The sequence below is a fragment of the Perognathus longimembris genome, chromosome 10, assembly GCF_023159225.1.
Source record: "Perognathus longimembris pacificus isolate PPM17 chromosome 10, ASM2315922v1, whole genome shotgun sequence".
Taxonomy (NCBI): domain Eukaryota; kingdom Metazoa; phylum Chordata; class Mammalia; order Rodentia; family Heteromyidae; genus Perognathus; species Perognathus longimembris.
The window spans coordinates 61,778,323-61,922,501 of record NC_063170.1 but is presented as its reverse complement, the minus strand read 5'-3'; positions in this window follow the sequence as shown (position 1 = coordinate 61,922,501).

Genomic DNA, 144,179 nt, shown 5'->3' with positions numbered 1-144,179 from the left:
CTCAGAATAAAAATTTCACTAAGTATAGCCCATTTAAGGAAAGCCAAAATAAATAGATTCTTCCCTGCGAAGAATCTCTTTGGGGTCCTTTATCTCATCCACAATACGGGAATCTCATGCATTAGAGAGAAGTCATTGTGCACTGTGATTGTAGCCATTCTATAAAGAGCCCAGATCCTGACTAGATGTGTTTAAGCACTAAGAGCTTCTGACAGCCATTGAGGTCATTAGCTGGGGCAGAGTGGGAGGTGCCAAGAGTTAGGAGGTCATGGCTGGCTAGCTCTTCAGTCTTCAACCTCTTCACACAGTTCCTGTGTAGCTGTGGTTAGATTGGGACAATTACGCTGTGTTTGCTGCTGATAAATGACCTGGCTACCCCGCCAGCTTCATTTGCTGTTAAGTATTCTCTTAAGAAGGAAATAAAAAATATATATATATGTATATATATATATTTTTTTTTTGAGAGTGCCCTGAGCAATGAGGAGAGAAGATGCCTGTGTGCATTGAAAATAAGTCTGATCTAAAGGCAGGCTCTAAGCATTGATATCAGCAAACATCGAAATGACTACATCACAAATCAAAGGACTCTTAACAAGTAATCGAATTAAACCCACTTATTTTACAATTGAATAACCTCAGAAATGACCAGCACAGAGGCTCCAAAATAGTAACACAGATTATATGCACCTTTGCTTCTTGTTGATTCTCAGCATTTGTTCTAGTATATCCCAGAGGCAATTATAGATGGAAAAGAAAAAAAAAAGATTCATTTTTAAAAGACTACTGGAATGTCACTTGTAGGCTAAGAAAATAGCTCTGTGTAAATGTATTATAATGTGATACTTTGGAAAGATGCTGGTGTCATTTATGTATTTTCACTAATTTCCCCCCAATCTTTCTCCCTAGGCTCTCCTGGGTCTGAATTTCTCAGAGGACATAATATCATCCCAGAGTAAATTAGACAGGTTGGAAAACAGCATTAACTCTTTCCACTCCCCAGGGAAGACATGTGGTAAATCCCCACTCCAGCGCACTCATTCTCATCCTGGGGTGTATCTAATGTGCTAGGGGAAGAGACGCATTGAGTATGTGGGGAAGGTCAAGGACCACATGATGGTGATTTTATTGCCAGTGAAATGAGATGAAGCCTGCTATGTGTAAATCAAAGAGTTAAGAGTGGGCAGGTGGCTGGCTGCTCTTGCTTTGTTGTCCCAGGTCATAAGTGGACAGGCTACAATCTGTCATCCTTTAGCTGCCACTTTATTTCTGCAAAACCTCAGTGGTGTTTCTGCAAAGCCTGTACCATGGTATTACACAAGCTAAAATCACTCAGTTCTCGGAACTCATTCTACTCCTACCGCCTAATCTTCTAGGGAATTGAGGAGCCAAGGTGAGTGCGGAAATCTCAGCAGTCATCATTTCTCTGAGTTTTGCAATTTCCTATTTTGAGGCACACACAATTGTAGATTCTGAACCCACAATTCCTTTCCAGATTGGAAACTCGCACGGCTTCATTTTCCCCCTTACTGGAAAAGAATTGCTTCAAAGCAATAGGTGAATGGAATATCACACACCCAGCTCACAGTTTGACACATACTTCTATTTGCCTTGGTCTCAAGAAAACAAATACATAGTAATAAAAAAAAAAACCTCACTCTATCATTCTTTTGGAAAAGATGATACTAGCAGACTCTCTCTTCAAGTCTTAGAGCACACTGTGTTTTAGAAAGTAAAATAAGAATTCACAATCATCATATGAAGCAAATGGTGTGCACAGAGAACAAAAGTTGAGAAAGATACTGATAAGGTATGAACCTTTTGGAACCTTTTCCATTCCCCCCCCCACACACCTTAGCTGTAGGCTAACATGGAGGGATTCTCTGAGACCTAGGCTTCTCTGAACATTTGAGTTCATTAGGCATGTGTCTCCTTTTGGCAGGAAGCCACTCTCTTTAAGCAAAACCCAGTCACAGATAATGGAGGGCAATCATCTCTCAACTAATAAACTCAGCAAGCAGACACAGGGCTGCCAATCTTGTATGTAGGATGGGGATGAAAAGGGTGGAGGGAGCAAGTGAGTATGCTTGGAGTTCTTATCCCCCACTCTCCATACAAATAATAAAGATACTTTGGTTCTTCTTTTCTTTTTTTTTTTTTTTTTTGCTAGTCCTGAGGCTTGGACTCAGGGCCTGAGCACTGTCCCTGGCTTCTTTTTGCTCAAGGCTAGCACTCTGCCACTTGAGCCACAGCACCACTTCTGCCCGTTTTCTATCTATGTGGTGCTGAGGAATCGAACCCAGGGCTTCATGTATACAAGGCAAGCACTCCTGCCACTAGGCCATATTCCCAGCCGATACTTTGGTTTTTTGATGTGGGTGTTGCATTAGTCCCTAGACGTTTACAAACAGCCTACAAACCCTTTCACTTAAATCTCTGTGGCTTCCTTGGGAAAGGAAACGAGGCCAGGTATTCCTGGTATTCCTGGCCAGGTATGCTGCAAATGGAGACACTGAGGTACAAGGAAGCCCATGGATTAGGGCCAGGCTAAAGAATCTCACCGGGCAGAATGCCCAGCAAGGACAAGCTACAGTACTGTGATTGGCATACATTAGAATCATAAATGAGAGTGGAAGCAGGAAATAAGATAAAGGAAGGAGAAAGGAAGGAGGGTGTCTAGGTACAGAGAACAAGGCAATATGCTATCAGCAACAGATAGAAAATGAACTAATTTGGGATGAGTTCCTGTGTGTGTGTATACATATATATGTATATATATGTATATATACACACACATATGTAATTCAAATCTACATAAAGTGATTTTTTAAAATTCTAGTCAGCAGATTAGCACTTGGGACCTTTTAGCAGAGGCAATTAAATACATCAGCTAATGGGCCCAATTTCTCCTTTATCCTGCCTGAGTACACAAGGCAAGTCATTCGGTCTCAAGTCAAGCATGCTGGTGTTGCAGTTCATTCTACACACACACCTGGGACATGGGGTTGAAACGCTGCAACCATAATGTTAACCAGGATCTGAAGCCAGAAATAAGACCAGAGATGCACTGGAGAGGATGCTCAGTGAAAAACGGGAGGGGAAAAAGAAAACTGCAGGTAAGAAAAGCAAAGGACCAGCCAGCCTTAAAATAATAATAATAATAATGAAGAATCTCTTTAGTTCTCAAAGCTAGTTGCTTAGGCCTATAACTGTAGTTATTCAGGAGGCTGAGGATCAAGGTTCAAAGCCAGGCTGGGAAAGAAAGTCCATGAGAATCTTACTTCCAATTAACCACCCAAATAATGCCAGAAGTGAAGCTGCGGCTTAAGTGGTAAAGTGAAAGCCTTGATTGAAGAAACTCAGGGGTACGGAGAGTATCCAGGCCCAGAGTGCAAGCCCCAGGACTGGCAAAAAATAAAATAATAATATGATAATGACAAAAGCGTGTTCCTATCTTCCTGATGCAGAATCTAATTGTCTACTATTTTGTGGCTCTCTCCCCCTGCCCATCTTGCCACCCAAACCCTCCCCCCATCCCCACAAAATGACACAGTTCTACCATCCCTGTATATCTCCAGCACAGCTGCCTGAGAAACAGCTAGCTAGGTATTCATATCTTTGCTTATAAACTAGAGAGGCTAATTTTGGGAGTTTTTATAACCCTCATGGGTGAGGGAAGGGTAAACTGACTGATGCAATCCCTTCTGTGTTAATGGGTGATAAAGTAAAATCCAATCCCCAGGACGCAGGATGCAAGCACCCTCTGGTCCTACTTTATGTGGGTCATATATCTTAATAGATTTTCAAGCAATTTAGAAGACAAGACAAAGCAGCTGGTAAGGACCAATTTACAAGGCCTGTTTTCCTGAACTACACACTCTCTGTCCTGTAAGCAAAGCCCCAGTCAACATAAAGCAGCCTTTGTCAAACATAAGGATAGTCACACATCTGAGAAACCCACTTTATTCAAACATAGAATCATTCTATTTCAGATAAGTATAGCTGTCCTATTTACTTTTGCAGCCCGCTAGCTCTGCTTAGCAGTTTTCTTCTCATCTATTCCAAAATGGCCACCCCTCCAGCCAGGCCACTCCTCCAGCTACTTTCTGTGTGCCTGTTATTATGGAAAGATGAAAAATATCATCTGTATGAACTAACAACCTACAAACCTCTTCTTGTTCCTAGTTCTGTGGCAACATTTTTTTTTATTAATTTGGAGGTAAGAAAGTAATAAGTGATACTGAATGTGATGATTTTTCTCTGCAATTTCACATTATGCAAATCTAAGGCAAGCTGCACTTTCAGGTGAGCCAGTGGGGGGTTCTGCTTCAAAAAAAAAATATATCATGACAGGGTAATTCACACGGGGAGAAAATGAGTCTTGCTCTTCAAGGTGCCTTCTGCTCTGGAATATATTCAGGAAAATTAATCAGTCCCTACCATTGCTGTGCTATTCTCTCTCATTACAAATCAGAGTAAACAATTACTGCATTAAGCCCTCTCTGAGAGGTTCCAAAGGCCATTGGTGCTTACTGCTGATTTTCATAAATGATCTTCAAGGAGCTCCCCTGGGGAAAGGAGATCGGGAGGTCCAGGGAGAGGTTAGCAAGGACTGCATCTCATTACCGTGGCGATGAGATGCAACATGCAGCCTGCCTGTGGAACCCCATGCCCTCATTTGGGCATGTGGTTTCCTGGTTTTCTGAAGGAGTCTCAGGTCTAATTGATGACCGCACTCTGGGGCCCTTCCTCCTCTTTGAATGCTCAACATAAAAGCATGGAAAGAGTACTAGCTTCAACTCTGAGGAGTCCTCTGATTCTGGACAAGTGAGTTGCAATGGGCTAGTCTTCCTCTATGCTTCACATGGGATGTTGTGGGAATCTACGGAGATTAAAGCATTTCCTATAGCACCTTCCCCTGGGTGAGCATTTGGTAGGGTCACTAGTTAATTCACCCAACCATGTTGACAAACATCTACCTTTTAGTTAATAGACATATTCTTCAAAAACAGAAAGCACTCTTTTATCTTTTGTATTGCAGTTCTCAAAGCACCTTGCAAAGGGTCAAGTACATGACAGGACCTTAGTTCATTTTGTCAATTAATAGGCATGTCAATGCAGCCATGTTTGTGACTTACACAGCTGTAGGCAGAAACCTGGAATGAGGAGGAAGCAAGTCTTGACATGCCTGTCTAGGCCTTGATTCTGTCAGGGTGTAGAACTAGATACAAGACACAATAGGAGAAGATTAATGTGCTGAGTCAGTCTTGAGAGGAATGATTCTGCAGAAAGCAAATGAGATGAGCGGACAGAGAAGAGGGAGATTCAGCTCTGGCCACAAGTGCCTTTTGCTTTCTTTGGGGGATTGATGGATGATGCCTGTCTACCTCTCTCCTGGGGACTTGAACTGAAGAGATGAGACAACTGTAAACCTTGGATCCTGATGTAGAAATAAGCTATAAAATCGATAGTGTTGTCTATTACTTTGGTGGCTATAGCATACCAAGTGTGCACAAACAAGCACATGTGAACAGAGATGTTAAAAAAATAGTGGGGAGGTAGGCATTTTAGTCTGTAGTGAGCCCCAAGAAGACACCCTGGCATTGGTGAACATTCTTGTCTCATCCTATAGGCTAATTTCTATCATTCAATGGATGCAAATGAAGAGATGCAATGTTTCCAAGGTGACCAATTCATGTCTCATCATAGGTTTTGAGATTCCAAACTGAGTTATTACACCCCAGCACATTTTGACCTAAACACTGGGAGAAAATAATGGAAGGGGTAACACTGCTCCAAAAGAAATGTACTCAACACCCAACTTACATATTATGTAACTGTAGTCCCACTGTACACCACCTTTACAACAAAAACTTAAAAAGAAAAAAAAAGTGAGAGCCAGAGCAAATGAGGGAAGGAAACTGTTCCTTTAACTCAAGGTGGCTTTTATTGGTACCTATTACTAAGATGACTAGGGCCAGAAAAATGTTTGGGTTTTTTCTACTCTAGTGGAATGTAAGCAAGATCAATAAAGGGATCCACTCAGATATTGCCTTCTGAACACACAAGGTGTTATCAGCAAGCATTTTTATGAATAAATTTTGTAAGACCTTTTGTATTGATTCAATCACATGGTTTCTCATCAGTGGTGTTTATTGAATGTCTGTTATGTGTATCCTGCTAGGAAAAAGAAGCCCAGTGTCTGCCAATATCTTAGCTTTCTAGTCCATTACATCAGTTACTTTGTCTCTGTTTACCCTTTTAGCCTCAACCATACATGCTGCCACCTGAGCAACCCAACTCTGGAAGCATGACAAAGCTGTCTGTAATTTGATTATACAGTAGCTGTTCTGGGACTTGAAATTTCAAAAATCACATTTCTTCCCTATTGACTTGACTAATGACAGCATTATTCCTAATGAAATATGTTCAAGTATTTCTCCTCAATGAGATTTGCTAACTTTTACCAGTCACCTTTTCTGCAATGCATTGTGAGAACATCCCCTCTATAAACCACCTCATGCTCGAGAGAAGCCACTTCCAACAATATGATTGTTCAAACTTTGTGAATATGTTAGTGGTTAGAAACCCTGTAGCAGTTAAATTATCCAAGGTGGTCACAAGAATTCTCAAGATAAGAGGGAAGGATAGATAAATGTGTGATGATGAAAATAGACTGAGGTTGACAATTTACAAGAGCAAAACATTTTCTTGAGTGAACATATTGATTATTTCATAAAGTCATTTAATAGCAGAAATAAAACCAACAATAATGTCAAGAAAAGGATAAAGCACTGGGATTTTTGAATATTGTAAAAAGTTATTATAAAGTGAATGCATTTCATGGAGAGAAGTAGCAGTTGGTATAATTTGGTAAGTAATTAGGCAGTGGCCATAGTGAGTCAGAAAATGACCTGTGGCAATAACAGGATGACTATATGCTGAACAGATGATTCGTTTGCAAGGATTTGTTCATATCAAAAGAATTCTTCACACTGGAAGCAATGCTCAAGAGGCAAAACTCAGAACCATGGATTGAAGCACTTTTGAAGATCTCACAGTCCTGCATTTCTTTGTTATGTATCTTTGTTGCTTTATATCAGGCATTCACCATCTGGAACATATCAGATGGCTAGCCTCAGATTGAGATGGGCCAGGGTCAGGCTAGAAAACCTGCTTTTCTAACCAGTGCTCAGTCAATGCTAATGCGGCTGGCACAAGGACTGTGCTGAGACCACTGATCTCTAGTAATTATTTCCTCTCTGCTTCCGCCCAAGATTACTTCCAAAAGACTCACAAAAGGAATTTAATTGTCTCAATCTAACATTTCGGGGAATTGAAAGGCAAGTCCTGTCTGAGTATTTGTAACAGCATGAAGCCCATTAAAAGTACAAGACTCTGAGAAAGCAAATCGGCTTTATTCAAGAAAGCTCTTAAAGGACTTGCAACACAAAGGAAATGATTTGGAAGCAATGGTTATATCAAACACCCAATAGAGAGGACCAGAGGAATAGGGTGTTCCCTGCAGACTATCTTAACTCTCAGTATACCTCCCTCAATTTGTCTTTGAGGATGGGGTTTTAGAAAGACAACAAATCTTTAAGAGGCTTATGTCTGATTTCCTGTATTGGCATCTTGGTAAAGACACCTGAGGGAAAGCAGACCAATAACAGAAAAGGTCTCATTCCTAACACAGAGGCAAACTCAGTACTTCTCACTCTGTGCATTGGGTTAAATATTACCATCTAACAGAATCCCCCAAACCAAGAGAAAACCTAGCTAGCTACTCAGGAAGATGAGACTTGAGGATTGTGGTTTAAGGTTAGCCTAGGCAGGAAAGTCTAGGAGACTCTCTCTCAGGAAGGAAGGAAGGAAGGAAGGAAGGAAGGAAGGAAGGAAGGAAGGAAGGAAGGAAGGAAGGAAGGAAAGAAGGAAGGAAGGAAGAAAGGAAGGAAGATTATTCTTTTTGACTCTATCCCAGTAGCAAATTCCTATTAGGAAGGTAAAAGCAATTATGAGTTTATGCAAATGTTTAAAACAATAAAGAACAAGTCTTGCACATACCGTGTCTCAGCTGCTTAGATTAGTCATGAGTTGTCAGCCTCAAGTACAAATGAACTGTGTGTGTGTGTGTGTGTGTGTGTGTGTGCTCAAAATTGAACACAGAGTCTTGAACATGTTAGGTAACACTCTACCCCCACCCTTAAACTTATGCTTAGTGGCATGATTCTTTCATATCTAGAGATATATTTGCCATTTAGAAAAACGAATTCTATATTGAATGCAATGAAATTACCTATATCAATATCTATATCTATCTGTCTATCCATCTTGGATAAATGTTTGTATTTGCCATAGCAATGGTACATGGGAGCCCTGCTGTGGTGAAATCTATGACTTTGATAAAATCAGCATTATCTCATTAATTATTTTAACATATGCTTGGTACTCTGTGAGTGAAAATAGTAACCTATTTAATCCTATCAATAACCCAATAAGATAGGCATTGCTTTTGATTCATTCTAATGGAAGAAAACATTAAGAAGAAGAGATGAATCGATTTTTCCAAAGTCAAATTGCTATTGGGATACAGAATTCTTCACCATAAAGCAATAGACACATCTGCATGTCTTAATGAAGAAAGTAGGAATAATTACCTGATTGAGTTCTATGGATTCATTAAGTGAGTTTGGACCAGAGCCTTTGGACCAGAGCATGGTCTATAGAAACTGATAAATGCATATTTACTGGGTCTGGGAATATGGCCTAGAGGTAGAGTGCTTGCCTCACATACATGAAGCCCTGGGTTCGATTCCTTAGCACCACATACATGGAAAAAGCCAGAAGTGGTGCTGTGGCTCAAGTGGTAGAGTGGTAGCCTTGAGCAAAAAGAAGCCAGGGACAGTGCTCAGGCCCTATGTTCAAGCCCTAGTACTCAAAAAAAAAATGTATTCACTAGTAGTAGTAGTGTAGTATGAAATAGGTACTTAATAAATGTAGAGCTTTGATTTTGTAATAATGAATTAAATCACTGAAAGATAATTAAATAGCATTTAATAGACTATCATTCTCAGTCAAGTAAGAATGCCCCAGGTCTTAATAGCAGTTATCTTAGTAAGTTCCTCTAATAAGCTTCCTGTATAGATATTATTGAATAGTTTCTATGTATGAAGGCATTATTGATAGAAACATTTTAAACATATCCTTCCTACTCAATTTGAGGTTTGGAATGTTGAGAACCAAGGTTAAAAACAATGTCTGAAAATGTCGAATGGACTTTGGAATGAGCTCCAGGAGCCATGGCAGGTTGCTGGTTGAAGCAAAAGTAATTAGTTACCCATCATGTGGTTATTGATCATCCTGTCCTTTCTGTTATCAGGACTTGACAGGTGAGATAAAACAGGCTACTTCAGTGCACACCATTTGGAATAAATATTAATAACCTTTAGGACATAGTGGTTGTATTTCTCAATGAGATACAGATCATAACTAGCTCTGACCTCTGCAAATGAGAAGCAATTGTCACATTCAGAAGATACCTTTCAATGATGAGTAATTTAGAAAATAAATGATAAGAATAAAATGGGACTTGCAATAACTGAAGTAAATTTGAAGCAATGCTAAATGGTCTAGCTATTTCATTCAGTTTTACAAAACCTTTTAACTGCCATATTATATTTGATTTGACAATAGGAAGAGCTTAATCAAAGGGCACAATATTGAATTTCCAAATTCTTTGTCTTGTACATTTGGGGATTGGGATTAAAACAGAGCCCTATGCTGATAGGAATTCATAAAGTGGACAATAAAGCTCTTGTGAATTCTGGCTCCTGGCTGAGTAGAATTCCCAAGGATCAGGAGCTTGGATAATCATTCTATTACCATGTATACAACTATTGACAAATGATGGCAAATGGCTCTTATTGTAAATAAAGCATTATTCATTCATTTTATGAACAATGACTGAACAGTATTTCCTGTAAACATGATACATTTGCCATCTAGTTCTTTTTGCAAACATTTCCCAACTCCTGAAACAACCCATATAATAGAAATTGTTTTTGTTGGTGTTGTTTTGTTTTATTTTATTTTCAATTCAGCCAGACACAGTAGTTCACAACTGTAAACATAGTTACTCAGGAAGATGATATTTGAGGACTGTGGTTTAAAGTCAGCCAAGGCAGGAAAGGAGTCTCTCTCTCTCTCTCTCTCTCTCTCTCTCTCTCTCTCTCTCTCTCTCTCTCTGTCCCCTGTGTTTCAGGTGCCTGAAAACTAGGATATGCTTGTCTACAATTAATCACCAAAAGGTCATAAATGAAGCTATGGCTCAAATGGTAGAGAACGAACTAGCCTTTATCTCTCAGTTCCCCTCTCAAACACAATTTCATCACAAAGACTCCTCCAGATCCTCTGTCTAATACGATTTCCTTCATTCTCAGAGTCCTCCCCTAGCATATCACCTTGAGGAATTAGCATTTGTCCGAAACAAAAAAATTTAGTTTCATCTTATTTCTGATGCCTTTCTTGCTATACTTAGGATCCTTGTGAACATGAGGCACAGTTGTATTCTCCTATTTGCCCACTCCCAAATCCGTACATAGCAGGTGCTCTGCTTATAATTGTCATGAATACTATTTGTATAGGGTGAAGAGCTACATCAATGGAACAGGAAGACACACCCACACAGGCACACACGCACACTCACACAACATACACACATACACGCATCTATACACTGTGCTAGCTACACAGTCACTCTAGTAATTACATTATTCCCAGGCCCTTTTACTCTTGATTGCCCAGGACATCCTGGACCACAATTGTTCTATTTACATTTCTCATGTAGCTGAAATGACAGAAGCACTTTACTGCTCCAAGATTTTTTATTGACTAACTTAGACAAGTCTCTACATTTTTTGGCTAAGGCTGGCCTTGGACCTGAAGCCTTCTAATCTCAGACTCCCTCCTAGCTAGGATTATAGTTTTGAAGCACTGTACCCAGCTATGACACTCTAAGAATCATATATGCAAGGTAAAGGTTAAATGAGAAATGGGCTAAGAGAAGAACAGAGAATGGAAAGTATGTGTATTGATACAGGCAGAAACTACCTACTAGAGAGAAAGACTTGAGGAAGGTAAAGAGAAGAATGGGAGAACTTTAATACAAGGATCTCTACCTATAAATATAAGATAAAAGGGAAAGAAATTCTGGAGACTAACCAGATATGAAATTTGTAGAAATAACAGAAACTTTATTGAGCATAAAATCAAAATTAATGAGGTAGCTGAAAGCATATCACACAGGAGGAAAGATTATTTCAAATCAAATTACTTAAGTACTGCAAACTCTATAAAGGAATCAGAGGACGACATGGGGAAATTTTCTAGTACAATGACATAATGTAGGCAGTTTCCGATGATTTGCTACAGCTCCTGCAAGTGGAATATGAAGAGTTCGGACCTCCTTTTTGCCTGTCCTTTCTCTTCTCTCCCTCCAGATTTTCTTCTTTCTGCATTGATGTCCTAGTTGTATGGGCAGTCTTCAAAAGGCTCTTATCTCTTCAAAGGAACATATGGTCAGATTATCAAGCACTTTCTCTCTAATTTGAGAGTTCACCCTCTGAAAAATTCCAGGGTAAAATAACTTTTGTTCTCAGAACTTTTAAAACAATTATAGTGTGTTCAGAAGGTATTACCCTTTTCCTTTCAATGTTCCAGCTTTTTTTCTCGTCCTGAATTTGTACAGTTGATGCTATTCTTGTGCTGAAAAACTCCCTTCTCTTCCTTGTCCTCTCCTATTCTTATCCAAATTTATCCCCACTTCAGAAATTTCACGTATTAATTTCTAAAAATTTAATATATTGTTCTGTTCACTATGAAGTTCTTGAGTGCAGGAACAGTTGTTCAATCCTTCCCCCGCACCCCCACATTGTTTCTTCAATCTTCAAATTGCTTTCTGAGTATCTGCCAAGAGCTATGCAAGGTAGCTGGCCATTGTATATGAGAGATAAAAGAACTGGCATAAAAGAACTTACAACTAGTACTCAAATCTCTTCCTCCCTGTTTTAAAATATGAGAACTCAGTGTATGTTGATGAAGTGAGATCAGTAGGTTGATCAGATCTTATTACACATTTGAGTATAATGAAAGAAAAGTAGAACTAGGAACAGAGGCGATAATTCAATAGAAGAAAACAACTTTCTGTTGTTGAAGAGACCACTTAATGATGAGATAGATTTGAGCCAGAAATCATAAGTTAAATTATGTAAACTTTACGCTGTGTGTGTGTGTGTGTGTGTGTGTGTGTGTGTGTGTGTGTGTGTGTAGGCATGCATGCCAGTCGTATGGCTTGAACTCAGGACCTGGGTGCTGTTTCTGAGCTTTTCTGTTCAAGGCTAACATCTTGAAATAGAGCTCCACTCTGAGTTTTCTGGTGGTTTAGAATTAACAGTCTCAAGGACTTTCCTGCCTAGGCTGGCTTCGAACAGCAATGCTCAGGTCTCAGCCAGGTGAGTGGCTGGGATTACAGGTGATAGCTACTCTTTTGTTTGTGGGGTTGTGCTTTTTGTGCTGCTGGAATCAAACCCAGGTACTATGCATGTTGGGGAAGCATTATGCCAATGAACTCTCAATCATGAACCTTAATTTGTAACTTACATAAAATAAAACAACAATCTCTGGATAGAAGACTAAGAATTTTCTGTATCTGTGGCTCATCTAATTGATATTTTCTGTCCTTTACCTTATATAAACCATACCTTCTAATAACCTGTCACTTCTACTTACAATTTCTTTATATCTTTATTTTTTTCTTTTTTTGTGCTAGTACTGACCTGAATCCATTGCTTTGTGCTCTGACTTGTTTTGCTTTGTTTTGTTGTTTGCTCAAGTCCAGCACTGTACCACTTCATTCACATCTCCATTTCTGGCTTTTGTGTGGTTAATTGGGGTAAGAATCTCATGGGCTTTCTGCTTCTATTGGCTTTGAACTGTGATCCTCAAATCTCAGCCACCTGAAAAGCTATGATTACAGGCATGAACCACCAATGACCAGATCCATTTACAATCTCAACTACAAAGAATGAGTGCTTAGAGATATATCAATTTGTAATTGTACTTTTTTTTCCTAAAACTTTTATAGTTGCATATATGTCTCCTGAGGCTTAACTAATTTTTATAGAAACTTTCCTTCATCTAGTCTTTCCTAAACATGCCAATTAGTTTCCTTAGCAACATAATTCTTTATTTTCACACAGAAACTTCATCAGTTTACATTATATTTAATTACATTATGTAATTATGATAACAAGTAAACAACTTAAACAGGTTTAGGAACAAATGGCACAACAGACTCTTGCTAAACAGTTCAAGTAGTAGGATGAAAAGTGTATAAAACATCACTTTCTTCCCGCCTGTCCAAATTCAGTGCATTGCAAATAGGAAGACCATCTGCCTGGGATTTTCCTGGGAATTTTTACATTTGGAGATTTCTGGATTATTTATCATTATAATTAGGATATCCTGAGCATACCATGTTGCTTGCTTACCTTAGCTATGAGTGACAGTGGCTATGCTTTATGGAAGCGAAGTAAGTACTGGTAACTCTGGGATATTAATTAAGGGGAGTCTGAGTAGCTGGGTTTCTATAGTTTGTGGATGGCTTCAAATAGGAAATGTAGGATCACTTTGCCTACTAGCCACATTCTTCTTTTATTGCTACCTGTCTCTACTAGGCAAGAGGTCATTTCACCCAGAAGCTCAGTCATTCTGCTTATGGCTGAACCTATTAGGCTAGGCCAAAGTCACTTACAGCCTCACAAATGCAGAAGGTTGGCAGTAATTTAATTTCATAGAGGAATAAGTAACCATCCTTTCCCATTCCCATATCTCTACAGATGATGTCAGAAGTACCAAATATTTCTCCTTACAATGTTCTATCCATCCTCAGAAAGGGGATGGTCAGGATGATAACACCAATGAGGAAAAAAGAAATCACAAATCTGTTGCTTATCTTTTCCAAAGAGGTTTAGGATACCCTATGGATTGGGGGTGGAGGGGGATTATAAGCATTTATACCATGTATATGCCATGGTAGATATAATTTAGTTTCCACAAAGTGTTTCTCCAGCTGGGAAAGGTATTCCAGTGTTCCAAGGACCACTTTTGCCCATTCTTATCATGGCATATATGGGTTTCAGGTTATGTGAGCATGAGAGACAGATTATAATGACTCTTCGGGTGATATTTATGGTGGTTTGTCCTTTCGACACTAAGACTGATGAGATCTTTAGTATGTAGAAATATTCTTAGAGAAGAGAATATCTTCATTCAGCTCACAAAGGTAAACTGAATATTTCAGTTTTTTATCCCCATCATAAAACACCCTTTATGTGTTTTCTCTTGAGTCCAGAGAGAGATAAATATTGTATCTCGGTGAAAACAAGAGGAATGGGAGGGTAATGGGCTGTTTCTAAGCATATGTTTTCTTGAGTTATTCAAAGGAGAGAAACTTGCACTCATTATTTCAGCTGAGGAAAACTGAAAAGTATAGGACTTTTCTTCCAACAGCTATCTTGGTATCCAGAGAAATCAAATCAGAAAAGGCCCCCCACCCCCGAACAGTTTTCACTTTAAAACTCAAAATTACACAAATCAAGCCTTAGTTTACGTCAAAAGTGGCTTTTGGAGGATCATCCAAATCAATCAGTGCTTAATTCTTCTCCTATCTGGAGGCTTCCCAGTTGGAGAGAATGACATTTGTTCCCATACACTGTCTTTTTTCTACCTTAGGATATAGTCACTTAAAAGTGACTTTCTGTATTGAAAGATTGGTGCCCTACATTGTCTTTGTATATCTGAAGTATTCATTACTTACAGTGCTCGTGTTATCAATAAAAGTGACATCTAGATATGTCTAAGTGAGTGATAGCAACAGGAGTGACATTGTCATATTCCTGAAAGGGCCTTTCACAAGATCTGGTTGGCTGGTCATCATTACAGAGACGAGCTGTGGGAAGAAAGCCTTGGGCAATGCAATTTTACAGGGAACATATGGGCAGAAATTGACAAGATCCTTGGGGATGAACTTCCCTTATTCAGATGGTTGCCAAAATCTCTGATCCCTACACTCTAGAAAAGAGACTGGAGAGTTAATCAGATTAGTATGAATGATGATGCGGAAACTGCAGTGCACCCCACATCCTGGATTCCTAGAGCTCTATGGAAGATCTACAGTAAGGTCAACCTCTATCAGGAGCTGTGACATCATGCTGTTGTCTGCCTAGAGCCCCTAGTCTACAGCCACTAACTGTTGAGTAGATTAATTATGAACACACCCCATCTTAGCAGGAGTATACAAAGAATAATAGCTAATATTACCTCTTCCTTTAAAGGCTCTTAGCTTTTTAACGATGCAATCACCATTGCTATGTCCATCATTATGGACAAGTATATATGCTGCCCCCATAAAATTATATTAAGTACTAATGCACAATCTGGTGAAAATCGTAAAAGCGACTGGAGAAAGAAAAAGTATTCCAATAAGTGTCTACCAAAACTTAGCTCATAATCAGCCTTGACAGTATTGTTCGCCACCAGGATCCCAGGATTTAGGAGAATTCCTGCTACCTGTACTTATAACGAGTAATTCATTTCTGGAAGAAAGAAAACTTATGCCTTTCTGTATTTCAATTTACCATTTTTCTTAGTAGGGATCCATTGAAATTAGCATTCTTTTCTAAGTTATCAATTTATTTTCCTTTGCACTAACTAAATGGAACATTGCACTTTCCTGTAATTCCCTGTATGTACAAAAGGCATATTGAGCTGAGATCCGGACTTCTAAGCTATATGATGATGAATGAAGTGACAGAGGACGATCTTGGTTTAGTATCAGGCCAACTCAGCCAACTACCTCAGTTTCCCCCGCTACTAACCATCCCAGAGCTTATTGTCTTCATCTGTGATGTGACAGTATAAAATGCTTGTGTTAAGAGTCATTGTTATAGTTAAATACTGCAAGTCATAATTGAGTTAGCACAGTTTCTAAAGGACAATCACATGAAACCATTTATACCCGGGGCTTCTTCCATACCAGGCATGAATACTAAGAGCTGTTAGCACAGCTAAACTCCTTCAGATTTCATACCACTTCCACTAGTTAAGTAATGCCATTGCTTCTCTTTCGGAATGGGAGAAAGGAAAGCCAGAATGTGCGTGGAAGTGGTTTTTCTCAAGGTTACATGGCTAATACATGAGAATATGAACACTCCAACTCAAGTGGGCTATCTTTATGATCTGCGTACTGTTCTATTTACCAATAGTATCACCAGGTATTTTGTTATATTGATGGAAAACAAACAGTATCCATGCAATAAAATCATATATCGTGATAAAAAAAAAGATTTACTCTCAGAGGGTGCAAAAAATGAGCAATAATAGGGTTTCTCCATGATACTCTACCCCAACAATTGCTTTAGAAAATACATTTATTCTCCTGTTATCTGTAACATGGACAAAAAAGGCAGGAAGAAATAAGGTCCTATCTAATCAATCTCCATATTGTCAAAATTCTGGCTTTATTTTTGTCCCTGAGCTCTGTGCCTGGCAAGGTCTCCCACTCTGGGGGAATCAGAGAGTCACAACAGCCTGGATCTTACATGCCATAGCAGCATCCAATGCCTTACAGACCGTACATGACCCTGTACTGATTTCTAGTTCTGGCCCTACTCTCTAGTCTTTTAATTCTCAGAACCAAATTCTAAGCTGAATCCTACCCCGCAGCTAAATGCAAGACTTCTGTAACAGGCTAGGAGCCAACAGAGTAGCTGCTTTAGCAATAAAGACACCTGTCTCTTAGCAGAGTAAATGAGATCACCGGCTCATTTACATAAGCCAGCAGATGGGAAGAGTGGCATTTGTTATCTGGCTTGGCTAAGTTTCAACCAATTACATGGACTCAAAATGTTTGATATTACACTGCCAAACTTCTAACCACCCTCTCACATGCAATTTTTGGGGGATTTTTTTTTTTGTTGCTGTTAATGTTTTGTTTTGTTTTTTTTAATAAATGTGCTCTGTAAGATTCAAAATAATAATTGCATCTGCTTTGAATTCTTCCTAACTGGCTAACACAGAGTTGAGATATCCATTCCTCTATCAATCTCTCCTAAAGCCTTCTAATTGTAATCCTACTAATTGATTTCTATATCTTAGATCCAAAGTAATCCCTCATGTGGTTCTTTGTGGATACTGGCACTGTGTTTTAAAACAAATGTGAGGTCCTAGATGCAATTCCCAGCACCCATCACCAACAAAATATCACAAAGAGATCGAGCTCATGATATCATACAGTCATATAATTCTAATGAAATGGTATTCCTCACTTTTATCCTGGTGCCGAGAAGAATACCTGACACTAAATCAATATTGAGTACAGATTGGCTGAGTGACTGAGTAAGTGCATTACAGAATGAATACTTGAACTACCAGCATTTGAATACCAGCTTTCACAGCTCTCTCTAAATGGGAGGAAGTGAGAATTTCAGGGAGCTCAGCAGGGTCTCCGCAGGGAATAGCAATCAGTCACCTTCCCCCAATCAATATTTACACAGTGTGAGCTTCTCCAGGCTGGGTAGAAGCAGTGTCGTTTTCATCCTTCTGTCACAGGTTGTTAAGCAGGGCCCTTTACATGGCAGGATTTCAATAAATGCTTTTCAATGACCACAAAAGAAGGGCAAGAGTTGACCCTCCCTTCCAACAAATAGACAATCTATATTTTAGTGGAAGGAAGTCTCCTTCCCACAATTAAATGGTGACTACCTCCTGGACCTCTAGGTCGAAATGAATAGCAGAATGGTATTTACTGACGTTTCCTGATTTGTTTTTCACCATCCAATACAATCACTACCACCATTGCCTTCCAAGATGAAAAGACACTCATCACTCACCCTATAACTCAGTTCTGCATGAGCCATTCAGAAAGGAGAATTACTGCCACATCACAGGTTACGGTGTAGGAGATAAAACAATCCATCTTTTGTCATTACATGGTGACATTTGCCTGCATGTGGCCTGAGTTCCAATGAGTTTGGCTTTGTCTAATTCCCTGGGTCATTAGCTATACAATCATAATTATTTTCAGCTGTGCAGATTGGTGTGATTTTCCTCATCTGTTTTTTTTTTTTTCTTTTTTTCCTCTTCTCCTTCTTCATCACATTTCTGAATTGATGGAAACCATGAGAGCACCATCTGGTACACCCTGTGCGTGGGGCCAATCAAATGAAAGGCAGCCACGGGAAGATGCCCCTATTTCATTAGATGCACTCTTGTATTACCTCCATACTTATGCTATTTCCCCTCACTCTAGAATTCCCTGTAGGGAGTTCAAGGACTCCCCAAGGATGAATAAATACAGACACCCCACCCCCACCCTTGGCCCCTCATACCAGCAGACATCTGAAGTTCTGTCTCTATTGAGAGTAAGACAGTTGACACTGAGTCATGAATAACTATATTCGCAGAGAATTAACATTGCCTGCGCGGCTACAAAACGGACTTAGGCAATTGAGACGCAGCTACTAAATGAGTATTAACAAAGTGAAAAAGCTCCACTGTCTATGAATCAGATTATCCTAATTGTGTGCTGTATGCACCCACCCCCACCTCCTCTACTGCACTGGCTTTAATTTCCTCCATGATTTTTGCATGTGAAGACAGTGGCCCATCTTGGGGCAATTGCTCAGTAGACATTGCAGTGTGGTTTGTGGAAAGCAAACAAGTGAATTAGAAATGCTTGGCTCTACTCTCTCAGCTCATGAACTTTCTTTACACAAACTAGTTGATCTCCATGAATATCAGTGAAATTGGTACCTTCGTCGTTTTCAGTATTTTTAGTAGCTTTGTGTAGGATCAGGAGTAACAAATGACATTCAAGTGGAATTCAAGTCATGTAGGTCTGAGCATAGATCTGAATATTTGACATCTGTGCTTTGGAGTTGGTCTTTTGAAGTCTCCGTTTCATGAACTATATAGTGCACCTCAAAATGTGGTCCATGGGTGGCTTATGCCTATGTTAATTATTCAAAAGCTGAGATGGAGAGTATCACAATTAGAAGCTGTCGAGATGAACTGTCACTCAGTGCCTGGATTGGCCTCAAACCATGATTCCCCCCATCCCCACCTCCCAAGTAGCTTGGAAAACAACATAATATCTTATTTCCGATATTCAGGATACATCCAGCTTTTGATTGTCAATAATAATTTCAGGATTTCAGGAAGCTAGCAAGAGATTGGATGTGCCTTCTATTATGGTGGCTGAACTCAACAAGGATAAAGGCAAGAAAACTTCCAGATACTCTATATAATTCCGCTGATATTTGAATGAGTCTTGGAGAATTTTTCTAGTTTTTTAAAATAATTTTCCCATGCCTCTGACATTTATCCCTAAAATTTTCTGGTCCTCAAACCCAAAATTCAAAGATTTGGTCTGGTTATTCACTGTTTCTAAGTAAATTTTTACATGATCAGTGCAAAGAACTAGAACACAGGCTGAGGGAAAGGCACAACATGGCTTAAGTAGTAGAATGTCAACTTGGGAAATGATCTTGAGTTCAAGCAGCAGTGTTACAAAAAAGGAAAGGAGAAAAGGAAGGAAGGAAGGAAGGAAGGAAGGAAGGAAGGAAGGAAGGAAGGAAGGAAGGAAGGAGGAAGGAAGGAAGGAAGGAGGAAGGAAGAAGGAGGGAAAAGAAAGAGGAAGAAAGAAAGATTTATTGATTAGAGGAATGGACTCAGTTGGCCATAGATAAAGTAGGGTGAGGTGAGTGGGACATGTGATTGGTATATATGCATCCAGAAAATCAATAAAGACTGGCTTATTTAGCATAACACAAGCTGAGATGAAGGGGTAAAGAAAATGCTTCGAGACAACGAAAATAATTGTTTAGTAAAATCATATCCTGAGTGGAAGAAATGTCACTTTATCTTGCCTCATTTGTGAGGGCAGGAATCCATAGCATTGATATTCTAGAAAAATTCCCACACTAAAAAGTCAATTTACCTCTGGCATATCATTTTCACATGGCCCCAGGATGCTGTTGCCTCTGTCTTTTGAAATGAACGGGTGAGAACAGCAAAGCAGTTACACTAAATACATAAGAAACACATGGAGGGCTCCAGAGTGAATACATTCAAGTACTGAAACTATTAACAGTGGTCCGGGGAATGACAGGAATGTAAGGAATAGCAACCTTTTCTTAGACAATCACTATCTTTGACTTAGTATTGTTCCAAGCACGAGTGTTCACACCTGTAATAGGTATTTAGCTGCAAAACACTGGCTCACTTGGGCCTACCACATCTGAGGTAGAACTTACAGCAGGCTAAAAGTCTGCTTTCCTGCCTCCATTTTCATTCCTATTCTTTGTGCTGGCCTTCTCTCTCTCCAGAAGTTGCTTTGCAGACAACTTGGTCCTGAAACAAGAGAAGCTCCGCCTCACATTGTTCTGCTTTCCTGACTCAGAAACTCGAACTTTCTACTCTCCCACAGTTCTCCAGACACAATGATGCTGACACCCTAGAATGTGAGAGTCTGTGCACAGCCCAGCTAGCACTTTCTTAATGACAGTACAGGTAGAATCCTCAGGTCTACCTGTCTTCCTTTTGTCCAATGCTCTTTATGTACACCTGGGTTATCAGGCTCAAGCATGAGAATAATTACAGGGTAGCGTGAAACCACACTTACTTCTTTGGTTGTTTGTAATTACACTATTTTTTTAAATATAACTTCCTTTCCATTAATATCCTTTTTATGATCGCTAAAGCCTTAAGCACTTAGGCCTTTCAATAATCCCTCCAGTCCTGGCTACATCATTGGAGAAAGCGAATATGTTATATGTTTCTCTGATGGAGCTCGGGCCATTTGTTCCCTGCTCTGAATTTTCTTCATCAGGCTTTTACATCCATTCTCCACCCCTGTCCCTGCCCAGCCCCTCCAGGACAGTACGTGGTCATCCAGCTCCCTGCTTTCCTAACTTGGAGTTCCTTGTTTCACTGGCATGCACTGTGCTTGCCCCTATGTCGGGTATTTCTGCCTCTGGCCAAGACTTTTTGGCCAGTTCCATGTCTTCTGTCAAAACTGGTCTGACTTCTCTTTTGAGAAGCCAGACTTCCTTCCGGGTGATCAATGAAAGGTCAGTCCTTATGCTAGGCTTGGTGGGGAGGCTCCAGCTCTTCTCACTTACAAATGGGAGGGAGCCACTGGCTGCATTCTGAGTGCCAGTGACCTGGTTTACAACTTTGACTTCAAAGCCACCCACCGTGCTCATCAACCAAGGAGTCCATGACAGCCCTGGAGCCCAGCATTACAGAAACAATAATAATTCAAGAATAAAGACAGGGCATTCCCTCAGTGCTACTAGGACTCTTCCTTTACTTTCTCCCTATGCAATTTTTGTACTTTCTATGGCCTTTAAAACCCAGTTTCAATGATAGGGTTTCCTCTTTCAATTGCAAATGAACACTGGCTCCCTAAACAGAAGTTGGCTCTTGGCAGGCCTCCTAAAAGGAAATTTAGAAGTTGGATTCAAAGTGGAAAATGCTTTCAAATTCTGAAGACATCACCAGATAATTCCTTATTGGAAGCAAGGGGTAAAATTTATTATGGAGGAAGGCAGGTGGGACCCCTCTGCATGAAAATAAACCTGTGTTGCTCAGGTAGTTGAAAACGTTGCCTTCAGAAGCTCTGTAATATCTTTCCAGTCTTAATTAGCACCCAAGTGGAGGATCCCTAGGTAAAAACAAGGTAGGAGTGTAGAATTGGTAGGGAACACTATCTAAGACTATATGGAAGCTTTAAAACTACATTTTCAACTAGGTGCCAAGGGCAAACGCCTATAATCCCAGCTACTCATGAGGCTGACATCTGATCACAATTCAAAGCCAGCCCAAGCAAGAAACTTCAGAAGATTCTTATTTCCAGTTAGCAACCAAAAAGCCAGAAGTTGAGCTGTGGCTCAAGTGGTATTAGGGCAACCTTGAATAAAATAGCTAAGAGATATCACCCAGGCCCTGAGTTCAAGCCCCAATATCAGCACAAAAACAAAACCAAACAACCAAAGGAAAAACACATTTCCAACTCTGAGCAATACTTCAGGATGAAGAAACACACACAAACATGCCCTTTCCATATGCAAATGAATCCCCAGCATACTCAGACAATACACAATTTTAAGAATCCTTTGCCCCAGACTGGATTCTAAATGACTGGACAGAGGAGGAAATGTTTTTCTCTGTCCTGAACTGGAATTTGCTGCAGGAGAACAATGCTCTCTTCAAAGATTCTGGCACATGAACAGATATCAGGAACCATCCAACATCCTCGATAAACACACAGTCTCTTGCACAGAAACTGGACACAAAGCGACTTGCAATATGAGTGAAATTTTTGGACCTCAACACAAAACCTGCCTTCTTGCCCAATAGTAACTCCTGGAGGGAGAGTTTGTTAGAGCCTGTTCAGTCTGATTTTAATGAGGTAGACAGTGCACGGTGGTTTGACATTGGTCAATGCTTAATATTGATTTTTGTCCCTTTTAAGTTATAAGTGATAACACATCGAGACAAACAAAAAGCAAGGCAATATGGAAAAGTGCAGAAAATGTATTAGAAGAGATGAGATGAGCCTAATTTTTCTTTTTTTGGGGGGGAGGAGGAACAGGGGAATGTGTGGGAGCAGGTCCAGAGGCTGGAACTTAGGGGCTAAGCACTGTCTCTGAGCTTCATTTTGCTCAAGGCTAGCATGCTACCATGAGCCACAGCGCCACTTCTGGCTTTTGTCTGAGTAGTTTATTAAAGATAAGAATCTCACAGTTTCCTGCCTGGGCTGATGTTGAACCAGGATCCTCAGCTCTCAGCCTCCTGAGGAGCTAGGAGTACAGGTATAAGCCACCAGCTCCAGGCTGAACCTAATTTCTTGTGAAGTTATATTTTAATTATCTTTAACTGTATAAAGGGGTTACCACTCAATATGTCAAACTTTAAAAAAAATGAAAAAACATCCCCATGGAAACACAAGTTCTATTCAAGGAAAGCAGGGTTCTTGCGCAGTAGGCAATTCTTTCCATACAGCCACTGGCATCATTAGTATAGAATTCTATGCATTTGTCAAAGGCATAACTGGGGGTAGAATTTGATACGGACAGTGAATCACAAAAGAAGTGTGAGTGTCTCAGGCACAGATATTATGAAGGTCCTAATGGACAGTGGCAGCCAAGGAAGTAGCCTGGGGGAAGTGTGCAGCAGATATAAACCATCTGGAAATTCAGGAGTCTGATTGTCCTCACTTCTTAGGTGAAATCCTTTCTGTATCTTCTCCTTTTATCATGCTGAAGGCTGATTAGCTAGGTGTTGTGGCTGTTTGCAAGAGGGTAATGTTAATGTTTATTGCAGAAAGTTCACATTCTAGGAAAATTAAAAGGCATAGGATATTTTCTTAATTTAATTCAGGTTTGGTAAAGGTGTTGCCAGGACTGTATGTTTGATTTGTTTCCAGAATTATGGTCAAGTGTAGGCTCAGTAATATTTCTTGGTTTAAAAAAAATGTATTTGCTTAGCTGGGCACTGGTGGCTCATGCCTATAATATTAGATACTCTGGAGGCTGAGATCTGAGGATTACTGTTTGAAGCCAGCCCAGGCAGAAAAGTCCTCGTGGGACTCTTATCTCCAATTCATCACTCAAAAATAAGAAAGTGAGCTGTGGCTCAAAGTGGTAGAGTGTTATCCTTGAGCCAAAGGGATAGCATGTAGACCTTGAGTTCAAGATATATATATATGAGGTGACACTTGCCTGTAATACCAGCCTATTGTTGGCAGGAGACTTGCAAGTTCTAGGCTAGCTTGAGTTATGTAGACCAATTATATTTCTATTTCAAAAAGGGTCATAGGTACATGGGATTTTAGAGGCTGGTGATACAAAGGATCAGCAAGAAAGCCTGGGCCCTTCCTCACCTTCTCTCATGGAGTTTATGTGAAAGTAGGAGAGACAAAAGGGCAAAAGGAAAAGAACTATGCATGGAAGGGTTTAGAATATGATTGTTATAGGAAGTTACAGGTATAGAATTGGTGAAGGAGAAGCTGCTTAATGGAAGGGCCCTCTGAGGATGGAATATTCTACGGCCCTGAAAGAAAGAACAATGGGTAGTCATGCAACCAACAGAGAAAGTAACAGATCAGATGGAGTGAAGAGAGAGATAAAAGAGTTGACCTTGAAAAAGACCAATGTGAACCAGTCACTGGTGGCTCATGTCTGTAATTCTAGTTATTCAAGAGGTGAAGATCTGAGGATCATGGTTCAAAGCCAGCCCAGGAAAGAAAGACTGTGGGATTCTTATCTCTAATTCACTACCAAAAGCCGAGAAGTAAAGCTGTGACTCAAGTGGCAGAGCGCTAGCCTTGAGCACAAAAGCTCAGGGACAGTGCCCAGGCCCTGAGGTCATAAAAGAAAACAATAAAACAGATAAGATTTTAAGGAGTTGTAATTATGCACTGTGCTACCTTGGTGATCTGCCTTTTAACCTCTAGCCCCATCCCTATATCCTAGTATTTCTGGAACATGTCTTCACAGCTTTCTGGTCTGTTTCAATTCACGAAATGTTCATACAGCACTTACTATACTGTTACTTTTATTGATTGTCTTTTCCTCAAAGCCCTGGGCATGAGAGACTAGGTGTGGGGGTTCTCGCTTAGCGCAATTGTCCTTGTATGTTGGTTCCTAGTTGTTCAAGCTAGCTTGCAGAGGATTTGCACAATTGGAATTTCCTTTTCCTTAACTGTCCTCAGTTAACTTCTATTTATATGAAAAAGAAATGATGGGCCTAACTTCAGTGGACCCTGCACTCTCAATATCCTCATCCCTGCAAAGGAAACGAGAAGCAGTCCCCAACCCAAAGCTGCCAAGGGGAGCTGTCACCAATGTTAGTGTGTCACCAATGTGTCAACTTTCAGCTCTTAACAACTGTTATCTTTTATCTATCAATTTCACAATCTGTGATTTGTACCCGATTCATAGTCAACTTATTTTCTGATTCCTGGCTTTTTCAATGTCTTTACAATTCATTCAAACTAGTTTACTTGAGTAAAATGCTTTAAGGAATATTACATTAATTGACTGATTGGTTAGTGTCTTACAATACATGTCAAGTTGGTGAGAAGTTCATTCTTCCCCCGGTCTGTCTTGCCAGTCTGGTTTTTGCCTGAATGTACCACACCCCTAGCTCAAGAACGTTAAATTTGATTTTATCTGACTTTGTGACCCATTCTTGGTGTTGTTGTTTTTATGTTTCTTCCCCTAAAAAGAAGAAACTAAAACCAACTCTTTTAATTTTACTCACATTCTCAAATAGAAATTTATAATCTAGTATGTAAGTATTCTTAACTGGAATGATTTTGTTTCAGAAAAAAAATGTAAGGCATCTGCTAAGTATTACAAAAGAAATCACAAGATAATAAGATCTTAATCATAATGAAAATAACAATTAATGAAGCATGCCTGATACTCTGAGGTTTTTGAGGAAAGATACTGGGATCAAATGACACAAAGCTACATCTGTAGCACGTTGTAGTGTTTTATCTTTTCAGTGAATGTGTCCTTTCATATTATACTCCACAGCGATGAACTACATTATGGCTGCTGCTCATTATACTCATGAGCAGACTAAAGCTGGGAAAGGCCTAGTGACTCATCTCAAGACACACACCAATAAGTCGCAGTGCCAGAATTGAAGCCCAGATCATTCCCACATGAATGTGTAACTCTCAATAACCATAATCAACGACATGATTAAATTATATCAGGCAAATGAGAGGGCATTTATGTCCATTCATTTTTAAATGGAATCACAGCTTGAAGAGCAGGCAAACGTCTATCAATGTCATTTGATTTAGATTCTTATCAATGTTTGTGCACTAACAGAAAGTGGCTTCCAAATTATTGATCAAAGCCCATAAAACTCATAATGGAGGCAAAGAAAGAGCCAATCTAATTTATCGATCTCACACCCCTGAATGCAAATTGATATAATCAAGTCAGTCGCCTAATTTTAATAAACCTTGTCTCTGTGTGGGTGGGTAATCAATACCATGAACTTAAATCAGCTGTCTCATGCTCTTCCAAGAATAATGGGCAGCACGTAACACCAGTCAGCATTATAGGTAGTCACATGGGAAAGATATTTTAATTGTGATAAATGTCAACCTGAACTTTGAAAAATTAACCATCACTTGAACTTGTAAAGGTGAACAATGTGATTTAATGATCTCCATATGGAGGGAGGAAATAATGGGAAGAGTTTGATCAATGGATATTAAGTTAGAGTTAGATAAAAGTAAGAATTGTGGTGGGCTACCCTACAGTCTGGTGCCCAGAAACAGCAATAATACACTGTATAATTCATGAAGCTAACAGAGGTAATGAGGGGTGGCTCTGTAGTAGAATGCTTGCCTGGCATTTATGAGGTTCTGGGCTTGATACCCAGAGTGATGATGAAGAAGGAAGGAAGGAAGGAAGGAAGGAAGGAAGGAAGGAAGGAAGGAAGGAAGGAAGGAAGGAAGGAAGGAAGGAAGGAAGGAAGGAAGAGAGAAGAAGAGGAGAAGAGGAGGAGGAGGAAGAGGGGGAGGAGGAGGACAGTTAAAAGGAAAACTAAGGTGGAAGAAGCTAGAGGATAAAATTTTGAAAGATTTCTTTAGCTCTAAACACATAAACTAAAACAGATATTTGAAAAGTAGAAATGTTTACCTAGATCTTACAAAATACATGTATGTGTTCCAATATCACATCATATAACACTTAGGTTTTAATATATTAGTTAAAGTAAGTTAAATTGAAAGAAAAGAAGGCCCTGACTATATGAAAATCAATTCTAATTGGATCACAGAACTCCCAGTAAGACCTGAAACATTAAATCTACTACAGGCATATGTAAGTAAACTTCTGGTACTTATAGGCATAGGTAATTTTTTTTTTCTGAATAAGACTCCTCATAACCACAATGTGACCAAAAATTGACGAGTGGTACTATGTCAAGTTAAAGAGTTTCTGCACGGAAAAAAAGAAGAGCAATCCCCAGAACCATGAGACCATCAAAAAATGAGGGGGAAAAATCATCATTAACTATTCAACAAGTAAAGAATATACAAAGAACTAAAAACACAAAGAAAAAATCAAGAGGTTAAATAATCCAATTAGTAAATGGGCAAGTGAAATGATTGGATAGTTATTACAAAAAATGATAAAAAAATGGCTAATACATAGATACATGGAGAAATGTTCCTTAACCCTAAAGGCGATACAAATCAAAACCACATTAAAATCCTATCTCACCCCATTCAGAATGGCATCTATTCAGGAAACCAACAGCAAATGCAGAATGGGGGAAGGTTGGGAAGGGAGGATCCCCCACACACTGTAGGTGAGAATGTAGTCTAGTGCAACCACTTTGAAAATCAGTATGGAGACTCCTCAAAAGACTAAACCTTCCTTATAACCTTGCCATGTCACTATTGTACAAATATCTGACGGAGAGAAAGCAAAATGCCAGAAAGACACCTCAATGTCTCTGCTTATTGCAGTTCTATTCACACTTGCCAAATGATGGACTCAACCACGGTGCCCAGCAACAAGGGGTGTGTGTGTGTGTGTGTGTGTGTGTGTGTGTGTGTGTGTGTGTGTGTGTGTATGTATATATTATGTTTTAATTCAGTCATAGGTGTGGAAGCTAGATATTAAAGGCATCCATACTTATAAGTGGCTTCTGTACCCAATATGAAAGCCATTGGATTCAAGCAGGCCTGTATTTTGAATTCTAGCTCTCCTACTGATCAAGTGTACCTCTTTGAATAGAACTTATATTTCCTGTGCTCCTTTCTCTAACATACAGAATGGATAATACTAATTTCCAAAGACTGACTTGAGCAATAAATTGTACCTACCTATGTCCTCAAAAATTATCCCCCTACTATTATGATAATTCTCAATTGTTGTCTTTCACTTGAATTTATATTCTTCGTGGGCTAGAGACTATGCCGGCTTCTATCACTTTTGTATATTGAGTGTTTTGAACACTGCCTCCATATAAAAGATGCCATGAAAATGAAAGCCACCAATCATGAAGTAGTTTCTGAGTAGTATTCACTGAGCCAGACTCAGTGAAAATCATGGCATATTTATAAACTTGTATTTCTCAAGAAAGAGAAAGAAACCCTCTTCATTTAAAATTCAAATGAACCCTTTTCAAAATCCTCTTTCCCTTATTTCGCCTAATGTGCCATCTTCTCACAAATCCCAACTGTTTTCAACTCCTTACCCCAAACTTCACATAAATACCTTTTATTTTTGCCTTCCTCTATCCATTCCACCTATCTTTCTCTCATCACTCATATTTTAACAACCTAGAAACTCTACAGGAAGCATTAAAAGAGTATCTGAAGGACAAGGACAGGAATTCTACTTTTTTGGCAATGGATGGAGCAAGGCAGAAGGGCTTTACGACTCATTAATGTATTTGACCTTTGTTTCAAATAAATAAATGGAGGCCATTTCCCTGCTCTTACCTTCTGGAACATTCGTAGCCTGCTATGCCCCTCCATCTTCTCCATTTCCTGAATCCAGCAAGCCACAGGCCATATTCATTTTGAATGCATGTTTCCAGCTCATCCTGTCAGTAATTGATTTCTATGTTCCCATAAGAAAGCATCCTGTCTGCCAGAGAGAGGATGTTCCCAAAGGAGACAACATAAACTGGGTGTCCAAGAGACAGGCCTTCCCTCTCCACTGCCATAGTGGACACAACTCAAGGGAAAACAGAGTGGAATCAGAATGAGGGCAGGCTCTGTCCTCAACTTCCTTCTCAATAAGGTCCTTACAAATTCACTTATTCCTTTGTCTTACACAGGGTGTCACCACAGAGACGAGCACTGCAGATTCTCAAGTGGTGAGAAGGCACCTGCATGCAATGCATATCCCTTGGTTTTCTTCAGACTTGTGGAGACAGACTGGCCTCCTTACACAGCTGAAGGGCACAATTGGTACACTAGGCACTGAGACACTGTCTAAAAGTATGAAATGAAATCTTGCTACACTTATTGCTTTCATTTATTCCCAACTCACATCTGGAAAGAGGGCTGATAGCAAGTCTTATTTTGATACTTACCATACTCAAAAGGAAAAAAAAAAGCTCATTGTTGGTTAAAAGGTAAAGTTTAGACTTTCATCAATAAGTAAAGAAAAGATGATGAAAAGATGATGGGCCTGAGTTCATACCTTGGTCCCAGAAATTTACAAACAAGATAATCTGAAACAAGACTTTAATTCTGACTGAATTTCTATTTCCATCTGGCTTCATCTCAGAGGGACGTTAGGGAATATAAACAGCATATTTAATACTGTATCTGGCAATAGAGCAGATCCTAACAATTTGGTAGGACAGAATTGTTGGGCTAAAACAGATGGTAACCAAAGTCAACGTCTCAGAAACAATTGTCTCTGACCTTCTCCTGTCCGCCTGTCTTTTATTCCTTACAAACCATAGACACTAGAATTCATCTTCCACAGGCAGATAATAGAAACCAGGCCTCCCTTCTCCTTAAAGATGGCCATAAAATCTACAATTATGATTGCAACTTTCTCCTGACATTCTCAGTAACAGGGCACCACAATGAAATTGTCTGATTTAGCTTTTTTGATTGTGGGAAGTAAGGCCTCATTCTGGGAAGGAGGATTGTAGGGTGACACCCAGAAGAATGAGAACAGAGATGCTCTAGTAGGTCCTACCTCCTGAGGCCCCCAACCTATTATCATTAAGCTCATCGAACCTCTGATCCAATCACTTTTCCACATAGCTGTCCATCCTTTGTTGAAAACAGTAGATAGCCTTTGGTGTTCAATCTGAAGCCTCCAGTGTACTATAAAAGCATGATCAAATAAATTTGATATGCCTTTTTCTTGTTAACAGAGGTACCAGCTATAACCCTACAACCTCTATAATAACACACTGTACATCTCTATAGTTTAATCTGAAAAGAGAAATCAACTGTGTATTCCTTTTTTTTTTTTTTTTTTTGCCAGTCCTGGGCCTTAGACTCAGGGCCTGAGCACTGTCCCTGGCTTCTTTTTGCTCAAGGCTAGCACTCTGCCACTTGAGCCACAGCGCCACTTCTGGCCATTTTCTGTATATGTGGTGCTGGGGAATTGAACCCAGGGCCTCATGCATACGGAGGCAAGCACTCTTGCCACTAGGCCATATCCCCAGCCCCCAAATGTGTATTCTTAAAGAAGAGAGATACCAAAGCTTCAAGAGGCAAGTATTCTGTACACTGCCATTTAGTCTCTGTATGTCCTTCACATGATGGCTGTTCTTGCATTTTTTCTGGGCCTTGCAGTTTTCCCCATTCAGGTCCTTCTAACTCACAGTGTTTCTCAAGTCTTGATTTTGTCATCATTCAGAGGTTTAAGCTGCCTGATTTGTGCCTTCTAAGTCCACTCCTCCTGTGTGCCAGTCATATACTCTGCCTGGTTTTGTGGTATTCCTCTAAGCAGGGCCTTGGTCTAGAGCCAGGTGGGGCAACACACCCAGGGTGGAGCTGTCCCCACACAAGAGTCTCACCAGGCGGGTGGGGTGGCAAGTACACTTCCTGCCTATCTTACAAAAACCCAGTTTGCTTCGGGCTGAGCATGGATTTCTCTTCTTTTCTCCTTCACTTCATAACTCTGAGAACTAGCAAACTGCTCCTACATCAGATAAGCATTCAGCAGGACCTCCGATGATTAAAACAAGAAGAAAATCTCTTGTGTGTTTGGACAGGCTTTTCTCCGACCTTTGGGTGGAACATGGGGGAGAATAGTCCATATTCAGCTAACAGACTAAAAAGTTTGCAGCAGTTCTGTGCCAAACCTGACCAAGGAAGACAAAGAATTCCTTCATGCCAGGGAGAATGCTTACATGTGTGCAGTGGCACTGGCTTTGCCCTATGCGGAGTGCAAAACAATATTTGATCCACAAGTTCATAGAATGGCTTCAGGGAAGTCTCATGCTTAATCTGTGTACTGACTGTGCAAATATGTGGGTTTGAATGTGGCTCTCTGTGGTTAACGATCCATAAATCAAATTGCATGTGTACACTTGTTGGAGCAGCGTTTACTTGAAGTGAGTGTTTGAGAAGGAGACAGAAAGGGAAAGGGTGACCTTTCAGAAACGTATTTATCTTTGGAGCTATTTTGGTGAGGTCTGTGACACCATTTTGCAAGTTCAGGCCTTCGATTCAAGCCCCCAAGTACTTACTTACTGAGCACATACAACATCCTCAGAAACGGAGATTGTTTCACAACAAAGATGTGTCCTGAAAGCAGTGTCATTAGCTGCTGGCATCGTGTGCAAGGATCAGAGTGCATAGCACACAAATTGAGATGGTACAGCCCACTATACACCTAGACTGTATCATAGAAACTGTTTTCTGCACAGCTTGCCTTACAGTTCACTATTGCATTCTACAATGGTTGCCTTTGGACTAGCCACCCAAATGTGGCATCGTAAGTGCATAAACCAGTAAGTAGCATGTCTCAGTAATCGTGTCTCAGGATGACTAAGTTCTGCATATGATCTTAGGTGCTATGTTCATAGGACTGGTAGGACAGCAGAATTTGTTTCCACCAGTATCACTTCAAGCACATGAGAGATATGCTATGTGTTATCACCACACAACAGGAATGTTCTGCTCCACCAGCTCTCATGGAACCATCTTGGTGTATGGGATCCATTCCGGCCTCAAGCTCGTTGTATGATATGCAACTTCTATCCCAGGGACGTAAGGACATGTTGGTAAGATTGTATTCTTACCTTAAAATAGTACATCGTCCACTTTCTAGGCATTAAAAAAGGGCTCATCAAATTGTCCATTGCTTCCTGGATTGCTCAGAACAAATCACCATCTGCCTGCTGCCTTAAAACAACAGAAATTTCTTTGCTCACAATTCTGAAGGGCAAGAGCCCAAAATTAAGGGGTTGTCATGGCTCCACTCTCTTCAGGGGCCATGGGGGAGGATCACTTACCTGGCCTGTTGTCTAGATCATGGCAACTGGCATCCATTCCTGGAGTCCTTGATTTATAGTTGTGCCTTTCTACCCTTGGCCTCTCTGTGTACATTGTTTTATCTTCTGTGTGTCTTTTTTTTGTGTGTGTTGGTCTCCAACTTGCTCTTCCCTTCTCTTTTATGGATCCCTGTGTGATTGAGGATTTTAATCTTATGTGTTCACTGAGTTCTGGGATGCCTGTGTGTCATAAATTATCAGCATCTATGGACCTTTGAACCTGCGGGGGGTGGGGTGTCTGCCTCAAAAATTACAATGGTGAGTCAGCAGTTAAGAGTTCACAATTCCCGTTCTACCACAGGAAATGTGAAAAGAATTAGCTATTCTTCCCAAACACGTTCAAAATCAGTCCTCTGTCACTTTTGTCAATGACCTCTAGGCATCTCTCTGTACCTTCTGGGCCTGCATCTCAGGTTTGTGTACTTAGTGTCATTCCTCTTTCATCTTATGAAAGTACCATCAGTATTAACTCAATATTAATCCCTCCTCAGTACATATCTGTGTATACACACATGCATACATGCACATACACCACACACACACACACACACACACACACACACACACACACACACACACCATGGCAAATCCAGGATGCAAACCTCATCCTCTTGAACACAAATAGCTAAATTCTTCCCTTTTTGTTATGTAGATCTGGATAGGTTATGCAGAGATGGGCAAAGCCAAAGAAAAGGGCAGGAAATTAGGGATAGATTGAGAGGAAGAATCTCACGACTCAGCTGTTACAACCTGCCAGTTGTGGCCAGGATTGTGGGTCTTATCAGAAAACACCACACCCACTCAGTCAAACAGGTCCTACTGCTCTACACAGCATACCCAATAGTCAGAAATAGGTCTGAACATAAAATCTTTTTGTTTTTTCTTGTGCCAGTCCTGGAGTTTGAGCTCAGGACCTGGGCGCTGTCCCTGAGCTTCTTTTGCTCAAGGCCAGCACCCTACCACTTGAGCCACAGCTTCATTTCTGGCTTTTGAGGGGGTAGTTCTTTGGAGATAAGAGTCTTATGGTCTTTTCTGCCTGGGCTGGCTTTGAACCCCAAACCCCAAATCTCAGCCTCTTGAGTAGTTAGGATTACAGGTGTGAGCCACTACAGCTTAGCAAAGATAAACATTTTTGTTGTTTGTTTGTTTGTTTATTAATTTAATTTATTTATTAATTGAACACAAAATTTTTTGCAAGGTGTGCAAAAAGGGTACAGTTACATAGTAGGGCAGTGTGTACATTTCTTGTGATATCTTATGCCCTGTTTTTCTATCCCTTTTCTAGGTCAGGTAGACATATATACAATATACAATCTATCAAGAACATACAGTAGCCACACGGCCACGCCCAAGAAAGTTCGACTAGGGCTTTAAATGTAATGTCGATATTAGACAATACGTCGACAGTAGTCTTATATGAACGTACATACATAGCTTTTGAGCTATTGTATTCCCCTGAGAGGACAATTTCTGACCTTTATATGTTGAGTAATTGTTTGGTTTTAGTTACATACTGTTGGGTCGCTGCCCCAATCCTGTGGGGAATACTATTTGACAAGCAGTTTTTGGTTTCACAGACTTGATCTCTACTGTCTCTTTGTCTCCCTTTCTTTCTTTTTTTTTTTTTTTTTTGGCCAGTCCTGGGCCTTGGACTCAGGGCCTGAGCACCATCCCTGGCTTCTTCCCGCTCAAGGCTAGCACTCTGCCACCTGAGCCACAGCACCCCTTCTGGCTGTTTTCCATATATGTGGTGCTGGGGAATCGAACCGAGAGCTTCATGTGTAGGAGGCAAGCACTCTTGCCACTAGGCCATATGCCCAACCCCCCATCTCCCTTTCTTAACAGTCATATATCAGGGAGATCATGCCCCTTTGTTTTCTGTGTTCTAGGCTTGACTCACTCAACATTATTTGTTCGAGTTCTGACCATTTCCCTTGGAATAACAATATTTCTCCATTCCTAATCACTATGTAGTATTCCATTGTGTATAAGTACCATATTTTTTGGATCCATTTATCTGTGGAGGGCATCTGGGCTGTTTCCATATTTTGGCTATTGTGAATTGTGCTGCCATAAACATGGAAATACAAATGTCTTTTTGATATCTTGGGGTTTGCGGTTTAGGATAGATGCCTAGGAGTGGTATGGCTGGGTCATAGGGTAGGTCTATATTGAGCTTTTTGAGAAAACTCCATACTGTTCTCCAAAGTGGTTGTACTAATTTGCACTCCCACCAACAATGGAGAAGGGTTCCTCTTTCCCCGCACCCCCTCCAGCATTTGTTGTTGCCTGAGTTCAGAGTATAGGCCATTCTAACTGGGGTGAGGTGGTATCTCAGGGTTGTTTTTATTTGGATTTCCTTTACTACCAGGAATGTTGAACATTTCCTCATGTGTTTCTTTGCCATTTTTATATCTTCTCTTGTGAAGTCTCTCTTTAGCTCCTTTGCCCATTTCCTAATTGGTTTATTGGGCTTGGAGGGGCTTAGTTTTTTGAGTTCTCTGTAGATGACAGATATCAGGCCTTTGTCTGTTGCTGTGCTGGTAAATATCCTTTCCCATATCTTTGGCTGTCTTTCTATTTTGGTGGCTATGTCCTTAGCTGTGCAGAAACTTTTAAATTTGTAGTAGTCCCATTTGTCGAGGGTTTCCCCTATTTGTTGTGCCCCTGGGACTATATTCAGGAAGTTCCTTCCTGTGCCTATAAGTTCTAGCTTCTTTCCTACTCTGTCCTTCAGTAGTTTCAAGGATTCAGGTCTGATATTGAGGTCCTTGATCCATTTTGAGTTGATCTTGGTGCATGGTGATAGGCTTGGGTCTACTTTGAGTTTTCTGCATATGGCTGCCCAGTTCTCCCAGCACCCGTAGTTGAAGAGGCTATGTTTATTCCATTGTATGTCTTTAGCTCCTTTGTCGAATATCAGCTGACTGTAAGAGTGCAGTTTTTTTAATGTTTTTTTTAATGGCTACACATTATAATGTCATTAGTATTGTAAGTTGACCTCTCCCTCTTAACATTTGCACCCTTCACTATTTATCCTGAGCTCTGTAACACTACTTTGTCAAGCACTACTGCCAATCATGAGGTATAAGAAAAGGGGAGGAGCTAAACTCAGACCAAATCCCAGGGTCATTTAGGTTCAAGATGACCAGTTAGTCTAGGGAGTATTTCTTGCTTTCTGCTTAATAAAATAGCTCAATTCATACAGCCTGGTGCTTCTGTGTTGTTTTTTTAAATATATATATATATATATATTTATTATCAAACTGAATTACAGAGAGGTTACAGTTTCATACATTAGGCATTGGATACATTGCTTGTACTGTTTGTTACCTCATCCCTCATTCCCCCCTCCCCCCTCCCTCTTTCCCTTCAGCCCCCCACCATGAGTTGTTCAGTTGTTCAGTTCATTTTCACCCAACTGTTTATAAGTATTGCTTTGGTAACTGTTTGTCTCTTTTTACCCTGTGTCTCTCATTTGGTGTTTCCTTCCAATTTCCTGGTTCTAATACCAGTATACCCGGTTTGCAATATATTCAGATAAGATACAAAGATAGTGTAGGTACAACCACAGGAAGGTGATACAGAAATATCATCAATAATAGAGGCTACAGTTACATATAGCACGTTGAAAATATTTACAACTGTGATATAACAATCGTTTCCATAACATGGAGTTCATTTCACTTAGCATCATCTTATGTGTTCATAAGGGTATAGCTATTGGGCTCCTGTGATCCTCTGCTGTGACTTGCCTAAACCTGTGCTAATTATTCCCTATGAGGGAGACCATAGAGTCCATGTTTATTTGGGTCTGGCTCACTTCACTTAGTATAACTTTTTCCAAGTCCTTCCATTTCCTTACAAATGGGGCAACGTCATTATTTCTGATAGAGGCATAAAATTCCATTGTGTATATGTACCACATTTTCCTGATCCACTCATCTACTGAGGGGCATCTGGGTTAAACTTTCTCTCTTTGCAGATGACATGATCCTGTACCTAAAGAACCCCATAGACTCTACCCCCATGCTTCTGTGTTTTATGTATATATATATTTTTTTTTCTCAGAGAAGAACAACTGGAGAACTATCAGACCCTGTACACTTAAAGATACTAGGATTAATCACAGTAACTCATCTTAATTAAGCATTATGTACAGAAATCTTACAACTGTGAGGTAAACAACTATCAAAACCTTTTCAGCATGGGAGAAGCAGAAGGAAAAAAGAATGAGATGCCTTGTTCAAGGTCCCACAGCTAGACATCATATTTGCCAAGGATTCTGGCTGTTTTTAATGGATATTACAGCATGACTTTGATGATTCTATGGGCCTTTGTGATAGAAGTCCCCAGAAACTAGCACAAACCTATGAGCAAGTATTTCAATGGTGGCAACATAATGTACAGATAGCAATAGAGGCTTTCGAGCCTGATGACTTGAATTGAAATCTCAGTTCTTACATATACCAGCCGTGTGATCATAGACAGTTTAATATCCTTATGTCTCACTTTTCTCAACTCTTAAATTCTAAAAATTGTAATAAATACTTTTAGAAATATAAGCCTTGGATAAGATAATTACAATGTAATTGCTCCTTTAAATGTAAAGCTTCAAAACACTTTTAGCTACTATCCAAAAATGATAATGACAAAAATATCAGATCCAGAAGTAAAGAGTATTTGGACTTAGATTGAGCTGTAAAAAAAAGAGGGGAGGGGTTCTTTTGGAAAATTACAATTAGGCATTCATCTGTTAAACATTTAAGAGTCTCATAAAATTTAGAAAATCCCACAGAATTAAAATAAATTTTTGACTCTTTGCTATTTCAACAATTAACTATTCAGTCTTTACTCATGCTAAATGGCAGTTACCAAATTAATGGACCTACCAATTCTTTGCTGGGTGTGCCTTTAAATAAACTCTCAACTGACACAGAAGAACTGCAATTACTTTTCTAGTATTTAGAAACACAAATAAAACAGAGAGCAAGATAGACAGACAGACAGACAGACAGACAGAAGACTGAGTGGAAGAGAATGCCTGTTCCTTCCAAACCAACAAGAGTTATAAGTTGGAAAAGAAGAGCTGGGGATACCGAATCAGAATATTTTATACTTAAAGGAAATATCTGTGGCCACCTCTTGACCACAAACCAAGCAATCAAAGCAATGGAGGAGGTGCTGAGGCTGGAAACCTCTTGCTTTCTAGCACTTCACTTCATTTCACTTATGTAGGTGTATGTTTTTGTTTGTATGATTCAGTATGTGTCCTCGTGGAGATACATATGTCTGTATATATTGATATGGATGTAAATTTGCATGAATGTATATATATATAAATGAATATTTAGATGCATTATATTCATATGGAAATATATGCATGAAGACACAGGAATATTCATAAAAGTGTGTTTGTGTGTGTATATATAGTTCATTCTGCATATTCTATCCAGTACCTACTGACAGCTCTGTTGCATAATTTATGTCATGAATAATTGATCATATCTATAGAGGAAGTTTAAGTAAATTTACATCAAGACATTTTTAAACACATTTAGCACATTTTCACAGCTACACGAATTTCTGTGTAAATGTCGATTTGGTTTCTGTGTTCATGGACCTGGTTTTGCTGACGTGGTGCTAAACTAAAAAGACAGTTTCATAAAAAGCTTCTCAAGAAGCAAAATCAAATGCCATTGTGACTGCAGTCTGGCTTTGGTGAGGCTTTTCCTCTGCTGCTTTGTCAGAGTGAGCGAGAGAAGCTGGGCCGTTCAGTTTCAGACAAAGGACCAGCAAAGAAAAAGGCGACAAGACTTAGCTCTACCCCCTTATCTATTTATTTACTCACAAACAATATGCAAATCCACAGTGTCTTTGTTTACACTCATAAATAGAAGGGCATTGTAATTTGTATCTTTAATGAAAAAACGTTTATGATTTCTCTGTCACGGAAACAAAAGGCTGTTGTCTCTATCCAGCAGGATTTTCCTTAGTAAAACTCACTTATTTCTTGAAGAGAGTATTTCCTTTTAACACTTTCTTTTCCCTTGGTAACTAAAACCAACCTTAGTGGTGACAAAGGCAAAAGGGTCCCTTGCGGAGAGGCTTTCAATTTCTCCAACTTGCCTTGTGTGGAGTTACAATCAAAATTCGGGTGCATTGATGGTTTTTGATTTCGCTGAGTTGAAATAATTCTATGCTTCCCTCAACTACACCAGGGTGTAGGAAAGTGAGAAATCATTGTCATGGTCTCTCTTGTTGGCCTTTATTAGAATGGACTAGGGAAATCTGCTTATTGGCAATTTCAGCCTACTTAGCAAGATGTATGTTATTGTAGCAATAAAGTAAGCAGATCAGTTTGAAGCTTGACACAATCACTGGTGGCTACAGTAGAGGCTAGTTGGTAACTTTAGGGTAAAAATATGTCTGTCTGTTAGGCAAACAGCATCTCTAGTGTAATGCTTGGCACTTAGGAAAATGAATTGGTGTATTTTACCATTCCCACATACCATGGCTACCGTTACTATTTGTTTTTAGTGAAAATGATCTACTTCTTTTAATTTTATCAACATGTCAGAAAGAAGGTTAGCTAATATGAATATCCTTTAGCATATTTATACCATTTAAGTATGGCACTATTCATTTAAATTCAATAATGTATTTTTTCCTTACAAATACAGGATAGAGACCATACTTTATAACACCACTGAAGTTTGAAAGTCCTTGCATAGTAATAATGATTCTGAAGAACAGTAAGAGGTGATTACAGTGCCTATGACCCACCTACTTAAAAGAGGAGGTCTAAAGGATAATAATAATGGTAATAGCAATAAGAGGTGCTTGTGGTTTCTGCAAACCAAGCTGCTTGGAAGGTAAATGTTGGGAGGATTATGGTATGAGTCAGTCCAGATTAAAAAAAATTAGTAAAATCCTTTCTCCACTAACAAACTGGGAGTGGTGAGGAGCCTATAGTCCCATCTATATAGGAGGCATAGGTAGCAGGATTACCTTTAGAGGCCTGGCTACGCAGATAGAAGATAGATAGATAGTATAGGTAGGTTGATAGGTAGATAGATAGGGCAAAAAGAGTCATGAGGTATGGTTAACATGAAAGAGACAGCATATCTTGCAAGTTCTGAGTTCAAATCCTAACACCAAAACAAAGTCAAACAAAAAAATCTAAAACTGATATTATTGAAGTATGTTTCATAGACAGAGTTGGCTTAATTAATCTTTCTAGTAACCCAAGGAAAACAAAAATCATTATTTTTCTCAGTCAATACATCACTGTCCCAGATAACATTCACTATTAAAGTCTGTGATTCCAAATCAATCAAAAGAACTACAAAAAAAAATACAAAAAACAAACAAAACCCCTCTGTTTATCAGTTAAGGTGCAGAAAAATCACTTAGCATCAACGAGTTAGCCAGCTGTTTTTTTTACACCAAGAACCAGGCCTTTCAAATCTGAGTTTCTATAGCAGGAGTGTCTATGTTCATGCAACCACAATTCTCCAGCTTCCAGGGCAATGCAAAGATACCAGCTGACCTCTTGCCTTCTTTCAGGAAGTGCTAAGGAGGGAGGAACAATTCAAACTTAGGGAGAAGAGGCTCCACAAAGTGTGGTTTGTTTTCTGCAATTTGATTTCTCTATTCCATAAAGCACTTCCCTGAAACTGAAGCCCTTAGCTGTCATTTATCCCCCTTTCCATTGTACCATGCCAGTCCCACAGGCCCATTTCAAATGCAGGAAGATACACCTGCAGGTTCTGAATGGATTTCTTCAACAAAGCCGCCCAATGGACTCACATTTAAAAACACTTTGATCGACCCATCTCTTTGTGCAGTGAGGCTACCAGCAACCACAGAGCATGTCAGAAAGAAAGGTCTCTTTTTCTAGCCAAATATGTTGACTTATCAAAAAGTAAAATAAAATAAAAGTAAGGTACTACCTAGTTTCTTATGTATGGAGGAGGAGATGGTACTAGAAATGGAAATGAGAGGTGAATATGGTCAAAGTACATTATATACCTGCTTCAAAAATACCAGAATGAACCGTTATTTTGTACAAATAATGTATGCTTATATAAAATGAAGGCGTGGGAAGAAGATTTACAAGCAATGGAAGATGGATGTGATTCCATCAGGCAGCTACTTTGGAGCAGGTGTTCCCAATTAATTTCTAAGAGCCACATTTACCCTGTGGTCAGATAATTAAAAAAAAAAACAAACAGCAACAACCTTATGCCAGTCTAGTAACCACACTTGATGGAGTGAGGAAATGTGTTGCTTTTTAAAATCAAATCATCACTATCCCATTAAATGCAAAGAAATGTGTTATTGTGCAAAATGTAGAAAATGTAGAAAATTGTGAAGCAGAATTTAAATTTAATAAGCAGAGGTGTAAAAATGTGCTGTTTCCACTTTATTTTTAGCTGTGCTTTTACAGAGGTATTCAAACATTATATAGAGCTTTATTAATTGATCACAGTCATTAAAAAGTAATTAGCCAATTAATAGCCACAGTAAACACTAGAGCAGTAAACAAATTTGAAAACACAAGTAGCATCACTTTGTTTTCCTTTTACTAGCATGATCCTTTGATATATGCTATTCCTTTGCTTTATAATTTAAAGAATCCTGTCTATGTGGCGATTGATTTTGTGTGTGTGTGTGTTTGTTATAGAGCTTGTGTGCCCTTGGGAAAGCAAGATTTTAAATATCACAAAACTGAGTTCCTTCCAGTTCTTTCTCATTAGGAGTTCTGAGAAGACCGGCCCCTTTTGCAAAGATTTGATGGAGCTACAAAGGGGACGATTATATGGTCTATTACCAGCTCAGATGGACCTTATGGTATTTAATTGAACAAGGCCCTCTTTGTCATTTCATTAACATTATTCCATTGCAGAGAATGAAGAGTTCTCATCTACTTCCTCCATTTTTTTGGAAAGCAACCCCCTTTTTCTGAAGCTCATTTGAAAGGAAAATGCTTGTTGTTCCATAATTGATAGAGGCTATAGATGGTCTCACAATGTACCTGCTTTGCTAGCTCATCGCAGGAAACCTATTGTAAGAAGCTGGAAGCCATGTTGCATTATAGGACTGTAGTTAACAGTTTTACCATACAGAACACAATAACTATGATTGAGTTATAATTTCATGGTACTTTCTTTCTTTTTTTTTTATTCCTTTTCTTTCTCTTTTAGGAAATGAAGTGTGTAATATCTGTGAACAGGGTCCATTGTAATGAAAGCATTCACATTGTAAGTACTAAGTTTCTTCATTTGAAGTTTATCCCTTCAAAGACTTTTGTGTTTTCAGATTGTTTTCTTACTGTTCCTTTAGAAAGCCTTATTTTACACTGTAGAGTTTTGCAGATGAAAACACACTCATGTAAACTGGCAACATTTTAAAAACCACAGGTTAATGATCAATAAAAATAATTCCTATCAACAAGATTTTTCCCTTTTTCTCTGCCATTTTTACTTTGTCATGTCTATGTTCAGAAGTATTATTTTATTCTTGGAAGCTCATTATTTTATATATTGTATATTATTATGTATACACAAGTATACTCATCTACTTACCTACTATGGGACTCAGTATAAAAACCTGGGGAGGATCTTTCATTCAGTTGATATTTAAAACAAACTGTGCATTTCACTTTGAGTCTTTGTTCTGTTTGTATAAAATACCACCTTGAATAACACACTGAAACAGATACTTTAAAATGCGCTGCCTTTATTTATTATGTGTGTTCCAAGAATAAAATGAAAGACATCAAGATAAGGTAAACTGAACATTAATTAAAACAAAGGCCCACATTTTTGCACAATTACATTCTAGAAGAACAGAATACAAAGTGGAAGCAAACTTTAAATGCCCTGAATGTCAATTAAGGGTGAGGAAAGAAATCACAACCTGTTAAGGCAGACTTGAGATTCAGGCCATTCTATTCCAAGATCTTAGACAATTTACTAGGAATGCGTTAGTAGAAACAACACTTGACTACATTCTGAATTATTTTCCTCCTACCATGAACACTTCTGTCCTCCCAGGAATCTTCCCAGAGGAGAGGTCAGAAAGCTTCAGTGTCTAAAGCATATGGCAAACCTGACTATCCATTTCGTGTTTTCAGAACACTGACCCAAGTCTATTATACTATTTATCAACCTGCACAGATAGGGCTTGATTTTAACAAGAAAATTTCATCTTCCATTTCCAACACAAATCTTTTCCTATTGTACACACCACCTATTTTTCAACAACATCAAATCGTGGCATTGGCTCTGTGCTAAGCATAATATATTTTTTTTCTCTATGACACAGCTAACATCATCACTGACCACTGACTTCCTTACAGATGAGGGAACTACAAAGCAGAGAGCTTCAATACCTCGCCATCACCAAAGAACAGTGCAAGAGGCAGTCTGTGCTTTTGACCCTGATGCTACACACAGCTCAGGCAAACGAACTCGCCATGCATCTCCTCTCCAAGGTTGCTGCTTTGAGTGGCACCACATCTCCTTGCCTGGAGGCATAGTTTCTTTCAATAGCCTGCTCCTTAAACATTGTTAATCCAATTTGTGGATTTTTGAAGGCTAGCAGGCTCTTCACCCCCTACAGCCTCTTGCCAGTCGGAAGCATTTAGATGCTTGTTCAGTACCTCCCCAGAGATGTGAGAGGGAGGCCAGGGCCATATTACCACCATTGTTCTCCATACCCTCCAATAACCCTTAATGCTGCTGAGGACTAGGAAAACATCTTGCAGCAGCTTGTCAGGAGGAGCAGACCCAGACGGGAGGTAACTATTATCTGTGCTTAGCCTTTTCACCCCATAAGGGTTGATCATCTGGACCAATCCGCTCATTGGAAAGATGTTCCTATACCATAGAAGGTCAGACTCTGCCCTTTCAGGAAATAAAGGGAAATTTCGCAGGAGAGTGACAGAATAAAAACTATATTTAAAGCAGATTAGGAGACAAATTGCTGAAGAGGAAGGGATAGAAGTCAAGGAGGTGAGAGTTTGTCATGACAATACCTTCTAATATTGCCAACCCACAAGCCAGTTCAACATTTCCCTCTATATTAATTATTATGGAGTTCTTTTCAGAAATAAATCACATATATGTTTGTATTTGAGATCTAATTTCCATCTGTGAGAGAAAACACACATTCTTTGTCTCTCTCTGATTACTTGTGCTGCCACAAATATTTTATTTTACATTCCCAGCTCAAATGACTTCTGGTAGTTTATTCTGAGTATCTCATGAGAGAAATCTTATCTTGGTTTGAAAGATAAACACATGCATAGGCAAGTGGGTTAAACAAAATGGCAATGTACACGTCAGTTTTCTAGACAGCAGACTAACTTTATGAGATATCCTAAATATCAAGGGTTATTTCTTTTATGTAGAATGGCTTCTTTCTAAGCATAAGACAGGCAAGGCCAGAAGGAAATTTTTCTTGCAATTACAGTGCTCTAAAATGGGATGGCTCCTCTATTCACCAGCTAGCTTTTGTGATTTTTGTCATCCAGGCTGTATATGTTTTATGCAACATTAATCTGCCTCATTTTCCTCAGATGAGAGATTTTATATGTCATTCCTAGGAAAATCAGTGGCCGTAACTGCATAATGAAGTGGAGTTCCTAGTAGCTCGGTTGGGCTTGGGTTCCTGACATATTTCAAAGTATTCATGGAGCCTAGCAGAAATGAGCAGATTTATTCTCTAGTAAACTTTCATTCATTTAGAAGTCACTCATTTGGAGTTTACAATCATGTGGCAATAACTGGAGTGACCTTTTGCAGGGCACTGGCCGTTCTGTTAGACTCCCTGAACCTACAGAGGAATATCAGCTCCTGGAAGGCATTAGTAATCACCACATTGCAAGTACCACTTCAAAGCTAATAGAATTAATTAAAATAATGATTACCTCACCAGTATTGCTGGTCTTCCAGAGTATCTCTCTCTCTCTCTCTTTCTCTCTCTCTCTCTCTGTCTGTCTCTCCTTTCTCTCTCTCTCTTTCTTTTTTTTTTTATATGAGTACTAGACTTGAACTCAGGGTCAGGACAATGTGAGCTTTTTTTGGTCAAAGCTAGTACTCTACCACTTTTAGCTTTTTTGGTAGTTAATTGGAGGTCAGAGTTTTGTTAATTTTTCTGTCCAGGCTGGCTTAGAATGATGATCTGAGGTCTACAGCCATACCACCCTGAATGCACCCAATCTCCTCTGATCTTGGAAGCTAAGCAGGGTCGGGCGTGGTTAGTACTTGGATGGGAGAAGAGTGATCTGAGATCTTACATCTCTGCTTCCCAGGTAGCTGGGATTACATGCCTGGGTCCCACTGCTGCCTAACAAGAATGGTTTCTTTCTTAGTAGTGATTCTAGTTTCAGCTTATTTATCATTTAATTTTTTACAAAATTAATCTCTTTAATTCTTTAAGTCTGAATCACTATAATTGCCTATCAGATTATATATATATATATATATATATATATATATATATATATATATAATTTTTTTTTTTTTGGCCAGTCCTGGGCCTTGGACTCAGGGCCTGAGCACTGTCCCTGGCTTCTTCCCGCTCAAGGCTAGCACTCTGCCACTTGAGCCACAGCGCCGCTTCTGGCCGTTTTCTGTATATGTGGTGCTGGGGAATCGAACCTAGGGCCTCGTGTATCCGAGGCAGGCACTCTTGCCACTAGGCTATATCCCCAGCCCAATATCAGATAATATTTTTAAATTTTATTTTTACTTAATCAAAGAGATTTTTGTTTATTGCAATTAAGAATAGGATGCTCTTGGGCAAATACCTAATGCCATCACCAGGATTTGTGCGTTATAAGTGGATGTGTCCTGTGTTTAAGAAATGAAGACTCCTCTCCTCCCTTCTTCTCTAGCCAATTATTTATTTTTTATTTAGTTTTATTTTTAGGTAGTATTGGGGTTCCATGCTTACTTGGCAAGTGCTCTACCATTTGAACCACATCCCACTTTTAGCTTCAGTGATTTTTCGGATAAGTACCAGCAACTAAGCTAAAATCACTAATAAGAAGAAAGTTCTGGAAGTCTTACGTTATTGGGGAGCTGTGGGGGCACACCTGGACGTCAACTAGCTGGCCCCGCCTGGTTCTCAGTCTTGGGGCCACATGTGGCTAAGATGGCGGCGCCTAACAACAACGCGCAGCTGCTACAACTGTCTTTGGTTATAACTCGGAGGCAGTTCTGTGGACTGTGATGCCCCCCCCACCTCTTCCGTCCTTGACTGACAGCTTATCCTTCCCCTTCCTGCTGATCTTAGACCTGATTGGCTCCTGTGCCTTATATTAGTGGCACATTCTTGCCCAATAAACGAGATCTTGCGTTGGCTTGACTCCCAGGCCGTCTGATAGTCCTCCAGTGAGGGAGGGCTGGGTGCAGGCAGCCTGCTGACCCTTCTCCTTTCTTGGGGGGGTGGAGGGAAGGTTAAGGACCCTGACAGGGAGCTAAATGTTATTTTAATTAATTCATTGTCTTTACAATAGAATATGCAAAGTGGTACCCTTCAGTCTTTCCTTCCACTGTTAATAACTACTCATTGTGTGATACAACAGGACATCAGTTCGGGCTGGGGCATATATCATAGGGTCTGGCACTTAATGGTTGTTGAAAGGATGCTTATTCAATGAAACGGGTTCAAGATAGAAAGATAAAGTATGTTATACTGAAGAAGGTCTGGAACTAAAGGAAGAAAGGCCCAGGCAAGATGCTCAAGTATGCACAAATAGCCATGGGTTTCTCCTTACTTTTCTCAGTACCTCATTGGTACAATCTGCATCTTCCCCCCAAATTTTTCACTCAAGCTAATTGTTATTTCCTAATGCTAGTTCCCACTGGCCTTTCCATGGCTAGCACAGAAGAGCAAACCTGAGTTTGAAAAGGGTTGCACTCCATAGGACCCCAGGTCATAATGCCAACTGCATTCAGTAATCACTACATAATGGCACTAGCGATGACATCATGAACACAAAGACATGCATTGGTTAATTTATTATTATTACATATATGCAAACAAATTGAGTAAAAATGTAGTATATATAAGAGTAGAGTCCTATGGTGTAACTCTTCTGTACAATCAAATTAAAGATTAACAAAATGAATACTATGTTTTTGCCTGGGGAGGAATACAGTCACAATATTCAATGTACATATGTGCAAATGGAATTTCACGGGCTAGGTGGGGCTGGGAGAGATGAAGGAGAATCACAGAAGAGGTGACACGGATCAAGATGTATTGTCCTCATAAACTGAAATGAAGCCCTTTTGTACAACTGTCTAGAACTACTTTGGGGAAAAAAAAGCAAAAAGAAAAGAAAAACAAATTCTTGATTTTGGCATTGTCATCTGATGAAACACAATCTTTCAGCATTTCCTTCACACCAATAGTTCCTATATACCTTGAACGTGAGTTAAAAGGTGGCCTGAATTCATGGCTTCTAGAGAGCAGTGATATTAACGTAAACCCCTTGGTCCCATGAAGAAACTTTCCTGTGTTCTGCCATGGCAGTAATACTGACCATCACCTAATAAATTATAGACATGGTGATGGACATTTTTATGTAGTGTCACTACATTCAGGCATGTTCAATGTTCTGCATTTGAAGCACATAAGTTACTAGGTTTTCTTACATGGATTTAATGTGTTTTGATCCTTGTAACTAATCACATGGACATGCTGAATATTTTCAGTGAGAGTACCAGGATTTTTTAATTTAAATTTCCATCCTCAAAGCCCATTGACAATTAGAAGTTTATAATCCACCTACTCTATAATGTAGTATCATGCAGGACCCAGTAAAATAGGAGACAAAAGACACTCTTTCCAAGAGTATACAGAGGAAAGAAGAATACAATGTACTTTGGACCCTAATTGTAGGATATAATCCCAAACTTGAAGATGTTCAGAAGATGTCATGTCATGAGTAAATAGTTTCAAAGACCAGGGGTTTAAACTGGTTTTATTTGGGCCTCTCTAATTGCAAAGACATTGTTTTTGTTCGTATTAATGCTCACAAGCTAGAAAAATACAAGTTGAGAAAACAAACCTAATCTGTTAGAAGGAAGAAAGAAAAGAAAAGGGAGCAAGTGATGGGGAGAGAGAAAGAGAGAGAGAGTGTACAAGGAGGAGAAGAGGGAGAAGTAGGAGGAACAGAAAGAAAGGAATGATTAAGTACCAGATTCTAAATAATCAGAGAATAAATTTAAAGACAAAACTCAAAGGAGACCAATCATCTCTTTCAAAAAAAGACAAGACAAGACTACTCTGGCATTTTTGTCAGAGAAAATTAAGTTTAAATTAAAGGCAGACACAAAATAAGCTTTAAAAAAGATTAACTGAAAATAATTTCTTTAAAGAAAATTACTAAAGCTAATGGAATGGATATAGTAGGTTTTCCTTTAAAGAGAAAGGTTATTTGAAAGAATATTTTCCATCTTTCTTTTCTGAAGAAATTCAAAGTCATTTGTGACATTACTCAAGAGCCCAAACTGTCAAATCACAGAGAACAAGAGGAAGAATATAAAGCAATAGAAATAAGGCTGTGAATTGTTCTCATCCATGGGTAAAATATGTACTCTCTTATTCTAAAGTGCTTTCAAAATTTGAGTACATAGGAGAAAGGAAAAGTAAGAGAAGGGCTGGTAGCACTGAAAATGGGCTCTCGCCCAGTTTAATAACCAGATGATGAAAGAGTGGGGCAAAGAAGTAGCATTCACAGCCTAGAATTTTGAACATCTGCTGAACTCAGAGAGAGTTCAATCTAAGCACCACTTTCTCTTGCTTAGAGAAAGGCATTCAACTGTGGAAAAGGCTCTAAGAGTGATTTGTTCAGTTCCTATCTTTATGCAGACACAAATTCACAAATACAATTTGAACTCTCATCTATTCACCCCAAATCCCATAAATATGAATATAGGCACACATATGTGCATATACTTAGTATTTAGGAACACTCACACATGTCTGGGTATAGACATCCCACATGTACATATTACTGTAGAACTGATTCACACTGGTGCACACCACACAATGTATGACATTGCATGGGCTGTGGACAAACACACACTTCAGGCAAGCACACACAACTCTCACTGAATATTTTGCCACCCTCACACACACAGTACATCAAGAGGACTCTTGATAATGATGCTAACATAAGCTACTCACACATGTTTGGGTCAGCTTTTACACATATGACAATGAATGTCTCTGTACACTTACATATGTATACCTGTGGCACAGATGTGCACAGAAATCTGTTCACACACAAGTGTAAAATCAACAGAAGACAGTCATAAAGCAGGAAGAGAGAGGGTGTTTGTATGAGAGAGAGAGAGAGAGAGAGAGAGAGAGAGAGAGAGAGAGAGAGATAGCTGGGCACTGTGGCTCACACCTGCAATCCTAGTTACTCAAGAGGCTGAGATCTGCTAGCCCAGGCAGAAAAGTCCATGAGACACTTACCTCCAATTAACCACCAGAAAACCCGAAATGGTACTGTGGCTCAAAGTGTCAGGGCACTAGCCTTGAGCAAAATATCCCAGGGACAGTGCCCAGGCTCTCAGTTCAAGCCCCATGACCAAAAACAAAACAAAACAAGAACAAAGACAATAAAGGAAGGAAAATGATAAGAAAGGAGGAAAGAAAAATCAATACAATACAATAAAGGTAGACTAACTGAGGAAGTATATTTTTAAGCACCTGAGACTTTCCCTTTGCAGACTGCCTTTCTTTAAAAAAAAAAAAAAAAAAAAAAGCATTAATCCCATAGCCATTTAGGGTAGGTGTGCCTGACTCCAAAATGTCGGGGAGCACTGTATAATCCTTTAAATACACTATTCAATTCCCAGCTGAATTGAGCAATTTTGTCAAGGTCAGCATGAACACTGAACAGCAGGAGCCTGACTCAGTTTCATCAAGAGCCAGAGGACCACACCCTCAAGCTCTCTCCAATATTCCATATCATAAGCAAGAAGAGGATATGGATGGAGCACAGAAATTTGTCCACTTAAAATTCTATGTAAGTCATCACCATGGATTAGAATTTTGATGGTGATGAGGTATTCATAATTTATAGATGAGCCTATTGCCTTTGAAGCATGGGCGTATACCTATGAAAGATTGATATATGTGCTTTCCACATTAATGCTGCCAACCCTTGCAGTCAGAGGATGCCAAATGACACTAACAACAGTAATTTAGAAAATAATTTCCAAAGCTCTATTGTTTGATACATTGTAGCTTTCTTTCTTTTCTTTCTTTCTTTCTTTCTTTTTTTTTTTTTTTTTTTTGGTCTATCTGAAGGAAAAGACTTCCAGCCTGGAGGTTAGCAAATAGAAAATATAATTCTTTACTCCCCTCTTGTGGTAGTTTTGAAGAACAACTTTTTGGTCATTGGCTATTCTGTTCCTTTCTCTTCCATATAATTGGAAAAAAAATGTGAGAAATCTTTAACTATTTTAGGGTAAATGTTAAGAGATGGCTGATATTTGACCATTTTTGATCTACCAATATCTTCTTGTCATGCTAATAATGTTGGACACAATCTCCTGATGAATTACTTTAGTCCTGGATTTCAGAATACTTTAGACATCATTCATTTGAATTTGTTTATTTTCCCAGTGGTTTTCCCATCAATTTAAGAGTAACAAGAATTATGTCACATTCTTCTTGCCCACACTTTTCTCACTATATTTTCTCATTATTTAGCAATGTGACTTTCTGACTCACTGGAATTAGTTCCACTCCTGTGTGTATGAGCCCAACGAAATCTCCCTAAAAGTGAAAAGGAGACAACATTAACAGAACAAGAGACAGGCCACCATAAGATTTGTTGGTTTTGAAGATAGAGGAAGAGGTCCACAAGCCAAAGAATGTGAGTGTCCTTTAGAAACTTAAAAAAAGGGGGGGGGGGTTTGGAATGTGGCTTAGTGGTAGAGTGGTTGCCTGGCATGCATGAGGCCCTGGGTTCGATTCCTTAGTACCACATAAATAAAACAATTAAGTTTAACACTAAAAAAAAAAAAAAGAATCAAGATGTCTTCTCCCTTAATGCCTGCATATGGAATTCAGGCTTACAAACACCTGACATGCATCCAGGGAGATCCATTTCAGATTAAGGCCTGCAGATATGTGGCATTATAGGTATATGCTGTTTTAGCCATAGTACTTGTGGGAATATAATGCAGCAGAACCAGGAAATGATTATTGGTTTATTAAGGGTTCTAACAGGCTCTGTTGGAGGTCTTCACAGGCTAGTAGGATAACCTAAGAAGCCCTGTAAAGTAGGCCATCTGTATGTAATCCTAACTACTCAGGAGGCTGAGATCTAAGGATCCAGGTTTGAAGCCAATCCTAGCAAGAAAAACTGTGCTACTCAAATCTCCAGTTACCCACCAAATGTCCAGATGTTGAGCTGTGTTAAAGTGATAGAGTACTAGTCTTGAAAACAAAAGCCCAGGGACAACACCCAGACCCTGAGTTCAAGAATATCACAATAAAAAGGAAGTAAAATAAAGCCTTGTATTGCAAGGACTGGCAAAGGCAGTCATTTTCTCTGGAATGGGACCCGGTTCTTATCAGCTCTACTGTCCATTACAGTTTGAACATATTAATCAGTTTCTTTAAGACTCAACCTCTTTCTTTGAGCTAGAGAGAAAGAAGAATTTACAAGGTATCACTTTTAAAGGTTTGTTTGGAATGTTAAATATATAAGGCATTAAATTCTGAATTTTGGTAACATTTAATTAAAAAACTCTTTTGAGTACCTATTTTATGAATATGGCTCTTGCTGCTCTTAACACATTAAAATGTAATAGAAGGCTTAGGGATGTAACTTGATACCCGGACTGAAATTCCAGTAACAGTAAGACAAATGGAAAGATTTTTAGTCTTCTAAGGCCTGTACGTTGAAAGAAGGTAAATGAGGGCAGGGTAAGCTACGGGATTGGTAAAGATAAAGGTTCTTTGAGTTAGATGTGTAGATCCCACTGGCTTTACATTTAGGCTGATAAGAATCTATATCTGTAGTTGGGTGACATTGATCAAGATGCCATGTACTTATAAAGTGACACATTGAATCCAACCACTTTTGTACAACAATTTAAAGATAATTTTTTTTTAAAGTAAACTAAAGAACGAAAGAAGCAATAGCTCCCCCTACTGTTTAAGCATTGTCCTGTAGAGGACAAGAGCACACAGCATGTCCTGCCTGGTTTGTATGGGGTCTCTGATCGGCTTGAAGTACATGAACTTCCACCATCAGCTCAGTTGTGGCATCACAGACACACAGAAAACCCATCCACATCCACCGCATGAAACTCCACCTATACTGACAGGAGCAGCATCTCTGCCTGTAGGTTCAGCAGTCAGATCTGTCCCTACCAATTTCAACAAGAAACTAGGGAACACAGATTGCACATGAGGCTGTGGTGACTGGAGATACGCATTTCCCCCAGGAGTCCTATGGAACTGGAGGCCCCAATACTTCTATATTTTTAAGTAGACATGCACAAGAATGAACATTGATGCTTTTAATGAAAATTTCTAGGCTTCTCATTTGAGCTCTGACATTTAAAAATGATCTTGAGCACCATACCTATCTTAAAACAAAAAAAAAATTGGACAAACTGAATGTCAGTGGCTGCTGAATGTTTTCAGGAGGCGTGTTCACAGACATGCACAAAATATTGGCTTACATACAGCAGACATTACAGGAGTCACTTAACAGCAGGAGGTAGAAGAAATTGCTTAGTGATTCTGACCAATTGCTGGAGGCTGAAGTTGAGTTCTTAGGGGAATAAGAGATTGTAGGGGATCAATTTTATATTTAGAAAACCAATCTGGTTTTCTCCTAAAAAAGTTTTGGAAATATTGCCTCAAGATTCTAGCAGGGGAGAGGGAAGAATAATCATCATCACAAAATACCACAGGGTCTTCTTGACAACAAAGGCTGACCCTCCAGAAGAAAGACATATTCTGCTGAAGACATATTGGGTGGGAGCTAGGCCAGAGCCCCAGATATCTTATCCAAATTCTGTCAGCATCCCATATAGCTGCAGCATATAATAATACATAATAGGGATGCAACACCATTTACCATAGAGGTTGGAAAAATGTCTCCTAGTCATTTTTGCCTTGATGGGCCTCGTGCCACCATCCTCCTAAATTTAGCCTCCCAAGAACTAGGATTAAAGTTCGGATTAGACTCACTGATTGTGAAGTTAGGTCAACAGAAACTTCCCAGACTCAAAGTGAAACGCATCAAAAACAAACCAAATGAAACAAGAACCCAGAATACCCAAGAATTATGGGGATATTTTAAACAGGATATTATGTAGATCACTGTTATACTAGAAGGAGAAGAAAGAGCTATCAGAGCATTAGAAACAAGGGACAAATAAATTCTTGGGCAGAATTTACAACTACAACTATATTGAATACATCTGCTAACAAGGTATTGAATTACAAGGCACAAAATTACATGGAATCGCATATACTTCCATGAATGATGAGTTCATTTTAGCCACAGAACACAGTAATAGAAAAGGAGCACAGTAAAGGGAAAAATGTGAGGATGGCATATTCAAGTAAAGCAGGAAGGATCAAGAACATCAGGCTATATCATTGGATTTTACTCCAAATTCTGTGATGAATTTTGCTTTAAAAGAAACTAGATTTGTTCACCACACAGTAAGGCAATGCTGTAAATCCTCGCCAGTGGTTACAGGAAAAGTCTACAGACAAAGAAAATAGTGTCAAACCCAAAAAAGCAAGGATACTTTTTTCCAGAGCTGAGGCAGAAAGCAAATGCCCTGCCCAACTTAATAAAAGTGACAAAAATAACAGATCAATCAAAAGTAAACAAGTAACAGACTTGCACTGAAAAACTCAACTATCCATTACTGATAAGAAAAGACTCCAAGCAAAGGAGTGGAATTTCAAATGGGAAATTTTCAGATCTGTAAGAAACAACAACAATGTATCTAAAACATTCTCTGGGGAGGAATAACAAATGCCTAACAAATGACTTAACTACTCCTGATAGGACCATGAAAATCATGAAGAATTTGGTGCCTATATCCAGTACTGAATAATGCAAGTGTGACTGTTGTTAAATTTTCTGACTGGCATCCATTATAAGGCCCTAAATCTCAGATGTGGACATCTAACTGCAGCCTCACTGGCTTCAACTCTCTAATCACCAGTTTTATGGATGAATTAGTTGAGTAGCTGGATAATTTATCCTGAGTCATCATTGTACACCATTTGCAGAGAGAATACTCCTTGCTATCCATTTTTAGCCACAGCTAGCTGGGCTGCCTTAGATACACATGGAGTATCAAGGCCTGGTGCATACATCCTGCATTTATGAAGGCAGCCTTCCTCTCGAGAGGACGTTGGCCAAATAGTCTTCCATTGCTTTTACAATAGAGAGTTTTCAGTAGCTGGGACAAAGAGGTTACAAATCAATGACTGTGGATCGGATCCAGCCCCCAGATGTGTTTTGCTTAAACCTTATTATGTCTTACAACATTTTAAATAAAGGCAAATATTCTTCCAAGCAAAGGTGGGGGGTGGGTTTCTATCATAATCCATTCTTTGGTTTAAATATCAGAGACCTTGTCAGCAATGGCCCTGAAATTCAGAGCATCCACCATGGCTCTTCCATAATCCACACCTCTGAAAATGTATTTATTCACATTTAATCCCTGATGTCTTGCTGGCTGAAAGTTTTTGCATGCTCCTTACATAAATCATCCAGGGTGCTACCATAAAAACACACCACAGACTGTGTTATTTACACCAAACAATTTTCTTTCCTCAGCTCTGGAGACAGGAAGTCTAAGACCTAGGTGTGAGCAGGTTGAGACAGCAGGGTTGAGGTAAGCAAGCACCCTTAACACTCACTACCAGAGTCCTTTCTGTTCCATCACATATTTCTCTTTTCCTGGCTAGTATCTATGGGAGGATTTTGTCTGGTTATGACTCATCACATGATGAAACATTTTTTTTTTTTTATGTGCATCCCAGGGAAAGGTTTTTGTTTTCGTTTTTCTGATAATCCTACTGATAGCTGTCTCAGTGTCTTCTGGAGCAGCTAGTCTTTTGTGTTGCTATTTAAAAACACTGGGGACAATATGTTTGGCATAAAAGTCAATGTTTTCCTATGTGGTTCATTGATGTAGTTTAGAAATGAATGTGTGGGGTGCCTAAATCACTTCGTAATCAAGAAAGGCCTGGAATCGCAATGGTATAGACGGATAACCCACTGTCTAAAGATTTTAACCCTGTGTTAATGAAAAGCAACTTGGATGATTTGTATTCAGTGTAGATTCCCTAGAAAAATAAAATAATAATTATCCTGATTGTATATAATCCTCAGTAGTACAAAGTCAATCTACCTTCCTATACCTGAAAAAAAAAAAAAGGGTAATATTAGAATACTGAGTTTCAGGGGGGCTGGGGATATAGCCTAGTGGCAAGAGTGCCTGCCTCGGATACACGAGGCCCTAGGTTCGATTCCCCAGCACCACATATACAGAAAACGGCCAGAAGCGGCACTGTGGCTCAAGTGGCAGAGTGCTAGCCTTGAGCGGGAAGAAGCCAGGGACGGTGCTCGGGCCCTGAGTCCAAGGCCCAGGACTGGCCAAAAAAAAAAAAAAAAAAGAATACTGAGTTTCAGGACATGGCGAACATCTGTCCCTTACACCTGCTATGCAAGGTTCCCAGGCTGAATCTATATGTCAAATTAAGCATTCATTTGAGCCAGTAATCTAACACTTACACAGCCACGCCAAGAAAGAAGTAAGCAGAAAACAGACATGGATCTCCAGGAAGACATTGCCATTGTGGGAAAATACCTCAAATCCATCAGGATTTCAGCCTGGTCATGCCCCTCATGAAAAGTAGAAAACCACTCCGTGATGATGACTAAGATTAAAAAAATGAAGTTGTTTTTAAACTTGTTTAAGATGAGGGCGTCACTCACTGATCGATGTAAAATAAAATGAATCCCTCTGGTTTGGATTGGAATCACCAAGTGCTTATCAGAAATGATGCTCTGTTTCTCAGACAAGAATGATAGGCCTGAGCTTAATCAACCCTCTGCAAATATAACATATATCCATAGAAATACCTGTAAAAAATATAACCTGAGGACTTTATCTTGGTGGGAAATAATCGTGCACTCAATTTAACAGGACACGAGCTATTCAGCATGTACCTGGAGGGCTATTAAGTTCTACAGGACTTGTTATAATGAAGATAAACAGTTTAACCTTTGCTAGACTTGGAACCCGGTTACCAAAATGTCTCATTAGGAAGGAACACACTTAGAAAAGACTTGACTAAATATATTATAAAGCAATGTTCTTCAACATGGTTCCAGAAGGCTGGCTGCTTTCATGGTCTTTTTTTTTTTTTTTTTTTTCAAATTTATTGTCTTCTAGCCCTTTTCCATAGCTAGAAAACTATGCTTTTATGAAAGGCTTTTTGTCGTTGACAAATTATTAGCTTGGATTTTGAGGTTTAAAATCACCTGTGTGTCGGCAAAGTAGCTTATAATGTATTTTATAGAGAAGAATTCTTTCTTTGTGGCTTTGTGCAGAATTTTGCTTTTCTTTTGTTGGTAGTGTAAAGTTGACCTACTCACATACATATTTGATATTTTAATATTTTTACAGCCATTATCTTCTATATGAAATGTATTTTTTTGGATGGTCATGGGCCTTGAACTCTTGGCCTGGGTGCTGTCCCTGAGCTCTTCAGCTCTTCACTAGAGGCTAGTGCTTTACCACTTTGAGTCACTGGGCCACTTCCAGTTTTCTTTTTTTTTTCTTATTTATTTTCAAAGTGATGTACAGAGAGGTTACAGTTTCATATGTTAGGCATTGGATACATTTCTTGTACTGTTTGTTACCTCCTCCCTCATTTGCAGATAAGAGTCTCACAGGCTTTCCTGCCTGGTCTGTCTTTGAACTGCAATCCTCAGTTCTCTGGCTCCTGAGTAGCTAGGATTAGAGGTGTGAGCCCCCTTCCCCCACCTTGTGACCAGAGGAAATGTATAATGTTTTAAAAATTATCTTTAAGGATAGTTGCCATTCAAAGGAGTTGTCATTCAACAGAGCAGTTTATGAATACAATGTGTCTTGATCAATTCACCCCTTTCAACATTCCCACCCATCCTCCCAACCCCCGGCTCCCCACACTTTTATTAATTTTATAGGATGTACACTGTATTCTTGACTGCAACTCTATTAATATATGTCATTATTACCTTCATTTCTGTCCCCACTGTCTCTACTCAGTTAATATTTCTACCTCCTCTTTGATCTTCTCTGGTATCCCACAGTATTCTTCCTAAAATTCAACCTCGAAAATGTCACTATTTATTGGGACTTTTGATAGTTTCCTGTTTTCCTCACGAAAATTCAAATTGTCCAAATATAAGACAGGGAAAGTGTGGCATGCTCTTACGCTAGCTAGTCTGTACCCAGCCTTGTCTCTAAATAAACTGAAATGTTTGGGAGGAAAAACACAACTTGAGAAATTGAAGGACTGGATGGGGTTGGGAGAGATACAGGGAGAATGACGAAAGGGATGGCATTGAACAAGATGCACTGTACACAAAAACTGACATTTTGAATTGAAACCCCTTCTTACAACATAATAAAAATTCATGAAATTAAAAGAAAAGAAAGAAACCCTTGGAAGGATCTGTGAAAGTCCCTACACACCTACAGACACTATTCCTTTCCATGTCTCATCTTTCCAAAGTTCTTGTCAATCTCACCTTCCTTCCCTGTCCCTCTCCTTTCCCTGACTGCCCGTGCATCTTCTTCATTTTCCTTCAGGAGCCCCAGGCACTGTCTACTGTTCTGCAAGACGTGCCCCATCCCTGTGTAACGGCTCTCCTTTGCCTCTGCTAGGACTCTGCATCTAAACACTGCTCTCCCACACATTGGGCATTTGCCTGGTACATCTCCACTGCAGCGCTCTATCTCTAGAACCTAAAACTTGTGAGAAATACAATGAGCCAAACTGGAGGAGAGACTTAATTGATCAGGCATTTTTCACTTTTACAGGGAGGTTGATGTATTCCGGGATTGAACACATTTAAGGTTATCAATGCCAGTTCATGTAATCACTTATACTTTATAATAAAAGCTTCAAATTGAAGCTGTTAAAATGAGACGTCATTTTGAAAAGGCTGTGCACATTCAATATTGGGAACCATGTTGGAAAGTGTTATTCTTGTGCACTGCTTAGAGGAGCGAAGGTTGCCATGTCCTGTTGCAAAAGATATTTGGCAATATGTTATATAATTAAAACTCACAGATCTTATTATCCATCAATTTAACTTCTATGAATATATTCAAAGATGTACTTAAGAGTATTCACTATAGTACTGGGGAGTGATAGGGATTAGAAATGGCATGAAAGCTCAACCACAGAGGGATGACCCACACACAACAACAGAATGAGTCACAGTTAACATTGTGAAGCACGCAGACTTTAATAATAATAATAAAAAAACAACAACGGGTAATTGGAACACCAAAAATTGAAAGACAATAATGGTCCTATGTATCCAGCCAATGTGATAGGTACTTTTTATACAAATGCATTATGTTTGAACCATATAGAAATCAGGATGGGAAAATATCAAACAACTTTTTTTGATAGAGATTACCGCTGAGTCAGGGTGCAATTAGTGGGTGTCAGGTAGTGGCCAGAGGCCTTGATTTTATGTATTTCTTAGGAAATTCAAAGGAAGTGTTGATGATGAAAATGTGGCATTTGTTGTACAGACTTTATACTGCACTGGGTCTATATAAAAGAGAGAACACACAAAGCATGGGAATAGACTGTATCCCAAAGGCTTTGACTTGTAACCAGGCAGAAAGAAGGGCAGTGCTACCACATACTGCAAAGGAGCACTGAAAACCCCACCTGAGTGAGTGGAGTGAGGCAAGGCAGAGATGAACATGCACAGAAGATGGAGATGTTCCCCCAGTTTGGCATTAGAAGATGCCCAGACAATCTTATCAGTTAGAGAGGCACACAATTGCTAGCAAAACCAATGGCCAGGGAGACAGAAGGACAAAAGATTGCTATGAAAATGATGGAAACACATTTGGCTGACTGATGGTTCCTGCTGCTGAAGCCAGAACCTGGGCAAGCAATCAGGCTGAATCCCAGGTCTGCCGATTACAGATAAGACTTTTTTTTTTTCATGCAAGAGTCAGTGTATTGAATATTCAAATAATCAATCAGCACTTCTGGCTCATCATATAGAAGGTATTCAGAATCTGTCTCTATAGCAAAACAAAGAACCTACCCTGTCCTATGTTTTTCCTTAGGCTCTAAGACCCATACCCATGTCCAGAACCCTGGAGAACACAGAGTTAGGGTGTGGTTCTGGATAGTTAGTATACTGGTCTGCTATTAATATGTATAAGTAATTCTGGCATGAAAAATAAATCTACACATATAATTTAAAGGTAAATTGTATGGAGTGCCTATATAGAGGAGGTCAATTACTCATCAATAAAAAAAGAAGGTTTCAAATTTCTCCACTTGGTGGGAATTCTACTATAGGCATTGGTTGGAGGCCCCAAATTTTAGTCACCTGTTAAATATTTTACTTAGTAGTTTACTTCATGAAACCTGTTCAAACCCACATGTAGGATTTTCTCATTCCAGTGCAATTGAAATAGACCTTAGATATGTGTAATCAACCAGAAATCTCATTTCTTATACACAGAGGCATAGCATTTATTCAACGATGTTCTCTATTCTCCGCTAAATGTGCTATATTCTCATTAGATGGACTCATTTTATTTATTTATTTATTTTAATTATCTTTAACTGGTTGTACAAAGAAACACATCTTTCTCTAGCTCAAAGTGTCTTATTATGGTTTTTTTTTTTTTTAAAAATAAGAATTATCCCTGACAGAATTTAGCTGACACAGAATGGAATTTTTTTCAGAGGAAAAATCTTTCCACTGTTACTCATGTGTACATCAATGCATTGCTAAATAAAAAGACTTCTTAGTGGGATTTCTCTAATTTCGTCTTCATTTATGATTTTAACATGGCAGCAATCTGCTGGGAAGGACATGGGATATTTCTCTAAATGGTTTTTTTCTTTTTTTTGGCCAGTCCTGGGCCTTGGACTCAGGGCCTGGCATTGTCCCTGGCTTCTTTTTGCTCAAGGCTAGCACTCTGCCACTTGAGCCACAGCGCCACTTCCGGCCATTTTCTGTATACGTGGTGCTGGGGAATCGAACCAAGGGCTTCATGTATGCGAGGCAAGCGCTCTTGCCACTAGGCCATATCCCCAGCCCCTCTAAATTGTTTTGATGGTATAAAAATGCACATGTTTTATAACATATATAAAATACTATATATGTTTTTATAATATATTATATATATTTTATACTATATAGTTTTATAATATATGCTATGTTATAGGTAATATTACATTATCTATAATATATAAATTATACATATATATTTGATATATAATGGTTTGATGTTATGAAAATGCATATGCAATGTTTTATAACATGTATTTTATATATAATACACATTACATAATACACCTATAAACTATATATATATATATATTTTGGGGAAGAGGGTAGATTTTATACTTCATATTGTTTTGCCACTTGATATTCTTTTGATTGGATAGATGTTCGGACTGTCTTCTACCAGGGGAGAAGACAGAAAACTGTGCTACTAACCCCTCTGGGAACTTAGTCAGAGACTTGTAACCTGGATACTACCAATCAGATATGCATGTCTTTATTTATTTATTTATTTATTTATTGGGTATCAAAATACAAATGGAATGATCACATCTCATACTTTGTCAGTTTCTACCCTGGTAGTTGTAGATTTGTCCTGATTTTGGGTATCTCATCATTCCAAGCTCAACAAAAAAACCCGTGTTGTGTTGGCAAGGCTAGCTGAAGCAATTGTGAGGTTTGATTTTGATGTCCTTTCTTGATTCTGGGGTTGTTTTTGTGTCCCTGACAGGCACTGGGTAGTGTAGCATCTCTTAATAATGTATTGTTTCAACCAACAGACACTTGCCTACATAGAGCCCCACAGGAGTCAGACCTATCTACCTGCAAATACATAGGTGGCCCTGACTCTGCAACTCTTATGAAGGTAAAAACAATGTAAATACTCAGATTTAGTTTAAAACACTTGCAGCTGAAGATGATGGAGCACATCTCTACTCCCAGCACTCGGGAGGCTGACTCATAAAGACTGCCAATTTCAGGCGAGCCTTTTCTAGACAGAGAGGCTTAATTTCAACAAACTCTGAGTGTGTGATGTTTTGGGTTTGTTTTATTTTTGCCAGTTATCAATATGCTATCTCTGCCCTATAGCTACAAAACAAAGCAAACAATAAAAAACCTCTAATTCCCCATGAGAGAAAAAAAAAGTGACAGTGTAACCTTGTTAATAAATTTTCAAGATTATTCATAGTGTTCTCTTTTCCTTAAAATAAATAGGGGCTACCTGTTTTCTAAACACATCGAACCCGAATTGTTGCTCAAGTGGTAGAGTGCCATCCATGAGCAAAAGTGCTGAGTGACAACACAAGGCCTTGAGTTCAAACCCCAATACCAGAACACACACACACACACACACACACACAAACACACACACACACCACACACAGAAGTATGTACTATTCTTTCTCTCACATAAAGATCACTAAAAGCTGTTTTATAAATGATCTCTTTCCCTGCTTGGTTCATTTTCCTTTGACATAAATACTAGAAAGTAAATAACAATAACAAAAAAAGGAAGAAAAAAAAAACAATTGCCCTCTGCCTTGCTTGATGCAGTTTTCTAAAGTGAGATGTTTGTCCCCTTGTTGCATAAATGCAAGCCGTAAAGAATATTAAATGTTGACAGCTTTATTCCACCCGAAATTTACATTACAAAGTCACTGAGCTATGAAAGGTACAATGTCTATGAGAGAACTCATCAAAAACACAGGTATAAAACACATACCTGCCTTTTGTCTCAGAAGGCTGAATGACTTTTATCTCAGCCCATAAATAATGGAGGCATCTGCACATTTATCCGCACACAATAACAATCCCAGCCTCCTGGTAATTGTAAAAAACACTGAAGCCTGCTTTTGACCTTGTACAAAATGTCGGAATGAAGCAAAAAGAAAAAGAAACTTTTTGTCTGTCTATCTGTATGCCTAATACCCCATCATACACTCTGAAAACCATTAAACTAAAAGTCAGTGATGTGCAGAGGGGGAGGGAGGATATATTATTGAATAAAGCAAAACAGACAAGGTAAATCAAAAGATGCATCCATTTACACCATGTCACTCAATGTTCCAATTTGCTCTGCGGAAGTCGTTTAGGAGGTACTTGCATTAAAGGAAGGCGGAAGACTTCAGACCTCAAAGCCATGGCTCTTACTCTTACTAGTTACAAGCTTTTACTTTGCCCAATTGTTGTAAATGGATGGTGTCGTGGATACAATTTCAAAATCTGAAACCTTTCTTATGGTTAGAGCCCAGGCATTGTGATGGTTTACAGTGAAAATGATTAGCAAATATTCATTGATCAATATTTGCAAAACTTTTTTGCATCTCAGACCTTTTCTCTGCCAGTTTCCTTGGGCAGGGCAGTTTCTTTGAGTAATGAAAAGAAGCTCTTTAAGGAAGGTGGGGTTTGAACTGATGGAAAGGGGGCAGACAACCGTAAGGAATGTTTCTGAAACATAACGGAAGCAGGGAAATAAATAGGAACCTGATACATGTTCCAAGGACAAGATGATGGGTTTACTTGGGGGTTCAAGACAATGTAACTTTAGGTAAGACTACCAGTGAACAATCGTGAGTGACCTTTAAATACTCGGTAAAAAATATGAGCTTCATGTTAAAGATGAGGGGCAACCAGCATTCAGAAGACGAATCTCAATAGTAGCCACCATGATATTGATTAAAGCTCAGTTTCCCAGGGACTCCTGAATTCTTGACTTTAACAACTCATGCAAATTGGCTCATGAATGCAATCGTCTCTTATCCACCAGGATACTGGTAGCCATTTTGAACCATAAAGCAAGAGGAAAGCGAGCTTAAAAAAATAGTTCATGCTGAAGACTGTGTAGTTTATGTATAAAAACATTCCTAAAATAATCTAGACAATAGATCTAGGAACAGAATTAAGTACATTTGGTAGTAAAGGAAAATGTACGAAAGGATAGATGGTAGTAGAAAGGAAGTGGTAAATCCCAGCTACCGCCTTAGCTACTCAAGTAGGAAGGCTGTGATCTGGGGCAGGAATAGGAGACCTTATGTGAAAAACAATTAAAGCAAACATGGCAGGGTGTGTGGCTCACATGGGAGCGTGCTTGCCCAGCATGGGCAAGCTCCCCTCAAATCTCACAGAGAGAAACACACACTGTATAAGGCAGAGACTGAATGTTCGCTTAAACACTTAACCTAGGCTAAAGGGAAACTCTTGTATCTAAGATATGTGATCGTGTTGTAAGACTAGAACACTTGCAAACTTTACATACATTAATTCAAACCAATCCTTTTGTTTTTCTTTTCATAGATGATTGAAATCTCTCTCTCTCTCTCTCTCTCTCTCTCTCTCTCACACACACACACACACACACGTTAAGACGTACTCGTAAAGAACATGGTCTTTCAACTCTATCATACTCCCTTCTAAAATGAGATAAAAGAGAAGAAAACCCCAGGCTAGGTAAATGTACATTAAAAACATTGATTACGAGTTAACAACTTCATCAGTCAACTCAGTACTAGAAAAAATTTCATATAAAGCAAATATTTTCACTATTCCAATTTTGAAATTTCAAATTGGTTCAGTAATCTAAGTACAAAAAAGTCTATTAAACTTGGTAGCAGTCAGTCTGATGGAGTTAAAATTTAATTTTAAGACTAAAGTCCAAAACGCATTTAATATGTAGTAAAGGGATTTTCCCAAGAAAATAAAACAAATCATGTTTAGAGTCCTCTTTAGTCTGCATAGGGGCACTTATTAGAGTGATTTAGTTACTGTTGTAGGAAGCAGAGCGGACTCCATCTTGATTAGGGAAACAATGGTAACAATTGTTAAAATGAAGTTAAATATTAGGTCAACCTGACAGCAAAATTCTGCTTTTGTAAATGGCTTGCTTAACTTTGTTGTTTGATCTACCCCCTGCATCAACCTCCTACAACTGTCCTATGCTTTTTCCTTTATAAACCCCAGCTCGAGGACGGTTAGGGGTCGCAGTTTCAGCTCCGGAGTCTGTGCTGCATCCCTGGCTGGTCAGTTCATTTTTCACTTCCCCAATAAATCCATCTTTTTGCTTGAGACTGTCTCTGAGTGGTGGACTCTTGGAGGGATGTGGAATCTCCTCCCTCAAACCCAGTAACAGATACAAGATTAACTGAAGGGTTTTCTTTGGGTATTTATTGTCATTGTTTTAATTCTTGTTATTTCAGATTAGGCTGATATATATATATGCTTGCACTGAGGCTTGCACTTAGGACTTGAACTAAAGGCCTGGGCTCTGTCCCTGAGCTGCTCTAGCACTCTACCACTTGAACCACAGCACCACTTCTGTCTTTTGCTGAGTAGTTTATTAGAATTCAGAGTCTCATGGCCTTTCCTGCCCGGACTGGCTTCAAACAATGATCCTTAGATCTCAGTTTCTTGAGTAGCTAGGAATACAGGGATGAGCCTCCATCAGCTCTTAATCTCTTAACCTCTCAACCACTGCTGGAGATTGAGGATAATTAGTAGGTAGATATTTCACAGCTAGTACTTCATTTTTAACTCAGGGCCTTACATTAGCTAGGTAGGCATTTTACCACTGAGGTATGTCTCCAACCTTGTTTTGCACTAGTTATTGGGAGATAAATTCTTACTCTTTTTGGGGGGAGTGCAGATATACACATGGACATTGATCTATCTTTTTATGCTTCCATTTTGGCTGGGATGCCTGGGCTGGCCTCAACTCAGTCTTCCAGGTCTCAGTATTTCAATTAGCTAGAATTAGAAATGTGAGCCCCTAAGGCCTGGCTAATAATTATACATGTTGCAGAATCATTTGTTTTTCCAGTAATTGGGCTTGAACTCAGGGCCTGAGCACTGTCCCTGGCTTCTTTTTTCTTAAGGCTAGCACTCTACCACTTGAGTCATAGCACCACTTCTGGCTTTTTCTATATATGTGGTGCTGAGGAATCGAACCCAGGGCTTCATGTATACGAGACAAGCACTCTACCACTAGGCCACATTTTCAGCCCTTGCAGAATCATATTTTAATCTCATGCAAAATCCTACTGTATTCACTATTCTATTGTATTACTCATGTACAAAAACCTTCCTTCCACATTGTCAAAAATCTAGTATCAGAGATTAACCACATCAAGTATATTTGTAACCTCCACCAGTACGCTCAAGCAGACTATAATTATTCAATCATTTACTGGTGTTTGGAAATGAAACAATTTTGAAAATAATATTATACCAAGGACATAGGAAATGAAAATAATTTCCAACTTATTAAACTCTCTACAATACAAATTTTGCTCTCTGAAGGAACACATACATGCAAAATCTAGAAAAGGTAAATTTGAATTTTCAGCAACAAAACAGAAAGAGCCTTTGCTCTGAAAGGCAATCTACCCAATGTCAATGAGTTGACAAGCCAAAGGCAAGTTATTTATGGACCTTTCTTATCATGAAATAAAAACAAATTAAGGAAATAGAAGGAAGGTAAAGAATAGAGCTTGAAATTACAGAAAACTGCAGAAGAAGGAGATAATTTACAACCTCATGTATGTTTTATGATATTTACTGAAGCAAAATCACTACACTTTTCTGTTTGGTAAGTGAGGACATTTATTATCGCACGTGTGAAGGCTGCTACCTTACAAAGGAAGGATGCACAACCTCCAGACATGTTAGCAAGGCTGATAACAAGGCCAGTTTTTTCTTTTCTTTTTTCTTTTTGTCAGTCATAGGGCTTAAACTCTGGGCCTGGGCACTGTCCCTGAGCTCTTTTGCTCAAGGGTAGCACTCTACCACTTTGAGCCACAGTACCACTTCCAGTTTTCTGGTAGTTAATTGGAGATATTAGTCTCACAGTCTTTCCTGTCCAAGCTGGCTTTGAACCATGATCCTCAGATGTCAGCCTCTGGAGTAACTAGGATTATAGGCTTAAGTCACGAGCACTGTTTTTGTGTTTTTTTTAAATTGTGGTAAATTTGTGTAGCACAGAATAACCCATTTTGACTCTTTTTTAAGTGTGCAGCTTTCCAGGCAGCATAAAGTTCTAGCTATCTGCATGAAAATTAGAGAAGAAATAATCTGGAAAGAAACAAACTGACATTAACATCCTACCAAAATTATTATCCATTGACTCCTATGTGGAATGTAGGCCTTGCGAGACCAGAGACCAGAGTACCAAGACTCTCATGTTTAAAATCCAGAGTAGAATCTGTAAAATAGGGAAATGGATAAGCATTTACATTAAGAAGTATTATGGACAGATTTTTATTTTGCACATGTCACTTTAAGTGTAGAGTTAAGGCTAGAGGGGTTAAAGAGGACTGGATAGTTAAAGGATAGGACTTTGAAACTGGCTGAGCCCCATGGAACTTGCAGGAAGGAAAATGAGTCTCAGTGAACACATATTGCACTACCGGAAGTGTATAAGGCTAGTTAGTGACAGCAGGCTCTTTGTGATCTGATGCTAGGCTCTGATAGCCTTAACCTGTCCAAAATCCATATGGTCCCTAGTAAAGGCACAAAGGTATCTCTTCTCCTTCATTCTTTTGTAATGGACTAGGTTATCAATGGTTTGTCTTTGTCAAATAATTATTTACTAGAAAACTTCAGGGTGGAATGCTGCGTTCTATCCATCAAAAGAAAGAGCAGACTGAAAACCGCAGGATGTAGAATGCCGATTTCCTCAGAGCCAACCATCACATTGAAGAGATGCCTAAGGTCTCCTTGTGGCCATGAGACCTAGTCATCAGGTTGCTCGGGCATCTTCACATACCAAGCTTATGTCCTGTCCTTGAAGATTTCCCCAAAGTCTACGACCAGGGTTACCCATAACCCTCAGCGTGTTTGTTCCCCTGGGTCTTGTGAAATGTGTCACGCTATGGCACTCACTGGCATGGCATTCATTTCTCTTTGGCTCTAGCTGATGGTCACACGGTCTCATGATTCCTTTGCCTGGTCCTATTCTGAGTAAGCAAGTAATAGATTGTGCTTCCCTTTGTTCACTAGACAGGAAGCGATGTTGCTTTCCACAAATACAGTTTTTCTGAGGCTGTGTTTTCACTAAGTCCTGGTCTACTCCTTTCTTGAAGGAAAGATAAGCAAGCAGAAGAAACGACAAGCCAAGTCGAGGATAAATTTGCCAACACATCTGCTGACATAAGCTACAATAACTTCCAAAGGCTCTCCAAATCACAAGAATACTAATAAGATGCTTTGTTTTGTCAGGCTAATAAAATATTTGATATTTTCCTATACCCATGGACAGTAATACTTCAAACAGGATTGTATAAGGGAAAACAACATTAATTTACTCTATAAATAATTTGAATGTTACCTTAAAAATATGTACTACTGAAAACTCAATTTAATAAGTGTCAAAAATTCAACTAAGAGGTTAAAAGACAAGAATATCCTATGTTGTTTTTAACTAGTAATTCAGGGACTATAAGGCAAAACCAAATTATTTTCAGTTGACCAAGTTGTGAGGGTTAAAATGGAGTCTATTTTGTCAGCCCTCACCAAAATAATGGTAATGATAATGATGATGATGATGATGATGATGATGATGATGATGATGACAAAAGACAGAACCAGGAGGTGATGAAAAAAAGATCTCCTGAATTTTTGTTGATAATAGGAACTATTCACATAACTACAACCTTGTGGAAATACCACTGCAACAGTAAATAAAACATGCTGCTTGTAATCTGTGTGATACATGTATACCCCATTGCATTATTTATTTATGCCCCCCAAAATATAATTATTCTTTGGAGAACTTGTTTCTGATTGTTATTTAGGTTGCCAAGTTAAAAAAAAAAGATCTCAAGAGTTTCATCCAGGTATTTTCAGTTGTGTCTTTTTTTCTTTCCTCCAACTTTGGACGATCCTTTTTCTATGTTTTTTCCTCATTTGTTTTGGGAAACTATAAAGTCAGGTAGGTTTAGATATACACATTGATTATTTTTCAGTTAAAATCACCTCATTTTAGAGACTAGAAGAAAAGCAAGCTCTCCCCACATCATCATCTAGAAAGTCTTTGGAAAGTATTTTGATTTAAGTCTTTGGGCTCTGCATTCACTTCTAAGCTAACTAGCTATGTAAAGAAAGAGATTACAAAACAACCAAGCCAGACTACTTGAGTGAGAGAGGGGAAAAAGCACCATAAGAGAAAAAAAAATTGTGCTACTGAGAAGGAGGCAGAGAAGAGAATCAGAGTCCCAGCTAAAGACAATTTCAGAGAGCTGAAAATTTCCCTATACAGCAAAATCACAGGGAATATGAAAAACAATTCAATAGGGAACTCCCCATTAGCAGAGAAGACAGAATTCAGACCCACAGCCAAAAGTTTCTAATACGAAAATTAACCCGAATATGCAGAGCTCGCTTTCCATCTGAGTTAAAATATGTGTGAACATATGTGCATACATACACATACACACACATCCATTCACACATCATATAAATTCAGTGTAGAGAATGAAGTCTCATGGAATAAGTAGAGTTTTATGAGTTCTGAATTATTTATCCCAATAGTTTTATTTGTGGGTTGATGGAGAACATTCAGCTTTTCTCTACATTCAGCACAATAAGTAAATAAAATGAACAAGAGGAAAAGTGCACTAATAAGCATGAATCCCTGAGTTCAAGCCTCGGTACTCTCAAACAGAAAGGACAAATATACTAGACTTTGTTTCCTCTAGAATCCTCCCTACTTCCAGGAAAGATATCTATACCCTCCAACTTTTCCAACTATTTAATTCATATCATTTATACGAAATAGTACATTCTGTTGTGAATTCTAGCTAATTTTTACATGTATACATAATCTATTAGAAAAAATTGAGAAGCATCTACTTATAAGACAACAGCAATAATTAATTTATCAACTTGCATGGTGTGTGTGTCTGTGTGTCTGTGTGTTTGTACAGTGACTATTTGAAACCTACCTATGAGATAGAATTGTGCTACTTTTAAATGGAAAAAAATGGATGACAGAGATTGGCTAACTTGAAATGATAAACAGCTAATAAGAGGCAGTGTTATGTTTTGCACCTCCAGGAATGTTGTTCCAAAATTCCTACAACATTTTGAATGGAACATGCTTGGAGAAGGTGATGTTTCTGCCTACAGTCCAGATAGCAGAAGACAAGAGTGTAGAGTATGATAATGATGGTGAAAAGGAATGAAAGAGATGGGTTTTAATGGTACATTAAGGTGGCATAAAGACCTTATATCGGTTGATCTCTGTTCCAACTACCAGTGTTTGGAAAGTAGTTAGAAATCACATACCAAAGAAGAGTATCATGGTAGGTTTTATTCTCAGACCACTCTGAGTATTTGTACTTCTAACCCAAACCTGAAAGTCTTGGGCATTTCCTCTCTAATGAGCATGACAAGATTTCCAAGATAGGCCTCTAGAGAAGAGAAGCAATGCATCTGTGAAAGAGTTTGAGATAAAACAATTAGTCACGTTGAGGTAAAGAACTCCAAAACACTGGGTAGACATTTCCCCACTTCCATGAGCAACGATGTGAAGTGGAGTTGCAGGCCATTGCCCTTCTGAACATGAAGTCCCATTTCCTTGAAGATTTGTCTCTTATAGTCACCATGCATGTTACCTCTGAATACACTGCTATGCATGGCAAATTGCTAGCCCTTCAAATAAAGAATGCAAACGTCCATGGTGATTTTACTTATTAGAAGATATCAATCACTTTAAACTGTATTAATGAAATGAATAACTAATTAAGGTTGGGGAAATCTTGTTAAGCTTTCAAAACCAAATTGAACATTTCTAGGACAGTGGTACTCAGTCATGCACTAAAGTGGGAGTAATTTTCTGTTAGCCTAAGTGTCACTTCAACATTTTCAAAAGGCCAGATGTTTAATGATTTCTATTCTGGGGAAAAAATCCAGAGTAGAGATGAAAAAGTAACGGGAAAATGTGCACAAGATTTCCATCAGCAAATGAACTGTGGTATATTTCATTCCTGTATGTGTTCCCTCTTTCTACCTTTCCTTCCTCCACCCTTCTTCTGTCTCCCTGACACTCTTCTTCCTCATAATTTTTGCTCCCAACATTGCTCTGTGTTCTTTTCAAAACACACCAGCAGAGGGCGAATGTTCTTTGCTTAAGTTCTATAATCCTAAAGCAAAGTGAATTTCCAAATCCTGCCTTTCTCTTTCTGCATATGGCAAATGCTGGATAGTCTTTCTTTCCTCCAAGGCCTTCTGCAATTGTCCTGAATTATCAAAACCATACTAAGCACACCAAAAAATGAAGAAATTATGTTCTCTGTCTCTGTCACTATCTCTGTCTCTGTGTCTGTTAGTCTTTTTCTCTCTCTCTTTCTCTGTTTCTGTCTCTCTCTCTCCCTCTCTTGCATGCACACACAGTAACAACCAGCCTCATGATCAGTAATTCTACCTAGTCAGAAGGCTGAGATCGGATGATCACAGTTCTAAGCCAGTCTGGGCAGGAAAGTACATGAAACTCTTATCACAAGTTAATCACCAAAAACCAGAGGGGAGCTATGACTTAAGTGGTAGAGTACTAGCCTTCAGCAAATTATCTAAGGGATAGCACCATGAGTTCAAACTCCAGTACTAGCACAGATGGAAACAAAAAAAAGGAAAACTTGTTTGTCGATTCTGAATATAAATGTATTCCACATGACATACTAAAACAAACAAAAAGCCCAAACATTTATAACTGAAGTAATTTCTAGGTCTAATTCCATGTACCCATAAACCTCTTCCTAAATGGGTTTGTAACCATCAAATAGTGAAGTTAGAAAATCAGAATGGCAAACTAATAGAATACCAGGAGAGACAAAGCAGTGTTAAAGCAGTTAGTTACAATCAAGCTCAGGGAAGTTATGGCTCAATTTTAATCAGCATAATGTGGTTACTTTGTGTTTATGACTATGGGCAGTTATTTTACCTTACACAGCAAATAGTCTGGAAGATACACAGTGGAATTACTCAGACACATGTCAAGGGCTTTAGGCAACTGATGGCTCAAAATTAATCTTTAAGTAAAAAAAAAAAAACAGCACACTTTTGTGCTGCTCTTGAGAAAATGTGATAAAATACTTAATTTTGGAATAAAAATAACTTCATCTTATGCTAGTACTGGGTCTTGAAATCAGGGCCTGGGTTCTTTGTCTTACCTTTTGCACTCGACCACTTGAGTTACAGCTCTACTTCTGGCTTTTTGGTGGTTAATTGGACATGAAAGTCTTGCAGACATTCCTGTCCTGATTGTCCTCAAACACATGATCCTCAGATCTCAGCCTCTTGAGTAGGTAAGATTACAGGTGTGAACTACTGGCACCCAGCTTTATATCTTTCTTTTAGATTTTCTTCTATTAAAAATATTTGACAGGGGCTGGGAATATGGTCTCGTGGTAAAGTGCTCGCCTTGTATACATGAAGCCCTGGATTCAATTCCTCAGCACCACATATGTATAGAAAAAACTGGAAGTGGCACTATGGCTCAAGTGGTAGAGTGCTAGCCTTAAGCAAAAAGAAGCCAGGAACAGTACTCAGGCCCTGAGTTCAAGCCCCAGGACTGGCAAAAGATAAAACAAAATAAAAATATTTGACAATAAGGATGAGTCTATTTGAACTGTCATTGTAAATCACATTGCTCATTAAACAAATCTCAAGCTGTTTCCAAAAGCTATACTAAATAGAATACTACTGGAGCTATAACAGTAGGACATGTAGAAAAATTATCCATTGCAAATTATGTGTTTTAAATTTAGTTTTGTTCAAATATTGTGCATAGAATATTATTTTGTCTTCAAATATTGAAAAGTTGATTAAATATCAATCTACCCATTTGACATTAGGTCTTTGAAATAATGACAGGAGGGGGAAGAAAACCTTCATTTCATCATATGTGTCTGAAATTCAACTGAGTCTGTTGAGTTGTGATAGTGGAATGTCATGAAGAAGTGACACAAATATTGTTCCAGCTGCAATAAATATGATTGTGTTTTCCCTTGGGAGGAAGAAAGCGGTTAGCAATACCAGAATGTCTTAATTTTTTTTTGTCAGTTTCATTCTGCAGGTAGCTGTTATATGTTTTATTACACAGTCAATGCACCAAACAGTTCTTACAAAACCCAAAAGTTAAAAAAATGAAATAATTCCAATTTCCTTTTGGTAAGTTAGCCTGAAGGAAAACTATAGTTAGACTATAAACATAATGGGAACGCGGCACCGTATGCTACCCACACCAAATCTATCTAATAGCAAATCCTTGTCAGGATAAAGACTTCATTAAAAGTTACATAGCAATCTGTTAGCTAGAAATTTGAGGTCAGGCTTGTTAGATAAAACCTCAGACGTTCCTTACCATATGCTTGAATTATCATGTGGTTTCAGGAGGAATTTATGGGACTATTAATGGCATATATTTCAAAGGAAATACAGTAGGGCTTTAGGAAAGCCACAGGGTCAGACAGGAACTACACTTAGTTCTGTGGTGTGACCTTGCTTGGTTGAAGGTAAAATTGTAATCAGTGTTCATTAAATACTGGTTTGATCACAGAAAGAAATATGAGTGTATGAGGCAAGACCATAAGCAGACAAATACATTCCAATTCTTGTACCTATTAAAATTCACTCCATTTTCATAAGCAACAAAGTTGAATGTTTTTCCTTCAAGAAAATAGTAATTTAAATTATCAGGGAGTACAAACATCTTTCTTTGGATTACAGTAGTGAAAATGTTATCTAGACTAATTTCATAAACGGATGGGGGCTATCTGTTTTCTTTGACACTTCTTGGAAGTCTTGTCACAACTTAGAGTAAGAATGAAAGCAGAAAACATTGCAAAAACAGTCACCATTTCTATATACACCTGTCATAAAGGCAACTAACATTCCTTGTGTATTTAGTATGAATTAACAATATGCTAAGTTCTATGGACACGTTATCTCATGCATACACCACAACATCTTTATAAGGGCAGCACTTGCATCAACTTCACTTCTGAAAGTGTGAAACAATTCAAGATAATACAACTTGTACGTGACAGTGGTTGTTACAAAAGCCAGGCCACTCCTCTGACTCAAAGGATTCTGATTTTCCCACCTTCGCACTGCAATAGTAAAACGATGCTACATTACACCTCTGAATTGTGTCAAAGGACATAGAGGTCCAGGACAGAAACAACATAGTAAGTGATTCTGTCTAAGGGCTGGGCAGGCAGCATGAAGAGTCACGGTATTAGGTTGGTGAAAGAAGGGGGAAGATATGGATATCAGACTCTCTCTTCCTGGAGTCCAAAGGAGCTACACAAGAAAAATGACTTACACACTGGCACCATACAAGCTGTATTCTGTGGCTTCCATAACACTGCTTATGTTACATTTCAAAGTCCAGATAGAAAAGAAAGTTCTTTGGAGGCCCACTCAATGTCACAACAAAAGCTCAGAATCCAATTTGAAGAATGGTGGAGATTGAATTGGCATGAAATGAGGGACAGATTTGCAGCCTCTCTGTATGCACCCAAACTGAAAAAAATATTTAGAGCAATGTTTTGGAGCCTTTTGGCCAAATAAAAACAACTGGAACAGAGAATAAAATATTCAGATTGGACTGTTTCTTTAAAATGATCCTTCAGAAATTTCAATTGGTCATTCAATTATCAAAGCGAATGTGTTCCTCAGTTTTCCATAGCTGTGACAAAAAATGAGAAGGCTCACTCCAAGAAGGAAAGTTTTCATTTGACTCACACTTTCCTTTGATGATTGTCTAGGTGCATTGCTTTTGGTCTGCATTAGGGCAGAATGTCATGATTGGTGGCATTGTGTGGCAGAGATTGCTTACATCCTAGGAGCCAGGAAACAGAAGAGAGAAAATTAGTACAGAGTAGTCTTCCTTCTCCTAGTTAATTATCTCTAGAAATGTCCGGATAGCCATACTCAGAAGTGTGCTTTAGAAATCTCTTAGGCCACTTTGTGTCCAAATGAGATGATAACCAAGACCAACATTATCATTTCTAGTATGTTCAGATGTAACCTCATTTTGGGAGCATGCATCCATTCAACAAATATTTCCTGAAATTTCTCTCTTAGGTGCTCTGAGTAAATTTGTGTACAACAAAGAGAAATTACATGGTGATTTGAGATTTTAATACAATGGAAAAGCTAACAGATAAATAAATAAAGGAACACAATATCACACCATATATGCCATTCTACAAACAGATAGCAGTAAATCCGAACCGGCAATTAGATAACGACTTGGAGCCTAATCTAAATTGAGAGAGAGGAAGAACAGTTATCTGAGGAGAGAGAGATGTTAAAAATCAGAATTGACCAAGATGGAATGAGTCATGAAGAGCTCTGAAAGGACACTATCCTAAGAAAAGTTCAAGGTCTTGTAAAGCAGTTTGTCAGGTCACACAGAGGAACAATGGTGATTACAGCTTCTTGAGCAAAGGATGGAATTCGAGAGGGGAAGCTGAGGTCCTGAATAAGGTCCTGAATAAATTCTTACATTGATTATAACGACAATCTGAAGCCGCATTAAGCCTTTCAATAGAGTGATCATATTATTTGTTGTCCAAATCAGCATTTTTTTCTAGAAAGAAAGGTATTTTTCTAATTAAGAAATCAAGAGGGTAGGCATAAATGAATGAGTGAAGCAGAACATAAGGGTACTGGTGGGAAAGAGGGGAACCTGGATTGGATTTCAATTTTTAAACAAGTGCTCTGATTGTTGAGTGGTCAATGGGTTTTTATACAGTAGCAGCGGCAGCAGCGGGAAGAATTAAGTCTTGTCATAGAAGTGAAAGAGCCATAGCTTTGACAAGTGTGGACATCATGAAGGTTGGATTTCAGTGGAGAAATGCACATGAGACAGAAAAGGAACGGTGTGTTGGCTTTTAGAAGCAATAGGACTTGCTAATCAGGAGAAAGAGATGCTCTTGGAAATGAAGGCCACTGGAAAAATAAATGCAATGAGCAATCACCTTGAGTTTCTGATTCTAGCAGTTAGAAGGATGCAATTGTCCCTTGCAGTGATTGAGACAGGAAGCATTCCAGGTTGGCAGAAAAGAGAATTCTAAAAAGCTACTTCATAATAAGGGAGCAATGCTTATTAGTCCCTGATTAGAAATAACAATAGAATCCATTGGCAACAGGGCTGGAGCTAGATGTTTCACAAGGCATCCATGTATGGATGACATTCTTCTGAACCATCACTCATCTTCGGGATTTATAAACCACTGGAAAATGTCAAAGTCATATCAGTACAAGGTTTCTCCTAGTCTGGCCCCCTTCAGTCAAAATCAACCTCTTTGTTATCATAGAATTCCATTTTGAGTTTCCCAGTGCCAGGAGGGCATACAGTAGAAGAAAGGAATCCATATTGTGAAAAATTGCTACAAGGAGGTGTGTTTCTAACACTGCTTCCAGTATTGTCATGGTATATAGCAGATATGGAAATAGTAGGCCATTCCATTGCCTGTCCTGGCAGAATATCTACTGAAGAAGTAGAGTGGAGTGAACTGAGGAGCAGTATATAGAATCTGCCATTAGTGCTTTACTTTCATTCTCATCATACAGCTGCTGTTCAGTTGAAGACCCTGTATGGTTTTGCTAGTGTAATTTAATGTGTGTGTGTGTGTGTGTGTGTGTGTGTGTTGGTATTTGAACTCAGGACCCAGGGTTTGGACATTATTCATTAGCTTTTTTGCTCAAGAATGGTGCTCTACTCTTTGAGTTATAGCTCTACTTCTGGTTTTTGTTAGTGGTTAACTTCAGATAAGGGTCTCACAAACTTCCCTTTCCTGGCTGGCCTCGAACCATGTTTCTTAGATCTTAGCCTCCTGAGTAGCCAGGATTAAAATGTGTGAGCCACCAATGCCCAGCCTGTTCTTTTTTACCTTCCTGCAATGCTATGTAATGCTATGGTTCTCAAAATTGGTGTGCAGAGAGCAAACAGTAGCAGCTTATTAAAAAGGTGGATCACTATGACAATCAAATCCACGGGGTATTTTCTGAATCTTCATCATGAATGAGTACTTAAGACACTCTGGAAAGCTTCATCCCTAAATGATGTGGAACAATTTTCCCTTCTGAGTGTCTCTGTACTCATCCATGCCTAAGCCCATATTATTTAGACATGGTTATATATATTATTTGATTTCCATCATATTACAGAGATTCATTTATTTGTTCTCTTTTTTTTATACATTTCAAGAATGAAACTCTCCAGTGCAGATGGTCAGAGTGTACATTAAGTTTCTGAAATGAAAACCTTCAAAATTTAACTTCAATTCATGGAGATCTTTCTGTATCTCTAGCTAAGAAAACTCTTTCCTTACTAGTCCTCAGGTATAGTGCCTCCACATGTGCAGATCTGAAAGTGTGCAGATCCACACTTGCAGGGTTCAAATATTTTCCAGTATTCCATGATAATCTGCTCCTCAGCTGCGACCTTTGTACCGTGCATCTATTGTCTTCAAGATTAAAGAAAAGGCAAACCAATGTACAGCACATACAAGACAATACGCTGTAAATCAACGGTACAACTTGGTGGGGGAGTGCATGGGGGGAGAAAAGGTGGGAGAAAAATGAGGGAGGAGGTAACAAGTTGGATAAGAAATGTACTCACTATGTAACTGTAACCCCTTTGTATTTCATTTTGACAAGAAAGAAAGAAAATCATAGTAAACATAAACAGATTATGTCATGACAAAAACTAGATGTAAAATGGAAGCAAATTAATTGATACCAGAGGTAAAATATCTTTTGTGTATGTGCACATGTGCGTGTGTGTGTGTGTGTGTGTGTGTGTGTAGATCCCGGACATTGAGATTAGAGTCATGACACTGTTGCTAAGCGTTTTTTTCTCAATGCTACCTTTCTATCACTTGAGCCACAGCTCTACTTTGAGCTTTATGGTGGGTGATTAACTGAAGAATCTCATCGACTTTTTCTGCCTGTGCTAACCTCCAACCATAATCCTCAGATCTCAGCCTCCTGAGTAGCTAGGATTACAGGCACGAGTTTCCGGGACCTGGCTATCATCCATTATTAAGAATTATCTTATTTTTTAAGGCTCCTTACACTATTAAAAGCCTTTATGTATGCCTTACCATTTAGTTACTTGTGACAACCATATACATTATGGAAGATAAGCAGTTCTCACTTTCATCTTATAGCCAATATCCTAAGAAAATTATTGAATTTCTCTGGGTTTATATTCTAGTTTACATCAAAGACTTACTGAGTCTTTTTCTCCAAGCCTGGAGTGTCAGACAAAAATACTTGAGAAATCTTTTCAAAACACAGGAGACCAGAAGTTTTATTGACCTTGTGAACACTATTCTTTCCCTTGAGCCCTTGTTATTTCTCACCTGCTTACAAATAGCCTCCTGAGAGCCCTAGTCTTCATCAACCTGCTTTTCAATAAAATTAAAAATCTATTTATTATTCATGACACTTTTTTTTTCTTTTTGGTGGGAGGAGGCATTGAGACAAGGTTTCACTGTAAAGCCTAGGATGGCCCAAACACTTCATTCCCTGACTCAAGCACTTAAAGTACCAGGGTTACAGGCATGATGTGGTTATTCATTCATTTGACTTCGAAGCAAGAGACTTAAAACATACTGCAAACTGACCATAAGCAGAGATGGGACTTGTTTTCTTACATTAAAGATAGACAAGCCATTTTAGGAATAGAAAATCTTTAGGTATAGCTAAATCAAGGATCTCAAATGACACATCCAAAACCGGGTCCCTTTCCTATGCTGGGTTCTTCTCCAAGAAAAACCTAGAGTCTGTTTCCATGGTGACCCCTTTTCGGCGCTCCAGGCCTCATCTTTAAATGTCTGACCAGACGAAAGAGTGCCCTCTTTGTGGGATTATGGTGAGGTTGCAGGAGAACATTAAGCGTGATTTTGTTCTGATTTGGTATTCCCTGAGAGCTATAGGGTCTTCACTTGTTATGTCAATATGAGAGCTTAGAAGTTTCAGGGCTTGGTACTATCCATGGGTTTCAACTGCCAGTCGTCTGATAAATCAAACACTTATAGATGAACTGGCTTTCAATTAGTTGATCCCCATTGAAGCAGGTGAAGGCACGAGAGTAAGTGGAACTTAGAAAGTTGAACTTAACACTGTGAGGAGCTATTAAAGTCAGTCATTGTAATAAATTTATAACACCTTGGTGCCTATACATGTCCAATGCCAGACCGAGTTGAAATTTATGGGCAATCATACATTATGGATCAGCTATAAAAAAAGTTTTATGCTATTGCACTAAATTCCAAGAAAATAAAAAATTCTGACAAAGAAGATGCTGCACTAAAAATAAAGCCCCTCTAGCTCCTGCTCAACACCTTGCCGTTGCTTTGGCGATAAACTGTGTATTTGTATTTAGACCCTCACTAAAGCACATTGAGACATTAATAGCAGTTTTCAGAAGCAAAAGTAGTATCTAGAAGGAAGAAAGCTTTTAGTTCAGAAGAAATTGAGTCAATTTTTCATTTTAAAGTCATGAAGGTTTAAGGGCACTGAAAACTACCCCAGCTGAAGACTGTTATTCCAAAGTAAAAGTACATGTATACTTTCGCTTGAATGACAGAGAGGAAGTTTTTAAAGAAACAGAAGCATTAAAAAATGTGATTAGGGCTGGGAATATGGCCTAGTGGCAAGAGTGCTTGCCTCCTACACATGAAGCTCTCGGTTCGATTCCCCAGCACCACATATATGGAAAATGGCCAGAAGGGGCGCTGTGGCTCAGGTGGCAGAGTGCTAGCCTTGAGTGGGAAGAAGCCAGGGACGGTGCTCAGGCCCAAGGCCCAAGGCCCAGGACTGGCCAAAAAAAAAAAATGTGATTAATTGAGAATAGAGTCTATCATTAAATATTGACACAAGCTTGCAAATATTAGGGAACTTTATCATTCACAGAGAGAGGAAAATGAGAGTAAAAAATGATACATCAAATAAGGCTTCTTTACCAAACATCCAATGTAGACTTAGTCATCACACTGGGAAAGTAAAAATAATTTAAGTCTCTAAAAACTGTGTTATTCTAGACTACTAATTTATGCAAAGTTCAAATCAAGCAAGTGCTTAAAAGAAATCTTATATTGCTATTGGCAGTAATTTTTGTATACCTACATGGGGAATAATTTCCAATAAGAAGTGCTTGCCATCAGCCTGACCACTTATAGTTGGGCACGGTAATGCATATCTTCAACCTCAGCACTCAGGAAGGCAAAGTAGGAGGATTTCTCATTTCAAGTCCATCCTGGGCTCAACTGCAAAGCTTTGCCTTAAGAGAAATAAATAAATAAAACTTACTTTAAAGATAGTTTCATATCCTCAAAGATGTAATGATTCCAATGTGCTGAGATTCCTTATTGTATATGTAGATATATACATATATATGCATATATGTATTTAAATGATATATATGCATATCAATAAACCATAAGTGTACATTTGCATGTATACTCTCCAGGTTAACTGGCAGCTAAGGCTATACATTCAAGAAATAACTTATTTCCTTCCATTCTTCTCTCCCACCCATCCTCATTTCTTTCTCACTTTCCCCTATTTTCCTTTTTCCTCTCTTTATTTTTAGTCCTTTTATCTGTTTATTCCAAAAAATGTTTATTAAAACTTTGCCTAACATAAACCAACTAGGGCACTTTCCAGTTGTTAACACAATTTATTTTCTGCAAATTATTTTCATGGGATCATTTTGCTGCTCTTAGAGAATATTAAACATGAACCTACTGACTAAAAGTGTCCAGATTACATTCTTCACCATTTTAGCTTTCTATTTTGAAATAATTTCACACTGAAGAAAGAAAAAATGTGACAATTTTATAAACTACTGCCATGCATTGCAGAATCTCTCCGTTATCTGCTGATTCTCCACACATCAATAGCAATGTGCCAATATTTTGATCACACTTATTTTCTCAATATTTTTTTCCTGAAAGGTTTGAGAATGAGCACCCTTAAAGTGATCCTTAATGTAATTGTTGATTACTGCTTTCATTAATTTTTTAGGGCTAGCATAAAGCATCCTTAGGAAACTGGATATGAGAAGAGACATAGTTTCAGAGTGGAATTCTAGACTGTATAATCAACCCATTCAAGATCAAAGGAGAAATATGTAAATCCACATTTGATCAACAGGACCTGCCTGCTACCCGATGGAATTTTCAAATATTGCTAAGAAAAAGTATCAGTGTCACAGAATGTACAGCTGTCAGGAATAAAATCAGAAGCAATTATAAAAGCACAGATTGGCTGTCTAACTCCTGAAGAACTTGTCCAAGGAGGAGAAATTGCCACAAAGCATATAAGAATTCATAACTTCACTCTCACCAGGCAGCATATTCTCTACAATTTGAAGATGACCTCATTATAAATTTACATAAAACTGATGTCTTATATCTCACATTATTTCATTCCATGCCTGTCGTGTGACTTTTAGATTACGATTTGGCACATGAAGCCTAGTAAAGGATACCTGGGCACCATTAGGCTGTCTCAGTAGTCCTAGATCTCTCTATTAAATACTAGGTTTGCCTTCTCTTTCTGTACATCATTGTCACACTTTTTGTTCTTGTGAGCCTTCCTCTGAATTCCTATACTACCGTGTTCAAGTGGTGCATCAGCATTTTAGCTGTAAGAAAATAAGCCAAGAATCTCTAGGGGGAGAAACAAGTCAAGCTTGGTGAACTAACACCTAAAATTTCTAGATTTTCAAATTAGGTTTATGGTGGACTTCCAAATGCTAGAGCCATGAATAAATCATTATAATGACTTCATCTTACTGAGTAGTTATACTTAGCTATACAGTATCTTAAGGGTTTTTGCCAGTGGGATTGGATTAACTCGTGGTATGTGTCAAAATTTATAATATCTTACCTTGAGGACTTTAATACGTTGAGACGCGGAAACCAAATCTATTTATTTTAAGCTAATAAAATAGCCACGTGTCCATAGCAGAAGCATAAGTAAAATTTGATTAATGAACTTCCTTATTATATTTCCTGCCATTCTCAATAGCTATTTTTATTTTTATTTTAAATAGTTATATCAGTAGTTTCCTTTTAATCTAAGAAATATGCTGGGTAATATTCAAGCTTTAGTATTTTTTAAATTTACTTTGATAATTTTTTGACGAATTTTGTTTAATATTATTGCAGCCAAAATCCTTATTTTTTTTTTTCCTAGCTGGGAACTGCTGGCTCATAACTATAATAGTAGCTACTCAGGAGGCCAAGATGTGAGGATTGTGGTTCAAAACCAGCCTGGGCAGGAAAATCCATGAGACTTCTATCTCCAATTAACCACCAGAAAACTGGAAGTGGAGCTATGGCTCAAAGTGGTAGAGCACTAGCCTTGAGTGAAAGAGTGAGTTCAAGGACAGCACCCAGGCCCTGAGTTCATGCCCCACAATGGACAAAAAGAAACTCTGTTATATAAGCATCAGATACCTTTGGTAAACTTTAGAAACATTCACTTAATGCAAACCTAACCTCTAGGGATTTATCCCACACATAGATAGATCTTGAATTATATGCTTCAGATATATATATATATATATACATATATACATATATGTATATAGATATACATGTATATACAGATGTATATAGATATACATGTATATAGATATATGTATATATACATATATACATATATGTATATATATATATATAAGTTGGGGTAGGAGATAGAATATTGTAGGCACAAAAAAAACCCTACAAATCTATCAAGAGTAGATTGCTCAAATACAAAGTGTGGTATAGCCATAAAATTGAGCATAAGTCTTCTCTAAAAGTGAATTAAGTAGGTCAGCTATGGCATCATGATGTCTGGAAGCATTGCATTAGCTAAAAAAGAAATATAATATAAAGGGCAAAAGAATGTGTATGTTTAGACTCTCCAAAACAGAAAATGTCTCTGAGACCCCTAGTGGCCCAAAGAAATAGTTTCCATTTTCCTCAATAGCTCAAGCAGTGCCTGAGAATCCCAACAGTACCAAAAGAATAAAGTCGACCAAGATTGTATTTGCATGGCTCTAGAAATAACAATTTCATATAAACTTTTGCCTACCCCAAAAGACAAGTGAATTCTCAATAGGAGATTTAACATATACTCAAAATACAACCCAATGCCATTCATCATGTCAAGAACCACAAAACCAATATTTGAATGAAAAACCAATAACCAATGAATTCATGAGTGAATAACTGATGTCAAAATCAAGGTGAGTCAAAGATAAAAATTATCTAAGTAACATTTTAAAATAGTGATGATAGAGGTGATAAAATAGTTATGTATTGTATTTACAAAAATGGAAGTTAAAGGTTCTAGTCAAAGAAGTCCTAAAAATAACCAAGTCATAATCTGATAACTTGCACTGTGTAGAGTCAATAGCGGAACAGAATGAAAAAGGATTGACTCATTTATCTGGAAAACAGATCAATATTTTTCCATCTAAACAGCAGGACAATTTCTTTTAATGAAGACAGTCTTGGGAAATTGTGCTCCCCACCCCCCAACAAATGTCAAATATTCGTGTCACAAATGCTTGAAAAGAAAGAGGGAAAACCCCTGAGGACAAAAACATAAGGAAACTCAAAACAAGCTACTTCATAACTAAATTTGAAACTAAAGACAGACGGACCTTTGTAACTGGAGAAGAGGAATGATGCATTATGCATTGGGGATTCAGTTCTAATGGCAGTGCATTTGTCAGGTGAAATCATGGAGGTCAGAGGAAGAACATGGAATATTTTTTCACATACAAAAAATAAAGAACTGTCAAGCAACAATCCTATAGCAGTGGAAGCAACCTTCTGAAATGAAGAGGAAATAAAGATGTCCTCAGATGAACTCAAAGAAATTGTTGCTACCATTATGACTTCTGAAAGTTAACTGAAGGAAGCAATCCAAAAAGAAAATTGTAGCTCATAGAAAACAAATTTCTTCAGGAAGAAAGAATATAGGAATAGGGAAAAACAGAAGTAAATATAACATACTGTCCTTATCTTGGTGATCTATTGCAAACATAATAAATAAAGCAACATAATCTGATGTGGTGTTCAAAGAATGTAAAGGAAATATTGCATACAACTAAATTTAGAAGACGAGAAGTTAAAGGAATATAAATGAAAGACTTTTTCTACATTTTACTTAAAGCTACAATGTCAAACGCTTGGATATTTGAAGCTATCCATTGTAACCCATCCTACCAATAGGTTTAAGATGAAAAATAAGATCGTATAAAATGGAACGGAGGAAGTATCTGACAAATTTCAACATCTACTCATGATAAAAACTTAAAGTACATAATACTTTCATCCATTTGATATAGAACAATTGACTCAGTTCACTCAAGCAACCATCACAGAATATCCCAAATGATATAGTTTATGAACAACAGAAATCTATTTCTCACATTTCTGAAGTCTGAATTCAATGTGGAGGCAGCATAATTATCTAGAGCCCATTTCCGATATTGACGATCTTCTTTCTCCTTGTATATAGACAAACATGGCAGGAGGATCAAAGAGCCCGTTGACATCATTTTAATCAAGGCCCTGATTTTGTTTTGTCTTATTTTTTGCCAGTCCTGGGACTTGAACTCAGGCCCTAAACGCTGTCCCTGGCTTCTTTTTGCTCAAAGCTAGCACTCTACCACTTGAGCCATAGCGCCACTTCCGGCTTTTTCTATATAGGTGGTGCTGAGGAATGGAACTCAGGGCTTCATGCATACAAGGCGAGCACTTTACCACTAGGCCATATTCCCAGCCCAAGGCCCTAATTTTATTCATGAGTTATCTGACTTGGTAATCTAATCACATACAGAATTTTGAATTTAGGATTTGAACATATGAACATTTACAAAAGCATTGAAATACAAATGGCTAATGAGTTTATGAAGAAATAATCAAGATCCTTAGAGATGTAAGAAATGCAAATCAAAATTATAGTAAGGTCCTATCTCATTCCACTAAAAATGTCATCCATCAAGAAGGTAAATAATAACAACAAATGTTGGCAAGGGTATGAAGGGAAATAAACCCATATAGAATGTTTGTGGAAATGTAAACTTGTGTAACCACTATGGAAATCAGTGTGGCTATTCCTCACAGTAGTTATAATAGAACTTTGACTGGAATATAAATGAATCTACAAGAAAGATACCTACATACAGCTCAGTTCATAATAGCCAAAGGGGGTATCAACCAATGTAGCCAATGTACCCAACAACAGAGGAGTGGGTAAAGACAATTTTACATACATATATCTATATATGTGTACACACAGACATATATATTATATAAATTTTGTAGAGAAAAATGACAGTATGTCCCTATAGGAAAGAGGACATTATCCTGTTGAGCAAGACAAGACAAGTTCAAAAAGCCAAGTACCGTATGTTTGATCAGAATCTAAGCCTAAAATGATGATAATAATCATAATGGGACATGAAACTAAAGGGGGAGGATCAGATGGATGGAAAGGGGAACAGGAAGGACAGTGAGGGGTAAAGAAGATCATACATAGAACAATCTTTCCTTAATACTAACAATGGATATGTAGAACGTGCAGGTTAAAGCACACTGTCATCAAAATATACTCAAAATATAGAAAAACAGAGAAAGGAACAGAAACACAGAGAGAAACAGCAGAGTGGAGACATGGAAAAAGAAAGGGAAAAGGAGAGGAAAAGGGAGAGAAAGAGGAAAGAAGGAAGGAAGAGAAGGAAGGAGAAGAAACATTTATGCACTTAAAATGAGTGTAGAGCCTGATGCTGGTGGCTCACACCTGTCATCCTAGCTATTCAAGAGGCTGAGATCTGAGGATTGTGGCTCCTAGCCAGATTAGGTAGGAAAGTCCATGAGACTCTTTCATTTCGAATAAACTACTCAGAAAAAGCTGGAAGTAGCTCTGTGGTTCAAGTGGTAGAGCAAGAGCTTTAACTACAAAGAAACTCAAGGACAGTGCCCGGGCGCTGAGTTCAAGCCCCAGGATTGGCAAAAAAAAAAAAAAAAAAAAGTGTATAGCGGATTTGTATGCCAAATAATGAGTAAGGATATAGAAGGAGACCTAAATACATAGTTATAACCTGTTAGTGGACTGAAAATATCAACATAATAAGCCTGTCGATTATTTAACCAGCTGTTATATTTATTGGTTTAGTACAATTCCTATGAGGTTTTTATAGACACAGATAGGCTTATTTTAAAATTCGTATGAAAATACATGCATCAACAACAGCTAAAACAATTTTGACAATAATATTATAAAAAGAACTATTCCACAAATGTTTTCTTATTATATAGTGATAGAATCTATTTGAAGCAAAATCAATGTAGAGAACAGAAAACCTACAAGTGAAATCACCAAAATATGCAAAGTAGTTGCAGTCTGATTGGAGAAGGAAATTTCCTTAATCAAAAGGGTGAAGAAGCAATTGGACATACAGACGCAAAAAATAAAAGCCTTAACCTAATTATTGTGTCCTACATGAATATTGTGATTCTCATAATATATAACATGGATAATAGACTTCAATATAAAGTATAAAATTATAACATGTTTAAAGAAAATATTTAAGTTATAGAAGTAGGAAAAAATTCTTAGACTTCACACCAAACAGTATGGCCCATAACAGAAAAAAAAATTTTGGTAATTTAGTGTTCAGCACAACTAAAACGTTTTCTTTGGAAGAGGATGTCAAGTTACTAACTGGGAGAAATATTTGAAAATCATATCCTTCACTCATATCTATCATATATGAAAAATGATGAAGATTCATCATTAGAAAACAACTTAATTTAAAAATGGGCAAAAAGCAACTCCATAAAGATGATAGGCAGATAGTCCATCCATGTATTCAACATCTTCACATTAAAAAAGAGTGAATTAAAGCCCCGATGAGATATTACCATACATCCACTAAAATAATTAAAATTAAGAAAAATGACAATATCAAACACTGGCATGGACAAAAATGGTTTGGGTCACTCATGCTTTTCTGAAGGAACTGTCAAATGCTGCAGCCATTCTGAAAATATAATAGGGCATTTCCTTTTTCAAAGGAAATATTGATTTACCATAGATTCAGCAAGTGCCTACCTGGGCATTTTCCCCTGAGGAATGTTCATAGAGGCTTTATTTATAATAATCAACATCTAGAAATGACCTTAATGTCCTTCAGTGGGTAGGCAAGCAAAGAAACTCTGACACAGCGATATCAAGAAACACTACTCTTCAATGAAAGAATGACCCATGAGTACAGACAGGTAAGTTTTACAGTTTATAAAAAGATTGTGTGATGCCATTAACCTAAATGAAGAAATATGAAAACATGTCTTAATGCTAAGCTTACAAGATACTTTCTTATAAAACTACTCAACAGGCATTTAAAGCTGGGCATGGTAACTCATACTTGTAATCCTAACTACTCTGGTGGCTGAGATCAGGCAGAAACCAGCCTGGGGGGGGGGGGGAATTTATTCTCTGAAACCAGCAAAAAGCAGAGAGCCGTGGGCACAGGGCTGCGATACCAAGAAGCCTGAAGTAGGAGAATAGCCATCTAGGTAGCAACATGGGTAAAAGAGACCCTTGTCTAAAAATGACCCTAGGCAAATAAAGGCCAGCATAACAATAGTATAGTGTTTGCCTCGTAGACATGTGGCTCTGAGTTCAAAACACCAGTACAACAAACAACAGAAAAGCATGCATATAGCCAGAGAGATAAAGACACCGCCGCATACTATGCTGGGAAATAGCTCCCTGGTAGAACACTTGCCACACACACACACACACACACACACACACACACACACACACACACAGGTGCTGGGTTTCATCACCAGCACAGAAAATAAAGCAAATCCAACAAAATCACTCAGCAGATCAAAGGTGAACAATTATGAATCAAGAGAAAGCAGCATCAGTATTACACTACTTCCACACTGCTAGTAGACTTAAGCCTCCAGAAATGTAGGTCTTCAAAGTAAATTTATAGGCTATAAAACCCACAAAGAAAATGTTTTTAAAATAACAATATAGAGGATATTTTAAACTATTGCATGTGATCTATAAAAGACATTCATGTAACTAGGTAGTATTTTCCTTTGATGAAATTACTCTGCACAATATAAATTTTCTAATTAAAATATAATGCAGACCTGTACAGAAGAATGTGATTCTGTGTGTTTTGTACCACTCAGTTTCAGAGCTGGTCTTTTTGTCTAATGGCTGGTCACATTAGTTGATCATTTGTTTAGAAGTCTAGCATTGGTTACCTCATAGTCTATGTTTGTATAGGCTTGAGAGAGCTCATTAAAATATGAAATAACTGTGGTTTCCAATGGAGATAATAATAATACACATATTGCAAAGTAATTGGGTGGGTTTATGGCTAATGTGTACGACTAGAAGACTATTAGAAAGAGAAAAAGTAGCTTTTTCTTTAGGAAGATGCTACAAAGGCCTAATCACAAATGCAAGAAAGCTCTTGGCACTTTGTGAAACAATATCCTCATAAGGAATACTAGTTCTATAACCCTGGGGGAAATGTTAGCCATTGTAAGTGGCTGAGTATCTCAAGAAAATGCAACATTCCATATTAGATCAGATAACTCCAGTTCTAGCTGTTCTTACACCTGGCTGAGTAATAGAGGAGATTATGAGATGCACAAAATGTTGGGTTCTACCCTAAACCTGCTACTTCAGCTGGTCTGATGAGATTCCTTCCTAAGAATATACCTATTTTCAGATGCATTGGGATTATTCCAAAGCAGCTAGAAATAGAAACTATTGAGCAAATTACCATAGCAAGACAGAATCAGCTTTTCTCTAAAGAGGTGATGTCTGTACGCTTAAAAATATTGCCGTGAACGGTGGCTCACACCTGTGGTCTCAGCTACTTAGGAGATGGAGATAGGGAAGATCATGATTTCACCTCAATCACCAAGCTGGGCTTGTTGGTGCCTACCAGTGATCTCAGCTACAATGAGCGGCATAGGGATGAAGATTGTGATCCGAAGAAATTCTGGCCCAAAATGCAAGAACCTACATAAAAAAATAACTAAAGAAGAAAAAAAGTTAGGTATGTGGCTCAAGTGGTAGGGTGGCTGCCTAACTAGCATGAGGGTCAAATCCAAGGACTGCAGGGAAGATTTCATTAAGAATACAAAGCAGTTAGTCAGGTGCCAATGGCTCATGCTTGTACCCCTGGCTACTCAGGAGGCTGAAATCTGAGGATAGTGGTTCAAAGCCAGCCTGGGCATGAAAGCCTCTGTCAGTTGTGTCTCCCATGAACTACCAAAAGTGCCAGAAGTGGAGCCATGGCACAAAGTGTTGGTAGAGTGCCAGCCCGGAGTGAAAAAGCTCAGGGACGGCACCCACAAACACAAAAATAACTCCAAGTGGTCACAGTTTTCAGCTAATTACAAGCAACAAGGACACTGCGAAAATGAAATAATTACTTGAAATTACATTTTAGCAATTTGGACTGTTTTCTATGAGACAAAAACATTGTATTTCCTCAAGCTCTTCTATAAAGAGGGAAACATCCATATTTACAGAGAAAGGAAGCAGAAGTGACTTACGTTACTAACGTGATATTTGTGAGAGAAACATCAGTGTTTAAGCCTTTCTATATTGAACACAACTCTTCCACTTTCTAGAGCAGGGAAGGGGTAGACTCTGGCATACAGGAATCAAAGTTTTAAATACTTCTGGTATTTGACATCGATAAATAAAAACTACGTGTTCTTTCACCCTCTTCTTTTATTGCTATCCCCTGAGGGGCAAAAAGAGTGGAATCCAAGCTATGGAAACAAGAGGTTTTTCTTGTTGTTGTTATTTTTAATGTACTGTGTGAAACTATTTCTTTTTCTTCCCATTTTTCTTTCCTATGGTTGATCCTCTGTTGACATCGTATTTGATTTTTCTACCCTGGATATTGTATATATGTTTATCTGAATTAGGGAAGGGAAGGGGAACATCAAAATAGTGAGACAAAGGATATAGGGCAAACTGATGAAATACCAATACTCACAAGACGATATGTTGGAAATTAACTGTACAACTTGGCGGGGGGGAGGGTTGCAGGGTGGGAAGTTGGGAAAAAAATTAGGAAAGGGGGTAATAAGTATGACAAGAAATGTACTCACAACCATACATATGTAACTGTAATTCCTCTGTGTATCACCTTGACAATAAAATTAAAGAAAATCTTATTTTAAAAAAAGAGTGCTGGACTCTCTGTGTAAGTCTAAAGCAACATCCCCTAAATTCTAAAGACATCAACATGCCATAACTAATCCTTTTGATTTAATTATCCTAACGCCTAAAGGGCCATCATTATAAAGGTGCATCAGGACTGCCTGTTTAGTAACCCTGTTCCTATCCATAGTCTGAGCGTCTTCCGTTGGGCTTTAGTATATATGACTTTGATTCTCATTTCTTTTTTTTTTTCCTTTTTTTTTTTTTTTTTTTTTTTTTGGCCAGTCCTGGGCCTTGAACTCAGGGCCTGAGCACCGTCCCTGGCTTCTTCCTGCTCAAGGCTAGCACTCTGCCACCTGAGCCACAGCGCCCCTTCTGGCCATTTTCCATATATGTGGTGCTGGGGAATGGAACCAAGAGCTTCATGTGTAGGAGGCAAGCACTCTTGCCACTAGGCCATATTCCCAGCGATTCTCATTTCTTAAATGCAGAAATAATCACAGGATGGGTAGATTGAAAGAGGTGTTAGTAGGAAATAACACACTATCTTGCTTTCTTAGGGGATAACTCTTCATCTTAGCCTAACATCATCGACTTAAATAATAAAACACTTAGATGTTTTTAAACAAATTTGCAGTTATAGTCTGTGTTAGCAGCCAAGATTGCTGCATTTTAAGAGTTCTAAGAGACTTCTCATGCAATTAACTTGCAGGGGAGTGCAAATGTGTTGAATAAAAATAAATCTAATTCCCTACATTCTCCATGAATTTATTAGAGAGTCATCAAAATGTTGGGAATTCAAATTTAATTTTGCGGGAAATCAGGCTCCCAGAGGAGAATAATAAAGTGCATAATGAATATGATTTCTAACCTATTTTGTAAATATGCGCATATACTTCAAACAATCAAATCTAAATGAGAATTAAGTCTTACTTAAAATGTGCAATTATTAGAATACTTTGCTCATTAAATAATAAAAAAAAATGTGTGCTTAAAGTCTAGGTAGCAGTTGTTGAATCTTTTAAGCAGTGTGCAAAAACACTCGGATACAGCCAATAATGGCCAGCACCAATGTAGAAGAGAAATTTCCTGGTTTGGGAAGAGTCTCTCCAAGGGAGAGCTTGCTCATTCCTAGCCAGGTATCCTGTGGTTATGTCCGCCATCTCAGCACATGCTACTCCAAGTACAAATGAAAGACTATTTTGCCTCTCATTTCTCTGATATCATTAGAATTATCCCAAAACCCAACATGGCATTCCATAAAATGCAATCCCTCTTGGTGTTCTTGTTCTTAGCCATCAATAACAATGCCACACACACACACACACACACACACACACACACACACGCACGCACACACTCACTACACTTTCATGTTAAGAACAAAATTCCTAGGCTCAATAATTACAGAGTTACTTTCCAAGAGCACACTGAATTCCAATTTTTTTTAATCTCATTTTTTTTTGGGGGGGTTACCTGTGTTTGAACTCGGGACTTCCAGGGTTCATTCAGCTTGTGTACTTGGTTGGTGCTCTACTACTAGAACCATGGTTTTCGCTGGTTAATTTGAGATGAAGTCTCCCTGATTTTTCTTCCTAAACTGACTTCAAACTGTAATCTTTTGGATCACAGCTTCCTAAGGAGCTAGGATGTCCGCCATGAGCCTCTGAGACCCAGCAAAATCTGAACATCTTTGATCGTGTCAAATATGCTAGTTGAGTGCTAATTGTTACCATGAACATGGAGCTAATTAAGTCACATGCATTATCTCCTTTCTCTTAAAGTTTAATAAATGTCAACACTTTAAATTTTAGGGAGCTTTCATTTCTATTAATTAGATATGTTGGAGTTATAGGAAGAACAATGACAGCACAGCTCCCTTTGAAAAGATTAGAGTTTAACAAACATGACAGAAGATAATCAGCTTCATTGCTGTCCTAAAGCAAAATGGCACGAAACAAAATTGTGTGGCCTTTATCATTCTAGATGCACATTTCCATTAGAGGATCAGAGCCCTTGTACCACACTTGGGGTTACAATAGTTATAGACTTAAGGAGGTGAAAAGATTCTCCATCCAGTCAATTCAGGATCTCTCTGTATGCTTTCTTCTTGCTAGTTGCTTTCTTGTTTTGTGTTGTTTTGTTTGCCCTTACTTCTTTACTCTTTGCTTTCTTTACTGTTTGTTATTCCTTTATTAAAGGGTACAGGAAATAGGGTTTTACCATGTCTTTATTGTAGGTTCTGGTAGCCCAGTTACAAAATGATCTGTGTAATGAAACTTAATGAGATCTTTCACCATTCTTTCGTAAGGAGTTGTGCATTCATGTCAACACTGCACAACTTGGAACCAGTTAACTTGATCCAAATTCACCCTTGGGCAGATAATAGGTAGGTGAAAATTCTCTTGAGAAAATAGAACCAAACTCTGTGTGTGTGTGTGTGTGTGTGTGTGTGTGTGTGTGTGTGTGTGTGTGTATAAAGAGAGAAAGATCACAGATTATAAGGAATTGATTTACCTGATTATGAAAAGGAAGAAGTCCTAAGATTGTGTAGCTGAGTCTCAACATAGCTGAAGATGCAAGCTCCTTCTAAGTCCTAAAGGCAGGATGCAAGAAAAGCCAAGGCTATAAATTCAAGACCTACTCCATGTCCAATGACAGAAGAACATATATTCCAGCTGAAAATAGTGTGAGAGAACTATCTTTTACTAGAACATTGTAGTTGATGTAGGACTTCCAACAGATTCCATTAAAGCCCGTCTCCATTGAGGGAAAGGGACCTTCCTACCCATTCAGAGGTCAATATGGTCCCTAAGCGTCTTCACAGACAGAACTAGAATGTTTATATTAACATATCTGGGGACCCCAATGCTCAGGCAAGTGGATATATAAAATTGGCCATCACAGAGAATATATGTGCAAGTGCAAGGGCATAGTTTTCTGACTGTGTGTTTGAATTCAAATAATTGAAAATTAAGTTCTTTCACTAACTAGCTACAAAACTTGATCAAGTTAACTATCTTCTAAAAAAATCTCAATTTCCCAATCCACAAGGTGATGTAATAGTATACATAAGACTTGAGTGAAAATGAAGTAAAATGATTTTCAGAAAGAACTTACAAGTGAACCTACCCTTAGGTGTGCCATTTTGGCAGTCTCAAAGCACAGGGAATAAACAGAGATGAGCAGAAATTTTGTGTTGGCAATTTTGAATTTGAGAAAGTTATTGATCTTTGTGTAATTACATTTCCTCTCATAATGAAATACTTCTGTTTCAGATGTTATTCCTGAAGCGCTTTTTATAACTTTCTGCATAATCAACTTTTGTTTTTTCATTTCTGATAATAAGGAGTCAAACTGTCAAGGACATGTCAGGATAAATGCTATATAAACATATATTTTCATTTCTCCAAGATAAATACTAATGATTGGGTTGCGAGTTCCTATGGAAAATATATTGTCAACAACCGAAGAAAGTACAAAATTGTTTTCTACTGTTGATGTTATTTCTCATTACCTATTAGTACCTGGGAGGTCCTAGTGGGCTACCCCTTCTCAACACATCCTCTGTTAAGTCTTAGAAATCTGTGTTAGGAAAATGATCATGTGATGGCTTTAATCAGGGCTTAATCTTCACATTAAAGACTAAGACATTAAAGCCTTACGTACTGTTTATTTTCCATTCATATACTGACTTTGACATTTTCAATAGTTTTATAACGGTGTCAGTTTTATTATAAAGCCATACAAGTTCTCTTTGTATTTTGTACTTGAGATCTTCTACAAAAATATATCTTATAAATATTGTCTTCCACCCGATTTCTTTTTCTTTCCTTTCTGTTAAACACATCTTTCCATAGGTAAAAAATGTAATATGGACAATTTCACAAGTTATAATTTTCATTTTATGGCTCCTAAGTTTTGTGCCCAATAGATTTTTTTTCTTGCCGAACATACAGTTGTTTAGGAATAATACACTTACCTTTGGATTGCTACTTATTTCAGATTAATTTGTTAAGAATGATATGATATAAAGGTGTAGGCTCATTTCATTCTATATGCATATGCAAATGTTTAAAGCAGAACTTTGTTTTTCTACTACTGGAGACTGAACATTGAACTTCACCTATTATGCCTTGAGTGGTATATTTTCTTTAGGATATTTTGGGTAGAGAGTGATTACAGGCCACAACAATGTGACTATTGGCAAAATTAACATTTTTGAGTCTTATCTTAAGTGCCTATCAAATATTCCATGTAGTATCCTTTTCTTCTATATTAAAAAATCCTTTATAACTGCTAATCCAGGAGACCTCAAAATAGTTAAATCTTTCTCATTATGTGACCAAGAATGACAAATCAACTGTATTTTAGTTCTTAAAGATGTCTCTCCATTTTTTTTCTGCCTTGCATATTATGAATGTGAGTCTTCTGCCATTGTTTACCTTTTGCAATTTGTCTTTGTGATCTAGACATTTTTAGAATGTCCTTGTTTTTATTCGTTTCTGGCATTTGGTGAATATTTATATGGGGTGGTACACCTAATGTTCTTAGTCTGCTTGAGTTTTTTGAGACTCTTGGATCTGTAGTTTTCCTTTTACCAGATTTGGAAATTCTTTTAGCATTCTTTCCCTATATTTTTATTGCACAATTCTCTATTTTGCAGTGTCCACTGATGCATTTATTACATAGATTGCTGTTTCCTCCCAACTCCCAGAAGCATTGCTGACTTTTGTTCCTCTTTCTTAATTGCTTCATTTTTCATTCACCTATTGCTAGAATTTAAAGACCACACTCTTTTCTTTCTTGGTATCTTGTAGTGTGATTTTTAAATATTGAATATTTAACTATTTTTTTTAATTTCTTCTGTTTCTTACTTTAGTTTAATCTTTTAAACATGAGGTTTTTTTTTTAACATATAGTCATCATTTCAAGTGTCTTCTGTCTAAGTTCTATCATTTTGGACTACTTCTCTAGAATGTTCTGTATAGATGACCATTTTTAATCTAACATTAATTACTGTAAATTTTATAGGGATGGAATTGTAGTTGGTTTTCTTACTGAGTTATCTGAGTCAGTTAAAACTACCAAAAGTATGCAAAAGGAAAATAAATTCTGGACTCTTAAGGAATTTCAACTTCATGCGCAGATCAAATCTCTGTCACAAATGAATGTGTTCTTTCTCACCAGAAACAAAAGTATTCCATGTGCTTCCTTAAATCGTCCCAGTGGTAATTTCTATCATGTGCTTTTAAGCAAATATTTCCTGATTTTAGAGACATGAACAGTGAGGGATTTGAGTTTGAGGGTCATGAGGTTTCGAATACAGTGTTTGGCCAGACAACTGTATTGGTGAAGAATCAAACAGTAGACAGACAAGGTAATAGTTTGGAACAGGTTCCAATTCAAATAAGAAACTTGCTAGATGGATGTAAAAATATATTTTGATGATATAACAGTAGTGTACATGAGATACAGCTACTACCCCAGAGCTAAGATAGACCATCACAGAACCCCTCCTTCATGACTTCACCTCATGAGGCTGAGATCTGGGCCTCCCTTGTGGGTTGGGAGACAGTATGGCTTAAATGATTGGCAGGGTAGTTAAGAACTTGCTGAGACCTCTCATTGGAACCCGCAGGGAATCCGCCATTCTCCAACTAGAGTGGCAGTGAAACTTGGCCACAGGATTGCATGGCCTTGGGAATACTCCCATAGAAAATCACAAAGTGAAGGCAATGGTGCTGGGGGAAAGCTTTGCCCACCCCCTACCCCTCATTTACCCTGGATGCTGCTTCCTGACATTCTACTTGAAAACAGGCATACTCTACAGGAGCCGGATGAACAACTACTAGCTGAGGGAGCAATACCCTGGTACCCTGCAGTGTCTTTCCTGCACTCTGTTGACAAGCATTGTCACAGTGCCAGTTGGCAACAAAAAATAATTAAAGGCCCAGATCCACATGATACAGCAGGCCAGAGAATGGATTTAGAGCAGAGGTAATAGATCGATGAATGACAGAAGGCTTTAAATAAAATATTGGGTTCATTACTAGATATTCTTGGTTTTATTTTAATAGTACTGAATGTAGCCTCACTTGGCAAAATGAAATACTTGAGCCAATAAAAATGAGGTGCTTGCTTCTAACTCGTTAGGCAAAATGCCAATCTGCCAGCTAGGAGTGGGTTCCTGTCTCCCAGGGAGCAATCTGGGGGAGATGCCTAAAGCAGAAATAGAGAATATAAAAATTTCATGTAAAAAAAAACACCCAGATCTAAGCTGGGGCTTCTAAGACGCATATCAGCTTTTCTAGAAGATGCTCAGGACACGGGCAACAAATGTGCCAAAGACATTCACTAATGTATCGATAGTGGAATGGAGTCATTGACACCTGGGCATTTCCTTCTAATCATTTGATGTGGGAAATGATTGCTTCCTCTTGAAATGCTTGGAGCTGCATGGTGAGATGCATGTATACTGCCCCTTCCTACTCCAAAGTAATGGATCACAAAGGTTATTTTTAGTATTTGTCCAGGTGGATCAATTGGGCAAGGAAATAAACAAGTTATGCTCTTGAAAAGTTTGAGGTGATTCCCTGAAATCCTGAGAACTATAGAAAAAACATTAATCCTGCATCAGACCTACATTTGGCCAAATGCTGAAAGGCCAAGCCATAGAAATCAATATTGAATCAAGGTTGAGATCTAAAATGAGTAGCACTAACATACAATAAAGCTCTGGAATACAAAAAGAAATATTACGTTTATAAAAATGTACATGATAGTAAAACTTATAAGTCATCATGTTGGCCATCAGATTTTTTTTCAGCACCAATTGTAACATATTACTGATTAGAAACATTTTAAATTATTGGTCACTTGACCCTAAGATTGTTGAAGATACATGTGTTTGTTGGCTAACTCCACTAATTTGGTAAGTATGAGTCTGTCTTATAATGATCAACTTTCCATTATCTAAATGAAATGAACTTAAAGCAGAGATTAACATCAAGATCTCAGTTGTCCTTATATTTAAAGATTTAACCAGTAGTAAAACTGAAATTCCAATGAATTAATCACAAACTCTAATCATTATGTAAGGTTTGAAGAAATATTTTTGGGGGGTTTCTTTGCTTTGCTTTTTAAAGAAAGAATGCTACGGAGTATTCTTTCAAATGCTATGGTTTCTCATATTCCCTTGAGATAATTTTATTCTTACACCTTTAATCTAGAAATTTGGCATAGTAGAGAAGTTGGTTTTCTAGAAATCAAAACAGTTTCTACAAATGTGTTTTGGTATTTAAATTTGAGGTCACATCTCCTTTCCAAGAATAAAGTGAAATGGGAATCTTTTTTTTTTCTTTTTTTGCCAGTCCTGGGCCTTGGACTCCGGGCCTGAGCACTGTCCCTGGCTTCTTCCCGCTCAAGGTTAGCACTCTGCCACTTGAGCCACAGCGCCGCTTCTGGCCGTTTTCTGTATATGTGGTGCTGGGGAATCGAACCTAGGGCCTCGTGTATCCGAGGCAGGCACTCTTGCCACTAGGCTATATCCCCAGCCCCGGGAATCTTTACTCTAGATGACATTAAAAAAGTATTGGAAAATTTTTTTCAAAAGTGTTTTTTTTTTTTTTTAAATTCTCAGCAAGAGTCAGATCATTGTGAACACTCAAGCTGAGAGCTAACAGAGATGTTGCTAATATAGGCACTTGGGCTTGTTCTTTTTTTTTCTTTTTTTAACCACTCTTGGGGCTTGAACTCAGGGCGTGAGCACTGTCCCTGGTTTTCCTTTTGCTCAAGGCTACCACTCTACCACTTGAGCCACAACGCCATTTCTGGCTTTTCCTGTTTATGTGGTGCTGAGGAATCGAACCCAGGGCTTCCTGCATGCTAGGCAAGCACTCTACCACTAAGCCACATTACCAGAACCTTGGGCTTGTCTTTGAACTCATCTTGAGATGATGGTTCTCCAAATGCTGGAATATGTTCTTAAGAGGTTTTAACACCACTAGGCAGATGACTTAGAAACCACAGACCTGAACTGAAATTCATGTTCTTCTGGTGGAAGTGACCCAAGTTATGTAAACTAGCCCTCTTTTCACACGGACTTTCTGAAACACTTCAAGTATAATTTTCATTTCCCATCTCCTTTCTTGAAAAAGCATATGCCTTTCAGGCCCAGTCTACCCTTTTCATTTATTCCATTCTCAACATCTGCTCTGCTGTATTTTTTCTTATTTATTTTCCATTTCCCTTTCTAAGTCTCATTTATATAGTCCCTCCCTCCCTCCCTCCCTCCCTCCCTCCCTCCCTCCCTCCCTCCCTCCCTCCCTCCCTCCCTCCCTCCCTCCCTCCCTCCCTTCCTTCCTTCCTTCCTTCCTTCCTTCCTTTCTTCCCTTTCTTCCTTCATTACTTTCTTTCTTTCTTTTCTTTTTTTGTTAGGCCTGGGACTTGAACTCTGGGCCTGGGCACTGTCCCTGAGCTTCTTTTGCTCAAGGCTAGCAGTCTACCACTTGAGCCTCAGTGCCGCTTCCAAAGGATTTTCCCAACTATTGGACACTGGTTTGGTGCACAAACATCTGGACTCCTTGGGGTAAGTGAAGAAAGTATGTGTGCAGGGCAACTGAATTTGTGGTTTTCAAAGGAGTATTTTGAGGACTACACTTTGCAGTGAGGTGGCTGGAAACTTGATTACCAAGAACAGCAGATGCCATCGGGAATGAACAATCTGACCCCAGGAACAAGGGATGCACACAACATGTTGGGGAAAGGGCCTTGTAGAGATTTGAAGGTCGTGACATCAATCAAATACCTAAAATGGCTCCTGGAGACCGGTTGCTGTATATAGACTTCAGGTAGACAGATGTTGTGGATGGGGCAAATACTGATATAAAGCTAACAATTAGACTTGGCTCTTTCACATACTGCTACTCGTTTGCATGGTTGAGGTTTCACTTGATTTCTAATATTTGCATTTCCATAGAAATATCTGCTTCATTCTGTTGGTTTGGTGGAGACAGGTTATGACTATGTAGCTCAGTTTGACCTCAGTCCTGCCTCAATCTTCTGAGTGCAGGCATGCTTGCTTAGAAAGAATGGCTTTTTTTTTTCTTTTTTATTCCCTGTACTTGGGTTAGGATAAGGAGCCTCATGCTTGCCAGACCGTGGTACTCTACACGTAAAGTTGTGTCCATGCCTGGGTTTAATTCTTTTTTCAAATAGGAACTTGCATTTCCCTCTCCCCTGCCCTAGAACTGGAATCACTGTGCCCAGTTAACAATGACTTTTTAAAGAAATATAAGTAAAAAAACTTAGCCTAACTACACATGGTGGCTCATGCCTGTAATCCTAAATTCTCAGAAGAGTGAGATGGGGAGGGATCCCATCTTGAGGCTCGCCTGGGCAAAAATTTAGTGAAACTACATCACAGGTCCTTAAAGGTGAGATGCAGTAATACATACCTATTGTTCTAGCAATGTGGAAGCCTAAAGGGGACGATTGCAATTCAGGATATCCTAAATCCTAAGCCTTATTTTGAAAATAACAAAAGCAACATTCGTTAGGGGCATGGCTTAAGTAGGAGAGCTCTTGGATGACATTGTGGGAAAACCTGGGTTTAATCTCCAATACCAAACTAGCATGCCCTCCCCTTAATAATAAATACAGGCAAGGAGGTGGGGGAAAGGAGACCTTATAGAATGTGTGTGGAAATAGAAATTAATTCTGAAACTGTGAACCACAGTATGGGGGTTCCTCCAAAATGTGAAGAGCAAAAGTTCTCCTGCTGTATAACTCCTGAAAGAAATAAAATCACCCAACAAGCTAAGGAATCAGAACCCAGGTTGATTCCATACATAGTTCAGGGTTTCCTGCACTGTGGCCAAGTCATTGCACACGTCTCTGTTTGGATGGCTTGACTAGACACTGGATGGTTTTGTCTAGCCTCACTTTCATGAAGCATGGCACTTGGGAAACCCTGCAAATGGCTGGTCAGGGTCCTTCATAAGGCAGAAGCAAGGTTGTATATAGCAACAGAGGAGAGGAAATTCCATTACAGCTCTTCAAGTATCTGTTTTCCTCACATTTTCTATCAGTGGTCTTAACCAGAGCATTCTCCCCATGGGGGAATGTGTACAAAGACATGGTGCTGTGGTGAAAGAATTTGTTACCTGTTCTGTAATTGGCACTTATCCTAAATCGCATATCATAATCCCAATTTCCATACTAATTACAGTGACTCTATAATTTTAGGATGTTCTACAATTAAGAGTTGTCCCCAATAGTTGGCACACATTTTAATCATTATGTTTTACCACCCCAAATATGTACTATCAATGGGTTTACAATGTAGAAACCCACACATTCCTGCTTCTGCTAAAAAGTAGAATAAACTAGAGACAATATCATTATTAAATACACACATCCAAAGGATGCAGGTATGCGAGTGTGTGTGTTTGTGTTTGTTTGTTTGTGTGTGTGTGTGTGTGTGTGTATACACTAAGAATTGGATTCAGGGCCTTGTGCGTGCTAAGCAAATGCTCTATCACTGAGCTACAGCACTAGCACATGAATAGTTTCAATGGGAAGGTGAGTGGGTTAAGAATACATAATGAAAGCAGTATTGATCTGTTTCCTGAGCTTCTAACTGATACTGACATCAGGTTGTCTGTGATGCTTCATTTGTATTTGTCTCTGAAATGTTATTATGGACTTTAAGGAAAGCTGAATCTCCAAGAAGGGTCCTATGGTAGATAACTGGGTCTAAGTTTGGCCTGGAGTCTGGTAGCCATTTGTTGCCAGACTAAAGCCAGCTCTGTGTTTCTGGAGGAACCACAAATGGATCCTTAAAGCTCTGGTATGTTCTTATTTCAATTGCCTCTGGAAAGTCTCCTCTCATTACCTTGCCTGTCCAGTGGACCATGACCTACAACCATCTGTAAATATCAACCAGGAATGGGCTTTGACTTCACCTGTCATTTGCATAGGTAGAGCTCACTGAGAACCTGAGCTATATAAATTACTCTGGGCAAACTAGCTTCTGATTCTCCAGAACATAATCATGTATCAAAGCTGTGACTCCTTGATTTGAAAACTCTTTCTTCTCTTAAAATAAAGGCTTTGTTTTTCATTTGAACTACTAGTGAAGTTTGATTGACACTATACACACATTCAAAATAAAATTCATTATCTTCCCCCACACAAATCTTCCCACAAACAAGTTTCCTATTTTGCTTCATTCCCAGATTCATTCAAGTATTTCCTGAGTAGCTTTTGGGTACTTTGTAATATGTTAAGTGTGGGAATAAGAAAACCACAAATGTTCTTTTCTAAAGGAACTTACATTCCAACAAATCAATAGAGAAACAGGAGATTCAATAATAGGATACTAAATAGTGAGGTACACAGAGGAAAAATATCAAACCACCAGGACCTGCTAGTAAGGAACAAAAATCTATCCACCTGGGAAAGCAATACTGCATTATGTTTTAGGCTTGAATATTTATATTTCCAAGTGACCTAACAATTCTCTTCCAAGTTACAGACTCCAGGATTCTTTTTATTTGTATCAAAACATGCAGTCAATTCTACTGAAAGCACCATTATTTGTAATAGCAAAAACACTTAAGAATTAGCACCAATATGTATTAACAAATAACAGACTGTTAGTGGATAAATTCTAAGAAGACTTTTTGGTGCTTTAATTTCTTGGTGATCCCGAATATTGTGTTAGGTGAAGGGGCAAATATTTTTAAGAAGAGATGTTAACTGTCATTATTCACATATCCCATTATTTCTATAAAAATAGAAGAGTCCACAAAGTTTTGAATTTTCAAGAGTGCCCTTAGCAAGTTATTAACAATTAGATCAACATCAAATAATTATATTATTACTGTGTGTGTGCATGTGTGTGTCCCGTATGGTGTCCTGAACTCAAAGCCTTACTTTCCTGCTCACGGCTGGCTATACATAGAGTCCAATGAATACCAACCTCATAAATTTGCCTCTAAGTTTTTTTTCATGGTTCATATCCTTACAGAGTTTTCTGATAAAAAAAAAAGCACATATAGCTTCAAAAGTAGAAGGATATTGTCCTTCCTGGCATACTGCTTGTACTCAAGCTAAGAACATTGACAAACAAGCTTGGTGCTGGTGACTCATGCCTGTAATCTCAGCTACTCAGGAGGCTGAGTTCTGAGAATCACAATTCAAATCAATGCTAGGCAGGAAAATTGATAAAAACTTTTATCTACAATTAACTAGAAAAACCTGGAAATGGAGCTGTGCCTCCAGTGGAAGCACTCAATCTCGAGCCAAAAGTTCAAGCCTCAGTAACCGCACATACATATACAAATAGAAATCTGTTTACAGAATTGTCCTTCCAAGTGGAATGATATGCTCTTAAGAGCATAAAGATGACTAAATTATTTTTACATTCCAACATATTTTAGAATAACCATTTAAAAAATCTTTAAATAAGCAAGGTGCCAGTGGCTCACACCTATAATTCTAGGTACTCAGGACATGGAGATCTGAGGATCATGGTTCAAAGACACCCTGGGCATAAAAGTCCATGAGAATCTTATTGTCTATTAATCACAGAAAAAGCTGGAAACAGGGCTGTGGCTCAAATGGTAAAGCACTAACCTTGACCAAAAGGAGCTTGGGGACAGCACCTAGGCCCACAATTCAAGACCTAGGACAGGGATAAACAAACAAACAACAACAATAACAACAATAAAAACTTTAAATAAATGCACCATATTCTTTCAAGGGAAGAATCCACTCATGTTACAAAAGCGAAGTTAATCTATGCATTTATAATGAAAGTACATTCTTTCCTTGCCTGATAGAATCTGCTTCTCCTTTTCTCTTTGGAAACTTGAGTGCATGGATGAGTGGACAGTTAGCTGCTGAGCTATGTCATTCTCTAGTTACAACTTAAGTTGACACAGAAGCAAAGACAGTTTCAGAGTTGGCTTAAGCGATATCAAGAGAGAACTCAAACAGGGAAATCCCTGAGAAAGGCAAGCTCAAAGTTCAACAAAATGAACACTGAGAAAGAGAGTTAAGTGGGGGTTCAGACCAAAATAAAAAAAAAAAAGAGGAGAGGGGGAAGACAAATAAGGAAGAGAAAGAGCTAGAATGCAATCAAGAATCAATGTATATCTACACAATTAAAAAAGCTGAAGCTTCGGAGGGATGAGAGAGAATGATGAAAGGGGGAACAGACCAAGATGCATTGCCTTTGCATACTCCTTTGTAAAACAGCAACATCTTTGTACAACTATGTAAAGGTAATTTTTAAAATATCAATATAATATCAATGAGAGGAAAAAAGGAATATCAACTATCAGAGAGATACATTTTCAGAGGCAATAATAATAACAGATAATGAGACATTAGCTGCTAGCCAGGCAAGGTTTGAGCTCGGCAAGTGCCAGAAGACTGAAATCGGCAGAGTGCTTTCCGGTGATGTGAATAAAGATGATTGGGGGGGAAAAACATCAGGGAGCCCTGATTCTATTAACTGTAATCACCACAGTGTTTCCGCTCTCCGGTACAACACATTTTCCATGTAGCAATAAATGCTGAAGCACATTTCATTAATTCATGAGTTCCCCTAACCAGCAATGTGTGTAGTTGCAGGTCGTGTGTGTGTGTGTGTGTGTGTGTGTGTGTGTGTATGTGTGTGTGTGTGTGACTTTATCAAAGAAGGAAGGGAAGGAAATCGAAGGAAACAAAGCCTTCTGTCCTCTCTTGGGAAGGTGCCTTCGCTGCCAGATGTTTGAAGCCAGGTCTATGGGTGATTAACCAGGCCAGAAGTATGCAGGTCTTGCATTCCCATAGGGAAATCCTTCTGGGAACTGAGTTTCTACCAGGCTTTGCTGCCTTCTGCCGGCCAGCTGTGAGTTCTCTCTGGAGGCACGGTGCCCTCAATCTGTCTCAGGAATTTGAAATTCTAGTCACTGCCCTGGGACAGCAGTTTTCAGAGTAGGTCTCTGTGCAGGCCACTCTTAGTTTCTGGTGTGCCCTAGTCGTTTCTCAGCTGGAGCTGGAGAGAAGGGAACAGGGAACAATCTAGCAATGCCTCTTGAGAGTATGAACGCTGGCAGAACACGTGTATGTACACCGACGACGGGTAAGGACGTCATGTAAAAAACTCAGCCGAGTGGAGCATTTCCATTTGCAGTGACCTACGGAAGCAACTCCGTTCTCCCCACAGCTACTATGCATGGGAGAAATGAGCCCAAGTCTGTGAGACAGCGTGAACTGCACTTGACATGGAATTGTAAATTTTTTTTATGATTATTGGCTGCCATGAAGTATGGAGCTCACACGTTCCAATGTTCAACCCTCACCCCGAAGTCAGACACATATTTAGATGTTTCTGTTGAGTAGCTGCATACACCGGGGGCTCACTCCATATGTAAGGAACTTAAGGCTTGTCATGGAAGATGTAGCACTCTGTAAAACTAAGTGATCCTCTTACATTCTCGTTACCCTTCAAGTGTACTCGCTGCACCCTGTGCCCCAGGCCCCGTAGGCCTGATCTGGGTATATAATTTCAAAGGCTTTCTTCACAGTACAAGCCATGGAGGGGGGAGTCCAGGAAGAAGGGGGTAAAATGAGCTCAGGGCACCCCACCTGTGTGTAAGGACTCCTTTGTGCCTGTTGGGAGGCCCTCTAAATGGCTCTTTTTATTTCTTTTCTTTTTAACTTTATTGTAAAGGGGATGTACAGAAGGGTTATAGTGACATCGGTAAGGCTAAGAGTACATTTCTTTCTGAACAGTATTACCCCCTCACTCATTTTCACCCATCCCCCCAACACACTCCCCCCGCCCCCTGCCCCAAGTTGTAAAGTTCATGGCTGTCTTTGAAAACTCCATTGTTAGTAAACCAGCCTTCCTTTCAACCCTTCAGATCCAAATGTATTGTTGTGTTGTTTTGTTTTGTTTTGTTTTGTTTTGCTAGTCCTGGGCCTTGGACTCAGAGCCTGAGCACTGTCCCTGGCTTCTTTTTGCTCAAGGCTAGCACTCTACTAATTGAGCCACAGCGCCACTTCTGGCCATTTTCTATATACGAGGTGCTGAGGAATTGAACCCAGGGCTTCATGTATAGGAGGCAAGCACTCTTGCCACTAGGCCATATCCCCAGCCCAGATCCAAGTGTATTGAAAATGCCCATGTGGCCCCTCTGCCTTCTGCATAGACTCTGGTCAAGCCCTTTAGCCAAGGTGACCATGTCATCTTAGTTCTATGCTGTTTCCTTCCTGCTCTACCTCCAGTGATCTCTCTCCAGCTCTTTCCCTTCCCTCGTCTCTCAAGTTCTGCTTCCCGCCACGTTCCTCATGATTTTCGTATTTCCCATGCCCTGCCATGTGCTGTGTCTCCACCTCAGAGAATTCCGTGGAATCCCAACGGTGGCAGAAGTCGAATGAAGGCAAGGTACAGATGCAAGCCACACATGTAGTTTTGAATTTTCAAATAGCTATGTTAAAAAGAAACAGATGGGGGCTGGGGATATGGCCTAGTGGCAAGAGTGCTTGCCTCGTATTCATGAGGCCCTGGGTTCGATTCCCCAGCACCACATATACAGAAAATGGCCGGAAGGGGCGCTGTGGCTCAAGTGGCAGAGTGCTAGCCTTGAGCAAGAAGAAGCCAGGGACAGTGCCTCAGGCCCTGAGTCCAAGGCCCAGGACTGGCCAAAAAAAAAAAAAAAAAAAAAAGAAACAGATGATGTTCGTTTTTAACACTGTATCTCGTTTAGCCCCAAATATGTGAGTACTATTTCAATCTCAGGTAATCTTTCATGTGCATGTGTGCCAGTACTGGGGCTTGAACTCAGGAACTGAGGGTATCCCTTAGCTTTCTCTGCTCCAGCCTGGCACTGTACCACTTGAAACACAACTCTACTTCCAGCTTTATAGTGCTTAAATGGAAGTAAGAGTCACATGGACTTTTCTGCCTAGGCTGTCTTTGAACCACAATCCTCAGATCCCAGCCTCCTAAGGAATTATGCTTACAAGTGTCAGCCAGAACACCTAGCCTTATGACTTTTATAAAAAATGGACTACAACAAAGCCTTTTTAGCTATAATCATATAATGTTAAATTTGTAGATGCTACATATGAAAACTGTGCTTCAATGACTAGAGAGAAGACAGTGCTAGTGGTAATAAACATGACATGATAGAAAAAATAGATAAACAGGCAATTTATGTTTGAAGTACTACAAATAGAGTTTGGAAAATGTATAACATTACCAGTGGAAGAGCTTTGTCACCAATAGGTTGGTTGATTTTTTTAAATATTACTATTGAGTAGTTGTACAAAAAATGTTTCGACGCAACCTGTCAATGTATCAGAACAATGCATCTAAATCAATATTTTATTATTTATTATTTTTATTTAATTCTTCATGTAGGGTGGTGGCTTTCTAAATCTGTATACAGTGCTATTAAGAATCTACTCCGACAGTTTCTCTCATTGGAAAGCTACTTTGTCTAATGAAAGTAAACGTGGGTACCTAAGGCAGAATGAAGAAGAACTGAAGTCCTGCACGTTGGTGACACAAAATAGATCATGTATAACAGAGAATCCCTGCTACACACAAGCAAAAGAAATAAATACACATTTTTGTTTATAAAACACCTAATTTTCCCCATTCTCAGTAGGGTCATATCCCAGTTTGCAATGTTGTAGTCTAATCAACAGCAATATTTCTATTGATTGAGAAATTTCTCCAGGTTTCTTGTTGATTTCATTCTTATAATTGTGGTGAATAAACCATAAAACTTTTTAGGAACATCTTTTCCAAGTACACTTTCAGGGTTCTGGGATTTGTTGTTTCTTCTCTGGCACAGTTTTGGGTTTCTAAACTGAGGAAAAGGCCCTACATCTATGATCCAGCTGTTTATTATGACTCAGCTTCTAATTTTATTATGCAGAATAGAATCTTAAGTATTGAAAGAAAGGTATGTTTGATTGGTACATGTGTAGCAAAATGTTTCACAATATAAGTCAGATAAACATTGGGAACAATACAAGAGAAGTACCTTGTGGGTGGGCTACTACTTAATTTTAAGCAGGACATTTGAGATAAATAAATAAGACATATAATAATCTTCTTTTAAAAACCTGGAATTCACGTGAAATTATGCCCTTTTTCTTTTGCATTTCTTTCCCATGATTTCACCCCTGACATCACTATAACTGATTTTAGTACCCTAGATGTTGTATATATGTGTATTGGAACTAGGGAAGGGAAAGGGAATACCAAAATTGAGAAACAAAGGATAAAAAAGACAAACCAATGCAACAGCAATACTTATAAAACTATATGGTGTAAACCAACTGTACAACTCATGGTGGGGAGAGGGAAGGGGGAGGGTGGAGGTAGGTGAGGTTGGGAGTGAGGGAGGAGGTAACATGTTGGACGAGAAATGTACACACTGGCTTCCATATGAAACTGTAACCCCTCTGTACTTCACTTTGACAATAAAGAAATGAAAAACAAACTGGCATTTATATTTTGACACATTGAAAGTTAAAATTCAGTTGTCTTTTGAGTAAATTTATTTACACTTAAAACTCTATTTTTCCTGGAGTTATTTGGTTATTTAGCTTGGTTATTTAGCTTATTCTTTTAAGGTGTACTTCATTTTTTTAATTGTAAAAATACAGAATATATTTAAAAATATATCTAAGAATATATTTTGCATAATTTTCCTGATTTGACCAGACAGGACCACTAGAGGTCTCTCTAACCTGAATTATTTCTAATCCTTGAGCTGAGAATCAAATATATTACATTTTTCAACTCCTTGTCTGCTTGCTGGAGCTGGAGAAACTTCTTTGTATCTGCCATGATTGCTGCTCTCAACCTTAGCAGAGGAGAGGCTGCCCTTCCAAACTTCTAAGCCTGGGTCTGATTAATTTGCACACAAGAATGTTATTTCATGCCAGCCTATCCTGTTTTACTGACTTCCTTCAACAAGTTTACATGCTGCTAAGCGAGGACGGAACATACAGATAGGGACCACATGCTGGCTTGCTCAGTGTAGCCTGGGCAAAACTCTAGGAGTCTATCAAGTGAAAATAATTATTATGATTGGCAATTTCCAGCCCAACTCTTATCAAATCACAGGAAATAGATATTCAATTCTGAAGAATAACTGCCATATGCAAACACTAGAGCCAACTTTTTGATCTTCTGATGCATTTATTTCACTAGCCTGTCAGATAAATTTCAGGATGCTTGTCTTAGGAGCAGTGTAAGTTTAAAGTCTTGTTATGGTGTGTAATTTAAACATGAATCAAATGTGGTGTGTGTGTGTGTGTGTGTGTGTGTGTGTGTGTGTGTAGATAGATAAATTCTAAGTTGGATTTCTGTAAATGCATAAATGAGTCTTTACTGGACTTGTCTTAAAAGAGCACTATATTAAAATGCTAGTGTGGATTAGCTTTGAACTTTTTCTATAACCTTTAGTGCCACTCCCTAATTCAAAGCAAGATGGAGTTGGTGATGAATTGGGGTATACCAGCAAGACACCAATAAAAAGCTTTGTAAGATGAGCAGTGGCTGCCACCTCATATGAAATGGAGTTCACCCAAGATTTTAACTAATCCTTAGCATTTAGATTAATTTTCGGTTGCACTACACCCCTCACACAATGGTGAACAAAGCACGGTGTTCTAAAAGATTCAATTGCAGGCATGAGTATGAAAACAGAATATACCCAGGAAGTCTTGTGCCTTTTCGCTCTTGTCAGAATTAATAGAGAATCTAGAGACATAGCAGGATTATGTGCAGAAAGTCATTGCAGTAATTTTCCTAATGAAATGCAACACTGAGGGATGTAAAGGGCTCACGGTGCCCTCAGTCAGGTTGTATTAATAATGAGGACATAGCCAGGTGGTGTGGCTCACACTTGTAATCCTCCGTACTTGGAATTCAGAGATCAAGTAGACTATCCAGGGCAAAAGGTAAACAAGACCCTACCTCCCCCAGTAGATGTGGTTTATCTGTAATCAGCCTAGATGCAAGAGAGGCTTGGGGAGGAGGTTCACAATCTGAGGCTAGCCTTAGGGCAAAACATGCCGAACACTCTGAGAACACAATACCAAACCAGAAGGAACACACAACAAGCCTGAGGAAGTGGCTCAAATGCTCTAGCACCAACAACCCTAAGGGGTGAGATCAAGCCCCAGTGCCACCAACAAATAATGAAAACGTGAACCAACTTCATCTCAAAGTCATCACTGTCTAGGCTGGTGTTTTGTTCCTCTATGAATATGACAATGACATAGGCCCAAAGGAGATTTCAACGTACCTCCTAACACTGTCATTAAGAGAAATTCAACGGCCTGGAAATGATTTCCCATAATAACCAACGTTCATGGCAGCTTCCTTTTAGATAACCCTGGGGTAGGGCTAACCTTTGAAACAACTTTGCAAACCTGGTAGACAGGATACCACCTCTTCCAAAAGGAGAGAGCACTCACTGAGGATGTTAGCATTTCTGAACCAAGACCACTCTTAGTGCAACATGCAAAACCAGTGCTGTCCACTGGCTTCATCATTCCACAGAAATTGCTGGAAGGTTCATAAATAGATGCTCATGAGAGCATCTGCGTACATATGCATGGAAACCTTAGAAGGGATACATTCTTCAGCAAAAGGGCCTTGGTGGATAAAGTATCGAAGCATATGAAACAATGAAATGATTCCATAATCCAGTAGTTGTTACAAAGGAAGCTAACTTTCACAGTATTACAAAGAGGAAAAGGCAAAGTACAGAGTGATTTTTGTAATACTTTTCCTGAAAATCATAAACCATCTTACATGGCAATTTTAGACACACACATGAAATGGAAACAGCATTTACTGTTGCTTTTTTCTATTCATTCACTTTGTATTCCTTTTAAGTTAATTATTTTAATGCTGATCATTAACCACTAAATTGATTTTCTAACCTACTAATTGGTCATAACTCAAGTTTGAAAATCCTTGAAAGAATAATGCAGAATAGGAATCATTTCTCACAAGCACATAAATTCTCATGAGAAAAATAATAAACATAACATATTGAAATAGAAAAGGCAATTCTTTCTGTGTGATAAAGGGTCTGTTTTTTTTTAAAAAAATTCTTATGACTATTAGATTATCTTCCCTGTGGAAATAATATTTCTTAGATACTTGGTAAAATGAATTGCATCCATCACAGAAACGTTGACAACTTTTTCAGAGCCCAGAATGTTAACCATTATACAATGGAACTCCTTGATGTGAAATCTTCTAATGATTTCAGTATGCTTGTTTCTGAGAGCCAACTACATTCCTTTCATCAAGGGTCTCAGCAAGTACCTTTCTACCAGAAACCATGCACATACCCTAATTCTCACACCCAAATTCAGAATACCTCAAAAATGACCAGAAATTAGTAGAAAGAAGGAAGAGAAGTCGATCTTCAAAGACCCCCATGGCCAGATTCTTGATATAATTGTCTGAGGAGCTTGAATATGTATATGGATGGGGGGATAGATATGGAGTCTTCTGTTTTCCCAGGGACTGGGGCTAGATTTTTAATATCCTAATTAAGCCATATATTCAATTTACCCTTGTACAGTGGAGATAGTCATATCCTGCTGTTTTCCTTGATGATAACCTACCTGGGCTAGTTTATACAAACCAAGCTGGACTCCTTTATGTGTCACAGCTATGTTGTCTCAGAAGGCATTATGATCTCAATAGTATCTCCTCACTTTCAGACGTGTGGAGTTCTGAATTACTGATAAGTCAAAACTCAACTTTCCTATCCCTTACCAAATCCTCACATAATAGAAATGTTGGAATGTCACTGTCTGTCTAGTGACTACACCAGACCTAATGTTCCTTTTTTCAAACCTGTGTATAAGGGGCGGGGAATATGGCCTAGTGGTAAAGTGCTCACCTCATATACTTGAAGCCCTGGGTTCAATTCCTCAGCACCACATATGTAGAAAAAAGCCAGAAGTGGCTTTGTGGCTCAAGAGGTAGAGTGCTAGCCTTGAGCAAAAAGAAGCCAGGGACAGTGTTCAGGCCGTGAGTCCACACCTCAGGACTGGCAACAACAACAACCAAAAAAACCTGTGTATAAGTGTCTTCAGTTGCTCGACCAGTTGAATTTATAAATCCACAAAGTTACACTTATGGACACTGGGCACTGAGTATGGCTTAAAGATGTAGGAACATATGTGCCTGAACATTCTACATAGCCTATGGGTATCTGTTCACCTAAGTTATCTTGGTAAAGGTTATTAAAAGTCTATTTAATTGAGGACTATGGACGGAGCTTTAAAAAGCTTACTTGTGCCCTTTGGGCTGTTTGGCATCCTTGTAGAGTTCACCCAATGTCTCTATTGAGCTTGACAGATGTATTCAAGACAACCTTTGTTTCTGGGAACAGATGACAAGACTTAATGTGTGTGTGTGTGTGTGTGTGTGTGTGTGTGTGTGTGTGTGTGTGTTTGAGATGGGCTCCTTGCTCTGTAGTGCCATCTAAGTCTCCGTCTCCTGACCTCAAGTGCTCTTTCCCCCTCTGCCTCCCACATGCCAGGAAGGAAGGAACGCATGGCCTCTCCTGGAGGAAGATGTTCTTCAATGGCAGATCCTTACACAACTCTGACTTTCTCAGTGGAGTCTGGAGAGTCTGGAGAAATGGCAAAGGAGGTCCTAATCCATATCCAAGAAAGTTTTTCTTTGGCATCCCTGGGTGTTTCATGTATTTTAAAATTACTTTGAAATCTGAGAAAGGAGAAGATCTGTGTAACACATTAAAGCTGTGTTTCAGTCGCTTGAAGAGTATTCTCATATTTTGAGCCTCAATTCCAGAAAACCATCTCCATGCTACCTGGGAAGAAACAAACACTGTGCGATGGACACTCAGTGGACATGGCCTTCACCATGAAGCCACTTTCCATGCCACCTGCCTAGACTTTCTAGGCAATGAAGTTGACTCCCTTCCTGTGAGCCAATAGTCACCACCTATCATGACTTAACCAACTAAACATTTTGATGGAATTAGAAAACTTAAAAAAAAGAAACACCCGCAAAGGCAGCAAGAAACAAGCATAGCTACACCACAGGTACTTCTTATAACTTTTTCTCCCTCAAAACATATAGTCATTTTCTATCTTATTTTCAAGCCTCATTAACTTCATCTTCTTGCATTTATATCCATTCACTTCTCTTCACACGCTTCTTGCCTCTGGGAGGTATTTTGTAAAACACAGATAATAACATCTGATCAGCCCACTTTTGGAGGTGATTGTGAAGATCCTTGTGTAAAAGCATCATCTAAATGCAAAGTACTGTTCTATCCATTATTATTCACACTCAGGTACTGCTGAGTCTTTACAGGCCTTGCTGCTCTGGCTGGCTTGAAGTCTGACACATCAACACTAATAGGTAATGCTGGTGAGGAGATGCCTTTACCTGTATTTACTGCTTGTACTTGGGCTTTTCTGTATAGATAGGGAGGAAGCTCTTTTTCTCTGTGAACTCAACATGCAATCCACCCAAAAGGAAAGGAAAAAAAATTCCCGGTTCTTATACCAGGAATATAGGACATAAACCCACTCCAACATGGCTTGCATTGCTTCATATCCATTCAAGGTCAACACGGCCCTGACCCAAGTATTCCAGAAGAAAGCTGCAGCCCTCAGCCCGTAGATCTTCCTATCAGTTTGTTTCCTTAAATAAACCACAATGGTATTAACTTTGTTTGGATGCTATACAGTGTTGCATGAAACATTAAAAGTAATTTCATGTCAAAAAGAAAAAGAAGCAAGGGAATCTGTTAATTAAAGGACTTCAATCCTTTTTTTTAAATGTTTTTGTACTGGGCTTGGAACTTGAACTCAGGTTCTAGGTGCTGTCTCTGAAGTTTTATTGCAAAGTTAGCGTAATACTGTGTGAGCCTGGGCTTTCAATATTTTGGTAGCAATTGGAGATAAGAGTCTCAAGTCTTTCCTGCTCAGGCGGGCTTTAAATCTTGATTCTCATATCTCAGCTTACTGAGTGGCTAGGATTACAGGCATAAACTACTGCACCTCACAGGATGTAATAAATCCTTACATCACACCATAGCTTTCTAACTCCCCATTACCAGCCTTTTATCAGTCTACAAGAGCAGGGAAATTCATCTTTCAAAATTTGGTTTTAGTTTTATAGGTGGTATTGAGATTTGAACTCAGGGTTTCATGCTACCTAGGCTAGTCTTCTGCCACCTGAGTCACACTTCCAGCCTGGCTTTCTGTGTTTGATGGTAATTTTGGAGATGGAATCTGGTAAACTTTTCTGCTGTTCTTGCTCCAAGTTTACCTGGAACCTGTCTCCTCCAGATCTCGGACTCGTGAGTCTGAGATTGTATGAGCCTCTGGTACCCAGCTTGATATCTTCAAACAAACAAACAAACAAAAACGGATAAAATTTGAGATGGCTAAAATGGTGCAAAGCATAAAGTTGAGGCTAAATTTGGGTTGCAGTGTTGTTCTCTCTCCAGACATCTTCAGTTTCTCTCCAGCCTCGGAACTTCTGCGCTTGTACTTCCTGTAGTCTCCTTCCTTTCATGGCTGCCTCCTCGCTTGATTTGCAAGAGAGAAGTGTGGACTTCTCCTCCTTGGTGAACTTGCTTTGACCTTCCTGATAATAATTCCCCCACCTCTGAATCCTGGCAATGTCTGTGAGTACATCTGCTTGCCCAATTCCCCACGGAGCACGTGGATTTATGACTTTGTAGGTCTCTGCCAGGAGTGTGTAGAATCCTTGAAGTTGGGGACATGTCTTCTCTGCTCACAGTTTCCAGATGGGCTCCAGGCCTATGTGTGAACTGCAAGTCACGCCTCAGCCTTGGTGGCCTGTGAGGCCTCCTCAGCTGTGAGACTCCAATGCTGCCATCGCTGTGCCATGAACAGGATCCATTGATTTGCACAACGAACAGACCTTCAACTTCCTTTGTGGACTCTGACGTTGGGATTTCATTTAATACTTTGCAAAATATTATATTTCTTTTTCCCTTCCTGTTTTCAACTGCTTGAAGTTGCAAGCCCCCCCCCCCGCCCCTTCCCCAGCACATCAGCTCAAAGGCCAAGGGTCCCAGGGAATCATTTGGCTCTGGCCTAACTTAGCCCCTGGGCTATAGTTTTGCCAAGGATACCTGATAAAGAGCATTTGCACTTGTCACTTGGTGAGAAAGGGCAAACCTTTGAAAAGAACAGGAAGCCTCCCCAAACAGATTAGCAGTGTTAGCACTCTTTTTCCACCTGGGGTAGCTGCAGGTCTCAGATCAATTCAGAAAACACTTGCCAGGTATTTATTAGGTTAAGCAGAACCAGATTAAGTGCCAGGCCAGGGGCAGGCACTGCAAGTACCCGTCTACAACAGAAGCTAAAATATTACCGCAATAAATCTGAAATACCACACCTCCGAATTCCGTTTTCCACTCAAGTCCTTTCATGTGATTAACACAATATAAATCCCCCAAATGCATGTCTTAACCCTGGATCAAGGGTGATTCAAGAGATAATCATAATTGGGATCCATGTCATCCTCATTAGTGAACACAGAGGAAGTGCTTCAGGAAGTTCTAAATAGGCGTGTCTATGTTTAATTATATTTGAAGCTACAGATATTCTCTCCCTTTAGATTCCATAAAATTTTAACTTGCCTGAAGTTGAAAAAAATGATGTAAGAAGACTCCCCCAATTAGAGAACTGGTAGTTCCTTTTTTTTTTTTTTTTGTAGGTCAGCCCCAAAGTCACTATTGGTTGAACAATTTTTATTCCACAATAGGAGTTTGAACTCAGAATCTCATTCTTGCTAAGCAGGTATTTAACCTATGCCTTTTGTGTTGGTTATTATTATTATTATTATTATTTGCCAGTCCTGGGGCTTTAACTCGGAGCCTGAGCACTGTCCCTGGCTTCTTTTTGCTCAGGGCTAGCACTCTACCACTTGAGCCACAATGACACTTCTGGCTTTTTCTGTATATGTAGTGCTAAGGAATTGAAGCCAGGGCTTCATGTATGCGAGGCAAGCACTCTACCACTCGGCCATATTCCCAGACCCTTGTATTGGTTATGTTTAAGATATAGGCTCACTATTTTGCCCAGGACAGCTGGAACTGTGATCTTATCTGTGTTGCTCTGTGTGGCTGGGATGATAAGCATATGCTACAAAGTCAGACATTGGTTGACATAGAGTCTCATAAACTTTTTAGTAATACTTGGCCACTTTGAACCAGGATTCCTTAATCTCTACCTAACAAGTAGCTAGGATTAGGGGCTAGAGGTCCATTTTGGGAGATTTCTTTTTATGTATTTATTTGTTTGTTTGTTTGTTTTTATTTTTTTTACCATTTTTTCCTTTATTGTCAAAGTGAAATAGAGAGAGTTTACAGATTCATATGGAAGGCAGTGGGTACATTTCTAGACTTAGATTGATTTCTGTGAGTTCCTGCTATTTCTCCTTCTTTGCATATGTTTATATATTTCTAGTAAAATATATTATTTACAATAATTTTTTTGTACTGGTCCTGGGGCTTGAACTCAAGGCCTGGGCTATGGCCCTGAACTTTTGTGCTTCAGGCTAGTGGTGCTCTACCACTTGAGTCACACAGAAGTGCAGAGTCATAGCCCGGGCTTGGTTTAGAACTTCAGTTCTTAGATGGCAGCTTCCTGAGTAGCTGGGATTCTAAAATATATTTTAATTAGCATAAATATTTGTATATTTGAATATGTACATTAATGTCTACTTCCCTCCTGAAAATGTCAAAGGCTTTAGATATATTTTCTGGAGAAGTAATGTGCCAAGCATCTGGTATTCAGTAAGATATTATCCAATGAACAAATTTGTAACTGGATGTTACAATTAGGGTAGAGCTTGCAAAAAGGCAAGCCTGTAACTTGGCAATCACAAAAGCTGTTCTTCCATTCTCTCCATAACCCTTTGTCATGAATTGTACACATATTTGTTAAGAAGATGAGCAATTTATTTCTGAAACTTGAACACCCCACCTTTAGGTGAAGGGAGAATATAAATAGAGAGAGAATGCAGGCACCCTGGAGTAAAAATTCATTAGACACAGAAGGTAGGCTCTTGCACCACAGCATTCATTTTAAAGCTTACATGCTGGGTACTGTGGAAAAAAACACATGTAAAATTCAACCACATACATTTAAAGCCCAGAGAAACAGAAAGAAAATTCTTCATTCAAAACCACAGGAAGCTTGTTTCTAATCCTGATTCTAAAAGATGAACAGCCAGATCTCCCCTTCATTATAATGCTCACCACTGCCCTCTCAATTAGATCTCAGAACACCTGGTGGTCCAAGACACAAAATCAAAACATACAACAAAATTAAATATCCAGATAACCCGAGCATGTTTTCTGTGTCCCGGCAAGAGGCAGATTCGACTGAGATTTCTCAATGATTAACTATTCTTGATAACTGTGTCCCCTTTCAGATGACTTGTATTCTAGTATAATCATGAAAAAGAAAGTTGTAGCTCCCAAATATTTAGGTGTTGAAATTTATAATTCATATGGTGATATATTGCTACTAAGAAGATGCATGGTACAAAAATAGGCCCTAGCAATAGGAGAACAGGAAGATCCTGAGGACCAATTTCAAGATTCTTTTAAGTTGCAAAATTTTGATGGTGGTGATGATGAAGAACACAAGTGTAGCTCACTAATAGGAAGAGATATATCTTTTCGAGGGATTACTATAAAAGGTACAGCTGAGAACATAGCTAGTAAACAATACTATCCCGCTAAAACAAACTATAAAGTCAAGAATTATAATCCTTCCAAGCAAACACTAAACTCATATTTGTCTGAAACAAAATAAAAATAAAAGCAAATACTTATACTTATCTGCATATTCAAGACTCAGGAGGTTGTGAAGTAACATTGCCCTACAATGCTTACTGTGTACTCATTATATAATGTTAATTTCCATGGAAACATTTCTCCTATTTAACTGTAGTTTTGATGAATCTCCTATCCAAATTACATATCTTACAAGATTTTTAAAAAATTGTGTGTGTGTGTGTGTGTGTGTGTGTGTGTGTGTGTGTGTGTGCCAATCCTGGGCATGAGCTCATGGTTTGGGTGCTGTCCTTGAGTTTAGTGCTCAAGACTAGCTCTCTACCACTTGAGCCATACCTCCCTTTTCACCTTCTTTCTGGTAGTTAATTGGAAATAAGAGTATCATATACCTTCCTGCCCAGATTCACTTCCAACCTCAATCCTCAAATCTCAGCCTTCTGAGTAGTCAGGATTACAAGTGTGGGTGACCAACACCTGGCAGCACAACGTATTTTTAAGATGACGTTGTTAAAGCAATGAAGGACATCTTGATGTTAAGGAAAGCAACAGTGTGGAATTTAATTTCTAAGCTACATAAAAATAGAATTTCAGCAGGTTTAGAATAGATAATTTTAGTATTTAATTCTTAAGAATGATGGCTGTGCCAACACTTCAAAAGAGGGGGGCCTTTTAATATAAAATGATTAAAAGAGAGCATTTAAAAGGCTTTAAGAGGAAAAAAAAAACACAAAACAGAAAACCTTATCGCAGGCCAGGAACCCTGTGAAATCATGTGGTATGACCAGATTTAGCCCATGGGATATTGTTTGCCAACAACATCTATGTACATAACCAACAATAGATGGGCTGAGAAATGAATCACAATAGCCTCAAAAATACCTAAGAATAAATCGAGCTAATTGCATAGAAGATCTTACTATGAAAACCATAAAACATTGAAGAAATTGAATAAGACATGAGATGATAGAAAGACTTCTGTTCATAGATCAACAGAATTAATATTGTGAAAATGGATATGTTATTACCTAAAACAACACCTGAAAAAATTCAAGATTCTATTTTTGTGTCATTCTTCACAAAAAATAGAAAAAATCAATGCACAAAAGACTCCAAATAGCCAAAGCTTTCCTGAGCAAAAGGGAACGATGCCAGAAGTATCATAAAATCTGACTTGATCTTATCCTGCACAGTCACACACAAACAAAAAGGACACATAGATCAATGAAATAGAAGTCTCAGGGAAAAAGAATCTCACATAGTTATAGCCATCTGATTTTTTGACAAAGGTGACAAAAACCTATGTTAGAGAAAAGACAGCCTCTTCAACAAATTGTGCCAGGAAAACTGTTTATCTACTTGTAGAACATCGAAACTAGATCCCTATCTCTCATCCTGTATAAAAATCAATTCAAACTGGATCAAAGATCTTAATGTAAGCTCTAAGCCTGCCAACTGGGAAGCATACAGAAAATACTTGAAGACACAAACATAGCCAAAGACTTTCAGAATAGGATTCCAATTGCTCAGGAAATTAGGAGGTAAAAAATTGACAAAGTAAAAAATTTCAATCTAGAATCAACCTACAGAATATGAAGAAAATGTTGCCATCTATTCTTCAGATAATGGATTCATATCCAGAATATAGAAAGAGAAAAATAATTTAAACACCTGAAGAACAAATAATCTGATTTTTAATAGTCAAATAGTTTGATCAGAATTCTCAGAAGAAGTACACATAACAAATACATAAAGAAAAGTTCAACATTGCCATCATTGTAGTGCAATTGGGAGATCCTATCTTGCCCTGGTCAAAATGTCTGTCATCAAGAAAACCACAGGGCTGGGGATATAGCCTAGTGGCAAGAGTGCCTGCCTCGGATACACGAGGCCCTAGGTTCGATTCCCCAGCACCACATATACAGAAAATGGCCAGAAGTGGCACTGTGGCTCAAGTGGCAGAGTGCTAGCCTTGCGCGGGAAGAAGCCAGGGACAGTGCTCAGGCCCTGAGTCCAAGGCCCAGGACTGGCCAAAAAAAAAAAAAAAAAAAAGAAAAAAGAAAACCACAAATGATGCAAAGAATGTAAGGAAAAAGAAACTTTTCCACTCTATTGGAGGGAATATAAAATTAGTGCAGCCACTATGGAAATAAGCATGGAGGTTCTTCAAAAACATAAATTGAGTCACTTCCTTGTTGTTTTTGTTGATCAGATATGATTTGCTTGAAAATCTTTAGGAGTTAGTGCACATTTTTGAACTGTAACTTCATCATTTTTCATGTCAACAAGGCTCACTGTAACACACATCATCTTTCAGACCATTAGATTCAATCTTGGCTTCAGGAGTCCTTGTGACTTGTGTTTCTCTAATATTCCTTAGATTTTGTTCAAGATAGGTAGTTGTGTTCTCCTCACATCAATATTTCTTAGAAAAATAGATCAATAACTTTCTTCTTGGCTAATTTTTGATGCAATTTGTAAATAATTTATTCTTTTTCTTTATTTTGCAAGTACTTATTCAGAATTTAAATAATGATATACTATAATACAATGACTAATACACAATGTAATTAATAATTATACCTCATGCTATTGATATATTGACTACCCTAGAAATAATTATTTTAAATTCCATTGTACAATAAACAATTGTATCATTAGATTTACTTGTTATGTTTATGTTGTAGTTGTTAAGACGAGAGGGGGAAGTGATGGAGTATTGATCTGATCAAAATATATTGTAATTCTACTTATGTATAAAGATAGCATAAGAAAACTCACTGACAGTTATTGAAGAACAAAGTGGTAGAGAGCATAGAAAAAGAGAGAATTAATCTGCTCCAAGTCCAATATATGCATGTGTAAAATACCACCATGAAACTACTGTAAACAATTGATTCATAACTGAACAAAGCAAATGAAAGGAATATAAAACAGATCCTGTTGGGGGGGGGTTCTAGTTGTGGGGGAGGTTGGGGTTGGAGAGAGTGAGGAGCAGTGAATATGGCTGATGGACTTTATATGCATGTATTAAAATTTAGAAAACAGTGAAACCTGTTAAAATTGTTTCAAGAAGAGAAAGAGGGAGGTTGGGGAGAAGGATGGAGGAGGTGAGTCTCATGAAGGTTCATTGTATGTTTGCATGGAAATGTCAAAGTGAAACCTCCTAGAACAATTAATAAATGCTAATCAATACTCCTATGGAAGTCAAGAAAGCTAGACTTTGTAGGAAAGAACACAGAAGTTGTGGGAAGTGCGCAGCAAAGGAAAGCACTTGTTCTTGCCAGCTGCCATGGTACGGCGCAGGGAGCTACAAGGGCAGAAATGCTACTTATTAGGGCACTGAGACGTTAAAGACCCATTTGTTTCCCACATTGATCTATCCCATTTCATAATGATGTATATAACGAGATCTTCATGGTAGATGGAAGTATCATAACTCCTCTTTTTACTTCCGTAGCAAGCACACTACCCTGTATGCACTCACTATACAATCACTGATGTCACTTCTTGAGGAAGAAAGAGCAAATTCAACCCGTTTGGAAGTACTCAGTTAGATTTCTTAAACAAAGACCATATGGGTACTTTGTCCAGAGCCATATATTTGATAAGATCTTCAAGTTTCAAATAATACAGGTAAATGGAGGTAATGCTTAGAAACATAATGCCTTAAAATATCTGTCTTTATAGAAATTCATGATCTATGTGCTTAAGTTTACAACCATTAAAGATGAGGAGAGTAAAAGGCTATATAGATACATGATTGATAGAAGATGGAATGCTAGATAGCTAGATTGATATTGAGTAGATACTTGGACAGATGGATGGTAGACTACAGATAGATAGATAGATGATAGATAGATAGACAGATAGATGATAGGTGGGTAGATAGATAGATAGATAGATAGATAGAGAGATAGAGAGATAGATAGACAGACAGACAGACAGACAGACAGACAGACAGACAGACAGACAGATAGATAGATAGATAGATAGATAGATAGATAGATAGATAGATAGATAGATAGATAATTCAGCTTTTCCATGAACTAGGAATACTGCTTGGCAAACACTACTTTATTGTCCTTCACAAGCCTCTAAGGACAGAAGCTGTTAATGCTTTAGAATTTGAGACTAAGGGATGTTTTGATATTCACAGACCACAACATATTTGAGTACGAGATCTCTAAGGAAACTGTGTAGTCCATCAGTTACCAAATAAATGTAAATACATGCTCATTGAAGTGATGTTCAACCTGTACAGACTCTATTCTATTAAAAAAATGTAAACTTTTTCTATTGTGGTATTCTTTCTGCATGCATGCTAAGAATGTTCTTTTATTTTCAAAACTTCAAGCCTTCTAAAATCCCAATAAAATCAATGTGCATTTGTAATTAAGTTCCAGATCAACAAATTCTAGGGGAAAAAACAAATGATAGCAGTTGGAAATCTCTTCTTATTTTAGGCACTAATTGAATTATATAGCATCCAGTCACTGTTCAATTAGTCTAATTACGGTTAACATCAGTCTCTGTTAGGACGACAGAGTCTATGATCCTGCCACTGTTTCGGAGCCGGCCTTGTCACAGGAATAATAAATAGGCTTTGTGCATGTCACGGGTCATTTCCATTCATGTTGCAATGGATTTTAATACAATTATAATGGCAAAAATTACAATAATTTTTCCTAAATCCCTTTGGAATACATCTTGTAGCCATTTATATAGCATCACTTAAGTGTATGTCTTTTTACATACACACCTATTTGTAAATTACTGAGGGTTGAATGCTGTATGATTTTATGATAGTTTTTGTATCTTCATCCCACAAAAATAAAGCCAAGAAATCTTTACAGCTCAGGAATTAACTCAACAAACAAAACGTTAAACCCTGAGGAGAATTCATTTGACAGTGAGAAAAGCTTGAAAAATTTTTAAGCAGCTCATTAAATATTACTTGAGTTTCATATGAAGTAGTCAGTAGATGTTAAACTAGTATGCATGCACATATGCGCATGTGTTGTGTGGGGATTATAAGTGTAATCTGAAAACTCAGCATTAAAGGTTGTAAAACCTCAAGAATTTTAACTATTAGATAGCAAGAAACTAACTTCAAACATTTCAATTACTCCCAGAAGAGCAGTTAAATTTTCTGCAACTCAAGCAAACATTAGCTTTAATGTATTTACAGAGGCTAAACTCATAAACTAAGCTGGCATATAGGACAATAGCTCCTGACAACATCACTGAGAATTGTATATAAGAAAATACAGATTCATGAAGAATGGGCCTTGTTGTGTTTTTCTAGCTCTAAGGAATCTCTGAAGCTGGATAATGGAATAAATTTGCTACACATTCTTATCCAAAATGGTGTCATTGATATTGGATACATTTCTTGTACTGTTTGTTACCTCCTCCCTCATTCCCCCTCCCCCTCCCCCTTTCCCTCTCCCCCCATGAGTTGTTCAGTTGGTTTACACCAAACAGTTTTGCAAGTATTGCTTTTGTAGTCCTTTGTCTTTTTATCCTGTGTCTCTCGATTTTGGTATTCCCTTTCACTTTCCTAGTATACACAGTATACTAGGAAACTTTCCTTAGCAGTATACTTTCCTTACTAGTATACTTTCCTTACCAGTATACACAGTTTCCAATGTACTCAGATAAGATACAGTGAACCTCTCTGTACATCAGTTTGACAATAAAAAAACCCAAAATGGTGTCATTGAGAGCTCATAAACCACCCCACATTTAGTATACAATTTAGTTTCGAAATGTACACATTTAGTTTCAGAAATGGTGCCTTTGGTTTGTTTGATGTTTTGACGATTTTATAACTAACTCCACCAATATTTAAAAAGCAAGATAATTAAACTTGGGTAAAAATAAAGTTAAGTAACTGCAACATCATTTCAAGAAGTATAGTTTAGAGGTGGATTTGAGAATTTCAAGATGACATTGACAGATAAGAAAATCTGATTATTTTAGTGCTTCACTGATAAGGAATGCAGGAACCATCAAAAAAGCATTTGTTTGGGTGGACTGTGGTACAAATAGTGGCACTCATAGAGCATGAGCCAGACATGGAGAGAAGTCACTTTGTTGGGTATGATCATTCATGAAAAATAAAGTTCTTGGAACAGGCCTGAAACATCAGTATGTGCTATGTATGCAGTTATTTAATGTTGCTATTGATTTTGACTCCTGAGAAATTTGGATTAATTGTGAAGCAATGAGAACAAAATATTTACATATTAAAGGTGTGAAGCAATGAACAATAAAAATTACATTCTTTCCATTAAAAATTAAATTTTTATATATAGCTCCCTTTGAATAAAGTAGCCATTGCTTCAAGAAACTTCTAAGTTTACTCTTCCAAAATCAGTTTAATTATACATAAGTATAAGATATACAAGTAATGAAAATAAATATTTCTCTTTCTCCATAACCTTTTGCCCATGTGGTTTTATTGAAGGACATTGAGCTGTCTCAGGTTTCTTATCTAACCCATATAAATTCGCAAAATTATTAAAATAGAGTTGATTTATAAAACAAACACTAAGCCTCATTTATCTTATTCAGGATATTCTCCCATGCCTTTTTGATTAATATTTTTATTAGAAGCATTCAATACAGATAATGCAAAATTAAATGGATTTTGCCAGAATACATTATAGCCATTAAAATAAATCAGACTATTAAATGGAGAAAAAAAAGTAAAATCTGAAAAAGAAATATAATTCTATATCGCTTCTGACAGAGTCCATTAATCACATAAGTACAATTTAAAAACTTTTTATGACAAGAAAAGAATGTAGATTTATTTAATAGTTCTTCATTATTGTCACATTTTCTGAAAAAAAGACTGAGCCTAGAACTGGTCAGTATTGGACCTGAAGAAAAAAAATTTGTCTTCACAACTTTCCTTCTGCTCTTGGTAGAGATAAGGAGAAAGAAGGCATAGACTAATAGAGCAAACTTAAATTCCAAAGGTTTTAAGACCTACTGTAATATAGCATTTGAGAAAGCTCATGTCTTTGTCATATATACAGTTCTGTCATATTCTCTAAATACTCTCTCCAATGCTCCCCTTGTAACATTGACTTAAATTTCCAATTACCTTAACAACAAGATGGAACATTTACTTGACTTTAATTATTCACATGTTTTTTGGCCTTTATGATTTCCCCTTGAATAATTTTAAAAAATGACAAGAAGAACAACTTTTCTACAAGTCTAATAGTGACTGTAATATAAATTCAGAGAATTATGACTAAGTTTATTTTTGCCAAATACCAAAAGTCTGTAATGAAACCTTTTTAATATTGTCTGTGTTTTATGCCATTTCTAAAATTTATTATTTATTGACATAATTGATTTTTAGGTGTCAGTTGAAGTTTAGAGAATTCAAGGAGTAAATGAAAAAACTTTAACTTGGATATTGCTTGATGACAAGGTTAATCAACCAAAAAATTCTACTTCTGATGATGTGGTTAGAGTCAGGTAGATTTCTTTTTATCTTTTTTTTCTTTTGCCAGTCATGGGACTTGAACTCTGGGCACTGGCTTCTTTTTTCTCAAGGCTAGCACTCTACCTCTTGAGCCACAGTGCCACTTCTGGCTTTTTCTCTTTATGTGATACTAAGGAATCGAACCCAGGGCTTCATGCATGCTAGGTTAGCACCCTACCACTAGGCCATATTCTAAGCCTAGAGTCAAGGAGATTTTGAGTGGGATATTTAAGTTTTAAAAAAAGAAAAGAAAGAATAACAAGGAGGAAAAGAAGAGGGGGAGGATAAAGAATAGGAAAAGAAGTCACTACAAAAAGAGTCACATGAAAAACATCTTAGAATTTGAATATTGTCCTTGTTTTCCTACAGAATCAAGGTTTTGTGTTAGATGCTTGTATTTTTAATCATCACTATATGTTTAAGAAGATTTTTGGAAAAACATCAAGTGAATATTCTATGATATGTAAAATTTTATGAAATTCAGATTCATGCCAGTATAGTGTTTAATCAGAACATAGTCTTACCTGTTTACCTGTTATCATTTTAATAGTGTCATCCAGAAATTGCAACAGAATGTAGGTCCAACCTAGTGTGTACATATATATGTATATGTGTGTGTGTGTGTGTGTGTGTGTGTGCATTTTTACTTGCCCCATATAGCAAAATCGTCCATAGTAATGTTTTATTTTACACTTAGGTTTCAAACACTTACATGTTGGGCTGGGGATATGGCCTAGTGGCAAGAGTGCCTGCCTCATATATATGAGGCCCTGGGTTCGATTCCCCAGCACCGCATATACAGAAAATGGCCAGAAGTGGCGCTGTGGCTCAAATGGCAGAGTGGTAGCCTTGAGCAAGAAGCCAGGGACAGTGCTCAGGCCCTGAGTCCAAGCCCCAGGACTGGCCATGTTAAAACACAAGACCATTCATTTACTCCCTGTCTTTTTCCAGCTATACAAGGACAATGTCAGTGTTCTCCTTCATAGCAAAAATCTTCAAAATAAAAGTTCGCCATGCATCATTTTAGATTCCATTTGAACTACTTGTCTTAAGACTATTTCAGGAATGTTTCTAAGGGAAAAAATCTTTCAAGCCTACTTAAAAAAATAAGTCAGAATATTACCATACACAGCACATTGTATTCTGCCATGTCAGAGACAAAAATCTATGAAAGACATAAATTCCAGGTAGATATCTATAAGGGAATGCTCTTGTTATTTTGTTGTGCTGACATTACATTGTGTGAGGGACCGTTATGTCTTGGTTAAACCTCAAACAAGTGCTGAAACACACATGTTTATACATACATGCTTACACAGGCACACACACACACACACACACACACACACACACACACAGGATGACCTATAGAAGTCATCCCTTGTTGCCATGGAGAAAAAAACCTCTGAACTTTCTTTTCCTTAAAAGAAGGAAATGAAGTTGTTGCTCTTCCATGCATCTTTAACTTTCAATTTGTGTTAAGCCCGGTCTCCTCTAAGTTCTGAATAAAGCATTAAATTAAGTACTGCCCTGGAAGTGTGACTAATATTCTTTTCTTATTCTTCTAGACCTTTGATTCTGCCCTTTACATGGCTGCCTTTTCTCTTTTCCTCAGATCTGGTGGTACAGGAATGTTTGCAACCAAACATGTGTAGCTATGAGTGATGAATTTATATTCAAACCACATTGGACTTCTTACTATTTGTCTTGAAAGAATATATCTGAAAAATGAATGTCTACACTCGGAAATTAAAAAGTAGCTGCAGTTTTATTGAGCTTACTCTGTTTCACTTCAATGCAATTCATTGAACAAGGGATAAAGAACACAAAATATGGAAAGTAACATGTTGGCCACTTTAATGGTATCAGCTGCGCCAGGTATAGGTAACAGATTCTATCCGCTGAGCAACTGAGTTGAATGATGATAGTAGCTTCCAAGAGTTATCTTGAGAGGATTGTAAGGTTGGGATTGGAATTCAAGGGAAAATGATATGATCTATGAATTATATCTGACTGAAGAGACAAAGGCTGAGTCGCTACACAAATATTGATTGTCATGTTAAAATTTGATCACTATTGCTCTTAGATAGTTATAGTCCACTAAGCAGGATTAATTCACATGGTTGGATGGCAGGGCTATACTCATAATTTAATGCAGAAATAACTTTTGGGTTGCTTTGCTACTGGAATAGGCTTATCAGGAAAAAAAATGAAACACCCCAAATGGCCATTGTTTTCCTCAGAGAAAAGATAACTAAGCTGCATATCCTCTCTGAATTAAAAAATCTTTTACTTCCATGATACTTTTTTCCATAGTTCAGCTACATTTTAGCTGTTTATCTATAATTTAGCTATGCAGCATTAGGCTACCCTGACCCCCCCAAAAAAAAATCTCCATTTCTAAACTTGAATAGGAAAATCAAGTAAGAGTCCCCACAAAGAGCATACGGTTAGCAAGTGATAATTGAGAGAAAGACAAGGCATTGAACAAACCAGAGTTAAATGTCTAGAATTTTTATCCCCAAGTGCAGTGGACTCCTTATATCCCCACAAAATCCATGAAAATTGAAAATCTGTGGCATAAAAATTAATAATAGCAAAAGTTGGGACATGCAGGTAGTAATGAGGATGGAACCCTCAGAAATTATGTTAGTGCGTTTATTAAAGAGATTTTGATGCTGGAGCTGGTGGCCCACACCTGTAATCCTACCTACTCTGGAGGCTGAGACCTGAAGATTGTGGTTTGAAGTCAGCCTAAAGGAAAGTCCTTATGACTCATCTCTAATTATCTAGCAAAAGAGCTAGAAGCGGATCTGTGAGTCAAGTGTGAGCAGAAAAGCTCAGGGCCAGTGCTCAGGACCAGAATTCAAGCCCCAGGACTTGGGGAACAAAAATTCTGAAAGCTCTCTAGCTTTCTTTTCTGTTACTGCTACATGTAAGGGGCTGTACAAAGGAGTTGCCATTTAACAAAGCAGTTTATAAACACAACACATTATGATCAATGTCACCACTTTTGGCATTCTCCAGCCTTCTTTCACTATGTGAAGACACACAGGATTTCAATCATTTGCAGTCTAGAAAAGGGATCTGAACAGAACCTAACCTGCTCAGACCTTCCAGCCTCCAAACTGTAAGAAGCAAAGTTCATCTGTTTTAAAGTTCTTCAGTCTGTGATATTTTGGTGGTCAGAGAAGCCAGAACTGATTATGACACAAGATCACAAGGATAATGAGCATATTTTTCCAGAGGCCAAAATGTTCAGACTGTTCCTAAATTTTTACTTTCATATTATAATATGCAGAATCCAAATCAAGCGGACAGAAAATGGGTTCAGATAAGGAATTGACCTGGGTTGAATTTTGCATTGTAAAGAGTGAACTGCACCTGAAATCTACATATAGCGTTTGTTTGAGTAAATAAAACTATAATGCCTGTTTGTATCTTAGTGGTCTGTTGTGGTAAAGTATTATCTGTCAAAATGGAAGCAAACATGAAATAGGTGGGGTCAAGCAAGAATTTAAAAAAATATAATTTGATGGGGAGATTATGCTGATGGATACCTCAAATAGATTATTTTATAATTCACTATATGCAAATGTCTTTTCAGCACCTGGTTCAAATGTTACATTTAAGGAATCCTGACTCTGGATGGATTTTATCAAGGACTTTAAAAGGTCAGTTTTCATGGAGGTCTTTGTGTCTCATGTAACTGAGTGTAGAAATATCTTGGGCCCAAGGTGGTAAGGTCCAGCTCCACCCTGCCATTCTTGCCTCTGCTTGAAGTCACATTATAATCAAGATAAACTTTCCTGGATTGGAACACCCAAGTATACTGACAAGTCATCTTTTATCATGATAGCACTTGGCATCAAGCCACTGTTGGTTCAAATCTGGAAAGTGTTCTGCAATATTTCATCCCTGTCTAAGGAACCATCCATCTGTCTAGTTCTCTCTGTGTGTCAGGTTTTCTTCAGTCAACATTTCCTACCATTCATATGAAAGTATGAACCCATGTTTTGGCCTCTGTTTATGACTCATGGTGCCTCATCGAGATTTTATAGACTCTGTCATTTTTCATGGATATCTTGTTGAACCCAACATAACCTGGCTCCTTTGATTATTCAGTTTCAACCTGCCTCAAAAGATTCTACATCCACTAAAGGAGGTTACATAGTCATTCATAGTCATTCAAAGGCTTGGCTCCGCAACAAAATATGTCTTTTTTCCATTAAATAATATATTTACTAAGGCTTTATTAAGTTCAAGTTTCCAGGCTTAGATGTGTTAAGTCAAATCTTTCAACCAAGTATCAAATTTAACTCTTAGATTGCACAATTTATAAACCTCATAACCTATTTAAAGGAAAGTACATATTATCTTCAGAAAAGGAATACTCTTTTGCTCTTTACATAGAGAAAGTCATCATGGGATATTATATTGAAATAGGAGGTAGTGTGAAGAAGGAAGGCAATAGATACAAAATTACATTCAGAATATTTAAAATAAACAGGCAACTTGAGCTTTCCCATCTTATTAGTCAGTGTATTTGTCAAATTCCTCTATGGGACCACTGCTTAGGGAGCACCTATGGGGGGATGTATTGCCATCTACAGGTTGGAAAGCCAGCAAAAACTGGTAGCTGCTTAGTCTACAAAGCAGAAAGCCACTGGACAGTGGGTGCCAATGGTGCAGTCTTAGTCTGAATCTAAAAGTTCAGAAGCTCATTGGACAGTTTCTTTTGGCAAGTGTACTTCAAAGGCCAAAGTATCTCAAGTTTGATGCTCACAACCAAAAACAGTAACTTCCCCTTCCACCTTTTCCTTCTGTCTAGGTCCCCAGCTGCGAGATGATGCTAGTCCTGTTCAAAGAAAGGTTTCTGTATCTCTGCCAATTATCTCTAGAGATATCCTCACATTCGCACTCACACGTATTCAGAAGTTGTTCAGGAACCTCTATTCCCAGTCAAGTTGAGAAATCAAAATTACCTACCAGTAAATGATTATACATAGAGAACAAATACGCTTTGCCTTCATGAGATCACTCAGTGTCACCTGTGTGTTTGTGCATGTGTGCATGCACACACGTACGCATGCACACGTGAGTATCTTTTTTGAAATGCAATTCAATGTCATTTTTTGCAGAAAATTTCAGAACACTGCCTCAGTATTCAGTTGTAGATTGTTGAGTTAATTTCTGTTCTCTAAAATGGGTTAACCATTCTGAACCTCAGATCCTTTACCTCTATCACAAATTAGTACCTACCTTACCAAATAACTATGACTAATTATAATCATCAATTATGTAGTAATTATAAGCATGACAGTTTCACAAAAATCCTACAAGAAATGATCCTTCCTGCTTTTCTATCAAGACTGCATTAGCAGTAGGAGTAGTTTTAGAAGCAGGGGATGTACTAGCAAATAACTAGCAGTGATGGAAGGCAGTCATCAACCTTGATCTGAGTTTCCAAATGTTGAGAAAAATGGCAGTGGGTATTTTTTATTTTGATATTAAACTCCTTCTCCAAGAATGGCCAGGCGTTTCACATATTGCTCATGAGAGCATTCACTGAGATAATCTCACTGTAAAGTAAATCTGGAGAAAATCCATTAGAATTAAGGATATACGGAGTCTCCAACAAAGAAATCCCAGCTTTGAAAAACTCTCTTCCATAAATGAAAGTAAATAGAATATAAAGACATGTATACTCAAATCTTTATTTCAGTGTTTTCTCATATAAAAAATCTACAAGCTGTCAATATGAATTTGTTAAATAAATCCTGCCAGAAGATGACATAACTACAAAAGGCAATAGGTTATATCTATAGGTTTTGAGTGAGAGAATTGTTATGACACATTATGTAGTGTAAAAAGCATGTTTCAGAATGAGGTGTGTAGCACCACCTTGTTCAAGGCATATAAAAAGGAACCAAATTACACATGCATACACAGAAATAGATTAATTAGGTATGTGAACTGTTCTTATTGGCTACTTCAGGAGGAAGGGGAGGGGCCCAGAGATAGGGAAGGGACAGACAGACTCTTGGCTTACATTATTTCTTACTTTTATACCTAGGCTATTATCATATTAGTCAGTGTAAAAATTTGATGATATAGAACAATTGGTAAACTGTAGGAGCCATTGCATTCATCAGCAGGGACAAAAATACTGTACAAGTGCTGTAGGCACTCTCTGGACCTCATTCAATTTAGGAGGCACCCGATGCAGTGGGAAAATGAAATGACTTGAACAAAGAAATACTGGGGAATAAGAAAAAATTCCTGACTCTACAACATCCAAAAGTTCTAACCATACACTTCTGTTTCAATTCTAAATGTGGTTGAAATGGGCAAATAATTATAAAGCGCCATAATAACCCATCCCCAAATATTTCACTTTAGCATACCAATTTGAGAAGTTGTCAAGACAAAGAAAGAGCTTTCTGTGCTCCTTGCATTTGCCACGAAGGAAAGCATACATTTTCCATTAAAAAAGTAATCTCCCTCTACCAGGACACAAGAGGACACTTTTATCACTAGGCAGAGGTCAGAGTCAAAATGACTCCACATACACAGACCTTAACAAGGTCTCCTCTTTCCTAAAATTGCCAGCCTCATAAGCCCTAAATCCTTTCTTCTGATCAGTCTCTTCTCCACATAAACTCCCAATTCTCGCATCTTCTTTGGGGTTTTTATTTTCTTTTTAAGCCTTCCTTCATATAAAATTTATGTGTCTTTTGTGCATTTATTTTTGTTCAGTTCAGTGTTATATATTGATGTTTATACCTTTGTGTTTTCTGTTTGCTTCATTTGTATTTTTCGTTCACTTATCTTTGTCAGTTTAATCTGTGGACCCAGGACAACGTATGCTAAAAATCAGAGAAAAATGTGTTTTTGTTGTTGTTGTTGTTTGCCTTTTCTATCTCTACATTCAGTTTAAAAGTCCATTTGACATAGCTTGGGTATGATGGGGTTAGGCTTGTATTTCCAGCCACTGGAAGCTACAGATAAAATCACAGTCTACTCTAATGTGAGACAAAAATTTAAGATCGAATTTGAGGAATATTTTCTTTTTAATTTGGGGCGATGTGGCTCAAGTGGTAGAGAGAGAGCTTGTGGGAGCCAGTATGTGACCCTGATCTTCTCTTTTGCCTTGGCCTTGCCTCTGCGACCATTACACCTAAAGCCTCCTGAGTAGCTGGGATTGTGGTCATGTATCTGGCTTGTGTGATGAGAGAGAGTCCCCCTAACATTTTGTCCTGACTATCCTCCAATTATCACTGGCCTAGCCTTACTTTTAACAACATAGATCAATCCTCTCTCCTTGTCTGTTTCAAATAGTATGTGAGTGGACTCATACTACACCTTTGTGACTTAATTTTTCACCAACAACATTATATTTGCAGAATTAATGAGCTTTATTATGATTCTTTCTCTCTCACCCTGTTTCCTTTTCTTTCCTTCAGCAGTACTGAGGTCAGAGTTCAATGCTTTGAACTTGCTTTCTTTCCTGTCCCTCAATAAGCATTCTTCTATTTTAGCCATGTCCCCAGTCCTTAAGGTGATACTTTAAAAAAATGAAAATAGCTTTAGGAATCTTATTTTGTGTGTAGACCTTGCTTCCATATGCTCATATCAAACCAATATTTACTATATTAATTTTTTATACGTCTATATAAGCTTTTCAGCCTTCAGAACTACATACTATTTGCCTTGTATATTTATGACTTATCACAGTAATTGATGTAAAGCACATATTTAATAACTTGGAAGTTATGTGCTTGAAAGAATGACCAAGTGGAGAATCGACAAAACTTTCTGCACATTATCTAAAAGGAATAGGGTCCAAAGATCTGACCAGAGCACAAGATGCCCTTCAAATCCAGAATGCATCGCCATCTCCTTTGTCATTTCAACTTCGTGTTCCTATTTCATTTGCTGTCTCATGTGAATGATGATTCTGATTGGATATCTGCCTTTCTTCATCTGCTCTCATGGATCACTCTGTGTAGTCAGTTAATTCCTGATTCAGCTTCAGTATCACCTCATCCAGGAAGCCATTTCTGACCTTCCTGACCACAGATGCCTCCCTTCTGCTGTCCTGTAGAACAATTTACCGGCTATCATTGAAGCATTTTCTCTCACCATGTGATCTTCCATGTATTAACTCCCATGTCTCAGCTTTCCTAGATAAGACTCAAAAATCTTTAAGGAAAAAGCCAGCATGTTTCAGTCCTCAACTCCAAATAGGTAATGCAATTACCACTACTGAAGGAATTTTTTTAATAAGAATAAAAATTTTATATTAGTTAAAATATCAAGAAGTAATTTAACCAGGTAAAGATAATATAAATTAATGTTATTTCACTTACTAGCTATGATCTAATGTCAACTTTAGTGTTCTTTACTAATGACTCATAATACCAAGAAAAATCTTTTTGCCCATTCTGGAATTCACTGTCTTTGGAATTATTGCAATTAGAACTTTTCATCTGTTCACCTATCCAACTATTTGTTCATTTATCCAATTCATACATTAAAAAAATGTATGTGTAATGTATACTATGAGACAGGCTGTTGTGGTTTGGATTTTGTTTGTTTGTTTTTCCAGTCCTGGGAGTTGAACTTAGGGCCTGAGCACTGTCCCTGGCTTCTTTTTGCTCAAAACTAGCACTCTACCACTTGAGCCACAGTGCCACTTCTGGCTTCTTTCTATATATGCGGTGCTGAGAAATCAAACCCAGGGCTTCATGTATGTGAGGTAAGCATTCTACCACTAAGCCATATCCCCAGCCCTGTGGTTTGGATTTTGTGGTTACCACATAACAACACTACTGAAAGTTGCTAGAACTTCTAAGAGCTAGAGTCCAGGAGAACGAAGTTAGACAACTGAAGGAACCCCTTAACGAATACTGAGACCCTGGCCCTCTTCCTCTCTCTTACTATTTGCATTATAGACACCATGAGATGAGCAACACCTTTTCTCTACTCACACCATGATGTGACACCATATGTGAAAAAGAAAAAAAATGAGCCAAAAAAGATTCTACTCTTTAAAAGTTATTCATCTGTCATACTTTCTCACAAAGATAGGAAGGTAGCCATCTGACAAGTGTCCTGATACAACAGTGAACTGAATAGGAATAAGTCCTTGTTTTCCAAAAGCTGACATTCTTGGGAAGAGGAAGATTATCCAATGAAGAAGATATACAACACAGGATCATTTCCTATTGCAAAAAGAATCCTTAAGAGGATAACTTAGAATGGCAACAAGCAAATAAACAAGGAAAGCACGACTCATCTGTCAAGAGTAAAAAGAAATGCCAAAGTGATATTCTACATGCAATGAGAATATCGTCATCAAACAAAAATTCTGGGAGAACATAAAGAAAAGTTGTGCGGATATTTTTCTCTTTCAAAAGCATGATTTTTGTCCTAGAGGAATTTTCTCCAGAGCCCAAAATACAATACTAACACTTCTTTAAAAGATTATTATGGTACTAAAATTTAATCACAAATGTGGCTGATTTTGCAATGATTTTTCTAAGGTGAATGAACTTGTACAAAATATGGAAAAGAAGTTTAATCTGTCCTAACAGCCATCAATCCTGATCTTGGCTGCCTGCCCTGTGTTACTTTCTAAACACAGGCAGCTGATGTACTCCAGAAGACTAGCAATGATAAATGAGATGAATCTTGCTTAAGGTCTTTGTAAAGTTTAATGAAAGATTTATCTCTTGAGGGTAATGTTCCTCTTTCTTTACTGAAACGAGAGTTTGATAACCTCTCATTGTGCTTTTGACAAATTATATCTTACAGTCATAACTAAAATGACTAAGTGGGATGTTTTTTACACAGCAAAGTATAGTTATTACCAAAATGGTTTAACACTTAGTATCTACAAAACTAAGTTTGGCATTGGAAATATTTTTAATTATTCAGCCAAGAAAACTATATTCAGTAACTCAGCATCCATTGCTGGAAAACCCCTTAATGTTCTCTGTGCCAATTACAGTGAAAGGAATGGGAGATGAAGATTTAGAATTGATATTTAGGTTATGGCATTCTAATCTACAATCATAAAGGATAATTTCCGCCAGAGTTTTTGCAATTGCTGTTGTTGAAGCCATTAATATTTAATTTCAAATTTAACAGGTTTGAATGGGTTTACATCCTTATAGCCCACACACATGAAAATTGAAAAGACAATTATCCAGCACTATAAGAAGAAAAGCAAAGCAAAACCCCTCAGAGATTTTTACTTCAATCAAAGAAGGCTTGAATGTTTTCCCAATGCATCAAATATTTTCCCCACACATTAAAAATTTAAATTTTTATTTTTTAAAACTCATTCTATCCAGAAATATTTGAGATGCAGTGGTAGAGAAGAGAGAAAGCTCCCGTGATGTTCATACAGGTTAGAATACATAATAATTAATTATTTAAAACACGTTTCAAAGCATGATTTGGAAATGTAACTGTGTTCTAAGATGGAGACATTCTTCCGGGAATTGTCTGGAGGTAGGAGGAGCCACTTCGGATACTCCACAGCTGTGATTCACACCAAGTGGGGTGTGGGCAGGCCTTTGATGTCACTAGGAATTCTAAGTATTGCCTGTGACTGTTGTTGATATTTCTTGAGTAATTTAATAACAAAACCTAACTTTGAGGTCTTTAGGGTCAAATTCTCCCCCTATGTTGCATCCTCATATCATTCCTCATTTTCCCACTCTCGCTCACTTCCCTACCCTTTCTCAAGGAGAAACCAGTTTGATGCATATTAGCACAGACAAAAACCTTGTCTATAGCAAATGGCATTAATGGCAGAGATGGTATTAATTTGCAAATAGAAATGCTTATGTTTAAGTAGACTAATTTTTATCAATTATATTAATAGAATTGATAGTTATGTAAGTGTAGTTATATAAATATTCACTTTTTTCATTTTTAAAAGAATTATCCTTAAGTAGTTGCACAAAGAGGTTTCAATTTAACATTTATCATTGACAAAATACATTTGTGTGGATTCATATAAATGATGTATATATCAATATCTATATAATATAGTAAGTCTGTATAAATGGGATTGTATCATAGTGTTCAACTCACCTTTCATGTGTCAATGATTTTCTTTTTTCTTTTTCTTTCCTTCTTCCTTCCTTCTTTCTTCTTTCTTTTTTTTCCTTTCTTTCTTTTTTTTTTTTCTTTTGGTGTCAGGCCTGGGGCTTAAACTCATGCCTGGGCACTGTCTCTGGCCTTTTTTCTCAAGGATATCATTCTACTTGAGCCACAGCTCCGCTTCCAGCTTTTCTTCTTTTGTAGTTTTTTTGGAGATAAAGAGTCTCATGAACTTTCCTGCCCACGCTGGCTCTGAACCGCAATCCTCCTGAGTAGAATTGTAGGCATGAGCCACAGGTGCATGGCTATGATGTTGCTTTCCTTTGCCCTCCCAATGCACTGGCTCCCATTGCTCTTTGAGTTGCATTTCTTCACTTGGGTACACATATAGCTTATACTTAGCTTTGTGTCGTTGGATAAGAACGTGAAAACTCATTGTCCCTTATTCCTTAGTACTGCATGTTCACTAGTTTTCAGGTAAGTACAAATACATTAGGGCAGATATTCAGGTATCCTTGAGCTCTTAATGAATGCCTTTTCTGCTCTTGATGCCTATCAGTTTCTGTTCGAGGTGAAAGTCTATGGCAGGTGACAGCAATCTTTTCCTCTCTGTCTCCCTGACATATCAGGCTTACTGAAGAGAAAAGGAATCTACTATCACAAACCTGGACAAATACCAGGCTCACAAACTGGTATGTTTCTATGAAATAACTGTCAAATTCTGCCCGATTGTTCCCTCAGTTTAAATTGAACCCCACCGTCTATCAGTCAAACCTCGACTTAATAGAACTCAGAGACGCTTTGGGGAAAATAAGTTTCAAGTACCACATTGAACGTAGCTTTTCCATTTATTTCTTTGAGTCAGAGATGAACTGAACTCACAGATGGAGTAATGATTGAAGATGCTATCTAAATTACCTTTAAGACGTATTGTGAGAATTTTTTTGAAAAAATAAATATGATAATTAGTAGCAGAGCAATTGACTTCTTTCGTGACCTAGCGAATCCAGGCAGCTTTCCAATTAGCAAAGGCTCTTCCTTTTTCACTGCAAGCTGAGATTTCTGTGTGTAGGGAGAGGGAAAGAAAAGGATCTCTTGTGTTAGTATAACTGTTAAATGACACAGCTGAAAGTAGACTGTTAAAGTTGACTATTCGTTCTTTTTTGATTATCTCTGAGAACATGCCAGTTGGCTTGATGGGTGACAAAACAGTTAATGTCAAAAACAATTCTCTTACTTTTTTTTTAATGCCAAATACTGGCTACCATGTTTCAGTTCTGGAGTAGTAAGTAAACTAGGTTTATAACCCATCCTCCTTTCCTTGCAGTACTGCAGACAAAGTAAGATAAAGAATGATTGTTTCCTTGGTTGTATTGCTGCTGGCCTTCTTTTTTTTAAGGGCAGAGTGATGTCTCCACAATGAAGATGACAGTTTCCTTCATGTTATCCTGAGCACCTGGTGAGATGGATTCTTAAATGAATCCTATTGAAAAGTCCAAGCACTGAAGGGTCCTCAGTGGTCATGTCAGATGACTAAAACCTCTACAAATGAAGTACAAAGTAAACAAAGCATGCTCACACACACATTGGGAAGTGGACTCACATACTAACAAGGAGTCATTTTTTCCAGTGAAAGCAAACTAGGCTGTGTGCCTGGAACTACCTCTTGAACATCATATTCTAATGTAGTCAGTGTTACCAAGAAGGAAAACAAACACTTGATTCAAGAGTGTTTTCTGTGCTTTGTGAAACAAATATACCATTGGCATGCTTCCTGAGAGACAAAGGATGGGAGAGAATGGGAGAATCAGACATTGTTTAGGTAGGACTTTGAATATGCATTTATTTTCTAACCTGTATTTAACTATTCCACTGATTGCAAGGTTTCCTGCTAAAAGTGTGCATTGGACTCTAGCCTTATGAGGCAGGGCTTGCAGGGAGGAAAAAGAAGACTCCGTCTCTCTTCATTCTCTTTTCACTCTTCAGTCTCTTTCCTCTCCCTTTTTTCTGACTTCCTCACCTCTCCTTCTCCCTCTCTTTCCCTCTTCTTCCATCTACATGTCAGGCTTTATATTGAATATATTTATAGGATTAGATAAGTTTACTTTTCTCACTTGAAAATGGAGCAATGTTTACTATTTCTGAAGAATCTCAGGAATGGAATATAGAGTTCTGGTTGGCAAACTACAGCCTGAAGGCCAAATCCAGCTTACTACCTTTTTGTTGTACAACCAGAAAGCTAAGAATGTATTTAACAGCTCATTCTGTCATAACAAACCACCATGCACTGAATGGCAAAAAAAACAACAACAGATATAGTTTTCTTATAAACCTGGAGGCTAAAAGTCTAGGATCAACATCCTAGCTAACTCATTTCCTGATGAAGGGTCTATTCCTGCCTAGTATGAAGAAGTCTCATTTCCTCCTTTTATAAAGTTATGGATTTTTATCAGATTAGGATCACAGCATTATCATCTCCATTAATTCTAATAAACCCTTAAGTTTCTGTGTCTAAATATATTTACAGTGAGTACTGGTATTTCAGTTATAAGAGTTGCATAGTATACAACTCTTTTGTCCACAGCTGCATTGTTCTTGTTTTGCATTTGTAAATGATTAGAAAGAAACAGAACAGTATGTGTTCAGTGGAAAATATGAAATCAGAATTTCAGTATCTATTACATAAAGCTTAGAATACAACTGCACTCATCTCAGATTGCTTTTGCAGAGTTGACTACCTGTGATTTAGCCCACAAGAGCCTCAGTTACGCAAATGTTTATTACTTCTTCCTTTGTCAATGAAGGTCCCTCTCCCTAACACGGAGGGGACTCAATGGTAGTTATAGTTGAATATTACAAGATTGAAATATGAAATTCTTCAGTATGGATGGCATGAAGAATCATCTTGGAGAGCAACTGGCGATTTTCTATCAACCAGAAGTCACAAATTCAGGTTGTTTTATAAGGTCCAGGCAGGGAAAGCAAATGGATGAACGGGATCAAGTTAAGAATTAGTGGGAAATGGTGCACAGAATGAGGAAAAATCCCTGTTTTGATGGTGTGTCCCCTGCTGAAGCTCCAGCCCACTGAGGTGTAAGAAATATAGGCTCAGAGGTCCTGCTAGGGGGAGTTAGATGTTGTGTTTCTGTGTGAATTTTGTTGGTGACGAATGAGAAACTAAAGTTGTGATTCAATGAAGTGTAGGAATCAAGCTTGTTCATGTGCCAAATGCAAGCCAGTCCTTACACTTAGCAACATATGATATAAAATAGGTTTTTTTTTTTGAAAAAGCTCCAGGTTTGATGAGCTCATTTATTTTGAAATTTCTCAGGTTGACATAACTTTAGTCTCATTTTAGGCCATCGTTTCCCCAAGTTATTATTTTTCCCAGAGAACATTTTCTTTAGAAATAGAGAAGTATAAGTGTAGATACAATTATTTTCTTTCCTTGCCTTTATGAAATTGCTGGTATCTTTCATTTTCTTGATTACTTTTTAAATTTCAAGGAATGAGTGATGAATTCTCTTTATTTTTCCTCAGACCTCGAACTCTCTGAGTCCCCACTGGCTTGACAGTGAGTGGTACGTGAGATAATTTACAAATCTCTGCAGAGCAAAAAAAAAATTTGAATGAATAATCACAGCTAATGTCATGCTCTATTATCAAATTCTCCAACATCAATCAGTCAAGTGTCAGAGCTGATATACACCCATGGTGACCATTGTACCGAGCAATGCAGGTAAAGATGTGTGCTTTATAGTTGTTTATCATAAGGCACAACATTGCTGTGTCACTTCTCTTCATAAACAAAGTAGAGAATAGACATGCATCCCTACTGGGTATATTTTCCCCCAGTGTCTAGCCTTGCAGAATATCTATGTGCCATAGATACATAAATGACAAACACTCACTGAGAAACAGCATGGTTCATGGAAGCATTAGTAAGAGATATGTTTTTGTACTTCAACTTTTTATTGTAATTCACTATACAGCACTACACAACATAGCTCTTCAAATTGCCAGGGAAGAAAAAGTTATATATATTTTTTTCCTCTCAAAATAGAGGTTCAGAATGATACATCTGTAATCATCTGTGTACATAAAGCTACTTACTCACCATAGGCATAAAATATTGGTGTACTCTTGCTTATTAAGCTTTCCAAGCCTGCAGAAGTCATTATGAATGCTGTTCGGATACAAGGAAGCCACCGGTCTAGGGAATATATAGGAATTATTGCCATCCACCGAGTCTTCTTCCCCACAAGGTCTTTGATCTTGGGGAAGGTTTCCATTCCTGGTGAAGCTTCCCTCAGATTATTCAAGAAATAAATATTTGTTAGGCTATTCTAAAATTTCATTAAAACAGATTACAGATTTTTTATTCAAATGCCTATTTTTGTGTTTAATTGTTATAATATTTATAATCTCACCATGTCATGTATACTAAGTACAAACTGAATTTACTTGGGAGTCTCTATATAGAAATGAGTTCACCTTCAAATTTGATCTATTTCAAATATCCTAAATACTATTATGAGAGGAATCACCATCAAATAAAAGGTATACATGGCATGATTTCTAAATGAGTTGCCTATCAAATTTGGAACATTTTTTTGTACTTTTTATGAAACATTGCAAAAATATATCACTGCCAGAAATGGATATTAAATAAAAATTGTATTAATGTTTTACTGATAATTATTTGTCCTTACAATCGGATTAATACATATGTTGAAGTGCTTTTGTAAATGCTACCATTTATTTATTGGTTTGATTTCTGTATGTATTCAAAAGGTTTTTGTAATGTCATTTCTCAAAATAGAGAAAGCGGTTAAAACTGTATCTCACTAATGATATTCATGTCTGTAATATTTTTCTTTGCTCAAAGATATCAGACAGCTTTACTAAATAAGTGTTAAGCCATATAGATCTCTTGAGTGGCAAGTTTAATTATCCTTGTTTCCAGGAAGATTGTACACTAAAAGTATTAATCTGCAAATCCAAGGTTATCCAGATAATAAGATGGGAAGGTCATTTTTCTAGGGAAAATTAGACTCTTACAGTGGCTAGCTTCCATCTGGAAGTGAATTGTGAGACTTGGGGTCTTGCCAGTTTCCATAGCACATAAATAAAACTAGTCACTCCTAATAGCACATTAATGGAAGGTTATTATTACCTCTTGTCTTCCACAATTCAGCAACTAATTATATATAGTCTTTTAGAGGGACATAATTGTGAAGCTAATGTTGTTTGTTTAAAAACTACTACAAATCATGAAACTCACATGGAAATTTGAGAACTTCTAAAAGCATTTCTGTATATAAGTTCTTTTTTTTTCAAAAATGTAATATTCACCACCACATTTAGCGAGTTAACACATTTTTTAGCATAACATCACAATCCTTATATAAGCACTTTAATGTAAATTCGGCAAAGCTTGAAGGTAACAGCATTTTCTTCTAGTGAGGAACACGTGCTGAGAAATGATTTCATGGACATACAATACCAATTCCACAGTAGATATGACACTAACAAAACATTCTTTTTTTGTCTCAATTGAGGGAAACACATAGAATATCTAACATGAAACAATTCATAGATTAAACTCTGTATGAAGTTTGTTACAGTAACCTCTTGCCCCATTGTATCTTCCATACTTGGAGTTTCTGAGAAAGTCCTGGTTATGGGACAGTGACCATTCACAGCTTCTTTTTGGGTCAAAGAAAGCTGCCTATCTTAAGTTTGTCTTCTCCATTGCCTAGGCTAGGACCAGAAGGAGCTCCAGCTCTGTCTGAATCTTCATTGGAAAGCTCTTTGAAAAAGAGTTCCTAGAACTCCCCAATCATAACAGGAACTGGCTTATGAACACAGACTCTATAAAGATCTGTTTGAAACTGTAAGACATTATTATGGGGGGAGGAGGATAGAGGATGGGCATAAAAACATATTCTTGAAGCTGGAGTTGCGAGTGACAAGGTCTATCCCAACACCCATCTTGCCCTCCAGCATGACCCAACAGGTTTAAAATATACCACAGTCTCTCCCAGGTAGGAAATTCACAGATGAACCAACACAGTCATTCTTTTGGGAACAACACAAATAGTGTGGAAGCAAGGGTATAGCTTGTGTTTTTTTTCTCTTCTAAAACTACTTGAGACAACATAACGCAGCAATCAATGGTAATCTACAAGTTTAACTTAGTTCCTACATTTATACTGCACTAGTTACAACTCTGGTAGTCTTTGCCAGAGGACCTTTACATGGACGGCATTGTCTTAATGAGCCCACCATGGTTTCCTTCAGGTTTGTGTTCTTGTCACATTGGTCCTCTGTTGCTTGATGAAAAATTGACAAATGTAAAAAAAGAATCACAGCAGTCTGGAATTTCATGTTAAGTGTCAACATCTGGCCAGACTTCAGGAAATCTGAGAAGATATTTTCCTTGAATTTCCTTTTCTCTTGAGTTAGCCTCCACTATTGGGCATGAGCATCTACAACAACATGGTCTTTCAACATGAAGGTCTACAGAATTTAGCACTGTAAGGCCCAGTGTGGACATGGTCCCTCCAGGGTGGGTAGGGGGCCTCTGTGCATAATCATGTTTGGGTGCTAGCAATGGTTTGGCAAAAATGAGTGCACTGGGAATCCATGTATTAACTGACTAGGGTGCAGGGACATCTGGGGATGAGAGTAACGTGGCTGTGTCTTAATCATTCCCACAGTACCACCATGGGTATGCTCTGCAAACTTCCTCCTTGCCTGCAACCACTTTACATGGCAAAAGTTACATGTAGTGCCTATGGCCTTTCCATGCCCAGGCCAATCATAGCTTCTGCAAGCAGAATCCCCTTGGGTTGCTGACTGTTCTGCACAAAGCTGCCCTTGGGCTGACCCTAAGGACTATATAAGATTCCTCTTGGGTCACTGAAGGATCAAAAAGAAAACCTGCTTGATTCCACTAGTTGATCATGGACTGAGCCATTCTCTTGGCATTAATAAACCTTACTATCTTGCTGAAGTAGTGCTCCCTCTTCGCCACTCTCCTCTAGAAATCTAACCTTTCTTTTTTTCTTTTTTTTTTTTTTTGGCATTTCATAGTTTCCTGCAGCTGAAATCTGACAAACTTCAGGTTTTTGAAAGACTTTTTAGTGCAAAGCATAGTTTGGGTGGAAGAAGTTCCATTATTGAATCATGCTCTCTTTTAAAAAATTAAAACACACACCAAGTTACAAACTCACACATATTCATCATCATGCATCTAGTCCTGTCAGTTCTATACCAAGTAGCTAAGATTCCTGCCTAGATTTACCCATATCTTTTTATTTCTGCTTAATATACTATTAAGAAAATGTGTTGGGCATAAGTGTGGGAAACACTGTGTAGTAAGTAGACACATTTGTTGCATTTTTTAAAATATTGAACTGAGTCTTTGGATTTTTATTTTTGTATTATTGCTAGTCTTCTTTTTTCGTGGTTGTGGGGCTTGAACTCGGCCTGTGTGCTGTCCCTGAGCCACTGCGTGCTCAAGGCCAGTGCTCTTCCACTTTGAGCCACGGCTCCACTTCCTGAACTGAGTCTTGATTGCTTTGCTGAACTGCTAGATCAAGCCTGAATCAAGGTACCTTCTGATTTCTTTCATAAAGGAAATCATAAACACATTGTGAAGTTTATTTATTTTATTTATTTATTATTTTTTGCCAGTCCTGGGGCTTGGACTCAGGGCCTGAGCACTGTCCCTGGCTTCTTTTTGCTCAAGGCTAGCATTCTGCCACTTGAGCCACAGCGCCACTTCTGGCCATTTTTTGTATATGTGGTGCTGGGGAATTGAACCCAGGGCTTCATGTATACTAGGTAAGCACTCTTTGCCACTAGGCCAAATCCCCAGCCCGTGAAGTTTATATTTTGATGTTACAAATGCATTCCAAGCAGCTATACATTTTCCCTATTGCCTTCTATCATTATCTCAATATTATCTTAGTTTGTTTAGAATGCTGTTGTCTCATTGCTTTTTATCCTCACTGAAGCATCAACTAAACAAGGATAAGCATAGATTTTAGTCTGTTCATGGCTGTATCCACACAATATTTGTATTTTATACACAAAGGGATATGTGAGTGAATGAATATGTTAGCATCTTACACATATGCCTAATTATTACAATATTGTGAGCTTTCTTGAGCCTGCTTGAGTTTGCAACAATTGACTATTGGATTTTCCCAAATTCAGTTACTTTTCTTATAATGTGTATTATAGCATCGGTGTGAAATGTGTGCCCAAAGGCTCATGGGTTGAAAGCCTGTTCGCTAGCTTGTGATGCTATTTGAGGATTTCTTCAAATTTTAGGAGTTGAGAAATTAGGTTATTAGAGGTGTACCTTTGAGGGTTGCACCCAGTCCCCAAACCCTCCCTCACTCTCTCTGCTTTCTGTGCACCACGACATGAAGAACTTCTTTCTTTGCCTACTGCATCTTCTGTGTTCATCTGTCTAGAAGCATGGGGCCCAGTCACCAAGCAGAGAATCTCCTGAAACTATGAGCCAGCATAGTTCCTTGCTCCTTTAGTCAACATTGTTAGCTATTTTGTTATAATGACAAGAAAATGAACTAACATATAGTAGCAGAAATTGACCCAAAGAGCTTTTAAAGAACTAACATGGAGTATGTGTATGTTACTTCTGTTTTAATTTCAGCTGTCTTCATAAGAAGTCAGGTTCTCAGAGCAATGACAGAAGCTACAGATTGGAAGTGTTTATGCAGGGGTGACAAATCACTGGTAAGATGACAGACAGTCCTACAAAGAACCAAGCAGGAAGTAAAAAGCCCCTTTGAGCCCCCATCAAGCTGTCAGTATCCCTTCTTCCATCCAGCATAAAAGGGAGCAAGCTGGGAAACAAAAATGCAACTTTAGTATCTTGAGCCCAATGTTATAAAGTAATGAACAGACTATAGGGTTGAAAGAAAATAGATTAACATGTGATAAAAAAATAATGTATGCTGTATCTCATGGAATCTCGTCATGAACCACCATGAACTTATTGCAGGGTAATTTCCCCGTCTCCCAAAACACAAACCTAGGCAGATTACATTCCACTTGATGTCTTTCAGCAGCTTTTGTTTCTTTTTAACTTACGTAGTATGAGACGCACGGCTACTCAAAAGTTGGCTATTAGCTTCCATTTCCTTCTATCACCTAAGTTCTAATCTTTAAGAAGAGATGTATATACAATATTCAGGGTACCAAAATCAGTTGCAGTGATATCAGGGAAGAAAGACAAAAGAAAAAGGGTTTAATTTCACATGGCATGTTGAAAATTATAACAACAATGATAAACCACTTGTTTCCATAACTTGCAGTTCATTTCACTTAGCATCATCTTATGTGTTCATATGGACAGAGCTATTGAGCTCTTGTAATCTTCTGCTATGACTATCCTAGACGTGTGCTAATTCTTCCCAATGAGGGAAACCATAAAGTCTATGTTTTTTGGGCACCCTGGATATTGTATATGCATGTATTGGGACTAGGGAAGGGAAAGAGAATACCAAAATCGAGAGACAAAGGATAAAAAGACAAACCAATCAACAGCAATACTTATAAAACTATATGGTGTAAACCAACTGTACAACTAATGGGGGAGAGGGAAATGAGGAGGGCGGAAGGCAGGGGAAAAATGAGGGAGGAGGTAACAAGTTGGATAGGAAATATATAAAATGCCTTTCTATGAAACTGTGACCCCTGTATATCACTTTAACAATAATGAAATGAAGAAAAAAGAGATGCTTTCAATTTCCTAGAACATAGCAAGCTGTCTCCAATGTTTGCATCTCTGTATAGTCTGTTCCTGAATTTGGTGTGTCTCATTCCTAATCTTTACTCATTACAGGGAAGTCTTTGAACTAAGTTCAATTTCTCTTTCTGACATCGAGTGGAAATAGAATTCAACATATAAAGCTGT